The 117,512-nt window shown below is 43.9% G+C and overlaps 4 protein-coding genes across 13 annotated transcripts; 1 reads left to right on the top strand and 3 right to left on the bottom strand.

Annotated features, from left to right (window-relative positions):
• Positions 1–8,816: 8,816 nt before the first annotated feature.
• Positions 8,817–51,928, bottom strand: HSDL1 (hydroxysteroid dehydrogenase like 1). 4 transcript variants are annotated; one of them, XM_061593695.1, is made up of 6 exons: positions 51,835–51,928; positions 49,358–49,465; positions 20,799–21,032; positions 15,958–16,403; positions 12,387–12,614; positions 8,817–9,893 (listed from the first exon to the last, which is right to left on the bottom strand). In XM_061593695.1, the coding sequence occupies exons 3-6, from the start codon at positions 21,016–21,018 to the stop codon at positions 9,822–9,824; spliced, it is 966 nt and encodes a 321-aa protein (XP_061449679.1). In that variant the 5' UTR covers positions 21,019–21,032; positions 49,358–49,465; positions 51,835–51,928; the 3' UTR covers positions 8,817–9,821. The 4 variants fall into 4 exon arrangements, with proteins under 4 accessions (XP_061449679.1, XP_061449680.1, XP_061449678.1 ...); XM_061593696.1 differs by lacking the exons at positions 49,358–49,465; positions 51,835–51,928 and adding an exon at positions 29,477–29,561; XM_061593694.1 differs by lacking the exons at positions 49,358–49,465; positions 51,835–51,928 and adding an exon at positions 28,816–29,021.
• Positions 29,694–66,458, top strand: DNAAF1 (dynein axonemal assembly factor 1). Of its 7 annotated transcripts, XM_061593686.1 has the most exons (15): positions 29,716–29,775; positions 36,195–36,322; positions 38,527–38,665; positions 38,987–39,094; positions 40,080–40,206; positions 47,880–47,971; positions 52,550–52,771; positions 54,795–54,961; positions 56,093–56,214; positions 57,572–57,765; positions 59,951–60,211; positions 61,488–61,597; positions 61,738–61,806; positions 63,569–63,932; positions 65,818–66,457. In XM_061593686.1, the coding sequence occupies exons 2-15, from the start codon at positions 36,320–36,322 to the stop codon at positions 65,865–65,867; spliced, it is 2,028 nt and encodes a 675-aa protein (XP_061449670.1). In that variant the 5' UTR covers positions 29,716–29,775; positions 36,195–36,319; the 3' UTR covers positions 65,868–66,457. The 7 variants fall into 7 exon arrangements, with proteins under 7 accessions (XP_061449672.1, XP_061449673.1, XP_061449670.1 ...); XM_061593688.1 differs by lacking the exon at positions 36,195–36,322 and having other exon boundaries at positions 29,694–29,775; XM_061593689.1 differs by lacking the exon at positions 38,987–39,094 and having other exon boundaries at positions 29,714–29,775; positions 65,818–66,458.
• Positions 66,459–68,199: 1,741 nt separating this feature from the next.
• On the bottom strand, positions 68,200–92,964 carry LOC133369384 (heat shock factor protein 4-like). The gene is made up of 9 exons (XM_061594658.1): positions 92,919–92,964; positions 91,618–91,832; positions 82,934–83,042; positions 77,870–77,997; positions 77,019–77,041; positions 76,243–76,342; positions 74,330–74,454; positions 69,874–69,979; positions 68,200–69,157 (listed from the first exon to the last, which is right to left on the bottom strand). The coding sequence occupies exons 1-9, from the start codon at positions 92,962–92,964 to the stop codon at positions 69,107–69,109; spliced, it is 903 nt and encodes a 300-aa protein (XP_061450642.1). The 3' UTR covers positions 68,200–69,106.
• A 1,148-nt stretch (positions 92,965–94,112) lies between these two features.
• On the bottom strand, positions 94,113–105,240 carry LOC133369259 (F-box/LRR-repeat protein 8-like). Its single transcript, XM_061594354.1, has 3 exons — positions 105,036–105,240; positions 97,191–97,399; positions 94,113–95,597 (listed from the first exon to the last, which is right to left on the bottom strand). Exons 2-3 carry the CDS (start codon positions 97,352–97,354, stop codon positions 94,625–94,627), a joined length of 1,137 nt encoding a protein of 378 aa, XP_061450338.1. The 5' UTR covers positions 97,355–97,399; positions 105,036–105,240; the 3' UTR covers positions 94,113–94,624.
• Positions 105,241–117,512: the final 12,272 nt, after the last annotated feature.

Raw genomic sequence — 117,512 nt, 5'->3', positions numbered from 1 at the left:
GGATGGCTGTGTCTCAGTTCTCATATTGCTTCAAAAAGTGCAGATCTGATGGATTTGACTTTAAATGCTCACTGAATCTAACTTCTCTCCAATCCCTAGGCTGTGCCTAAACTATGCCTCAACTGCACTGGGGAGAATAGGGTGCCTTGCTACTGGCCACCTGATAAAGGAAACAGACCCTATCATACATTTTTACATGCACAAATGATTTATTTGGAAGCCCCTATGGGCTAAATGCATGTGAGATGCAATCCTATGCGCACTTAACTGGGAATAAGCCCTACTGAACACAATGGATGGTCAAATACACGTGTGGATATTTGTGGTTTTTCATGATTTCTGCTCATTGTTTTAATTTATTTATGCTCATTTATTTATGTTATTATTTTATAGAATGATGCATTTAATATCACGTCCAGTTTGGTCCTAAGGCTCTGGACCTGACAAACCAGCCCCCAGCCCCCAAATTGTCACCTAGACAGTGGCAGACAGGCAGTGGCAAACAGGCCCAGCATCAGCAGCTGAGCTGGCATTGGTTGGTGCCCACTGGGGCTGATATGGCAGAAAGCAAGGAGCCCAACAGTAGGTGGAGTCAGAGCCAATGACAGGCACAGCCAACTAATTCTAGTTTGACTCGTCCTCCTCCCTGCTCAGTTCTTGAAGGAGGCAACTGGCAGGCACTGGGTTAAGTAGGAAAGTAGGCAGGTGGTGGCTGGTTGGGGGCAGACTGAGGTTCATGGGGTAGTACTCCATTCACCCTAATGGATCAACTGTCATGGATCTAAATAGAAATAGAGGCATAGGAGGCATGTCCATGGTTCCAGACGCTCATTTAATTTAAAAATGGATTATCCTTTTCAACAACAAAAGTGGTGCTTATTCCCAAGTAAATATGCTTACCATCAAGGCATCAAAAGCAAACGCCATTTTCTTCCTGTATTCCTAATGATACTGTGGTTAAAATGAGTTTAAAATGCAAAGCTTCACATGCTCTGAGTATTTTTTTTCTTTTTAAAATTGGGACTAGCAAGCTGTTTTGTATGTTTTGTGCTCTAACATACCAGGAATTTGCTGGACTCTCTTTGGAATTTGCTGCTACAGTATTTGGAACGGATCACATAGTCTGAAAGACTAAATGTTGGGATCCGTTGGACCAGGGTCCTTGAGGAAATTGAAGACACAGGCTTGCAGCAAAGGTAGGCCTTTATTGGTTACGTGCGCACGGTCAGTCTCTCTTGAGTGTGGTGGAGCGCTGCAACATGGCACTATTTGCCTGGGTTTTTTATACCTTCCAGGACAAAGACATTAGCATATCCCAATCAGGAAGCTACGCATAAGCATTACATAGATGTCTACAAGATTTTCTAGCCAATCAGGTAATATTCAGCAAGTTTCATACCAGCACATTTCTGCTATGAGCTAATACTTTCCAGTGCTAATCCTTCTAAGGTCTTGGAGAATACAGAGATGTTCAGTACTAGTGTTCTGTTCCCCTTACCTCATTGAGCCAGGCTGTCCCTAGTATACCATGCATACTAGTTACCATGGATACATTTGTGTTACAGGCAGAGATGTCAGTACCAAGGAGAGGATTTTTAGCTGGCCTGCTCTGCTATTGTAACATTATAAACCCTATAGTTTTCTAAAAGAATATATTTTGCTTACCGTTTGTATCTAAAAAATCCCAATTACTTTTTTCTAACATTTTCGCTTCTTGTTCTTCCCCAACCCCCACAACTTTCCCTCTGAACAATAGGAGCTTACTTAAAGCAGCTCTGGAAATCTTTGCTGAAAGGTTATTATCTGCAATAGTTAAATACAGCTATGAAAAATGTGAGTCCCCCGGTGAGGATAATTAGGAAAGGGCTTGAAAATAAAAGGAAGGGCAAGTTCGAAATCTCAACAACTTTGTTTATTACAAATAACAGCAACAAAATCCAAACCAATCAACTTAGAACAGTGCAATGAACAATGGTATCACCATACTTGAACCGTTCTCTGACATTCAGCTGTAATTGTAGCTTTCTAGATTTTCAATGGAAATCTCTGGATGGAAGAGAACAGAAGAAAAAAAAGACTTGAGTTATGTCAGTTTCATGTATTTATTTACCACATTTATACTCCACCCTTCACTCAAAGGTCCCAGGGCAGAAACACACGAAATTAAATATCTGACTTAGCAGCCAGGCCCACGCTTACAGAGCAGCTGGGTTCACTGTGACCTCCCTGGACTACCCTCACCGTTATCACTGACACTGGACCATCAGACCCCCTTCAGCAATCGCCATTTGGGGCTGGCAAATAATGTAGCTTGCAGTCATTATGCCTTCCCCACAGCTTATATGGTCTTGGTGCTGCTTTCGGGGGGGGGGCTGAGCCAGGCAGCCATTGTCTTTTATTTTCCAAGATGCAGCGCCTGATGTCAATGTGCAGTTCTACATTTTGAGAAGGAAAAGGTGGCAGCCCCTCCCCAGCACCCCTTCTCCCACTCAAAAGAAGCACTAATGTGTAAGTGGGGTGGAGGGGAGGCAACAGCAGCCTGAAGGGAATGGGGTGTGTGGGACCTATCAATGGCGCTTTTCCAAGGGTCCATTGAGCCTGGATCCAGGCCTGGGCAGGAGTGTCACTGTGACATCAAGAAAGTAGGACTTTAGGGGTTGGGTTTTATGGGATCCTGCTGTGGGTGGCATTCACTGCTTCCCAGTCTGCTGTGGGGGCCACCTCAGGGAAAGAGCCACGTTTGCTCTCGGTCAGGGCTGGGATTGCACGAGCCCTTGACTTGAGAGGTCTGTCTCATGCATGCACCTTGCACATGAGAAGCGGACCCTCCTCAGACCCCAGTTGTGGCTACTAAGAATGGCTTTATTTTGGGAAGGGAGTCCCACCCTGTGCTTCCAGTGGGTGGATGTTACCTTCTCTGTGCCTTGGCCACAGACTGGCTAGTTCTGGAGGGAGGATGATTTGCTGGAGAGGAAAGGAAATGCTGTATTAGATACTTAAAAAAGAATGAGTACAAGAGAACATGGCAGCCAAAACAAGCCAGAGTGAGGACGGGAAGGGAAGACTTGCCTCCATCACGGGCTACTTAGCCCTGGCCTTTTGCCCCAAAGGACCTCAGTGGGCCCTGTGGCTTAGGTTGAAGGGCAACTCCAAGGATGAGGGCAGGAAATGCCTCCTGAATAACCTGGCAGTGCCACATGATTAATCTTCCTGATACCAGACTTGAACAGGACAAATACTGTGAGAATATTTTTTGTGTCGCTTTGAGTGCCTCTGAAAGTAGCTATCAAGTGGGATAGAAAGAAAAGAAAGAAAAGAAAAAAAGGTGATATACTAACCTTCAGGTTGGGTATTTTTGTGTCATAGGCCAGCAGCATCACTTCTTTCACTGCCTGCTTTCTTTCCTCCTGCCTGCTACTGAGGAAATAGCATTTCAAGTCCTGTGGGAAGAAACAGCACTTCAAAATCAGGAGGCTGGTCTGGGTGAAAGAGGCAGATCACTGCCACCACCACCTACCATGAAATTTATCCCGCTAACAGAGAGAGATCCATTACTTCTTGTCCACAACTGTTCTAAAAGGGCCACATCCCTCCAGCTGATCTAGCCTCAAATCTAAGGTCTGCATTAGAGGCTTTCCCCTGGCTGCTCCTCTTGGGGGGCTTTGCAATGCAAGCTCCTTGTCTGTCACCACCAGTGTGGGATGATGCTATTTTGTGCGTCCAGCTTGCCTGCCAAGTGGGGGGCAGAGGCTGAGGGGTGCATGTTGGGTGATTCTGCTGACAAAACGTATGTCAGGTGGTAGCTTCACCCTGCAAGACTCTCCTTGGATGAAACAACCCTGATGCCATCAATACACTTACACTCATGAGCAGGCAGAGGGTCCTGGCATTTGGGGCTTCGTAGAGGAGGCCCCGAAGCATCAGATTTAAATGTTCTTCAAGGTCCTGATGGGGAAGACCATTGCCATCCCAGTGGGTCCATGGATTCAGGAGAGGAGAAGAGGAGAGAAAACAGTAAACAGATTTTTAGCAATGGAGAAACTGTTTCAAGTGTCTAAAGAAGCAGCCATATAAACGCAAGTCAAAATGCAAGACTAACGATTACCTCCCCTTCATGTTCCATTTTCTCATCACATACCGCTTGAAAGACCACATGTATAATAGATGACATTCTCTCGGTTTTATACACAGGCTTCATAAAGCTGGAGGGATAGAGAGGAAAGTGTCAGATTCTGCTGTGAATAAAGATTCACCACCACCATGCACCATCTGCTGAAAAAATAGCTTACCTCAATTTGAAGATGGCATCAACTGCCACTGGCAGAATATTCTTTGGGTTAGAAAAATTGTTTCAATTTCCTATGATGTCCTGAGAGAGACCAAAGAGCAGAAGACAAAAGTCACTTCCCCACAGACATCAGGAGGACTGCTCCAGTCTCAACCCCCAGGCTCAGGGGTTGATTTCACCTGGAATTGGCCATTCCATTCCAAATGGCTGCAGGGTGCCCCCCTCAGCCAGACCCATAGGTCTGCATTCCTCAGAAGGTTCCCCAAATTCCACCCCCAGGCCTCCCTCTCACTCCCTTGCTGGATTCCTCAGGCTTTTATGATGCCCTAGAGGAGACATTCATCCCTGGCAAGTTTCTGTAATTCGAAATAGTGAATTGAGGGGAGGGCTTCTCTGTATCTGAGACTGCAGAAGTCAGAAAACAGTGCGAGTCCTGGGACCAAGCACCATGAGCGGATGTTTCCCTGGGCTCCAGGGAGTTAGGGTTCCTATTGTTAGGGTTATACTACCTGCTCTTGTTATTTTCTCAAAGACTAACCTCAGGCGATTGGGAGATGTTCCTGGTCTGCCAAGAAGCTGCATTGGGAGGAGAAAGGAAGGATATGGAGACAGATTAGTTCATTTCTTAGTATTTGCCATGTTTATTATATCATGCTTCTTCCTGATCTTCCTGCTTCTGCTCTTTTCTGAGTCCTCTTACAGGGGTGGGGAACCTCAGGCCTGTGGGCCAAATGCAGCCCTCAGGCCTCTCTGTCTGGCCCTCAGGACTCTTGATATTTTCTTGATATTCTTACTGCTCTGGGATACATGAGCAATAGCTGTCCCCCATCCTATGCCCTGAGCTGCTATCCTAGCCTACTCCTTCCTCCCACCAACAGGAATCTCCTCACCTTTAGCCTCAGCTGCCTTTTTTTCCTCTGAGGGGGACACACTACTCCCCCTTCTCTGTATAAACTACCTCAATCACCTGAGCCTAGAACAGATGGGGGGGGGAAGGAGAGGCAGAAGGCTGTCACCAGAAATGTTATTTCGGGGAGATGGCCTTTTTTCCTCTTTTTGTATGCAGACACAGACACCAACCTGTTCTCCACAAGGACACAGTCTCTGGTGTGTCTGTCTTGTGTGTGTGCATGTCTGTGTGTAGCCCCTTTCATCACTAAGACACCCCATTTGGAGGGATTCCAACGTTTCCCTTGAAAGAAAAGAGAAGCGTTGACAGCCTGCAAAGGCGTCCTTCAGCACAATCTTTTTAGGAGAAGAGGGAGGAGGCCCCTTGGAGTGTCCTGGAAACATGAAGGTGCAAGAGAAGATGAGCATGAAACACTCTTGGCTGGAGCCAGAGTGACTGGCAGCAGGTGGTCTACCCAAATCAGACGGTAGAGGGAGAGTCCTCCTGGTCTCTGTAGCTCAGGAGGTGCTGGGCAGGCATCGAGGGGCCCATGAAGGGCAGCCCCTGGGCTCATGAGAGGAGTGGAGTGACTGGCCTAGGGAACTCGAGGGGGGGCAAGGCCATTGGGGGGAACCTGGGCCCTCCCCCCCAAATATAAATAGAAGCAGAAGAAATCCTACTTACATTTTAAACATGATGATGCTTCTCAGTCCCCCCAAGCACTATCTAAGCTATCTACCTAAATATCCCTCTAAACTACCCCACCCAGCCTCCTAATCCTAGCCCTACGCCTACACTTAAGCTAAAGATCTACAAAAATATACAAAGTACAGGCATCCCCCGCTTAACATCGCTTCACTTAACGTCGCCTCGCTATAACGTGCATGCTCCATACGCCTCCATACCCCGCTTAACGTATGCGTGCTTCGCAATTACGGACACTTAATGGCATGATGCCACTGCCATCTAGTGGCAATTGCAGTGTAGTACATACATAGATAATTGCTTCACTTTAAGTACATACATGCTCCGGTCCCATTGCGTATGTTAAAGCGGGGTATGCCTCTATATACAAAAATAGAAATAAAATATAAACAATATAATAAAGGAAAATAAAGAAAATGTAAATATAAACAAATAAAGAAAAGTATGAACAAAATAAAGAAAAATATAAAGACAATATAAACAAAAATATAAACACACAAAAAATCAAAACCTCCCTCTCCTTTGCTCTGCTCGCTAACCACCAATGCTCTCCTCAACTCCTCTCCTAGATCTAGCTCCAACACCTGGACATTTATGGTTGCCAACTTTTAAGCCAGCAGCAGGAGGTGTCACAAAGGAGGGCAGGGCCCTGCTACCTTGACAACCCACCTGCCTTGTTCCTGGGCAATGCTCCTCAGTCTTCAATGATGCTCCTTCAGAACTTGGAAGCGCCTGTTGTTCTGTCTGCAGCGCCAGCCTCCTGAAACACCTCTCTTCATCTTCGTATCTCTCCTTCTCTCATAAATCTAATTCTTCTTCATTAAGCAATATTTCGGAAGGGAAACCATCCTAACCTCCTTTTAAATAGTGGAAATCTCATACCTCCCAAGCTGAGAGACATTTATAGCATAGTATTAGACAATCTGCTTTGTAAGCAGAAGGTCCCAAATTCAATTTCCGGCATAGGTAGGGATGGGAATCTCCTGTCTGAAACCCTGGAGAGCTGCTGCCAGTCAGTGCAGACAATACTGAGCTCAAAGGATCAATGATTTGACTCAGTATAAAGCCCCTTCCTATGTATATTCCTATTTTGTCATTTATCCTAAGAGCAAGCAACCTTCTCCACAAGACATGAGGATTAATTCCTTTCTTTAACACATAATACAAAGATTTTTATAATAATGCAAATACAAACATATAATATAAAAGGAAGGGAACATTTTGCCTCTGCAATCAAGCCATTGGTGCTCCTCCACAATAAAATTATCTCCCACCCCCAGCAATTCCTATCCAGAAATGGCCTTCTGGTAGGGTGTCGTAACCCCTAAATTTAGCCTCATTTTATGGCAAATGGGAAAATGTATCCAATCATGAATCTTATTTCTGAAATTCATAATCATGTAGCCGTCTGCTCAAGAACTCTGAGGAACATGTGACTGCCATTGAAAATGACAGCCCAGGGTCGAGTTCTTCCCCTCCGGAATATGTAAGACAACTTTCCCCATGTCCCGGCATCTTTACGCCAAGCATTTCCCCACTTCTTCCCATGACTATTACTGATGTTGAGCAGGGAAGGGGAAATGCACATTGTCATGGGTAGGACACAAGGTGAGTTCCCAATCTGGTGCTTTGTGGCTGAAGCTGATGGGAGTTGTAGTCCAAAACATCCGGAGCATGTCAAATTGGTGAAGGCTGGGCAAAAGGTCCTCTCTCGGGGATAATGCTCAATTTACCCTCAAGATTTTGTTTGGCTAACTGAATCACAAACTCAAGGAAAAAGACAGCAAAATACTATTAGAGCTTTCCAAGAGAAATATATCTGCATTGACTCCCATTCAAAATCCCATAATGGCTTCTTTTCTTTCTCTTATTACTTTGGAATGTTGTTTCAGTAAAAAAAAAAAAACACCCATTAATTCAGTTCCTTGAGAACAGTGTGAAAACTAGGGCTGTGAAACTTCTGAATCAGCAGGGGAAAAACCAGCCCTCTGCAAATATCTTTGCTTCAGAGTCAGTGGCTTGGTTTGCGTGTCCCTTTAAACCATAGTTAAGCTTAACTATGGTTTAAGGTGAACCCAAACATGCTTGTGTGTAGTTGAATATCACAATCACTTTGCTCCTCCCGCTTCTCCTGCTGCTGTCATGCTGTCGGGAGCAAAGCCATGGTTTGGCTTAGCACTGCATCCAAACCTAGGTTCATGGTTTGCCTTTCTCCAAACAAACAGTGGAGACTGGTGGCTCTGATTTCTGTGCGGCAGTGAATCCACTCTAGGTTTTAGTCCAAATTTTCAAGGAGCTGTTGAAGGCCCCTTGGACAGCTCCTTAAAAGTTTGGACTAAAACTCAGCACCTATTCACTGACCCACTAACATCAGAGCCATGAGTCTCCACTGCAAACAAGCCATGAACTCTCATCAAGTTTATGGGGGAGAGCAGGGGCTACATCTCGTGGTTTGTGTGGAAAAGATAAACCATAGGCCCGCGTTGGGATGACATGCTAAGCCAAACCATGGCTTAGCTTGTAGCAGCAGTAGGATCTTCACTCCAGGAGCTTGCATGTTCATGCTAAGCCCGTCGGTGTTGCTGTATACCAGGTTTGTGGTTGGTTTTTAAGCGCACATACCAAAACAATAACAAAAAAGGTACATGCTAATTTACATGAACAGATGCAATTTCAGAAATACTTATAAACCCTTGAGTCTACACGCTGATTCAAGGCTAGTGCATCAGTTTAACATTTCTGTTCCCTTTTCTTCACCCCAGCCACTTCTTTGTGTAACATCTGGCCTGATGTTCTGGAGAACATGCAAGCTTGCTGCATTTTTGTGACATTTTGGTTGGTGCCAATAAAAGGTATTACCAAACTTGGATTTGGAAGAACAGTTTATATAATTCACAAACACATTTACCCACACACTGAATAGAGGCAGCCAAACACATTTGGGGAATTTAATATAATTCAAACTCTTCAAGAAGCCTCATACACACCTTGAATTTATAGAGCATCGTTCTTTAGACACGTTACATGTTATTGGGTATTTCTCGATGGACAGATCAGTCTTCCGGTCCACAGAAGACTATAGGTAAATGTTTTTGGTGGTCGTTCACAGCTCGATAATCAGAGCACCACAAAACGCACAGGCAGGGGGACATTCTAACAGACCGCTGGAGCAAGTCACTTAAAATCACTCCACCTAAAAGTAGCATTTGTTTCCAATTCAGAAAATAGCTTCAGATAGTCACATCACTTCCTAGTTTAAAAAAAAGTACTAACTGTACTACAAATATTAACAAGGAAGAAGAAACCAAGAATATGCCACTTGAAAAGCAGTACCCAATTTTGGTATGGATCTGCCAACCTGGTGCCCCCCCCATTGTTTTCTAGACTACAACTCCCATCAGCCCCAGCGAGCAAAGCCACTGTAGCCCAAAACATGTGGAGGGCACTAGGATGGCAGAGGCTTGTACAGAATGCTGTCTTTATGAACAGCATTACCTCTCTTTGCTGTCAGCTCTTAATAGGATTCAGTCCCAAAGTATCCTATTCAACTTTTTTTTTTTTAGCATTCAGGCCCCACAGGATTTTCCACTCATGTCTGAATCAGAAACACTACTGACAAGAATCAGTCAGTACTTTGTAGAAATCAGGACCTCACAGACATACAAAAGAACATCCACTTCCTAATACCAGATTGCCCGTTCATCACCTATTAGTCCTGATGCGCCTTACAGGAGGATACACACAAGATGAATGCCCTTAAAAAAAAAAAAAAAGATACATACTGTATATGATTATTATTTTTAGCAGACAAGGAAGAAACACATCCAAATGGTCTGGATGTTTGTAGCAACTGTCCAGCAAGGCTGCTAGATGTTATCTGTTCTCCAGCCGATACTCTTAATTCCGGGTTGTTGTGGTTTTGGCCAAGGTGGCAGCGTTTCACAAAAAGCAGCCCATTCTGCACGCTCCCCAAGCCCAGAGCCATTCTGGCAGGTACTGAGCAAAAAGGAACTAGAAGACAAGAGATGAAACACAGATTAGAATTAGCAAGTAAACGTACGCCTTTGGCCATAAGCAATAACAGGAATATGGGAATCTGCCTTAGACCGTTGGTTCATTCAGGTTAGTACTGTCTACAATGGCTGGCAGTGGCTCTCTAAGGTCTTAGGCAGGTGACAGTCCTCTCTTTACTTGGAGACGTGCCAAGGATTGAAAGCAGATGCTCTACCCTGAGCTAAGGCCCTTCCCCTAATAAAACTTCCAAGTATACACATAGGGACATTGGAAGCTGCCTTATATGGAGTCAGACCATAGGTCTATCTAGCTCAGTAATGTCTACAATGACTAGCAGCGACTCTCCAGGATCTCAGGTAGGAGGCATTCCCCACCTTACTCGGAGATGTGTCGGGGACTGAACCAGGAACCTTCCACATTGAAAGCGGATGCTCTATTACTGAGCTATGGCCCTTGCGCCCTCCAAAAATTAAAATTAATTAAAAAAAAAAAAGATTAAAAAGCATGAAAATGCAAGGGGGAACACAAACACACTGAGGTTTATACTTTATTTTTTAAACAAACTTTGGAGACGTTTACCGCTTGAGCAATGCATCTTAGAAAAAAAAGTTAAAAGTCAGTAAAAGTGAGAGAATTAACGGAATTATGCAAGCATTACTTGTCACTAACCAAGAGGAAAGTATGACAGTTAAGCACCTATATTCAACTGGTGCAGAATGCTGTCACTAAAACCTTGATGGGGGGGGGACAAAATGCTGGAATCATGTGACCCCCTTATTGTATCAGCTTCACCGGCTTCCAGTACATTTCCAGGTGCAATTCAAGGTGCTGCTTATTACCTGTAAAGAGTGGGGGGGGGGGCTGAATCTAGCTGGTGGGCCAGATCCTTACCTCCCACACACCCTCATGAGCTAGTCTGACAAGTGAAGATGCCTGATGACCCAATGATGCCAGATGACTTGTTTTCACCTGACAAGGCTGATAGTTGGGCCTTGCACAGCACCACACAAGTCCCTTTGGCCCAGCCGTATTTTACCTGTTGCACACCTGATGTGATAGAAAACCTCAGGTATGGGCCAAATGGGACCCACCTCTGCTATAAAGCTTCTGAGAATCTGCCTATCCCTTTATAAGATCACCCTTGCACCCTCCTTGCATGGGCTGTTGCCTTCTGAGGCAAGACAGATGGCAAAGTGAGAGTTGGCATTCTGTATGTGGAACTACTTGCCACAAGAAGTTTGCTATTCTCCTCCTCCGTGTTCTGTAAACACTGAAAACTGAAAACTTTCAATTGTCCATGGGTGCTGAACGCATTGAGCACTGCTCTTTGGGTGCTTGGTTCTTTGCTACGCTGGCTGGAGCTGATGGGAGTTGTACTCCAAACAGAATTGATAACTTGTATGTTAATGGCTGGATAACTGTCATTTTTAAGCTTCCTTTTATATTTGTATAAATTTATATTTGAGCAACTTCCTTTACAGAGGTGTGGAAAAGCAGGGTGTAAATGGTTTTGAATAAATAAAAATACATGCAATGCAGCACCAACAGCAGCAATAGGTGCTCTAGGGCAGGTGTGGCTAAACCTCTGGCCCTCCAAAAATTGCTGAACTACATCTCCCATTATCCCTGGCCATTAGCCATGCTTACTGATGGGAGCTGATGGGAGTTGTAGTTCAGCAACATCTGAAAGGTCAAAGGTTCCCCACACCAGCACTAAGAGTTGCATTTTCCCCCACCAGCAAAATACTCCACAAAGGACCCTAGTCTGTGGGCTCCAAGTCAAAAAAGCTTTAGAAAAGAAAAGTGTGTTGGTCTATAGCAGGGTTGGAGAACCTTTGGCCCTCCAGATGCTGCTGAACTACCACTCCCATCATCCCAGGCCATTGGCCGTGCTTGCTGAGACTGATGGGAATTGTAGTTCAGCAACATCTGGAGCACTGTTCTTCACCCTTGAGTTCCCAGATGTTATTGGACTACAACTCCCATCATCCCCAGAAAGCATGGTCAGTAGTCAGGGATAATGGGAGTTGTAGTCCATCAACATCTGGGAATCCAAGGTTGAAGAACACTGATCTGGAGGGCCAAAGGTTCCCCAATCCTGGCCCACAGCATGCTGAATTGTACACGCGTTGCAATGTAAGAACAGCGCTTTGCTTTCTGCTTCTTTACATTTTGTTAGGACAAGAGAAGTACTTATAGTAATATAAAATAAATAAAACAAAACACTGCAATAAAAACAAAAAGTTGCAATCAAGTAAAACATTGCAATAAACAAAACAAAATATTGAAATAAAATAAAGCAATGGTCAGGCAACATGAATGGCATTGTCCAGAGCATTAGCTGGCAGTCAACACACATTCCAAGGTCCTGTGCTTGCTTTTGATTCAAAAGCCCCATTAAAACCAATCCAGGCTGTGCGGTTCAACAGCTGTTGCCTGTAAACGTCAAGAGAAAATTTAATATAGAAGGCATTGAATTAATGACATTACCAGGATTGAATGTGGCCAGTACCCTGTCGTCCTTTTGGATAATCCAAGGGTGGTCACAGCATGATGAGCGTACTCGTCAGCGGAAGGCACAAAGAAACTCTTTTTGGTGAGCGTGGAACTAAATTTTGTCAGGTTGGTGGAGATGAAGGATGGAGTTAAGCTCTGAACAAAGATGCCTTTGGGAGCATACTCATAATGAAGTGCTCGGCTGAAATGGTCCAGGTAAGCCTGTTGAGGTCAAGAGCACAGACAATTAAGATTCTCTGGTATTAAGAGCAGGTGTTAGCTGCTTAGACAACACCTTTCAGCTGAGAGAGACACACACAAGGTGTAACATGAATGGTGTATTGGATACATAAAAGGGTTGTGGGATATTATAAATTGGATATTATATGAGAAGTAGGCCTAATAGCTGCATTTTGTTCTCAGTTGTAAATGAAAACAGACATAGAGTTATGCGAGTTTTGTTTAGCAACACTGCTTGAAGGTGATTTATTCCTGCTGGAGATAAGAAGCCGTGAAAAGCCTCAGCTCCTGAACTGGATGACCCTCTTTCCTGGGAAGTGGGGGGGGGGGGGACAGAGCAAATGCCTATTTGCTGACAGCTTCTAGAATGAGAAACACCTTAAAAATCCTGCCCAGAGGAAACGTTCTCAGTCCTCTTCTCTGGAGCAGAGCGCGCAGCTGCCAGGGACCCAAGGGCCCTTTTGGGGGTGACTCCCATTGCATCATTTGGGGATCCAGGCAACATGGAAGGGAGGCTGCACGCTTTCTTTGATCTCATGTAATCAAGTGGACGTGTTCACTATTAGGATCCTCAGATCTGTTTGGATGGGGCTCTGAGCGGATCAACCACCCCCAGGCCGAGAGAGTTGACTAAGGAGCAAAGAACAAGTGAACACACACGCACCCCAGCTCTGTAAGTCTAGCTGACTGGCCATTTGCAACTGGCCATTTGCAACAATAATTGTTTTAGTGCAGCCTTTCCCAACCTGGTGCCCTCCAGATGTTTTGGACTACAACTCCCATCAGCTCTAGCCAGTGCTTGCTGGGCCTGATGGGAGTTGTAGTCCAAAACATCTGGAGGGCACTAGATTGGGGAAGGCTGCTTTAGCATATTTAGGCTCCAATCCTATGCTCATTTATCTGATAACCAGTCCCATTGAACTCACCAGGGCTTACTTTTGAGTAGGCATGTATAGGATTGCACTGCCAGTCTCCTTTACAGATGTACACTAGCACTTTACAATTCAATGAACAGAGCAAACCTATTAACGTCCACTCAGAAGTAAGCACCATTACGTTCAGAAGTAAGCACCATTACGTTCAGTGGTGCTTGCTCCCAAATCTGCAGCCCAAATTTGTAAAGTTGCCTTCACAACAGCAAAGCGAAGGTGAGTTAGAACGGTGAAGCCAACACATTCTTGACCTTTGATGGGCAGCAGAAAAGCTGCCACCACTGCTTCTGAATCTTTTGGATTTCATCTGTGTGGCCTGTCGTCCATTCTGAGCCACAGTTGTATGAGTCTAATTTGATCCTGCAAAAGACTTTACAACAGGAATGGGGAACCATTCTCAACCCAGGGATCTTAATTCCATTTGGGTCACCTTCTGGGGGGCCCATGCAGGGCTCGAGACAGAAGTGGGCACAGCAGGCTACACACATACCCCTCTTCATCCCCATCCAGACAATCATGAGATATTATCAGAGTTCAAGGATGCATTTTGGGCAGGCAAGACACTCAAGGAGAGTGCAAAACAGGGCTGGGGAGGAGTATGGCCGGGGAAAGTCCCGAAGGCCAGAAAGAGGCTGCTTTCACACATGGGGCTTACTGCATCAGTTTTGTGCGTTAAAATGGTAGTGCTCCTGTCCCACTATCTGACCTGTTTCATTAAGGAAACACGGCTTTTTTGGCTGATATATCAGCATTTCATCTTGGTTTTGTCCCTTGCCCGTTATACACATGTGCACTGTAGATCCCCCACAATTTACTGTGCCAGTTAGCATCTGGACACAGGTGTGTGTGTGGGAAAAGGAGGGAGAGGAATCTGCTACCCGTGCCTACGCCAGAATACTGATACAATTTTCATCAGGGAAAAAAAAAGGCGAAAAATTTGATGCTCACCTAAAGAGCGGAACACATTGCATGCCGGGATGCCTGTCAAGTGAGCCGCTGCAGCTAGTGCAAAACTCCCATGATTTTCTGGGTTCCCAAGCTTGCAAATTGATTTCATTTCTGGAATCTTTTATCATGGAAGTGAGCGCTAAACTTCCATTAGATTACCAGAACTAGCTTTTGTGTCATATGAAAGATTAAATAAAATGTGCAAATTATCAGGTAAGAAATCATCAGAATAACAATAAAGCACAGTGTGAAATCAGCCAGAGAGATCTGGAGGCTGCATTTGGATCCCCGGCCTGAGGTTCCACATTCCTGCTTTAAAATCTACTAGTCTTTATCCACAGAAACAGAGAAACATTTCTATGGAGAAAGGATAACTATCTACCTTTTAAAAATAATGATTCTGATAAGAACCTTTCAACCCCAGCAGGTCAGATTGTTATCTCCCTGGTCTATCACGGGCCAAGTTTGACAGCTGGGCAGAGGTGCCCACCTGTCAATCATCTGATCTTGCAATGACATCAGGGGAACTTTTCCCCCCTACTCAGACCCTTAGTTCTTCTTCCGAGGCCCTTCTCCAGCTCCCGCCCCAAAGGAGGCTCGGAGGATGGTGACAAGGGAGAAGACCTTTTCAGTTGTGGCTCCCCAGTGCGGTCTGCCTGATGCCTTCACTGACATCTTTTCGGCACCAGGTAAAGACTTATCTTTTTTCCCTCAGGCATTTGATAGGTTATGATGTCGTTGTTTGTGTTAGCGTGCTGCCAAAGCTGTCTTTGGGTGTGGGGTGTGTTATTTTATGGTATAATACTTTTATTTTGGTTTTAACAACGTTGTAAATCACTTGGAGACCTACGGGTAACAAACAACTACTAAATATAACAACAACAATAATAGCAGCAGCAGTCTGCAGGGGTCTTCAGAAACCTCTCTCAAAGCACTATCTTGCCCTGTGTTTTGAACAGGACTTCTCAGTCAGCTGATTGTCAGATCTTCAGATGCTCCATTCAAAGAGCAGGGCAAGATGTGCTTTGAAAGGGGCTTTGCAGGCACCACCGATCATATAGGGGGTGGGTGTCAGGCAGGTGGGTGTAGGTTGGCCAAAATGGCCTCGGGGACCAAATGGGGAGGCCTGGCAGACCTACTTATGAGAGCCAGTATGGTGTAATGGTCAAGGTGTTGGACTAGGACCTGGGAGACCTGGGTTTGAATCCCCACTCAGCCATGAAGCTTACTGGGCAACATTGGCCCAATCACTGTTTCTCAGCCTAACCTACCTCACAGGGCTGTTGTAAGGATAATATGGGGGGGGGAGAAGCATGTACTTTGAACTCCTTGGTGGAGTTCAAGGTGGGATATAAACAAATAAACAAAAAAATAGGCTCACAAGCCAGAGCTTCCCCACCCCTGTGATAAGAGTACAAGCATATGTTTTACATTTTGAAATTTACCTTGGAAGCCGAATATGCCGCCATCAGTGGGGTAGGGTGGCAACAGGACAGAGAAGAAACATTCACAATAGCACCTTTCTTTCTCCTAAGCATTCCTGGAAGCACCATGTGCACCATCATATTAGCTGCCCCAATATTGATGTTGATGAGATCCCAAATTTTATCCTCTGTCAAATTGGTAAAATAATCCGGGTGATCATAGAACACACCAACACTATTCACTAAAATGCCAGCTTCCTTGTCCATCAGGGCCTTCTTGATGGCAGGACAGATCTCACGGCCTCTGCTGAAGTCTGCCACAATAACTGCAGTTTCAACTTTGTAGGAATCCTCTATCTCTTTGGCAAAAGCTTCCAACGTCTCCTTGTTCCAGCTAATTAAGATGATATTCACCCCACGGCTTGCCAGCTCTTTCGCATAGGACTTCCCAATGCCTGAGGTGCAACCTGGAACAGATCAAGAGAGCAATGAAGATCAAGAGGGCCCTTATCCGAAATGCATTTACACAGAGGCTGTAAAGGGGTATGCATAAAATGGTTTTTTTATTCTCTGGTACCTATTAGTGGAGTAGAGTATGAGAGCCTAATTGCAAAGATCGCTGGAAAGCAGCCTTTTTGCTGACCCCTATTTTAGGATGACCAGAATTATGATGTACCATATTGTGATAATAATAATTAGATAATATATAGTTTTAATTGGCATGATATTTTTGATCAAATACATGTTGGTACAAGCCTGAAATTTGTGAAAATTGGAGGAAAGCATTAAATTCTTGTATAAACAAAAAGGGAGCATTGTAATACATGCCCTTAGTGACAGAGAGAGCTGAAAAGGGGTTTGAATAAAATGGTTTATTATTTTCTGGTTCATATTAATGGTGTAAAGTATGACAGCCTAAATGCAAAGATCCCTGGGAAACAGCCCTTTCGCTGCCCTTGTTTCAGGATGTAGATTATTATAAATAATCTCAATAGTGTTACAAATACACTACTGCATGAATTCCTTTGTGGGATAGGCTGCAACAAATTTAGAGCAATGGCTCTACAAGCAGATGTTCACCACTAGAACTCTCTGCTACTGTAGAATCAGCAGCAAGATTATTTTAGGAGTTTTGTATATTGGTGCTACCCTCTTGCACTGTAGTGAAAGCAACACATTCCTAGATTCAAACACATCATAGGAAGGAAAATTGGACAAAAAAATACGAAAGGAACTTGGAAGCATATCCTAGTTTAAATATTTAAAGTTTGGAGGAAAAAAGACAATGTGATGTGTTCCTTTCCCTCCAGACTTGATTGCTTCCATGTATTTCAAATTCAGAACTTTATGCAATTTGATATCCTTTCAGAATAACTTCTTTTCAGGTATTAAGGCTCCTTCTGGGAGAAAGGGCAGGGTTAAATTTAATTAAAGACAAGTTTAAATGAACTTCTGGTATAAAACAAAAGGGAGCGCTAACAGACATTGTAATAAACGAGCGGAGCTGTAAAAGGATATGCATAACTTTTTTTTCTTTGCAAAATATGTATTGCACAAGCGTTTCAATTTAAAGCCATCTTTTACAACAGCACAAATCCCTGTGCATTGCTCAAATCAGACTTTTAAAAACAACTTTCACAGAAGTGAATGGCATTACAAAAACAGAAACTAAGGGAGCAATCCGACTCGCATTAATGTCAGGCTGAGGGGAGTTGGATGCAGTGGATCTGCAGCTGAGCCATCTGGGTCCCTGATCAGCCAGGCTATGCTGGCGTAAGTCTCGTGGCCTGGCTCAGCCAGGGCTCAGCCAGCTGAGCCAAGACCAGCGTAAGCGAAGCCAGCGTAAGTTCAGAGAAAGGCACACACCAGCGGCGTGTCGGGGGAGGAGCTGAGGTGAGGAGACTTAGGCCACATCCAGTTTGCGTTCAGCGCGCTTCTGCAGGTCCCAATTCAGGCAAAAGTTAAGCTGGGAAAAAGGTTGGTCTCAGAAAATAAATACAAGAGAAGTTAATGGAGAGGGCTTACTCTCCGGTAGGGGTATTTGGGGGAGCAGGCTTTACTTTCTGGCCCTTGTGTGCAGCTCCCAGCTGAGCTGACATTCAGCCAACCCAGAGGCTCCTAAACGGCAACTGGATGCAGCGGAACTTTATGCCGGCTTCTCTTGCTCCAGCACAACTTATGCCGGCTTCCCCTGAGTTGGATTGCTGTGTAAAGTTCAGCTGGATGAAATGTGCAAACATTTAGACCACCTTTTCATTGCACTTCACTATGATTCAGCCCGATAGTTGCCCAGCCTCTACACTCCTTCTATTGTCCTCTCTTTCCTTCCAACGCAGAGACCGTCCCATCCTTTTTCTCCTTAGCTTCTTTGAGGAATGGCTGCAGCTCAGTGATAAATCACATGCTGTGCCTACACAAAGGATCCCACATTCAATCCCTGGCATCTTTAAATAGGGCTGGGAAAGACCTCTGCCTGAGACCCTGGACAACAGTGCCGGATTTAGACACAAGGCACAGCTTAGGGCCTCAGATCACGAGAGGCCTCTAAATTAAATGTTTTAAAAATACAAACTTTCAAGTTTTACAAATGTGGTTAAAAAATACAGGAAACAAGGAAAACAGACTCGAAAACAGATGTTACTGTGATATGACAAAAATATACTCAACAGAGACACAACTGTTTATCACATCAAAGGTCCTCAGCCAGGTGTCTACTCCAAGGGAAGCTCGGAGGATGGCAACAAGGGAAAAGGCCTTTTCAGTGGTGGCCCCCAAATTATGGAATGATCTCCCTGATGAAGTTCACCTGGCACCAACATTGTTATCTTTTCGGTGCCAGATCAAGACTTTCCTTTTCTCCCAGGCATTCTATCAGCATGTGCTAAGCTCTGACCCCAGGTCTTTTATCTGGTTTATCTGTGCTTCATGGTTTTAAACTCTGTATGGGTTTTTTTTTTTAATTGTATATTTGTTTTAATGTTCAATGTTTTTAATTTTTGTAAACCGCCCAGAGAGCTTTGGCTATGGGGTGGTACATAAATGTAATAAATAAATAAATAAATATAATATTGGGTTTATAAATCTCTGCAGAAATAACTATAATTGATATCAAAAGTTCATTGAGCAAGGTGTTCATAAGCGGTCAAACGCCACCAGGACAGGTGAGGTGCAGTGTTAACACATTCTTGTGGCAACGCTATGGGGGCTCTTACATAGCTGAGTACAGATGTGGGGAACCTTTAGCCCTCCAGATGTTGCTGAACTACAGCTTCCATCATCCCTGGCTGTTGGCTGTGCTTCGTAGGGATGATGGGAGCTATAGCTGAGCAACATCGGGAGGGCCAAAGAGTCCTCACAGGTGGCTTAGGGCCTCATCATGCCTTCATCTAGTCTTGTTGGGGAGTCACTGCTAGCCAGTGTAGAATACCAAGCCAGACGGGCTGAGAGTCCAACTCAGAGTAAGGCCGCTTCCTACATTCTCCTCTCCTCTTGTTTCCCTTTCCCCCTCGTTTCAGTCACATCTCTGCCTCCCTCCACTTCAGTCACCAAAGATCCAGTATTTTCCAACAGTGTAAAACTTCAGCAGTTGGGATGCGTCAAGAGCACTGTATGACATCAGGGCATTTCAACCCAGTGATTACAGGCGGCTCACAGAAGTTGCATTGCCCCCCCCCCAATAAGCTACTGGACCAGATTTAAGGTTTTGGTATTGACCTATAAAAGCCCTAAACAACTTGGGACTAGGATAACTGAAGGAGTGTCTTTTTCCCTGCTGCCCGTCAGGGGTCACCAGTCACAAAATGGCTGCCACGGGGGGCCTGGCATAACACAAAATGGCTGCTATATCTAAAAGAGCAGAAAAGGAGGGCCACAAAATGGTGTGCGTATGCCTCCCATCAACACCTGCTTCCCAATCAATAGGGAAAAGGCAACTACGTCAGCCACAGCTACACTTACTCACAGGGAGAAGCTCTCTGCACCTCTCATCTGTGCAGAAAGGAAGGTGCTGGGCGAGTGTCCAATCCTGGCATCCAATGAAGCATGGCATCTCTGATGCAGCAGTCTCTTGTGATTGTGGATTTTTGAGAGGATATTTATTGAGACCTTTCACTATAAGAGCGGGGCACGCTGGTGCCCACAGGAACCAGGATGGCAACCCCTTCCCTACAGGGTCATTACAATCAGCTGAAGAGGCTCTCCAGGTTCTGCTATATGGAAGTCTAACTAGTGACTACTAGAGAGGGCCTTTTCTGCAGTGGCACCTGCTCCATGAAACTGTGTTTTCTCTCAACTTAGGTGAACAACCACTTTAATGACATTTAGGCATCTTTTGGAAAACACATTTGTGCTTCCAGGTTTTCATTGGTGCTTGATCTCAGTATTATTATAATTTTAAGCATTCCCTAGTTCATCAGTTGCATTTTCATCCTGTATTTTAATGTTTATTTCATCCTTAATTTTTATATGTATTTTAATATTGACATACTAATATATTTCTGGATGAGCATGTTATGGATGTTGTACTGTCTTTGTTTTAATTTTTTCTGGTTTAAAATTTTTTTATGCATTGCACTGCACTTGGTCAAGTTGCTTTGAGACTTTTTTTACTGTATGAAGGGACTGATAAATGAAATGAATAAATAATATTGCTGCACACTGCCTCGAGACTTGACATAGGAGGCGGGATAGAAATATTTTTCATAAATGGAATAATAAATACATACTTTACAGTCAACAGCCCATTAAGCAGATTTTTGGCTTGAGGATAACACGTACCCTTTCAAAATACTGGATTTGTGTTGTCTTCAGTGCAAAGGGCGGTTGTGGTAAAGCAAATCACTGCTACAACATCCGTCTCTTACCTGTTACAATAGCCCAGCTTCCATACAGTTTGACTAAATCAGCCCTGCTGATCAGCCTAGGAATGAAATGCAACCTAATGAGGGTGTAAATGTCGCTCACAACAGTGAGGCAGGTCTTGGCTGTGTAGAGGGCTCCAATAATCGCCAGAGTCTCTATGTAATAACTGCAGGACCGTTCAATCTCTCTGAGCAGGAAGGAAAAGCTGTCCACAGCAGCCATGGCAAATCAGATGTCTGGAAGAGAGGGAGGGGAAGCAAGAGATATTGATAGGGAAGAAAATATTTGCTTATTTCCCAACGGATTTGCATCTGTAATTTGAAAGAGGTGGAGAATGTAATCCATTATGTAAATGATGGCCCAAGGGAAAAAATTCTTAATACTTTGTCTAGTTTAGCCACCTACTCTAACCAAGAAATTATCTGTCTTCTCCTAGATGTTTTTCCGTTTGTAACATACAGAACAGCACTGTTTGCTATAGCTGCAACGAAGCTCCAAACAGAACAAGTATAGTGCAGCAGGCCATGTCTGAGATTTTTTTTTTACTGTATTGCGTTTTTATTTAATCATATTGTATTTTAACTTTCTTACTTATTGCTTCCTTTCACTTATACTGGAAATTTCTGAGGTTTATTTTTGAAGTTGTCTAGTACAATAAATTTGTTGACGATTTAGGATGATGTTTATTTGTTGTGCTGTATCCTGCTCAAGACCATTGTGTTATCCTCACAACAACCCTGTGAGGTAGCTTAGGCTGAGAAAGAGTGACTGGCCCAAGCTCATCTGTTGAGCTTTTTATGGCCGAGAGGTATTTGAACCCAGGTCTCCTCAGTCTTAGTCCAACACCAGTACTGGCTCTCTACTATATTGTAGGGGACTGCCTATAACACAACTTCCCATAGCTGAAGCCTGGACAGTGTTGGGTCATCAGATCTGTGCCAGCTTTTAGTAGTATTATTATGACTTCCAGTTACTTCAAATCATTTTAATCTTATTGTTTAACAAATTAAATTATCAATTGCTAACTAAAACCTCTGTAGTTTCTGAAGGAAAAGTGTGGGAGGGGATAGCTTTTTACAAAAGATACCAGTCACTGCTAGAAGAAAAAGCTATTCTTTGTGTTTTCTTTTTTCTTCCAAACAATGTACCAGAACCAAAATCACCATAAACATGCTCTCAGCTCCCCTACCTAAAGCAGGGGGTGGGGAACCTTTTGAGTTCCAAATGTTGCTGAATCAATACTCCTATCAGCGCCAGCAAGCAAGGCAAATGGCCAGGGATGATGGAAGTTCAGCAGCCTTAACAAACTTCAGTTTCCAGGGTTTGGGGGGGAAGTCATAAAAGGCCACAGCTCGGTGGTAGAGCATCTGCCTTGCATGCAGACGGTCCCAAATTCAGTTCCCAGCATCTCGGGGTAGAGCTGGGAGAGACTCCCTACCTGAAGAGCTGCTGCCAGTCAGTGTAGACAATACTGAGCTAGATGGGCTTATGGACTGACTTGGTATAAGGCAGCTTCCTATGTTAACACTATTTTGCAAGAGGGGATCAAATGCATACTGGAACTTCTGGTTTGTACAATTAAAATGGGTTAAAGTGCTAGATGGACCAATGCTCTGATTCAGTGTAAGTCTGTCTCCTATGTTCCAGTTTAATGGGCTTCCATGGAAGTAGTTTAGATAAGACCAAGGGTTATTATACCTTTTTGACTAACAGAGGAAAGAGTGTAATTGATTATATATTTATATCACCCTGTCTTTTATGGCAAGTTGTCAATTATGAGACTAGAGAGCGGACAGAGAGTGATAAATTTCCAGTAATAATAACCATCCTAACAGAAAGTGGGCTCAAAGTTAATTATTTAGCAAAGCCATCTACAGGATAGAACAATAGTAGTCTGAATGGTCATCAGATCTAGAACAGGAAATTCACCAACTCCTTTTTTTTTTTTTCAATAATTTTTATTCAGATTTTCATAAAACATACAAGACAAAATCATAAAACATTCAAAGACAAAAAACAAAATCAAAAATAGTTAAACAAAAAGAAAAAAAGAAAAAAAAAAAAAAGAAAAAAAAAATAAAGAGTAAAATATTGACTTCCCATTTGTCAAAGATCAAATCAGTTATAAGTCTATAATATATAACAATCCTGTCTCTTAAGTCATATTATAAAATCACTTTCCTCCAGTAGTTATCTTACTTAATCATCAAATCTCATAAACATTACTTTAATCTTTCCACAAAAAGTCAAAGAGAGGTTTCAATTCTTTAAGAAATATATCTATCAATTTTTTTTTCCAGATAAGCATATCGATTAATCCATCTCATTACTAATTATGATAATCTTGTTGTCATAACCATAGTCAAAATAAACATTTCAATTAATCCATCACATCAGAATCTGTTAGGTTCAATAATTTCAGTAGCCATTGTTCTATTATCCCTATTAGTTCCATTTTCCATCTTCCATCTTCAGTAGTCTTGTTAAGTCCAGTAATTTCAGTATCCAATCTTCCATTATCAGTATTCCATAATAATCTTGCTGTCAAAGCCATAGTCATATAGTAAGAGTCTGATGGGAATTACCTCTATCCCAAATATTTTCTTGCCATCCATTCTGAATAGGTTGCTGAAATACTGCTGTAAAATCATATCTCTGTTCTTTTTTTCAAAATACACTGGGTCATCTCTTGAAAGTTTTTCCATTGTCACATGGCTGCAGTTAATTCCATAGATTTTCTCTATATTGGGCTCCATCACATCATTCCAGTCCAGAAGATTATCCATGCCATTGATAACTTTATCTCTAGAATCTTCATTAATTTCTTCAGAGATAACATTGAGTTCCAAACAATAGATTTTATTTCTAAAGTCCATAGACTCCAAATCTTGTTCCTGTTCCACGTTTGTTCCAATCTCCGGGATCTCCTCTCTCACAGGGACCCCTGTTCCAGTCTCCAGGGTCTCCTCTCTCACAGGGACCCCTGTTCCAGTCTCCAGGGTCTCCTCTCTCACAAGGACCCCTATGTCTTTAATCTCCTGTGTCTCCAAACAATAAATTTTGTTTCTAAAGTCCATAGACTCCAAATCTTTTTCCTGTTCCACGTTTGTTCCAATCTCCGGGGTCTCCTCTCTCACAGGGACCCCTTCCAGGGTCACCTCTCTCACAGGGACCCCTATATCTTTAATCTCCTGCTTCATTTTACTCAATTCAATTTTCAGCTCCTTACAACCCTGTCGCAGGTTTTGTTTCGTTATCTCAATCTCATCCATTATTTTCTGAAACATAGTTATTTCCAGCTTCTCAGCCACTTTCTTAATTGCCATTTTAAAAGAAAAATATAGGAAAACCACTTCTTATTTCAGCAACAATTGGGTTAATACTCCAAACTTGGTGACATCACAGTATAAACAAAGCAGACAGCCTTATCTCTCCATGCTAAAGTAAACAAAATGCAGTTCCCAGGATCGAAACAATTAATGGCGGTCGTCAGAAAACAGATTCGTCAAAATAAAATAAACCAAAAAGAGAGTAGTCTCAGACAATATAATATTCTTCAAAATAAAAATCTGGAATAGAAATCCCTCTTCTGTGTATATCTTTAGAATGCAAATCCAGGACAGCTTTTTGCAACAAAAACAGATATAAGCTATTAATTAGTGAGTAGCAGAGAGAAGTTATGGCTCCCCAGTGAGATGTCAAAAACCGATCAATCTGGCAAATCTCTTTTAAACAGCAACAATTTAAGTCAAGTAAAAGAAAAATATAGAAAGAAGGGTGCTTGCCTGTTAGTGCGTTCTCTCTTAGAAGATAAGATGAACGTTCGCTTTTCCAGATAGAGCTTGTTGTTAAAAATCCGTCCCACCTTCGTCGGCTGGACCTCGTCCCATAAATTAATGAGATCTGGTCGTCCCAACAAAAATAGGCTTTGAGGTTAATCTCTTCGTTTCTCCCTACCCGGGAGAAGTTTAATCAGTCAAAAAAAGAAAAAATCTGACTGATATATCTGAATAAGCTTCTTTTGAGGCAGGAGCCCGTCTCAAAAGCAGGCACAGGCTAAGTCACCCTTCCCGGAAGTCCCGAAATTCACCAACTCCTATTTAGTTCGGAATTGATTCAGGTTAGAATTAAGGTGGTGTGCTCTTCAGAATATATTATGAACAATTATTCTAGTGCAGTAAAGTATTGCACCTTACCTGTACAAAGCTTTACAAAATCCAACAAATTGGTAATGTCCTAGGCTGCTTTCAGACATGGGGCTTATTGCATTGGTTTAACAGATTTAAATGGTTGTACTTCTGTCCCGATTTCTAAAATTCCTTTCACAGCAGTACCGGTTGCATTAAGGAACAATATCTTTTTCAGCCGATATACCAGCATTTTGCACAAATGTCTTTCACACTGCTGCAACGAACAAAGTCTTGTTTTCATCCCTCACTCAAAATACGCATGTGCACTGTAGTTCCTCACTGTGTAGGAGGTCTAAGATCTCGTCCTGTTACCATGCAACCGTTCTCCTTTCAGCAACGGACATTTTTTTAAAAATTCATTGTATAGACACGGGGTGGGAAATGCAGATCTGTGCCTACGCAGGAATACCAGTACTATTTTAGTCAGGAAAAAAAACACCCCACACGCCTAAAGGGTGAGGACGCACTGCATGCTGGGATACCTGAGCAGCTACAGCTAGCAAAAAAACTCCCACGATTTTCCGGATTCCCAAGCTTGCACTGTATTCCACTAGAATTCCAGAACTAGCTTGTACGTTGTGTGAAAGATCAAATATAATGTGCAAATTACCAGGTAAGAAATCATCAGAATAACAAAATAAAGTGAAGGCGTAGAGTCCAAGCAGGGCATTAGACAAATTCCTGTACACAGTACTCACTGGAACACAGGATAATTCACCTCCAACTGTCTGCAGGCCTGTCTCCTCTTTTGGTCAGGACCTGGTGTATACTGTTACCCATGGCAGGAAAAAGCCTCCTAGCACATGATGCTCCTTCCATTTGCAGTAAAGACACTAACAGGAAATGTAGAGCTGATCAAGATTCTCAGCCAGCTTGCTCACAGCATTTCATACTCCCATCATCAAGAGATTGCTACAGCTCTCTGCATGGAAAAGCTTGCAATGTCAGAGGGAGATGTCGCACTTCCATCTAATATTTAACCTTGGAATCCCAACCACCTTGGCCTGGGACAATATAGACCAGTTGAAGGACATACTCAGTGGCAAGGGACACCACACAGGATCAATGGAACTGCCATCCACCAAAGATCTTTGGGCCTCATTTCAATGCCTAAATCAATGCCTCAGGACCTCGGGTGTTAAAAACAAAGAAGAGAAGCATTTCTAGCCAGACCTTTATGCTGCCAATATGCAGTGCTGGCAAGAGTTCAAATCCCTGCTTGGCCATGAAGCTGACTGGTGACCGTGGGCCAGTCACCATCTCTCAGCTTAACCTACCTCACAGGGTTGTTGTGAGGATAACATGGGGAGGTTTGTAGGCCGCCTTATGCTTCTTGGAGGAAAGGTGGGATATACATGTAACAAATATATAAAGAGGGAAGAGCCATCAATAACTTATACTGTAGAGGTAAACGCAAACATATTGTTTTGCCCATGAAGACCAAGCAACTGGACAAGCTTCAGCATATTGGTCTATGATGATGTCACCATAATGCAAAACCATAGTGGCTATTTGTCCATAACACATGCGCCTGCAACTGAACTGTCATCTGTACATGAGGAGCTGAACCAGTCTATCAGCATCATGCAGTCTCTGCCACTGACCAAAATTGTGTGTGTTTTTGTTCAGGCACTTTACGCCAAAGCTGTAGAAATCACATGGAAGCATCCAGAGAAATTCAGATATACCACAATAATTAGAATTTTGGTATTTCACATCATATGAACTTTAAAAAAAATTAAGTTGTAGTTTGTATACACAGTATGATAAATAATTGTGTGTTCAATGAGCATATTTTTGTCATAGCACAATAATAATGTCTGGAGGGCACCAGGTTGACAAACGCTGCCATTTCATGTCAACCTCTGTGCATTTGTCCCAAGGCCTTTTACACAGAAACATAGAATAGTCAAGTTGCAAGGGGCCTATAAGGCCTTCAGATCCAACCCCCTGCTCAATGCAGGAATCCAACGTAAAGCACAACACCTTAACATTACGCTCCGTCTCCATTTTTCGAAGGCTGCAATCCTAACCTCCCTGCAATAGGAACATAGGAAGCTGCCTTATACCAAGTCAAACCATTGGTCTATCTAGCTTTGCACTGTTTACACTAGCAGGCAGCGGCTCTCCAGGGTGTTCAGGCCAGAGTCTTTCATTGCCCTACCTGGAGGTGGCGATGACTGAACTTGGGACCTTCTGCATACAAGACAGATGCTGAGCTATGGCCTGGTAGGGTGGAAGGCAAGGGAGCCCAACAGTAGGTAGAGCCAAAGGAAAGGGCTGGCAGTTCTGCCTTTCAACGTCTCTAGCTCTAACTAATTCTGGGTTTGTCCCCATCTTCCTCCCTCCTGAGTTTGACAACCTCAGGCAACACTGAGGGGGCGGAGGAGGAAGCTGAGAGCCAAGGCTACCCCCTGCACTGGCTGTAAGTGAAAAGGCAAGCAGGTGGGGGCTGGCTGAGCTAGATGGGGCAGTGCCCCACTTACCCAAATGGACCAGCCTCCACTGTCTCACTGGGAGTAAGCCCCACTGAATTCGGCAGGGCTTCCGAGCAGACGCGGTTGGAATAATGGAAATGGACCGCCTTCAAGGATTCCGACTTATGGCGACCCTATGAATAAGGTTTTCATGGTAAGCAGTATTCAGAGGTGGTTTACCACTGCCTTCCTCTGAGGCTGAGAGGCAGTGACAAGGTCACCCAGTGAGCTTCATGGCTGTGTGGGGATTTGAACCCTGGTCTCCCAGGTCGTAGTCCAGCACCTTAACCACTACACCACACTGGCTCTCCTGACGTGATTAGGATACTATTATTATTTATTGGATTTAATAGTCGTTTGTTACCTGCAGGTCTCCAAGCGACTTACAACACTGTTGGAAACAAAAGTAAATACTGTATGCCATACTATAAAAACAAAACAATAACACCACCACCCCCATACAGCCTCAAAAAGCTTTGGAAGCACACTAATATGAACGACATCATCTCAGTCTATCAAACGCCTGGGAAAAAGATAAGCCTTTGCCTAGGGACAAAAAGGAGTCAATGAAGGATAGCAGGCTAAGGCTAGCCAATTGTTCACAAAACATGAATTGCCAGGCGTGCATTTTGGTGTGAAGGAACGCATATTTAATATACATGTTGTGGCACCTGCCCTATGGAATGCCCTCCCCTTAAATTTTAGGCAGGCGCCAACTCTTACCTTTTTGGTGCCTGCTGAAGACCTTCCTCTTTCAATAAAACTTTTAAGGAGAGACCTTATCCCAGCCTGCCTCTGCAGTGGAATTGCTTTTAAAGATGTTTTTAAAGCTTTTTTTTCCTTAAAAAAATGTTTTGTTTTAATATGTTTTAAAGTTTTTTGTTTTTAAGATGTTTTAAAGTGCCTTTTGTGTTTCTGTTTGCTTCTGGGAGGAAGGGCAGGATATAAATTTACTAACTAAATAAATACATTTATTTATTTAAGTAAATATACATTTCTTCACACCAAAACGCATGCCTGCATATTTACTCAGAAGTAAGTCCCGCTAGTGGAGATTCACTTCCAAGTCACTGAGTTTACACAACTGCACCCTTGGATGATATAATAAGGAACAGCAGTTGTCCACTGTTGCAGAAATGCTCTGTCAACTTTAAATTTCTAATGAAACCAGACTATCAGGGAACAAAAGGAAATTATCCAACTATCATGCTGTTGACGCCTCTCCCTCCCCCCGCCCCGAGCATCTCTACAAATAGCTTGCAAATTGCTTTGCAAAATGCCTTGGCCATTTTCTTTAAAAAGCAGGCAAACACATGTCAGCTGCCAAATCCATTTTGCTATATGTCATTTACCTGTTCGTTTATGCATCCAATCTTTGCATATAAAAAATGACGCCTGTAACCTTTCCTGTGTGTGTAACTGCGTTTCCCCCTCCCGTAGCCTGACATAGGCTCAGCTAGGAAGGAAAAACTTTCCATTCTCTAACCCGAACCCCCAGCTCCGAGAAAAAACTGGGGAGTGGATTTCCAAGATCGCCTGGCAAATGTGGTCACCGCTGAACCTCCGAGTGGTGATCCAGGCTCCACGTTTTTCCTATTTCTAGCTTAAGAGGATCAAAAGTGGATCAAAAGCCCTCCGCCCTCCCGCACAGATGGCAGGTCCTGAACGTGCTGTATGAAAAAGGAACATAGAATCAAATGTTATGTCACTTCTGCTCCTTACGTGGACGGACGTCTTGTACATAATATGAGTAAGATCCAATATATGGCCCAAAATAAATTTTACCAGGATAATCTAAAACTGTATTACATTAATGCTAAGATATATCGCCTTAAAGGACTCAAATACAATCACGAGAAGCCGATAATGAAGAGCTACAGTTGAGCGTTATTATGACTACACGTCTGGGTTCCAAACGAATGGATGAGAGGCCTCCATATGCGGAGTAACATACTAGAAACGCAGGAGTAACATACACGCAGGAGTAACATACTAGAAAGAGGGGCTGCTTACCATTACAATGACTTGACAAGCATCTGTGTTTTCCCTGCCACCAGTGCACACACTTTTTAAAATCTCATTTTAACATTGGCAGGAGTGGAATTAGATGACTTCTGAGGTCCCTTCCAACTTTTATGATTCCTTCTAGCACTGACTTCGGCATTTTGCTAAACCTACAAAGAAATCATTAAAAGTGGGAGGACCTAAGAGGTTATCTACTAATCCAACCCCTGCCCGTTTAGGAAATCCATTAGTACAGTACAGTGTCTCGCGCTTCTTTTTCTTTGCCAATTACTCCAATCTCCAGAAAGGTAGGTGTGCGACAAAGAATTTTGTGGGCCCTTGGAAAATGGAAATGGACTAGTTTCAAGTCAATCCCGACTTATGGCGACCCTATGAATAGGGTTTTCATTGTAAGAGGTATTCAGAGGTGGTTTCCCATTGCCTTCCTCTGAGACTGAGAGGCAGTGACTGGCCTAAGGTCACCCAGTGAGCTTTATGGCTATGTGGGGATTCGAATCCTGGGCTCCTAGGTCGTAGCCCAACACTAACCACTTTGTTGTTGTTATGTGCCTCCAAGTCGACTACGGCTTATGGTGACCCTATGAATCAGTGACCTCCAAGAGCATCTGTTGTGAACCACCCTGTTCAGATCTTGTAAGTTCAGGTCTGTGGCTTCCTTTATGGAATTGTTAGGTCCAAACCCAACACGCAAGTCGCCCTGCCAACCCCAACTCGCTTATTACACCCGGGAAGAGTGCGGAGTTGAGTGCGAATGAACCCACTATCAGAGATTAAGTAACATGAGACAAAGAACCTTTGCAAAGGGGACCCAATACTTACAAGCCGAAGTCGGCCAGCATGGGAACCTCGTTTATTGGTGTCATAGGGTTTATATAGGCTCACCCCGAAGTTTACAGTATCGGGCATACGTCACAAAATACAAAAGAAGCAGTTGCTAGACACTATAGCTTTGGGGCAGACAAAAGGAGGTAAAGGGGTGTAGGGGGAAGGACGAAAGTGGAAACACTAAGATTATCTCTTAGATTCCATGTCTGCATACTTCGCATGTCCTTGAGATAAGCACTATGCAACTACAGAAAAAGGGAAGAGTAAAGGGGTGGCCGGCTGCAACCGGGCGCCCCATGGGTAGGAGACAGACATGAAAATTACTACGCTTGCATATCAAAGGGTTTCACAAGTCAAGATCTGTGGGGCGGCGGAACAGCTTATAACATTTCTATGCAAGGCACCTTTATAGCAATAAACAAGGTCATAGGCATGGATGTGATACAAGAGATATATAGTAGGGAAGTTTCCAGCTTAAACCAGCTTTTATTATGCGAGCCACTGGAATGTAGGTAAGGGCCAGGTCGCCAGGGAATAAACTGACATTTTATATCAAAAGTCAACTAAAGGCCATTTTGGTTCTATTTCCCATAATGCCTGACTTTGTTTGGGTAAGGCAAGTGAACTATAGTATTGCAGATGACTGAGGTTCAATTTTGATCCTAACAGAATCAATCCATCTCTTGTTTGGCCTTCCTCTTTTTCTACCTCCTTCTGTTTTTCCCAGCATTATTGTCTTTTCTAATGAATCATGTCTTCTCATGATGTGTCCAAAGTATGATAACCTCAGTTTCATCATTTTAGCTTCTAGTGATAGTTCTGGTTTAATTTGTTCCAACACCCAATTATTGGTCTTTTTTGCAGTCCATGGTATACGCAAAGCTCTCCTCCAACACCACATTTCAAAGGAGTTGGTTTTTCTCTTATCCGCCTTTTTCACTGTCCAACTTTCACATCCATACATAGAGATCAGGAATACCATGGTCTGAATGATCCTGACTTTGGTGTTCAGTGATACATCTTTGCATTTGAGGACCTTTCCTAGTTCTCTCACAGCTGCCCTACCCAGTCCTAGCCTTCTTCTGATTTCTTGACTATTGCCTCCATTTTGGTTAATAATTGTGCCAAGACTAAGAAATGTGCTGCATCAGCTCTTGTGGACTAGAGTCCACTCCATCAGATCCAAATAATATACCGTCCAGAAAAAAATACAGCTTTAGAGAAGGATCTTGATGCCTGTATTTCACAGCACATATTCATTACTAGCATTTAATATGACTAAATAAGGAACCATTCCTTGAAATAAGGAACAGGAGTTAAGCGTAGCTGTGACTCCTTACAGGTATGCTAAATTCTTGGATTTTCCTGTTGTATTCCATGGACATAGCTCAGCTGTCATTTCTCTGCCCAGGGGAAGGAAAAACAAATCTTCCAAAGGGACCAAGAAGATGACCAATATGGCGAGGTGCCAGACTAGGGGCTTATCCAAACGGAGCGGGATAATCCACAGTTTCCATATTCGGTTTGTCATCTGATAGTCCTCACTTTGCCTTTTAGTTCGCTCTTTCCCAATTAAAAAAAAATGCTTTTTTGCACCCACACGCACAGCAGTAAGACCCCTACATTCTTTTCGCTTTTTCCAAGCTCCGCCTCTAAAACCTCCCCCTATCAACCAATTGGTCAGCAAAAAAATGACGTATGCTCCTCCCCCCCTTTGCAACAAAGCACAATATGGCAAGGAAAGGGAGGAGGGTGGTCATTTTCAGCCTGCCTCCCAAAAGTTTTGTCAATTTCATTCTACTGGCAGGGGTTTTTGCTTCAAATCATTTCGCAGAGGGAAGGAAAGGGAGAAGGAGGGGGGGGTGACACGTTTCTTGCTTTTTTGGAGAAATAAGTGCAATTGCCAGAGTGTGTATCTCCTTATATATCCATAAAGGCAGAAAAGTATACATTCGTTTAAGCCTAATATTGCAAATACAAACAAGAAAGGGGCTGCTAGTCAGTTTCATGCCTGCCTCTGGAAAGCTTTGTCAATTTCATTCCACTCCCTGGGGTTTTTGTTTCAAATCATTTTGCTGGAAGGAAAGGGAGAAGGAGGAGGGGTGACACGTTTCTTGCTCTATGGTTCTCCAGTCTTTATGGTTCCGGGCGGCAAGGATGCTGTAGCAAACCACTCATATGCAGGGCAGGGAATGCCCATTACTTTCAATGGATAGAACTGGGGGCAGAAAAGCCCATACGTCTCAATGGGTAGACCTGGCGTCACAACAGCCAATGTGTTTCAATGAGTAGATCTGGCATTTCAATGGGTAGCCCTGGCGTCCGGAAAGTCTATGCATTTCAATGGGTAGACCAGGCCACCAGGTCTACCCATTTGAAGCCTGCTTACTTTCTTGTTTGTATTTGCGATATTACGCTTATGTATGCTTTTCTGTCTTTATGGATATTTAAGGAGATACACACACCGGCAATTGCACTTATTTCTCCAAAAAAGCAAGAAACGTGTCACACACCCCTCCTCCTTTTCCTTCCTGTGAGGAAATGATTTGAAACAAAAACCCCAGGGAGTAGAATGAAATTGACAAACCTTTCCAGAGGCAGGCCTGAAACACAAGCAGCCCCTTTCTCCCTTGCTGTGCATCGCAGATCTCACTCAGAGCAGCCGCCCAGTTTGCAGGCTGGCAAAAAATAAAATGCATCTGCGCAGTAGTTGCAGACCCCCCCCAACACCCCACCATTGCAATGATTGGTTCAATTTTCCCAGGCTTATTCTCGCACATGCGCAAAAGTGCAGATACGTGATTGGCTGGAATGAGGAGAAGGGGCAAGGGGAAACGCCCAAGAACCACCCATCAGCTGTAAAGTCCACAGTATTGCATCCTACCTCCTGAAGGCACAGCGGATGATTCCCAATTTTAAACAGCAAATCGCATTTTTGCCGGTATTGCAAGGAGTGGATTTAACCCACGAAAATGCGTAACAGCGCGAGACGTCATTTGGATGACCGAAAAATAATGAACACACATAGCGGGCGTGTCACACATTTTGCAGTCATTTGGATGAGCCCGGAGCACAGGGTTCAAATCCTGACTCAGCAATGAAGCTCACTGGATGGCCTTGAACCAACATAAGATATTAGACAGGAACCATCTCTGTTATCTTTTTGGTGCCTACTAAAGGCTTTCCTCTTTCAACAAGCCTTTTAAGTAGGGACCTTATCCCAGTCTGCCTCTGTGTTGGAATTGCTTTTTAAGATGTATATAAAGCTGTTTTGTTTTAATATGTTTTAAAGGCTTTTGCTTGTTTAAAATATGTTTTAGAGTGTTTTTAGTGTTTTTGTTTGCCACCCTGGGCTCCTTCTGGGAGGAAGCGTGGGATATCATCATCATCATCATAACCATCTCTCAGCCTAACCTGCCTTACAGGGTTGTTCTGAAGACAAGGCATGTATACTGCTTTGAGCTCCACGGAGAAAACGTAACAAATAACTGAAAATAGAAATGGACTGCCTTCAAGTTGATCCCGACATATGGCTACCCTATGAATAGGGATTTCATGGCAAGCAGTATTCAGAGGGGGGTTTACCATTGCCTCCCTCTGAGGCTAGTCCTCCCCAGCTGCCTAGGGCCTGCTCAGCTTGCCACAGCTGCACAAGCCAGCCCCTTCCTTGTCCGCAACTGTCAGTTGGGGAGCAGCTGGGCTCTGTGAAATTCTGCAGCTTGCCCATGGCTGCACAGGGGCAGAGCACGTAACCCCTGAGCCACTCACTGTGGGGGTGATCTTTAGCTGGCCCTTGACACCCAGGAGACACGAGCGGGGATTTGAACTCACAGACTCTGGACTCCCAGCCAGACTCTCCTCCCACTGTGCTAATTTTGTGCCAGTACAGTTTTTGTATAATTGTCAGTTGATTTAATTTTACATTTTCTGGTTATGAATTTTACAGCTGGGATGGGGAACTTGTATCTGTCATGAGGGGCTCTAGTGCAACAGAAGTCAGACACAGGCAAAAGTAAACCAGACAAGTTGTGGTATGAAACGTTATGGGATTTCAGCAGGAAGTTAAGGAATAGGCCCTTTTTGGGAATGAAACAGTATGAGCTCCCCAAAACGTTTGCAGGCGCAAATAGTATTGAAAGCGGGATGGCATATGATCACCCTGATAGCATCATGAGCACACATCATCACAAATGCACAATCAAAAGTGACATCTGCAGAGCGGCTCCACAGCTGTCTTGAAGTAGGGCAATACGAGGCTGCTTGTTATTATTATTATTATTTGCTGGAAATCGATCACAGCCTCAGCCTGTGACCTGAAATATGAAGGCTGGACCATATTTCAAGGCCTGAGTAAGGAGTTCTTTGCAGAAGCTCTGCCAGCCTGGGAGGGAGACCTGCCCTGACCCTTTTACCCCAAAGTGCCTTTGAAAGGCTGCATCTGTGTTGAATAGGAGTCTACACCTGGGCCTACAAAGAGGCTGTGCTGCTGCTGAGGCCCTGCCTCAGGGTGCCTCCACTCAGAATAATGAAGTTTTGTAGGAGATATAGTAGGAGATATAATATATTGTTTTCCTCAGGGGTGATGGTCAGTGGCTGGTTCTTGTTTGTTTGTAAAGATTGTTTTTTCTTTTACTTTCAAATTATATCTCTTAAGTTTTTATTTTGTATTGTTCTGCCATGGTAATTGTAAGACCATCCATGAGGATGTCCCTTTATCTAATTATTTTTATCTACTTAAGCTTGTAAGTGTATGAATGTGAAAGCTGGACAGTGAAAAAAGTGGATAAGAGAAAAATCAACTCACTTGAAATGTGGTGTTGGAGGAGAGCTTTGCACATACCATGGACTGCGAAAAAGACCAATAATTGGGTGTTAGAACAAATTAAACCAGAACTGTCACTAGAAGCTAAAATGATAAAACTGAGGTTATCATACTTTGGACACATCATGAGAAGACATGATTCACTAGAAAAGACAATAATGCTTGGAAAAACAGAAGGGAGTAGAAAAAGAGGAAGGCCAAACAAGAGATGGATTGATTCCATAAAGGAAGCCACAGACCTGAACTTACAAGATCTGAACAGGGTGGTTCACAACAGATGCTCTTGGAGGTCACTGATTCATAGGGTCACCATAAGTCATAATTGATTTGAAGGCATATAACAACAAAACACTTGTAAGACGGCTCCTAATTGTATGCAGCGCCGTATTTGAGTTGCATTGTGTATTGCGATTTATTTATCACATTGCTTTATTTATTGTATTGAGTTTTGCTTGGTATACTTTTTTTGTACTGTGATCTTTATTCTGTTTGTTTTTGAGTTTTTTTTTGGTAAGTCGCTTTGAGTTTCATTTTGAAAAAAAGTGACTAATATCATTAATAAAGAATAAATATTGTGCACTATTCTCTCAGCCTCTACCTGACGCCCAACCTACAGCAACGGTATAACAACACTGGTACATTCTGCGGGGTTGTTGTAAATAAACCACTCCCACCTTCAGGCTGAACGCCAACCTGTGCAATAGCAGACTACGTGGCAGGGCTGGTCGCAGCCTTTTTGTCTCTCAAGCTCGTGCAATGTGAGGATAAAATAGAGGACTCCATATCGAATTTGCATGGGGGGTTATTGTGAGATGTTTAGAAACCCCAATAAATACATAAACATTCCACACGAAATGAGGTAGAGCAGCACCGCCTCTCTTTCCTGTTTTAACATTGGGGTGGAAGTTGGGGTGGCTCCGCGGGTTCCCCATCATAAGTACGTTCAAATCTCAGATTCCTTCATCTCTGTAAGGCTCCCCCCCCCCCCGAGCTGAACTAGGAAGACTTTTGCAGAAACAGTGAGATAGCAGTCATATCCTTCCTGTTCTATCTCCGCAGGACAATTCTAAGAGCAGGCAGAAGCTCGGCCAACACAATTGCTATGGAAGGCGGGACTGATGGGCTTGTCCCAGACGCCCTTCCTCGGCGCATGCGCAGAGCCGTGATTTGGCCAGGCCGTCGCTATGGTAGCGGAGAGAAGCCGTTGGAAAGGAGCCGTTGAAGGGAGAGACCGGAGAATGTGGGGCGGTGGGGCAGGGTGAAGAAGGGGCGCCGGCAGCTGGGCTTCCTGAGGAGAAAGGATGGCGGTGACACCCTGAGGGGGCAGAGACGGCGAAGTAGAGGAAGAGAGGAGGGTATTATATGGTGATCTGGGGGGAGGTTATCGTTTCTAAACAGAGAGGTGCTGGGGCTAAAGAGCCCTCTCTGAGAGACTCTGCTTGGTTATGTGGCACCGGGCTACGGCTGTTGGCGGCGAGGAGGGATTGCACTCTGTTCATGCCCAGAGGCACCCTATGTCGCTTACTTTCAGTGGCTCGCTACGGCCGCGGTGTTGCATGCTAAGCCACGGTTTAATGTAGTGTTCCGTCCAAACTAGGGATGGGCGAGGATTTTGATTGAGTTTGCGTTTGACGCCGAATCTACCAAATTCACGCTTTCAGAAGCAATATGAGAACCGAAGCACAGCCATCCGTCGAAATTCGCACATTCAAATTTTGCCAGCCAAACAATGTTTAGAAAAATGCATGTGTTAGAGGAAGGTGGGCATAAAAATGAATATATGGGATGAGGGACATTCAGAAATGCTTTAAGTGGCTTGCAAAAATGAGTACATTGTTGAAAACTGCCTAAAAATGTGTTTATTAGAAGAAATTAGCTGGAGAATTCTCATGAGGATTTTTTCTTTTTTTAAAAAAATTGCAAATTGCTGCAGAAATGTGGAGAACCCAATTTAAGATTGGAAAAATGAGAAATGGAGAGAACTGAAATTGAAAGAACTTTCCATCCCAAACCCAAACCTAGGCTCCTAGTTAGATGAGAATAATAAGGTGGTCATCATATTGAATGTGATTCTGGAGAAGGAAGCAGAGAGATAGGGGGTGCACCCTCCGTGGTGCAGCTCTGCTCACCGCCGGAGTTCGATTCCAGCGGAAGGAGGAAGTCAAATCTCTGGTAAAAGGGGTCGAGGTCCACTCAGCCTTCCATCCACCCATGGCCGGTAAAATGAGTACCCGGCGTATGCTAGGGGGTAAAGAAAGGCCGGGGAAGGAACTGGCAATCCCACCCCATATACACAGTCTGCCTTGTAAACGTCGCAAGACGTCACCCTAAGAGTCGGAAACAACTGGCACTATAAGTGCAGGGACACCTTTACCTTTTTTAGAGATGGGAACCTGCAGACTGGAAAGCAGGCCAGCATCACCAGTGTGATGTTAAGGGCAAAATGAGTAGGACAGTGAGACACCTCCAAGAGACAAAGCTGCAGGGCTGCCTCAAGACATTTTGCTGCCCAAGGTAAAGGGCAACATGGCAGCCTCCCATGACATGTGCAGAAGCCAGTTGAATCTGATGTCTACAATGGTCACAGCACAGCATCCTCTACTGTAACTAAAGGCAGCAGGTTAGCTTAGGAGGTGCATGGCACTTATTGCTCTGTTCTCCAGCATCTCGCCCACACTTTGCCCCCACAACCCCAAGCAACCACCATCTGAGGCAGCTGTCTCACTCTGCCTAGTGGTAGGGCTGGCACTGGAAGGCCGCAACAGCAGCAGTAGCAGATGGATGAAATCACATTTGAATGAGAGCAAGTGGCTTGAGGGACCAAGAAAGGAAAAGATGGGTTGCATCTACTTTCAGGATTGAGGGACTGACTGACCATTCCAAAAGGATGCAGGAATGGGGGAGGCAACAATTAAGAATGAGATGTGGAGAGAGGAGGTGAGTGGATGTTATAATGATGGAAACAAGTGCCTCAAGCAGTTGCAGGAGTTTAAGCAGTCCTCTTCCACCTGGGCAAACATGGGCTCTTCAGGGGCCTTTGGCAGTTGCTGCAGTTCTCAAGGTGAGAAGTGGGGGGAGAGTTGCCACATTGGCAAAGACCTCATCTGGATAAAGGCAAGCTCTTCAGGATTTGCACACAGACAGGAAAATCCCGAGGTTTGACATTGGTCTTTGTTCAAGAAGGACTTATTTACAATATTTGTACACTGCTTTTTATACACACTGGTTCACAAAGTGGTTCTTCACAATAATAATAATGATACAAATATAACATAAAATATTTATTTTAAAACTATGATTTTCATATATAATTACACTCAAATGAGCTGAATAAATGCAGGGCAGAATGATATAGGATATGCTGCAACTTTCTTGTTCTCTGTCTCAATAGAAACACTTCAATATGCATCCACATACTGAAGAACCTGGGTCAGGAGAAGCTGTTGCAGAGGAAGGGAATGATCAAGAGATGAAAGACTGTAGACAGGCAGACACCTTCTCCAACAATGAGGACAGCTTACCAAAAACAGGTAGGTGTTTCCATGAGGGGCTGTGTGTATATTTGTGAGTTACGAAGTAATTCTGGCAAAACATTTGGCTAAGTCCAAATGTGATCCAGGGGTTAGCAGCAGAGAAAATCCAATCTAAGGCAGAATAGGCCAAAAGGCCCAGGTAAGTCCCTACAGAAACAGATTCAGCCGATGTGAGTAGAGGTGGATGTTGCTATCTGGGGTTGTTTATAGGCATGCAAGAAAGTGAACTGAGAGGCTTCCTTCTGGAGGGACCTTCTTGTTGTTGGAGTTAGCATAGTTAAACATCTGCTGAGCTAATTTCCATTTGTGTAATTTTAGAACTACAACCTCAGCTGCCAGAAGGAGAACAGGGAATGGAAAAGGGCATTAACCATGAGCAACTAAATTTGGGAATTACTGAGAACGACTATAGTAGTGGAGAACCAGGTAATTATATGGACAAACAACAATAATATAATTAAGTTTCAGAGCTATGAACTAACTTAGAATCACAGTAGAGTTGCAAGAGACTTGTAAGGCCACTGAGTCCAGTTCCCTGCTCAGTGCAGGAATCCAACTTAAATCATACCCGACAGGTGTATGTAATGTTAAATTTAATTAAATTTGAATTTCCCATCAGGACTAATATAGTCCCCTTGTGTGGTTGTAGAGAATTGTACCTATCCCTAGCCAGCAAGAGAACACTGGGTGTGTTTGCACTGCTTGCCCACATGCTCAAAAGCTATATTAGAGGATTGGTGCATGGTGAGATGGACTGGGAGAATGATGGAACGGAGCTCATTCATTCCTAGGCCTTTCTAACTTGGATATTCTACTTCACAGCTGCGTGTTTTGGTCACCATGTTTATTGGACTTGATCCTGTGTCTTTGCCAACTGTTATACAGAAATTTAAACAGATGATTTTACGAGCATAAAAACTGATTTTGCTGGGTCAAACGTAAGAGTCCATTTTATCCAGCATTCTGTCTCGTACAGTGACCAGCTAGATGACTTGAAAATTCACAGAAAGGGCATGATGAAGCAGTCATTCTCTGCTGTTTGTTCCCAGAATCTCTCTCAATGAGCAGAATGCAAGTGGGGAAGTGTTAAGTTTTCTTGGTGTGGAATTTTTTTCTCCTAAATTTCAGGCAAAGGAGCAGGACCAAACAGTTTGTTTATACACCGGGGGGGGGGAGAGGAGGGAGCCATTGAAAGCCTGTAGCAATGTTCTCTTTATTTATTACATTTTTATCTTGCTTTTCCTCCAAAGAGCTCAGGGTGGCATACATTTGTCAGTTACCCTGCACCTATTACTATGCCAGGTATTATGTAACAATTAGCTCTTTGGAGCAACTTTAGTTTCTGTTTAAAGGTGAATTTCTTGGATCTATAGATTTAAAATACATTCTATTTTCACATATGATTTTTAAGCACTACAAAAGAGAAACAGCTCTGTGACTGACATAAATCAACAGAATGAGCAGAATAGAAATGATGATCAAAAGCCAGTGACTGACTCATCCTGTAGACAATCGGAATTAAAACACGGTGGTTTGAGGTAATTTAGTTTTTATTGGTGTTCTGGGAGGAAGGGTGGGATATAAATTTAATAAATAAGTAAATATTAACAAACCAAGCAAAATTTATTATAGTGCTGCCAGTCTCCTAACCCGTAGTCAAGAGATCACGAGTAGGTTACCCTTCCACATGTGAATTCCCCAGCCACTTCCCTTGCAAAAGTTAACATTGGTGTTATGTCTATACTGGTGCTAACTATGGTTAACAAAGGTTAGCTTTTAACCAAAGTATGAAACTAGTGTTTTGAATCTGTCAGTCGCCAATTCTGAATAGTCTTAGATAAAATTTCCAAACTCCAGACTATCTGATGGTCTGCACTGGGCAGGGCTGCTTCGCTGTGGTTTATGACCAACGTTATATTACAAACACAGCCAATATATTTTTTAAAAACTTTAATACTTTGCTTAGTTTTTTATTTATATTACATGGCTAAGAATGATATAAGAATACCTTTTTATATAATACAATATGACTTGGGGACATATCATACAACATATGTCCTGTCCTTTTTTATTTTTGTTTTAGTTTCCTATTGTACCTAATGGGAAGGCAATTAATGGAAGTAAACTGCACAGGCATCTGGGCTGGCACAGTTTCCCCCTGGGGGCATGGCAGGGGACTGGGAAGGATTTCAGTTGAAGCCTTTCCCATGCCCACCCTCAGCATGTCCCCTTTTTAACCTCACAGCTCTCTCTCTGTCTTTGGAGAAGAAGCAGTGATGCTTTCTATGGCCCTTAGGATGCCCTTTCAGGGGCCATTGGATCCATGGATTAGTAATATTCCCCCCCCCCCAATTTTTAGAAACATTTTCTTGTATTCTTATTTTAATTTTAAAATGAAACTTTTTTTGAAAAATATTATTAAAAGCAATTTTATTTCACATTTTTTATATTTTCATCATATTTTATTTATTTTTGCGCTAGTATGTTTCTCATTGTTCTGTTTCGTTTTTCTAGTGCATTTACATTAACATAATTTAAGGGTTTCAATTACATCAGCTTCAATGGATCAATATGTGATTTCTTAATTTCTGCAGCTCAAGTTAGCAGCCTAATTTCTTTTTTCTACAATAGTTTTTAAACATTTTTCCCAACTCCCTACCTGTCTTCCTGCCTTAAGTGCCAGATGCATCTCCTCCTCTTCTCCAGCAATCTGTCTTCAGTTGCTGTTGTCCTAAGATAGACAAATTGGAGCACTCTAATTCAGCTGTGAGTTCAAACAAGATTCTGTACTTGTATCCTAAACTAGACAGGCAACAGCACTTGCTAATGAGCTGTGAATGTTATATTACATTTTCCCCCTGGTCTTTCTACAAGTAGCTCAAAGCAGCTTACAAGATTCCTTGCTGCCCCATTTTATTCTCACAGCCATCTGTGACATAGTTTAGCCTGAGAAAGAGTGATTAGCCAAAGGCCACCCAGTGAGCTTCGTCGCTGAGTGAGGTTTTTCCAGTCTTACTTTGTCACTGTAATTACTATACTACATTGGCTTTGATATGTATAAAAAGCTAAGAGCCTATTACTCATTTCTTCGGCAAGGGGACAAGGGAAGGAAGCTTGCCAAATTCCCTGGAGCTGACTGAGCATGGAAAGCTCACTCTCCTACCTATTCTACTCCTCTTCTCTTTCTCCACATGCCATGGTGCTGCTCCATGCATATTCAGCCCTCAGGTGCCCTTTCTTGTACCTCAGAATCCTTGCAGTGCACATGCTTAGCAGACACATTTTTCTGAGTTTGGGGACTTCTTGAGATGGGGGCCCTCTTTAATAAACCAACATTTTTCTGCCCAGCACATCCACATGTGCCCACTTTTTTAATATAAAGAGACAAAAAAGCAGTGGTAGATTGACTAAGGTCTGAACTACGCATGGCACAGGAGATTCATGAACAGGGCTTCCTATAGATTTGTATTTAAAACTCTTTTTAAACTGCTATTTTAAAACCCCATCGGTGAGGCAAATAGCAGCATGTTGTGGTGTGGGGGTTAAATTGGGAAACTAACAGGTAAAAAGTTGACCTGCCCTTTCCCAGCACTACCAGTCTGTCAGATTTGGTCTTTAAAAAAGAACTACCAGAGATCTTGTTCATGGATCTAGCTTTGTCCATTACTTCAGGGATTGGGTTGTATCTGAACATTACACCTGTGTAAAGCCATTTGCTATTCAAAACAGATAAAAGAGCAGGGTTCAAACTCTGAGAACCACATTTCATTACACACTTTCATTATTTGTGTTACCATTTTCTCACCAACGTTATTTATCAACAACCACGAACCTCTCAGACCTACAGTGTTGTTCCCTTCTTGGCACAAAGGAGAGACAGATTGCACAAGAGAGAAATCAATTTATGTGGTGACCTGCTCTTAGTGACATTGAAGAACATAGGAAGCTGCCTTATGTCAGATCATACTTTTTGGTCCATCTAGCCTAGCGTTGTCTATTCCAACTGCTAGTGTGTCTCCTTAGTCCTCAGGCAGAGGACCTTCCCATCACATGATCCTTTTTTTTAACTAGAGGTATCGGGGATTGAACCGGGAAACATCTGCATGCAAAGCATGTGCTCCACCACTGAGCCATGGTAGCTTTGCAGGACTTTTACTTTTGAAGGCTCACAAGCAAGAAACTGGTTTTAAAACTTTGGAGAAAAGAAGAAAATAGCATAATTTAGCACGAAATAACTGACAAAGCCAGTCTGGGGCCACAGGCTTTTAGACATCTAGACTGTGTTACCCAGACTAGCACATGGTTCCCAAAAGACAGGAGTAGGAGTTGAAAAAGCTGGAGGGTATGGGTGCAACAAGAACAAGATACTGGTCTGCTGATTGTCCAAGAACAAAAAGCTGGCCTTTTAATATTTATTAAATAGGTTTTATACTGCCTCGTAAAACGTTTGGAAGCGGTGATGTTGCTCACCCGTTTTCTTCTGTGCTCTGAGACTTGAGCATGCACAGCCCATGTAGCTCACTAGGATAGGTCCCAGTTTTGGATCCTGAGGTTTATGATTCTAGCACTGGGATCCATGACAACAGGAAGCTAGGAAGCCTTCTATCTGCCTGCTCCACGAGCTAGAGGGAGCCCCAGCTGACGAAGCGTCAAGGCGAGTTAAGCAGCAGAGCGAGTTCGGCAGCAGGGCAAGGAGGCCAGGGCCCCCCACTCTGCCCATCTGTTTCCTGACCTCAACTAAACCGCAGTCTCCAACCCATTGACGTAATAAACCTTAAACAAAACTATGCAGGTAAGAAGCCAGCAGGGGTGTGGGGGCTTTCCAGTGTTTTGCACCGCCTGCAGCATGTACGACTATCTGCCTGTTGGACAGAAGTCGTGGGTGTGCTCTCGGTGCAATGAGCTCCTGGCTCTCCGGGAACGACTTCATTTCCTTGAGGCCAAGGTGGCGGACCTGGAAAAGCTGAGAGAGGCAGAGAGGTGTGTGGAGGAGGCCTTCAGGGACGTTATAGCTGTGTCCCACTCCAACGATGATAGCTCTCCTGCTATCATGGACAACGATGGTCTCGGGGAAGGAGAGCATCCAGCTGAGGAAGAGGGAAACGATCCCTTAGAAGGGACCCATTCCTTGGGGGATGAGCAGCTATCCTCTCGTGCCGAGGATATATCTCCAGGGGGTGGAGGGATCCTTGTAGTGGGTGATTCGATCATTAGGAACATAGACAGTGGGGTGTGTGATGGGCGTGTAGACCGCAAGGTGTTTTGCCTGCCTGGTGCGAAGGTTGCGGATATCGCCCGTCGTTTAGATAGTTTGGTAGACAGTGCTGGGAAGGAGTCAGTGGTCGTGGTGCACGTTGGCACCAACGACATGGGGAAATGCAGCCGTGAGGTCCTGGAAGCAAAATTTAGGTTGCTAGGTAGGATGCTGAAAGCCAGGACCTCCAAGGTGGCTTTCTCTGAAATGCTACCGGTTCCACGCGCAGGACCAGCCAGACAGGCCCAGCTTTGCAGTCTCAATGTGTGGATGAGACGATGGTGTCGGGTGGAAGGGTTTGGATTTGTTAGGCACTGGGGAACATTTTGGGACAAGCCGGGCCTGTACAAAAGGGACGGGCTCCACTTGAACCAGAATGGAACCAGACTGCTGGCACTTAAAATTAAAAAGGTGGCAGAGCAGCTTTTAAACTGACTGAGGGGGGAAACCCGACAGGAGCTGAGAAAGGTCCAGTTCGGAATAAACCTCCCCCCTCGGATAAAAACCAAAGAAATGATGAAATTTTAAAAGGGGTAGGCCTAGAAGTAGGCATTGTGAGAGCAAGGGCACAGGATATAAATTCAGAAGAGCAAAATTACCACAGGCCTAACCACAAGTGCCAAAGACACTTGAAGAGAGACACTGCTTACAAGTGCCTGTACGGTAATGCTAGGAGCCTGCGAACCAAGATGGGAGAACTGGAGTGCTTGGTCTTAGAGGAGAGCATTGATATAATGAGCATAACGGAGACCTGGTGGAATGGAGAAAACCAGTGGGATACGGTTATCCCTGGATATAAACTATATCGGAAGGACAGGGAAGGACGTATTGGTGGCGGAGTCGCTCTATACGTGAAAGAAGGCATTGAATCCAGCAAGCTCGAAACCCCAAAAGAGGCAGACTCCTCCACAGAATCGTTGTGGGTGGTGATACCATGCCCCAGGAGGGACTTAATACTGGGAACGATCTATCGTCCCCCTGATCAAAATGCTCAGGGAGACCTTGAGATGAGATATGAAATTGAGGAAGCATCCAAACTAGGAAATGTGGTAGTAATGGGTGACTTCAACTACCCGGACATAGACTGGCTGCATATGTGTTCCAGTCATGACAAAGAAGCAAAGTTTCTAGATATTCTAAATGACTATTCCCTAGACCAGTTGGTCATGGAACCGACCAGAGGGACGGCAACCCTGGACTTAATCCTCAGTGGGGACCGGGACCTGGTGCGAGATGTAAGTGTTGTTGAACCGATTGGGAGCAGTGACCACAGTGCTATTAAATTAAACATACATGTAACTGGCCAATTGCCAAGAAAATCCAACACGGTCACATTTGACTTCAAAGGAGGAAACTTCACAAAAATGAGGGGATTGGTAAAAAGAAAGCTGAAAAACAAAGTCCAGAGGGTCACATCACTCAAAAATGCTTGGAAGTTGTTTAAAAACACTATATTAGAAGCTCAACTGGAGTGCATACCGCAGATCAGAAAAGGTACCGCCAGGGCCAAGAAGATGCCAGCATGGTTAACGAGCAAAGTCAAGGAAGCTCTTAGAGGCAAAAAGTCTTCCTTCAAAAAATAGAAGTCTTGTCCGAATGAAGAAAATAAAAAAGAACACAAACTCTGGCAAAAGAAATGCAAGAAGACAATAAGGGATGCTAAAAAAGAATTTGAGGAGCACATTGCTAAGAACATAAAAACCAACAACAAAAAATTCTATAAATACATTCAAAGCAGGAGACCATCTAGGGAGACGATTGGACCCTTGGATGATAAGGGAGTCAAAGGTGTACTAAAGAACGATAAGGAGATTGCAGAGAAGCTAAATGAATTCTTTGCATCTGTCTTCACAGTGGAAGATATAGGGCAGATCCCTGAACCTGAACTAACATTTGCAGGAAGGGATTCTGAGGAACTAAGACAAATAGTGGTAACGAGAGAGGAAGTTCTAAGCTTAATGGACAATATAAAAACTGACAAATCACCGGGCCCGGATGGCATCCACCCGAGAGTTCTCAAAGAACTCAAATGTGAAATTGCTGATCTGCTAACTAAAATATGTAACTTGTCGCTTGGGTCCTCCTCCGTGCCTGAGGACTGGAAAGTGGCAAATGTAACGCCAATCTTCAAAAAGGGATCCAGAGGGGATCCCGGAAATTACAGGCCAGTTAGCTTAACTTCTGTCCCTGGAAAACTGGTAGAAAGTATGATTAAAGCTAGATTAACTAAGCACATAGAAGAACAAGCCTTGCTGAAGCAGAGCCAGCATGGCTTCTGCAAGGGAAAGTCCTGTCTCAGTAACCTATTAGAATTCTTTGAGAGTGTCAACAAGCATATAGATAGAGGTGATCCAGTGGACATAGTGTACTTAGACTTTCAAAAAGCGTTTGACAAGGTACCTCACCAAAGACTTCTGAGGAAGCTTAGCAGTCATGGAATAAGAGGAGAGGTCCTCTTGTGGATAAGAAATTGGTTAAGAAGCAGAAAGCAGAGAGTAGGAATAAACGGACAGTTCTCCCAATGGAGGGCTGTAGAAAGTGGAGTCCCTCAAGGATCGGTATTGGGACCTGTACTTTTCAACTTGTTCATTAATGACCTAGAATTAGGAGTGAGCAGTGAAGTGGCCAAGTTTGCTGATGACACTAAATTGTTCAGGGTTGTTAAAACAAAAAGAGATTGCGAAGAGCTCCAAAAAGACCTCTCCAAACTGAGTGAATGGGCGGGAAAATGGCAAATGCAATTCAATATAAACAAGTGTAAAATTATGCATATTGGAGCAAAAAATCTTAATTTCACATATACGCTCATGGGGTCTGAACTGGCAGTGACCGACCAGGAGAGAGACCTCGGGGTTGTAGTGGACAGCACGATGAAAATGTCAACCCAGTGTGCGGCAGCTGTGAAAAAGGCAAATTCCATGCTAGCGATAATTAGGAAAGGTATTGAAAATAAAACAACCGATATCATAATGCCGTTGTATAAATCTATGGTGCGGCCGCATTTGGAATACTGTGTACAGTTCTGGTCGCCTCATCTCAAAAAGGATATTATAGAGTTGGAGAAGGTTCAGAAGAGGGCAACCAGAATGATCAAGGGGATGGAGCGACTCCCTTACGAGGAAAGGTTGCCGCATTTGGGGCTTTTTAGTTTAGAGAAAAGGCGGGTCAGAGGAGACATGATAGAAGTGTATAAAATTATGCATGGCATTGAGAAAGTGGATAGAGAAAAGTTCTTCTCCCTCTCTCATAATACTAGAACTCGTGGACATTCAAAGAAGCTGAATGTTGGAAGATTCAGGACAGACAAAAGGAAGTACTTCTTTACTCAGCGCATAGTTAAACTATGGAATTTGCTCCCACAAGATGCAGTAATGGCCACCAGCTTGGATGGCTTTAAAAGAAGATTAGACGAATTCATGGAGGACAGGGCTATCAATGGCTACTAGCCATGATGGCTGTGCTCTGCCACCCTAGTCAGAGGCAGCATGCTTCTGAAAACCAGTTGCCGGAAGCCTCAGGAGGGGAGAGTGTTCTTGCACTCGGGTCCTGCTTGCGGGCTTCCCCCAGGCACCTGGTTGGCCACTGTGAGAACAGGATGCTGGACTAGATGGGCCACTGGCCTGATCCAGCAGGCTCTTCTTATGTTCTTATGTTCTTATCTAGCTCTATTGTCTATACTGACTGGCAGTGACTCTCCAGGGTTTCACACTAAGAGGACTTTCCCAACCCAACGTCAAGATGCTAGGACTGAACCTGGGACCTTTTGCATGCACAGCATGTAGTTATTCCTGAACCTGCATATTGGCAAACTAAATCCTTGAAGAAATACGAAATAACAGATTTTTATTTTATTCTTTTACCAACATATAGAATGTTAAGCTGTACATCTGCCCTCTGAATAAGCAGGTGGCGCTTTTAGAGTATGTATGTGACTCACGCTTCCTGTTAATGTTTCAGAATGACCAAAAAGCTACTGAGGGACCTCTGCAAACAGCATAAGTTATATACGACCCCATACTTGAATGACACCCTCTATCTCCATTACAAAGGTAAGGGCCAATACACAAGCTATCATGTAGCAAAGTAATTGAACATAAAAGACCATAAACAAAACTGAGAACGTAGAACTGTAACTTGTTGACATACAGATCTGGGGCAATGTATAGAAATATTTTAAGAAATGTTTCAGAATCAAGTGCACGCCTCAGCTCCCCTTAAATCAATCTGGTTATAAGAGCGCAAAAGGTGCTTTGTTGGATCAGACCAAGATCCATCTAGTCTGACATCCTTTGTTGAACAGCAGCCAGCAGATGCCTCTGGAAGCACACCAGCAGGAGAGGGTGGTGACAGTCTTCTGTTTGTCTCCAGCATATAATACCATCTGGTATTGATGTCTACAGTCTTAACAGGGAGGTTGATTCGGTCATTTTGTGGTAATTTTATAAGTGAAGATCAAGCCTCTAGTTAAACCAACTTTTGTGGACCTCTGTCCTTTCCAACAAGCGCTGGGACAAAGAGAGTCCTGCAGACTCCCAACATTGGGAGGGAAAGGTTGAACAAGAGGACAAGTGAAGGAGAAGGGCAGGAGGTATATCAGCTGCAACCTCTCTCCATGCCTTGATGCATTTAAAAGGGGACTCTCTTGGGTGTGGCTCTGCAACCCTAGCTGCTATCTTTTACTTCTATTAGTATTTTTCTATCTTTAAAAAATAGTCGCATCAAGAATAGTTTGGTGTTTCTTTCTATTTACATTTGTTAAAACTGCTGTTTGACTCCAGTGTTTTTGTCTGAACTTTGGTGGGAGGATAATGGTCTCTATTTCATGCTGTCTTGCAGTTTTTTCTCTCTGACCCTAACCAGATGCACCAGTGGTATACCATATATGTTTTGTCAGGCAGCTGTAAAAAGAGCTGGTCGTGATGTAAAGTAGAGGAGCATCAGTCAAAGGAGGGGTACTAAACTCTTCTCTCAAGTGACCCCTTTTGCACCCCCATAGCTCTTTGCCTAGCCAGGCTCCAATACCAAAAAATAATTGAATCATAAGAGTTTGAAGGGACTTCAGGGGTCATCCTGCCAATGCACAGAAATGCTCTACTGATTGGTGGCCACCCAGCCTCTGCTTAGAAACCTCTAATGAAGGAAAGTCCACCACTTTCCAAGGCGCTCTGTTCCTCTGCTGAACATCTCATACAGTCAGGAAGTTCTTCCTAATATATAGTCTAAATCCTTTTTCTTGGAATTTGAACCCACTGATTCAGGTCCTATCCTTGACAGAAAACAAGTTTGCTCCATCACTTATGTCACAGCCCTTCAAATATTTGAAAATGGCTATCATGTTGCCTCTTAATTCTCTTTTCTTGCAATGAAAGAGGGGATCCTAGGATGGGTTGCCTCTCCCACTCACTCCACAGAAATATTCAAATGAGGAGACTTGCCTTATGGGAGGGGCAGCCCTCCTCTCAGCTCTGCCAAAGGATGTTGCATACTTTCTTTCATTTCTTTTTGCCCTCTTAGGGTCTTTGTCTTAACGGAAAGACTTTGTCCTACAAACAAAAAAGAAGAGAGTCAGAGGAAAGTGTTTGTTTCTGGCTTGCTGCAGCTTGGACCATCAGGGCGAAGGGACAGCCATGAGTTCTCCCACCCTCTCTGCTCATTCCTCTGATGAATCTGGATGCTCGCGGTTACCCATGAGGGTGGAACTGGAACCCCTGAGCCCTCTAGGTCTGGCCAGGCCAGTCTTTTTGGACAAGGCAGGGAACTTGGGTTCCCAAAATAACCCCACCTCGCTGCTGCCCGCTCAAAGATTGAGCTCACTCCGCTGCAGCAGTAAGTTGGAATGGAGGGGTAGCAGCTCCCAAACAAGTTGCTGTTCCCCTTGTGGTTATTGAGGGGCAGGCCCTACACCCAGAGTTTTGTTGGTTGATCGAGGTGGTGCTAGCACAGGATCCTGCAGCCCATGGTGTGTCAGGGAACAGGGAAATGGGGTGATTGGATGTCCCCTCAGGAGCCTTCCTACCCAGGCTGCCATTTTGCCTCCCAAATTCAGTGGGGAAGAAAGAGGAGGAGAAGAGGGCAAAAAGTCTTTCCTTTTGTGCCTTTAGAGTTTCCTACTCTTCAGAGACAGCAGAGAACAGAAGCCCTGGGACGGGCCTTTGAGCAGAGGCAGCAGGAGCAGAAGTAGTTTTCTGGGCCCTCCACATTTATATTAACTTGTGGTTTCAGGTGATCTGGATCATCAGGGTACCAGAAAGAGAGCTGGAAGCTGCAACAGCAGCAGCAATCCTGACCAGCTGGTACCTCCATTGGATGGCAGACTACAGGTCTTTTACAATCAGTGGCTGTTCCTCACCACGGATCAGTGGGTTTTGAAAACAATTTGGGAAGATTATCTCCTAAACTTCGTTCATCTTCCTCCTCACAACTTTGTTGTCCAACCCAGGTTCTGGAAGAAGGGAAAGCACCAGCTGATGTTGCTAGCCATCAGTCAGCTGTTGGAAATTCACACTACAGAGTCAGTCCCAACCTCTGAGGTGTGCTCTGGCTGCTCCTCAATATTGCTCATGATTCCCCAAAAAATCAGGGGACTGGTATACCATACTGGATTTCAAGAGAATGAAGTACATCTTGGGAAAGCAATACTTTTACATGGAGACTCTCAAGATCATTCTGGAGAGCCTCAGGGAGGGAGATGTCCTGGCTTCTCTGGCTCTTACAGGGGCCTACTTTCACATCCTGATTCACCTCTTCATAGACAGTATCTGTATGTTGTCTCTCAGTGTTAGGACCTGCCCCTTGGGCTGCCCTCATCCCCTCATGTGTTTAAAAAAATATTGCTGAGTGTAAGATACTAAAGGGACTAGGGTTTAATTCACAGGTTGTCTTCACTATCCTAGCCTCCAGGAGGCTTTGATGCAGCACATCTAACTCTGGCGGGCCCTCATAACATGGTGCAGGAGGAAGGGCAGGAATCCTCTGACCACTGGAATCAGTGTAGTTTTCTCTTTCCTGAAATCAGGTTTAGAGCAGGGTCTTCATTCCACTACCCTAAAGCATCAGGTGGTGGCTTTGGGGTCTGCCCCTGAGTTCCTCTCTGGAAGCTCATCCCATAGCACGGGGCGTCATTGCTCAAGCCTCCCACAGTCCATTGCTATCCCATCTGGGATTTCAGCAGTGTGTTGCATGCTTTAGTCAGAGTACCTTACAAGCCCCTCAGATCAGCTGCTTTGAAGTTCCTTAGGTGGAAAGTTTTATTGGTGGCAATTACCTCCACCAGGAGAGTTTCAAAAATTGGGGCCCTATCAGTTCACAAGGTGCTTTGCATTTTCCACCAGGACTCTGTGGTCCTTTGGATGGACCCCACCTTTATGCCAAAGGTTAATTCCATCTTTCACTGGGCCCAGGGGGTTGTTCTCCATTCTTTTTGTCCAGATCCAAAATCTTCCCCCCAATAAGGAAGTGGCACACACTCAATGTTTTCTGGGCTTTCCACATTTATATTAAGCAAATGAAGTACTGTCTGACTCCCAGTTTGTTTCCTTTCAGCCTAGCATCATGAGGAGGAAGGTTTCTTTGGCTACCTTAGCCAGGTGGATCAAGGCATGCATTGCCAGGAGTAGGAGGTGCCCTTTGTTGCTGTTCCTGTTGGGATCACTGTTCATTCCACCAGGAATGCCTGCTCTGCTGCCTTTGGAACAAGTGTTCCCTTAGGAGACATCTGTAGAGTAACTAGCTAGACATTACAGGTTAAATGCTCATGTTTCTGCCAAGTCTTCCTTTAGCAGGAAGGTTTTGCAGAAGATAGTTTAGGTCTAGGGTTTGCCATGGCACTGTCCCACTCAGCTGGGAATCAGTTTGATAAATCCCATCCTAGGATTCCCTCCTCCAATGCAAGAAAATAGAATGTCAGACTTACCATAAGTTCATTTCCTTCAGGGGATGGAGGAGATCTGGCTCACCCACTTAGTTTTTTCCATATTGTAGTATGGTAGGGAGTATTTTGAGGCTGTCTTCCTTCTTTCCTTTCTTCCTATGTTTCTGCCTTACTGGCCCAGACTTGTTGGGCATCATCTGTTATACTTTTTCTTGATTGTTATGCTAATTTGTTCATTGAAGGTTTTGCTTTGGCGGTTGCAAAACTGAAGAGGAGGAGGGTTGCTCCTCCAACAGGGTAAGTCTCATTTGCATATCCTACCCAGTGGAGTGAGTGGGAGGGACAACTTATCTTAGGATCTCCTCTTGCCTCAGCAGAAAAACAACTTCTTATGGTAAGTCCAGTGTTCCTTTCTTCAGGCTAAACATGCCCAGCTCCTACCATCCTTTCTCAAAGGGCTTTGTCTCCAGGCCCCTCACCATCTTTGTCACCCTTCTCTGCACATATTCCAGTTGATATCATTCTTAAATTATGGTGCCCAGAACTGGACATGATACGCAAGCCTTGGAGAAATCCAAGCCAGGAGAAATGTGACTGGAGACAGAGGTTGTGGAACACAGGCAAAGACAATGTTCAATAGCATCCTCTTGCCCTCCAGTCCCCACTTTAAAATCACATCACCGCTCCTCTTCTTACAACGCCATTCTAAGACATGGGCCATGTCACCATTGTGTTTATTGCATTTTTCTCCCTTTAGGATTTGATCGTCTCGAGAACCTGGAAGAATATACAGGATTGAAATGCCTATGGCTGGAATGCAATGGCTTGACTAAGATTGAGAACCTGAACGCACAGACAGACTTGCGTTGCCTTTATCTGCAGCTCAATTTGATTAATAAAATTGAGAATCTTGAACCATTGCAGAAGCTGGACTCTCTTAACCTCAGCAACAATTATGTCAAGACAATTGAAAACCTCTGTAAGTATCCCTAATTTGTATACAGCATGACTTAGTGGTGTTATGGTCAGACATGTTGGATGCTCATGTGTTAAAATACAGTATAAAACATTTCCACAGCAATTTCTGGTGGCTTCTGTGGAGGCAAGCAGTCAACATGTATTAATGAAAAGGAACAAGAAAGAACCTTTAATTTACTCTTAAGTACTGAAGGTTGAGTGCAAGCTTTATCTTTAAATTACCCATTGGGGGGAATCCATATTGAGACCCTGTTGGTGGGGGAAGGGTTAGAGGAACTTTAACCCTTAGTCCAACAGCAGGGTCCTGATCTGGAATGAGATCCCTGTGCCTAAACTTTGTGAAAGAAAAAGCTTACACAGGGAGGGAGGAGAAGGGAGGAGGGTAGGTTTGATCATTTGCATCCCTTTTGAGTTCAGTGGGATTTATTTCTGTGCAATCATGTTTGGAAATGGATTGCCTTCAAGTCGACCCCGACTTACGGCGACCCTATGAATAGGGGTTTCATGGTAAACAGTATTCAGAGGTAGTTTTACCATTGCCTTCCTCTGAGGCTGAGAGGTAGTGACTGGCCCAAGGTCACCCAGTGAGCTTCATGGCTGTGTGGGGATTCGAACCCTGGTCTCCTAGGTCATAGTCTAACAGTGACCCGGGGGAGGGGAGGAGATCGGGTGGATGGGCACTGGGCAGAGGGGAAGCCCCTTTCCTTTCCAAAAGGAAAACGTTGTGAACAGTATCATTGCTTTTCAGTGTTTCCCCCTTTTCATTCTACAGCAGGCACATCTAGCCTCCCACCCAAATTTAAACCAAAGTTGTCCTTGACCACATCCACACCAGGCCTTTATTTCACTTTGGAAGTCATGGCTTCTCTCAAAGAATCCTGGGAAGTGTAGTTAGTGAAGGGTGCTGAGAGTTGCTAGGAGATGCCCTGTTCCTCTCACAGACCTTTAGAGTGGCTGACTGTTAAACCAGTCTAGCCACTAGAGCTCAGTCAGTGGAATAGGAGTCTCTTCCCAGCACCCTTCACAAACTACACTTCCCAGGATTCTTTGGGGGAAGAGCCATGACTGCCTCAAGTGAAATCAAAGTCTGATGTGGGTGTGGCCCCCTGCTTAGGGAAGCCCAACAGCTATGAGTCTGGCTTTTAGAACATTGACAGTTGGTTCCTACTGAGCATGCCCAACACTAGCATTCAGTTCAATGCAAAATTTCTTTAATTAAATCAGCCATGCATTTTTTAAACTTTTAAACTGCAGACGATGAAGGTCAGAGTATGGGGCAAGGTCAGTAACAGGATTACAGGTACTCTGTGAACATGGCTGATTTTTAATGAATTTCAACAGATTATGAGAACTCTGACAGGAAAAGGTCCAACAGGGCTCTGGGTTTTTTCTCTCTCTTTTTAGACTTTGAACTCTCTATTCTCTCTGTTTTGTGTTCTCCATGAAAATTGAGGGGGTTGTTAAGCAAGCTTTTCTGAGTTCAGGACTATAAGTTTTGTAAGGTTTTGTTTTGAAATGAGCTTATGGGAGCATCAGAATGGCATGGGGGGTATTTTCAATTTAACATTGCGGAATGTGAAAAATCCACACTGGCTATAGCCACACTCGTGGCTGTATAATATGTGATTTTTCCTAGTTGCACCTGCTTCTGGACAATTCACCAGTTCTATGCAGTGAGTGACTTCTTATAAATAATTAAATGAACTCCTGTATTAAGGCACAGATGCCTTTGGAGGGAAAGGAGCTATTTGATCTGTGCCAATAATGCGGCTGTAGTCACAGCATTGAAAAAATACTGGCACAATTGAGTTTTTTGTGTTTTAATCTTGAATATTCACAAGCAGAATTTGCAGATACTCTTGCCCCATGCCTGACATGCCAATGCTTATTGGGCTTAATTAGTCCTAGTAGCATCGTCTTATTGTCCTTGCTATGCTAGTGGAATCCTTACTTTTTTGGAAGTTCCATTCCTTTTACAGAGGAATGTATTTATTTTCTGTAACTGTATCATTACTCTTCAACAGCTTGTTTGAAAGTTCTGCACACTCTGCAGATTGCTCACAATATGTTACGAACGGTGGAAGACATACAGCATTTGCAGGAATGCCCAAGTATCAGTGTTCTTGACCTCTCTCACAATAAGCTAGATGATCCAAACATTTTAGATGTCCTGGAGACCATGCCTGATTTGGTAAGCAAAATATAGCTCTAGAATTACATAATCTGACCCACCATTTCTAATGTGTGAAAAGAAGTCCAGACAAAAAAGTGATGCCTGAATAGAAGTGGTGTGTATGTGTGTAGCACTGCAAACAGCAGCAAAATGAAAACAAAAAGAGACTTGCGGGGTGGGAATTGGGTGCCTGGAAGCCTGCTTTTGCCTCCAAATGTTCTTTTTGTGACAACTTGATGGGCCACAGCAACACCAGGAAACACTACCCCATCAATTGCAATATGCAATCTCTTCCTCCACAAACATTAATACAGCTGTGTGGGGCACATGGATTTGCTGGTACATAAATAGCAACTCTCTGGAATTCAGTCCTGCCTGTCATCAGCACCCACAGAGGAAACTCGTGTTCTGAGCCTAGTGTGAGTAAAATTTAGCCCGATTAATTTTTGTGTCTCAGATCAACTGATATTTGAAGGGATACCACACTTGAGGACACCAGATAAAAAAGAAAACGTTAGAGAGCTTAACTTGTTCCCTAAAATTATAATTTATCTCAAAATTGATCACTTCTGTCCTCTATCAGGTTGTTCAAAAAGCTTCTTGTCCTCAATGTATGTGGTGTGTAACTTAATCAATGGGCTCCTTATTTACAAATTTAATAAATAAATAGTATATGCCATTGCCTCTAGGAGTTTAGTTTAAGATAAAACTCATTTTGAATAGATAAATGATAGTACTGGTCAATTAATAAGTACGGCCTTTTAAAAAAAAGTTCATCTCAACTCTGGTAATATGGCTTTGGGTGATATTTTTCTTTTATGTATGTATAATAGCGCCATTCATGTCATGTACATGACACTTTCCAAATAATGAAAAAAAGTCCCTGCCCCAAGGTGCTAGCAATCTGAAAAATGTCATAAGACAACAGAGGAAGGAGAGGGAAATGGAGATTGGGTAAAACGGGAAGAACGTGTAATTACTTCATTTACACTTGCAGTAGGGTTAAGGGAGGAAAAGTTTACACAGAGCCGATCCTATGAAAACCATTTTTTTAAAAAAATTAGGTAAATGTTTTTAATTCCAGGCTGGATTCACAAACTACAAAATAATTTCTACTGTCATCTTTTAAATTGAAACTTTTTTTTGCAGCGTGTATTGAACTTAATGGGAAATGAAGTAATAAAGAAAATTGCTTATTATAGAAGAACGTTGACCATCCGATTGAAACATCTGACGTATTTGGATGACAGGCCAGTGTTTCCAAAGGACAGGTAAAATGGAGAAGGAGAGAGCAAAGAGATGGGTATTCTGGAAGAATGTGAATGACCCAATCAGTTCTAGCTATATTGTCTCAAAAATGGGTATATTAACAACTAATCTCATGTGGTTACAGTAATTTTTTATTTAAAAAACCCCACAGAATGCCTTGTAAAACTCTGATCCTAAACAAATTATGCTGACCCTAGGGTCGAATAAACGATTGATTGATTGATTGATTGATCCTAAACAAATGGGCCTAGTTCACAAATGTGACAACTGCCAAGCAATCACTTAAGGAGAGTAAGTTTGAGGTTGGTTTCATGTGAAGATGCTTTTACCTCCAACTGAGGTAGCATATTTAATAAAAATCTATAGGGGAGGCCTGCTGGTGTTAGGGATGGATTTTCTCAATTTCGCTTATTTCAGTTTCTCCTTTTTCCAGTCTTAAATTCAGTTTTCCACATTTCTGCAGCAGTTAACTTTTTTTAAAAAAAAATCCTCATGAAAATTCTGCAGCATTTTAGTGCAAATTTTCCCTAATAAACATATTTTGGTAAGCAATTTCTCATCATGTAATCCATTTTTGCATATTATTTTCACTCATATATTCATTTTTATTCACACTTTTCCCTAACATAAATGCATTTTTGTAACCTTTGGTTGGTTGGCAAACTGCATTGCAAAATTTGAATAAGTGCAAATTTCAAAGGATGGCTGCGTTTGCATTTTCATATTGTTTCGGAAAGTGTAAATTTGATTTGAAATGTGAATGGAATCTAATTTGTTGCCCATCTCTAGCTGATGATACCAGTGAGTATGGCCTGGGGGGCAATGACCTGAAACCATACCTTCTTGTGAAGGTTCTTGTGAACCCCAATTATAGAACTCTGTCGGTGAAATGTGTTCATGTTATTATCATTCATGGTAGGTGGGTTTCAGGAGGCTGGTAGTTGCTATGCTTTATATGGGTTGAAATGTAATTGTAATAGTTTAATTTAATGAATGAATTTGTATAACGGCCCCAGGCTCGCTCCAGAGGAATTGGGGGGTAGGGGGGAGTGCCTTCAAGTCGATCCCGACTTATGGCAACCCTATGAATAGCATTTTCATGGTAAGCGGTATTCAGAGGGAGGTTACCATTGCCTCCCTCTGAGCCCAAGGTCACCCAGTGAGCTCACAGCAAATAGGAGACAGAGAGCAAATAGCACAAGTCTAGTTGGGTGATAAGCCCAGCAGCAACACTGCACACTCTTAGACTGTGGAAACAGCCAGATTTATAAGCCACTTCACTATATGGAAATGAGTTCCACAGAATCTAGTGGACCATCATTCAAAGTCTCTGATGGAAATCATCCCTGTTCCCATCAGAGCCTGTGCAGAAGCCTGGGCTATGGGTGGCCGTGAAGCTGAAAAAATGGAAAGGGAAACGTGGGACTCCAAAGAAAGGAGGAAGATCCAAGAAAGTATTGATGCTCTTGCTACACTCCGGCAAAAAGTGAAAGAAAAGAAAAGGCAACGAGAAATGGAAGGAAAAGACAGAACATCAGCTGGCAGTCAAGAAGGTTTGTGCTTAAGCGGTTGAACAAAACTAAGCCCTATCTGGGCATTCAGCTTCACACAGTTTTAGTTGTGTCTGTGGGGGAGAACAGGACCACACCTGCTGGCCTCCCCCCCCCCCCCATCATGCCCATGTTACTGCTTTCCACATACTAAAGGGTGAACTTACACAGTGGGGACCATTGTGCTCGTGCTCTTGCGTAGGCTACCCATGCAGTTTAGAAACCTGCATGATCATGGTACAGGGGGACTACATGTGTAGAGCAATCTCCCTGCTTCAGAAATTCATCAACATGTGGAAGGCAGTGACACAGATTTGACAGAGGGGGAAGATGCAGCCAGTGTGGTCCCACTCTCCCCCTTCATGCCATTTAACTGAATGCCCAAATAGCTACATTCCAAATTGGCAGTAGCCCTAAGTAAACCTTCAGTGATTTCCCGGTCAAATCAATTTTTATTAACAATTGTTACCCACATTTCTCTACAATAGGTGACTAATCTGTGACCCTCCAGATGTTCTTGAACTAGACCTTTCATCAGCCTCAGCCAGTATGTCCAATGACCAAGGATGATGCCAGTTGTAGTTCAGCTGGAGGGCCACAAGGTAGCCCCCCCTGATAGTGACAGATTAATAAATACCGTACCAATACAGTGATGATGAAATAGTGAAAATAGCACAGTTAAAAAATGCATCAGGAGAACATACTAAGTATCTTCCAAAAAGAGGAAAATCTTCACAACCTTTTGGAAGGAAACCAACAAATGGATCAAGCAAACTTCTGGAGAGAGGTAATTCTACACTTGGAGTACCATGTAAGAAGCAACACTGCTCCTTGTAGCTGCCAACTTAACCTCCAAAGGTGATGGCAGCCAAAATGGGGCATCTTTAGAACATCTGAGAGTGCAAGGAAGGTTACAGGTAGATGCTTCAGTAAGCAGAAGGTCAATATTTTCAGTGATGCAAAGACCTACGGCCATAGCCCTAGCACCAGCCCCCCAACAACTGTGCAGGCATATGAACACTGTTGAATGTTATGTTTCGCAGATTTACACTGTAGATTTGTCATTTTCTCATATGCCACATGGTTCTTGTGTGCCTGGTTGGTAAAATTAGTATCAGGTGAACTTTGCATTCTTGAACTGATTTAAAGGTGACAATAGGTTTTAAACAAGATGAAGGCAGTGTGTGACAGAGACATGGTTCTCTATGTTGTATATACTAATTTCTTTTGCTTCATTGTCATTCCTGGTCAAAGAGGGTTTTTCATGGAAAACTCCGGTGAGAATAGACAAAAACTGTCAGGGGTGGCCTGACTATAAGGCAAGGTGAGGCAGCCCAGCACAGGTGGATTATTTGGAGCAATATCAAACGTGCAAAATTTTACAGTATGTTATATGACTCTTGCTTCCCTTTCCCCCCATAAGATAAAAAGTTTTTTGAACTCAGTACAAACACCTGCCTTAGAGAATACAGAAAGGAATATAATGGAACAGCCTATAATGATAGAAGAGATTGAAAATGTAATTAAAGGCTGAAGGTGGAAAAGGCCCCGGGCCAAATAGATACACTGCTTTAGTTTTCAAAATGCATAAAGAAATTTTAATTCCATATATGACAGAATTGTTTAATGATGTTCTGAATGGTGCCTCAGTTCCCCCAATATGGAAGCAGTCTAGTAGCTACACCTAAACCCTTTAAGGATTTATCATTTCTTCAGTGTTTCCACCCAATTTCTTTACTAAATTTAGATTATAAAACAATCAAGAATGGCAGAATGGGAGACAGAATGATCTGACCCATGGGGTCACACCATCTGTCTCCAGCTTACATTGAGGAATCCGTTTATCTCTGCTTTGCATTCATTGTATTTTGCAGCCCAATTTCTCTACTACTTAGGAAAGTTAAGGGAAAGATTGCCTTAGAATGACTTGCTCATCTAAAGACAAAAAGCAGAAGTTTGAGCTCGTTTTGCTTGCATCTTTGGAAGGGCAGATTCTTATTTCTTCCACCACTTTGCTTAGGCTGGAAGTGCCAGGATTTAGTCCTTAAGAGCTTTTCCAGCCTTAACACATAGAACAGGAGAACTGATGCTCCCTTTTTTTCGTACTTTCTGTTGAAATCACATTGCTCAACATGAACTTAAGAATTAATATTACTTGCAGGTACACTCATTCTCTTCTTGCTTCTAGGGGAAATCCCATCTTCAAGCAACAACATTGTGACAAGCGATACAGTAAAAGCTTCAAGTACTCTGGAAGAATTGGAAACAAAGCAGAAGATTGAGAAATTTGTGAAGGAAAGCATGGATGCACATGAGGAAGTTCTGGTTGCAAAAGCAAGCTCAGGAGATCAACCAGAGAGACCAGAGAGTGGTCATATGGGTTACCATGAACAGAGAACACAAGAATCAAGATTTGACATGTGCTCAGCCTTTAGACACATTGCAGAAGGTATGTATGTATGTACTTACCAGAAACTGAATGACCAGGAGGTTGGTATCACTAGGAACCTGGTCAGCATACTTAGCTAGTTAGTACATATTCCATCCTAGAACTCAAGATGACATTTTTGGGGGCATGTGCGTGTGCTCCCAAGCAGTCTCCCATCCAGGTACTGACCAACCTCACCTAGATTCAGTGCGAAGGCTGCGTTGTGTCCTCTGACTATGCCATAATGGCATCTGGAGACTAAAAGAAAAGCACTAGTGATACTGATCCAAATACTATGTGGATTTTGCTAAATGAAATGGCAAACACTACAAGTTATCTCAGCAGATGGAGGTTCCCAACTCTAGGTTTGTTGAGGACTCTTAGGAGAGGCTTTTGTAGGAGAAGTACAGGTAGGTGTGCAGGCCTACCCATTAATTAATTGTTATTACTTAATGCAAACATACCTTTTACGATGGCTGCTGATTCTCCTCTGCAAATCATCTCTCTGAGTTTCCCTTCATTTGGGCTAGTGTTTTGGCTGTAGAGCTGGCTGGGGGAAAAGATGTCTACAGGGCACTTAACAACAGAATCAGTAGGTAGAATAACAGACTCCCCCTTCCTATGTGCCCTGCAAATTTCCCATCTCTGCATTACTATTATAAAGCAAACACCTAGGGCTGGGAATCCCATGTTTGCCTTAGAACATGTAGTTATACTTAGAGAGAGGTGAATGTGAATTGCTCATTTCATTTCTCGTTATCTTCACTGTCATAATTTTCAGGAAAAGGTGTATAAGCTAAGAGTGGAAGCTAGGAAATCCTTGACTCAGATTTCAGCTCAGCTAGGAACACTCAAGCCTCTCCATCTCCCCCAGAGTCTACCATCTTCAGTAATATAGCTATCAACTATAGAAATAATAATGCTGACCTACCTTACTGGCTTGTTGTAAAGCATGGGTCCTTGCGTGTGACCATGGTTACTCCCCATTGCGGTAAACAGAGAGGCACGCTCATGCAAGAGTTCCATGAGTGCTTTGGAACTCCTGCAGATGTTTGGCTTGGGGGCAGTAGATGCAGTTTCTCAAGCCAAGATATGTTCAGGTATTTCCTTTTTCAGAGGCTGTGGTATTGTCAGAAATCCCTCTGAATGAGCAGTCTTGTGGATTAATGGACAGGTAGGCAACAGAGTGTATTTGGCACTCAGAGAGGTCTCCAGACCCAGAATATAGCTTACTGTAGCCTTCCTACTTCTATATATTTATATCTAGAACTGCTAAGCACTTTGTCTCTCTCTTTAGAGATGCCGGGAGATAAGATGGCTACACCAGGACCTTTGCTTACTGAACTCACTGATCCAGCAGAAATTGAACAAATTAAGTTGGATGTTCCGGAGAAACTTTTCCTTTATGTATGTATTAACTGAGGGGGAAAGGATGGGTTGTTGCTAGGGTGAATAATCCCAGCAATGGGACTCTCCACAGACACTCTTATTTTTAGTTTTTAAAAGTCACTTTCTTCAGTAAATTCAAGGATAACCTTAATTTTTAGGAACTACCTGACTTGGAAGATGTAGATATCAGTGACGCCTCATTAGAGGAGGAGATGTTCACTAGAAAGGTGAGTTATTTAAATAATGTGGTATTTTCTTCATCCTGTTTATAAACTGAACGAAGATACGTTTCTAACAGCAGCAGATCTTGTCGTGAGATATTCTAACATTGGCCAGTGGTTCACACCAAAATTCTTCAGCTGCTCGCACACAGTATCTCAGGCACTTATATGCACAGTTATGTGCATTCAGAGCCAGTTCAAATGTGCAGATCAAACACATGTTAAAATCATCCCAAGGTTGTACCACTTCACCATGTAGGTTGCAGAGAGGGAACAACTTTTTCCCACATGCAGAGAGTTTGTGATGTGGAGAAACATTGAAGAATGTGTATATATGATAGCATGCTGAAATAGCAGTTCTGAGTGGAACAAGTACACACTTTTCCAGAGTTAGTCTTTTGTCCCCACTAGCTAAACAGAATAAAAATGTAAAGAAAGGAGTACTCTTCTCTTTTCTGCATACCACCTGTTTTCAACAGCAACAGTTTCCTTCTGTGCCTATAGCAGTTGCTTAGCAGGTAGAATTCAGCAGTCATGATGACTTCCTGGTTTAGAGAACAATCTTATGCATGCCTGCTCAGGGAAGCAAGTAGTACTGAGCTTAATGATGCTTCATCCCACGTAAGTGCATACTGAATTGCAGTCTAAACGATGTCTTTGACAGCTGTTATTCTGCTCTTTGAAAGCATGGGAGTCCTGTCAGGGGGAAAAGTATGTATCCAAACTCTGACATGGCCCTGCTACTTCTCTGCCCAGTAGGCCTTCTGCATTGCGCTTTTTAATTTACTTAACAGAATTTGCATACCACTTAATTGTAAATAAAACCTCTAAGCAGTTTACAAATTTATTTATTTTAAACATTTGGGAAACCTGAACGTAAAAAGCAAAAATAAGCTAATAAGATTTTCACAAAAATGACTAGATTGCAAGATCAGTTTAAAAAAATTAGGGGCATTTTGACATTGCACCCAAACTGGTTTAGTCATTCCCTCTTCACAGGAAACCTAAGCAGGATGGAATCTCTAAAGAGGTCTTAGCACATCACTAAACTACAGTTCCCAGGATTCTTTGGGGGAAAGCCATGGCAGTTAAATGGGTATAAAATATAAGTTTGTCGTGTATATCCTTCCTGTGACAGGCAACTCTGAACACCCTGGTTACTGAGAGCTGACCTCAGCAGGGCTTGTATTTTGTATTTTTCTTTTACATGTACTGAATTGTGGTAACCTATGGCTCTGAGCAATAAAGATTCTATCAACTATCAATTGAGCACCAACTACAAGCCTCACTTTCTGCCGGGATGGGCTTCATTCAAGAGCTCCTGAGTAGATCCCATCCTAGCAGGTCTTACATTTGATGCCAAATGTAAAAAGCACTGAGTGCAAGCCCCACTTGCAGAGAAATAATTGGAAACTCAGTTTAAGGTTGCAGTCCTAACCCACTTACTTGGCCTTCATTGAACTGAATAGGACTTACTTCTGAATAGACATGGTTTGGATTGTGCTGTAAGGCTTTACTTGCCACACATCTGACATATGTCAGCAGGTGAGTGTGGCTGGTGGTGGTATGGGACTACATTATAAACCAAATTTGAAACCCTGACCACCATAATTTGGCCCAGCGGCCAGGGGTTCCCCATTGCTGCTGTAGAGGAGTTAAACCCTCAGTGTGCTTTGGGAATCAACAATGTGGCTGGAGAGCATCAAGGCAAGACTGGTGGAAAGTACACCAATTCATGAACTTTCAAGCTGTTTATTTACCTTTATAGCAAATCTCTCTAAAGATTGAAGTGATTTCTGAAGTAAGTGATGACAGAGACTGCTCCACTGAAGGAAACACAGCTACTTCTGGGAATATAGGGACAGAAGAGATTCCAATCTCTATTTTTTCAAACACATGTAAGATACCCGAAGTCTGTACAAAGGAAGCCATAAAGCCCATTGTAACAGACCTTGTAGTGCAACAAGAGGAAGTCTTGGAAACCAAAGTACAACCAGCAAAACCCTTGATTGAAGAGATTATTCCAGGACCTTTGGATTCATCACTGAAGCTATTAGCACATGACGAAACAGATGAATTAATTCCAAATGTTGTGGAAAATGGAGACAGCCACAATGTAATTTCTTGCCTAGGTAAATTCACATAGACCTATATATTGGATTCACCTGTTCTATTTTTTTTTAGCCACCCACCTACCCCTTTTAATAACAGAACGGCAAATCAGTTTCTGGGCATTACAGCTTCACAGGAATGTTCCAATCCAACTGTATGCTATTAAAAAATCAGTAGCGGTAGCTTCCTCTCTTTCCAGGACCCTACCTATATATGTGGCTGACTTATAATCACATCATTCCTCCATCTAAAGCCTAACTCTCTTTATTTTGGAAGTAAGCCTCATCTATTTCAGAGGTGCTTACTTCAAGTAAGTGTGATTGGAGCCCAGTTTGGGTGAGCTTCTCGGGGGGGGAAGAGGTAGAGGGGTGAGACTGCAACCATCCATTGGGTGCACCTTTCCCTGTTAAGATATGTCCCTATATGGGCATAATGTTTGCATAGGGTCTATGAACATAGAGTCTAATATATCTAGATCTGAACTACATAACATTTAACATAAAATCATTCAAAGACCACACAGTCATGGATTGTGTAGGCCCTATGCAACCATGAACTTTGTGGGTGAAGGTTCCATGCAAACATTATGGCCAGTGGGTGGCCACCAATGGATCTGGAAAGAGAATAGGCTTGGGCAATGGGTAGATGAAGGACTTAATTCCCCAATACACATAGAAGTTAATTTAAACCAAGCCTAGGATCTGAGCCTATGGAGGCCTTGATAAAGCAAAAATCCCCCAGTGACCAGAATGCTAATAACGGCAGTATATCAAGGAGGAGGTGCTTCCAAGAGCAGGAAGTATGTGCAACAGTAGCCCATGAGAGCCTCCCATTGCTGTACTGCCTGCATTGCTCCCGTTGGATCATTTGGGCCTGCCCAGCACCTGCAAAGTGCTCCATCTGGAAGGGTGTTCCAAAGGATATTTCTGCACAAGGAGTTGTATCCAACTAAGTTCTCAGAGTAGACCCATTAATGGGTCAAGTCTATTAATTTCAGTGGGTCTACTCTGAGTAGAATATTGGATATAACCCAAGGGCAATTAGTACTTTACCTTTGAGAAGCCAAAGCACTTGGAAAACAGCCAGACTGATAGTTCTTAATGCTTCTTTTTAAGATATGAAGAATTCACTAATTTATTTTGAGAAGTGAAGTTCACAGACACTTTCACACTAATAATTACAAGAGCTGTGGGAACAGGATAAGAAATAATGACTTGGTGAAAACCATCTTACGAGTTTGTGACTGAGGAGAGATTTGAAATGGGGACTTCCTGGCTCATAGCTCACACTGTTAAGTTTCACTGTACTAATACCCAATTTGCCTTGCAAAAACAAGCTCTGCCCTATTCTGGCTGGGCTACGAAACCATTGGGCAATAAGCCAGAGATTTATTTATTTATTTATTGCACTTGTATACCGCCCCATAGCCGAAGCTCTCTGGACGGTTTACAGCAATCAAAACATTTAGCTAAAATTTAGATCCTTTAGCTAAAAACATTCAATAGAGGATTCCAGACTTGATGTATGAGAAAGGGGGCCAGATACAGGTTCACAGAAACGATAAGAGCTCTCAGAGAACAGATGTTGATCTGACAGATTCTAAAGCTTAACTGACTCCTTGTATCCCCCAGTAGGCCCCAGTGATTGTCAATGCCCTCTGACTTAAAAGCCCAGCGCTACTAAATGGTCTCCTATTGTGCTCTTTGCTTTCTTCCCTAGGGACCATTCAAGGAAGGAATACCCATGGCTTGTGAGTGGTCCAATTTAGACTCTGGACAATGCCAGCTGCTGCTTTTGCCTTTGGTGTAACTCTTGACATAATAATTGCTCCTCCTCTTTGGGAGGTATTTGGGGAAAGTGTTGCTTCTCTTTCAAGACATTAACTGAAATTTCACCTCTTAACAGGGAATATCTCCAAGGCAGATAAAGAGCAACATGTTCCTGAAAATAAATGAAGACCTGGTGCATAAATTAGATGGAGAAATGAATAAAGCAGAGACCAAGATATTTGCTACTGTTTGTTAGCATTACAATGTCACAGTTGGTGCTGTGCCCCTGGCATCATCAGTCACAAATGCTCTCTGCAACAAGATTCACCTGTCAACAAGTCCTGGCTACCAACAAGTCCAGTCTCAAGTACCTGTTCTTCACTTTTACCACACTGCTGTGACCAGTGGCAAAGCAGGCAGTGCCATGGTGCACACAGGGGCCTTAGGCTTTCATTTTTCCAGCTGCTCAGCATCCAGAGCTCCCCCATGATATGCAGCTCTGAAGGTTCAATGCCACCAAGTCAGATAACCAACACTGAAAGCGTAAATTCAGTTCTCAATCTGTTACTTTCCTGCATCTGTAGGAAACAGGTTGTTTAATCAGCAGCATTCAGCCAAAATGAAACATTTAAGTCTTATTTTGGTGAGAGAAGTGAGCACATGCTTAACTTTCTCCCACTGAAATAAAACGTACTTCATTTTTACTGGATTCTGCTCTAAGTTTGTAGCAAGTCATTGCATTCATTTTACTTAGCTCAGCTTCATATTTGCTTTTATTTGTAATGCAGTCTGAGTAAAGGATTTTGTTCTCAGCTTCTTGCATCATTTGTTTCCTTGTTATGGGGTGTATTGAACTCTCATATCAGCATAGACAAAGAAATCCACCATCCCAGCCTTTTATTCTTCAAGGTAATATAAGAATTAATGGGCCTTCTCTGGCCTCATCTGCCCTACAAAACAAAAGGAGAAATTTCTTCACAGAGAGTGCACAGAGGTTTTCTCTTCAGACGCTCTTCAGAGTGTCCGCTCACAGCCTACAGCGCTTTTGACAGGAGGGCATACTCTTGACTCAGCTCTACAAATGCTTTCATATTTACTGCCCCAGTTCCACCCACAGGAAGCAGCCCAGTATCTTTTGTTCACCCCCCTAGTTATAAGGTGGCTGAAATTGGCTCCAGATCACCAGCTACTAGCTATACCACAGGCACTTCATACACATTTTTATTTTAGGGCTCGTGGTCCTGGTCTGCCTACAAATATTTGTAGCTCACAAGTCTCCATCCCAAAGTACCATCAGCTTGGAAATGGAATATATTGCAAGGTCTTTCAGGCCCTGTGGCAGACATGGTCGCAGGATGGTGGATTATCTGGCTGAACATTACTTGCAAACTAATTTGCCAGATGCTTAATGAACAGAACACTTTACAGTTGTTTCTGGTTGTATGCATCCTTGCAGATCAAAACAAATACTAGTAACTAGGCACTTTGCCCCTGCGCACCAACCCCAATGCCTAACCCCAGGTACCCACCACCCCCTTGGGGGACAGGTGTTGCTGCATGGAAATAAATGACCACTGCCTCATTCACACGCCTGAGTCAGTCAGCAAGCCTTCCCCCTCCCCAAGCTGCCAGGCCTACTCCCCTCCTTGGGTCCCAAAGCCTTTTCCTCCCTCCACACAGGTCACTGAGCCTTTTCCTGTCCTCCCCCAGGTCACCATTCCACCTCTCCTCAGACCTTCTTCCATGAGAAGGAGAGAAGTCAGCTGATGCAAGCCACAAAGGAAGAGTCAGGACAGCGCCACCACTGTGTTGCTCTCCTGCCACTTCCCTCATCCTTGTCTGCCGGTGAGGTGGGGCAGCAGAGCAAGATAGTTGCTGAGGAGGTACCCTGGCTTGTTCTGACTCTTCCTCCGTGGCTCACCCCAACAGCCTCACTCACCCACCTTGCTTGTTTGTTCATGCCACACCTACCCACCTTGCTTCCCTCAAGCCCTTGCCTCACTTGCGTCACACCTGCCGCATAATGCTGTCGTACACACCATGTGACAGCTTACAAAAATATATGATTAGATATGTATAAAACAGTATTGATCACCATCCTGATCTATGTATATATAACTAAAACACACAGAGCAATGCACTGGATGGCTAAATAGCTTCCTGGCAGAATGCAAGTGAGACCCAAGTACATGTTTACCGTTAACTCCTGAATACATTTCCATAGCGTAGTACATGCGGGCACTGTTGAGGGGAAGCAAAACAAAGGCAGTCCAACACCAAGACCACCTAAACTACATCAGAGGACAAAATACAACTGGATAAACCCATATATACATCCCTGAGCTCCTCGGAGAAAAAGCAAGATTACAGTGTGGGTGCATAGGAAGACAAACCTGCTTAGCTGATACAGAATGCCATAAATATGTATTCACGTAGAAATGAATCAGGAAAATAAAAGCTTACCAAAGCAGAATATGAGAAAAAAGAAAACCTCTTTAATTAGCACAAAACCTTACAAAGGTACAGCATAGTGCAAATTGCAGATTCAGCACATCAAGCATCAAAGCATAAAATAGGCAAGAAACAATCACACCACCTTTCAAGAAAAAAATTGGAAGTAGAGATTATTCTCTTCCCCTTGATTTCCACTTTCCAAAGCAAACCACAGAGACATAGGGTTATGATCTCTATCAAGTAAATGACTTTCATAATCACAAAAAGTTTGGAAGCTAGTTTTGTTTCTTAGTCAATTTCGTAAGAAGAACATTTCTGCACTTGTAACATTGCAAGCAGTGTCCCATCAGCAAGAGGGACTTCAGAACTCATGAAAGCCTGTAGATCTCTACTGTAATATCCCTGATCAACAGCGCAATCCTATGAGAGTTTACTCAAAAGTATTTGACAGTCCAAAGCAAGAATTGCCCAGGAATATACATATCGAACCCTGTGCAGTGTTGCATCACCTTTTGGTGTGTGCTGCCGTTTGTGTTGTTTCTATGCTAAATCATGCAACTTACTACATAGGGTGTTGATGTCTGGATGCAGCCTCACTCGGGGAAGCTTGTTATCACTTTACCTGGGGTCAATCAACCACCATGTTACCCAAGAGAATGCTTGGATAATGGTTTATGTAAGTATTCCTAAATACTCTTAATACAATTAGACAAGAATCACAGACCCAGCAAACCATGGTTTGTCATTCTGGAGCGAGTCTTAGGAACATGTGGTTGTTTTCCATTGATCCTTTCTGATGCAAATTCCTCCCCTCTCGTCCCTCGTTTGCCTTAACCACAGTTCAACACATTACATCTGCATCAACGCTAGCCATAGGAAGAGATGGAAGGATCCATTCATTTTGGTTCTCTCAGTTTCTCGTTTTTCCAATTCTAAATTCAGTTTAGAATTTGTGTGTGGGGGGTGGTGGTTCAGTCTCCCCAAGGGTCACAGAGGATTGTAAAGACAGGCGCAAACTCGCACTGGGGAAAAAATCCACATACATCCAACATTTTCAAATTTTGCTTTTTGAAATTCAGCTCTGCAGTGATTTTTTAAGTCAATCAATATAAAACTACATAAATTATCTACCAAGTGATAAAATTCTTTTATAACTTACAAAACAAAATTCAACTATGTCCATAACTGGGAATGCAGAAAAAATCAAAACAGAAGAATATATATGAGAATTCTTACAAGTATGTGCATGTTTTGCTAGATCCCCCTCCAAATTAATTTTCGTTCTAGCATAGTTGCTTCGTGTGGCCTGTGTGAGTGACCAAGCCGCCTCCTGCCAGCAAATTGTACCTGCTGCTGAATTTTGTTGACTCTACTGCTCACCCAAAAGCCCAAACACCATCCTGCCCACGTGAATTCCGCTCTCTCTCAATCCACCAGACGGTTGTCTAGCAAGTTGGGAAGAGTGCAATTGCGATGGAGAAGACAGAAGGGGGGGGCGAAGCAAGGGTTATCCACCATCTGCTCTCTCACCCACATAACTCTGGTGGGCTGAGCAGAGTGCAGTGGCAATAAGCGGAACAGCAGGTGGTGGGGTTGAAAGGTTAACCATGAGTTTGTGAACGTATGTGTGAATCCCTCCACCCACTACCAGCTTAGGGCCTCTAATGGCGGCTTCCACTAGTTTTAAAAAGAAAAGCAGTGATATGTAAAAGTATATTCTGGTTAGATAAAAACTTACATCCAAAGTGCCGGCAGTTTCAAGGTTGTACTGCTGGTTTCTCAGTAAGATCTGAAGGCTTTCCAGGTTCAAATCAGCACCATCCAAAGGATCAGAGATGTCTGTTCTGTGAAAAAAACAAAAGGAACAGCTGCCCATAGGTATTCAGAATAAAAGTTTGTATAGTATGTTGATCAACACACTCTCCCCCATCGATTCTCCAAGGAGCAAAAGGCAAGTACGTGGTGTTTGTCTTCCACCATTTTATCTTCATAACAATTGTCTGAAGTAGGTTAGAACAACCCAGGATTATCCTATCACAGCTCCATACCTGAGCCAGCATTTAAACCCAAGTCTCTCTCAAGTGCTGCACTCTACTCATTCCATCATCAGACTCCAGCTGGTGCAGCAGTGGGGAACAAAAGAACCCAAGGAGAGCCTGGCTGGATCAGGCCAATGGCCCATCTAGTCCAGCATCCTGTTATCACAATGGCCAACCAAATGCCCATAGGAAGCCCACAAGCAGGACCTGAGCCAAGAACACTCTGCCCTCCTGTGGTTTCCAGCAACTGATCTTCAGAAGCATCCAGCCTCCAACCTAATTAGGCCTCACCTCCTCATTTGGCCCACCAGGCCACATTGGCCACGCCATGCCCACCAGTCAATATATATCGGCATGTGCATGGCCAGGTAAAAAAGGCACCTGGGCTGGGCCAAAACAGGCTTCCAAAGCGCTGCTGAGCAGCTGAAAGTCTTGATGATCAGCTCTGAAGTGTCCAATCATCAGCTGATCGCTGGCACTTCTAATTGCTGCAGGGCTCTTTTGAAAGTTCTATGCAGAGCTTTGAAGTGCCAACTATCAGGTGATTGTCAGGGCTTCAAAGCACCATATTGTCATGGCAACCTCTTCTTCAGGCACTTTTACCCCAAATTGTGTTACTGTTCCTAAGAACAATGGTTCCCTTTGTGAGTAAGCAAGGCCTTATAAAAGAGCCTCCAATACCTTTCTCAGTATTATAGGAGAGACAACTTATTTTGAAGAAGAGCCAGCAAGAACAACCATGAATAATACAACTCTTTTTTATTTATCTATCCCTAATACAGAAAATACTTTCCCTAAGAATGATTAAAAGAGTATTGATCAAGTCTTACAATATAAAAAGTATGTCTTACCAAGCCTGAGTCTCGATCTCTTGGAAACAGCCAAGGTTTTGATCATGAGCCACCCTTACAATCTAGGGTACTTGTATTTATACCTATTTTATGATGTCATACATCTATAGATAAAATACATAATTTTACTAAAATGAATCTCGGGTTACCACTAAACTTTACTCAGTGGTCTTTTTACCATTCCACAAGAAGCCTCACTGAATGAGCTGTTTAGCCTTCTGAACCATCAGAGCTCTTCCGGGTTGCATGGTGAAATTAAGCAATGTATGTCTTGCCTTCAGAGCTTGGAAAAGTTACTTTTTTGAACTACAACTCCCATCAGCCCTAGGCAACATGGCCTCTGGATTAGGCTGATAGGAGCTGTAGTTCAAAAAAGTAACTTTTCCAAGCTCTGCTTGCCTTACAATGATACACATACTTCCCCTAAACTACTGTCTTATGCTAATAATCCTGGATGGGTTCCTATTAAGCGATTATTGGAATCTAAGAGCGTATCTTATACCATGAGCTACAAAAGCTACTTGGATTTTCTTATATGATTTCTATTCTTTAAAATGCATCATCTGCCTCATAATATTGTGGCTAAGCAATTAATTGTCACTTCAAGTTCTGCCTTGTGGTTACTGCATAGAGCTAGCATCCTGTTTTAACTCTGAGGGCTAAACTAAAGGCTGACTCACTTCCTGGTACTTCTTATTGTGCTTTGAAGAGGTTTTTGGTACTTTGAGATACAGAGGTCAACTGCTGTAGGTTGAGCCTATCTATGCGTCTCATAACCACATTGATTGATCCAAAAGACCTTGCAATGTACTTTTGGAATCTTCCAAACCTTGGGGAGTGTTTGGCAAAATTATAGTGGTTCCCTGGGGGAAATTCCTATCTATCCAGGTCTGCATTTGAGTGCGGCTAACTGGATTTTCAAAAAGTGCTGGAGAGATTCTAGCCACTGTGGGCTTGTCCTCCCGTGACAATATCACCTGCCATTGTGATGTCAGGGAGCTGACAGGTGGGTGGCCCCGCCCATCAGTCAGATTTGGCCCACCACCCAGATCCTGTTCCTTACACCCCAGAACTAGCAGGTCAAGGCCACTAGGTTAAGCTGTGGACCTGTGATGGGGTGCCTGTGGCCCTCCAGATGTTGTTGGACTCCAGCTCCCATCAGCCCCCGGCAGCATGGCTATGAGAATATGAGAATAACAGTACTGATTTGCTCTTAGGGATGGAAGGATCTGTCAATTTTGGGTCTCTCGGCTTCTCACTGTTTCAATCTTAAATTTGGTTCTCCACATTTCTGCAATATTTATTTATTTTATTTGTTAGTTGTTTTTTTATACAAATATGTGCACTCAAAGAGACTTACAGCTAATAAAAAGTAAAAGTAAAAGATTAAAATATATAAAGTGCAAAAACAACAACAACCAGTACGTAAGAAAGTGGAGCAACCCTTCAACAGAAGCCCTCCAAAAGCCTTCCAAAGTTAAGAACCAAATGCCTGGGAGAAATGTTTTCGTCTGGTGCCTAAAGATGGATAATGATGGCACCAGGCGTACCTCCCTGGAGAGAGTGTTCCACAAACAGGGGGCCATTGCTGAGAAGGCCCGTTCTCGTGTTGCCACTTTCTGCACCTCCTTCAGAGGGGGCACATGAAGAAGTGCCTCCGAAGCCACGTGCAGGGTCCAGGTTGGTACATACAGGGAGAGGCGGTCCTTAAAGTATTGGGGCCCTGAGCTGTATAAGCTTTATTGGTCAAAACCAGCACCTTGAATTAGGCCCAGAAACTAATTGTTACCCAGTGCAGTTGTGCCAGAATTGGTAGTAATTAGCATTTTTTTTAATCCTCATGAAAAAATTTCAGCATTTTACTGTGAATTTTTCCTAACACTTCTGTATGCAGTTTTGACTAACGTGCACAGTTTTCCAAGCAATTTCTCCTAATGTAATGCATTTTTACATGTTATATTCATTTTTAAGCACATTTCCCAATAATATATGTATTTTTGTAAACATTGCTTCACTGGAGACCTGCATGGCAAAATTCGGGTAAGTGTGACTTTCGAAGGGTAGTTGTGTTTTGCTTCTCATATTGAATGAATAAATGAATAATTTATTTCAGTCGTAGACCAGCAATAGTTCTCATATTGTTTTGGAAAATGGGGATTTGGTTTTAAACGCTAACTGAATCAAATTTCTCCCCTATCCCTGCCAACTCTAAAGCGCTATATAAATGCTGAGCTGTAAATGCCAGACACTCCCAACAAGGAGCTAGTCTAAGACTCAAACTTGAGAGTACCTACGGAAGCATATAACATTTCATTTCATTAAATTTATATACCGCCCATAGCCGAAGCTCCCTGGGCGGTTCACAACAATCAGCATAAAATACAATAAAACACATATTTAAAACAGTTTTTTTAAAAGCTTAAAATTTAAATTTAAAACATAAACATTTTTACACATAGTAAAATGCCTGGGAAAAGAGGAAAGTTTTAACCTGGTGCCGAAAAGATAGTAATGTCGGCGCCAGGCATACCTCGTCAGGAAGACTATTCCATAATTCGGGGGCCGCCACTGAGAAGGCCCTCTTTCTTGTCGCCACCCTCCGAGCCTCCCTCTGAGTAGGCACCTTCGATGCTGAGTGTAGCGTACGGGTACATCCCCCGGTAGTTCTTTTTAACTCAGAAAAAAAAATCCACTTTCCAAGTGATGACTAGAATAAGAAAAGTGCATCCCAAAATTCTAATAAATGCGAATTTCAAAGGATGGCTTTGTTTCGGTCCTCATATTGTTTTGGAAATTGCAAATCTGATAAATTCTGCTTGAAATGTGAACTGAATTGAAAGTCTCACCCATCCCTATAACATCATCCCACTTTCACTACTGTTTGCAAAGGTTTTTGGACAGTCATACTGCTTCATTCTCAACCTGTGCATCCCCCATAGCTTCCTGTTGAAATCCTGCAACTTTTTGTACCAAAAATATTGTTTGTCTGGGGCTGTTGCTTTTGTCCCACTTTTTGTTGCACTCTAGTAAAAGAGTGCCCTTTTGGATGACAACAGTGCAGCAACGTTGGCGAAGCATCGCAGAACAACTAGTACCGTGGCATGATGTGTGGATGGTCCAGTATAAATCCACTACCAACGCACTATTATTGCATCAATGACATGTTGCAGGATACACCTGCAATCTGAAGGAGCCTCAATGGGAAAACTGTCCCTGGCCCATTTAGTATCCTGCACTAGTTTATTTCTTTCTGGCTTCTACGTACATCCAAGTTACTCACTAAAATACTTAATTTATTTTTTACCTCTCACTGTTGGGAGGAGGCTGCATGACTATGGCATTAGACAGTGATGCTTCAGTAACATCTGATATGATCGGCCCTCCAGCGACAGCAGGGCTGTTTAAGCATGAAGCAGGATCTGCAGACGACTGGAGACAAGGAAGGGAAAAATGCATATTTTTATAACACAACAGTAAAGCATCACTGGAACAATTGGTGGTGCAGTTAAGAAATTTTGGACTGTGGACTTGGTGACTGAGGGGTTCTCCCTATACAGAGTGCCTGCACTGGTAGTAGGGATGGAAAGATCTGTCCGTTTTGGTTCCTTCATTTTCTCACTTTTCCAATCTTAAATTTAGTTCTCCGCATTTCTGCAGAAATTTCTGAATCTTTTTTTTAAAATCCTCATGATAATTCTCCAGCATCTGTAAAGTCTGAAGCTGACTACCTCCATCTTTTGTTAGCACTAGCCCAAAGGTGACACTCAGGGTAGCTAAATTTTGCGCAGCGGCCACCACCTGCAGACAGAAGATCTTAGATATGAATCAATTATTTTAATTATTGGTTCCTTTTATATATTTTAGTATTGCTAATTTTATACATTTTATGCCTTCTAATGGTTTTATTGTAAGATGTAAATCGTATATTGTGTAATTTGTATATTGTGTTCATACTATGTTGGCTGGTCCATGACCGAAATAAATTCATTCATTCATTCATTCTCCAGCATTTTAGTGCTAATTTCTCCTACTAAATACATTTTTGTTCGCAGTTTTGACTAATGTACATATTTTTGCATACAAAGTTCTCCTAACAGAATACATTTTTGTATGTTATTTTCACTTTTATATTCATTTTATGCACATCTCACCCCAATATATGCATTTTTGTAAATATTGTTTGGAAAATGGCATCATAAAATTCGAATAAGGACGGCTGTGTTTTGGTTCTCATATTTCAGAAAGCGCAAATCTGATAGATTCAGCTTGAAATGCGAACTGAATCGAATATCTCACCTATCTCTAATCGGTGGGGGGGGGAGTGGAGGTTGGACTAGATGAAGTCACTTCAAGTCTTCTAGGATTCTGTTTCAAAATGTGGCATACCAGCCCTGCTGCATTGGGGGAAGAGCTCTTCTGCTGAGTGGGGTCCTGGATTTCTGTCCTCAAGTTCTGCCCTCTGATGGAGCCACTGGTAACCATGCACTTTTTCCTGTCTCCTGAATCTATACAGCTTCTTATGTATTGTTGCGCAAACCCAAATCTCCAAACAGTGAGAGATTTCCAGGGTTTGGTTTCCCAGGAATTAAAGCCAGCGGAGACTGTGGTGCCTTTAGGATATATGGTTCTATTTATACATATATATATAACCTGAGCATAAGGTAGAAGGGGCTCCCAGCATTAACACTTCAACAAATCTTGCTTCCCTATTAGGCTTCCAGGGACGCTCCCCAAAGCCATGGCTTTGGATTCACACAGAGAGAGCAGGAAGGTTTCTGTCTTTCCCCAGCTCTACATCAGACTAAAAACACATAAGCCCTAGAATGGGAGGGGAATTTCTACTTCATCCCTGACAAAGCATCACCCCAGATGTTCCTATGGCAACACATCTGGTCGTGACCAAGTCTTTAGACATGTTAATGGGGGCACTTGACAAGACTTGGCTAGACCTATTAACAAAAACTGGCTTGACCAGTTCAGCAGGTTCCTTCCAGATACAGAATTACAGGTTTGAAGGGTACCCAGAGACATCATCCAGACCAGTCCCCAGTCCTATATGTTAAAAACCTAATAATTGCTGGCACCTTGCAAATAAATAATATTTTAAAAATTACCTACCAAATATTGCTGGCCTATACGGAATGCTAAACTTTTCTGAAGGGGCTCACAGCAGGCCAGAAGGCTAAATGAAGACTGACAACATAAATCCAAACTTACCAACTGGGTGAAACAGGAATCATGAATGGGATCCATAGAAAAACACTTCCTGAGCTTCAGCATTTGCAGAGCCCAGTGGCTATCATCCAGCATGAGAGGTCTGTTGCGGAAGGAAGACAAAGGACTTCATCTCTGCTGTGTGACTCTCACTAGAACATTCTCACAAGCTCACTGGTTCTGAGAATGAGTGCTGAATCTTTTTCAAGCCACTCAGAGGGAAAAATGAGCTGGTTCTCTCCCACCCAGCTTTTCTTTTGCTTTCAGGATCGCTACCAGCGGAATCCTCAGTGGCGCAGAGTGGTAAGCGGCGGTAACACAGCCGAAGCTCTGCTCATGGCCGGAGTTCGATTCCAACGGAAGGAGGAAGTCTACTCTCCAGTAAAAGGGGTCGAGGTCCACTCAGGCTTCCATCCATCCGTGGTCGGTAAAATGAGTACCCGGCATATGTTGGGGGTAAAGAAAGACCGGGGAAGGAACTGGCAATCCCACCCCATATATACGGTCTGCCTAGTAAACGTTGCAAGACGTCACCCTAAGAGTCGGAAATGACTCGCACTATACGTGTGGAGACACCTTTACCTTTACCAGCGTGTTCAGCTGGTTACCAGAGTTTTTTTTAACGGAAGTCAATATTATCAATTCCATTTAATGTGTATATTTGAATCAAATCATTTCAGATGGTCTTAAAAGCACAACTGGACTCTTCTAGTAAGCTCTTAAAAATAAAGAAGAATGTGGCTAAGCTTAACCCTCGTCCTGGTTCTTGGGGCCAATACTTCACCCGGGCACACTTTTCATTCTGCAATTTACACATAAGTAGTCCTCCTACAGTTTACAGTGTTTTCATGACTTTTTGTTGTTGGTAATTGAAAATTTAAAAATTGTTGTTTACTACATAGACATAAGGAAGAGGAAAGAATTTACTGCTCAGAAAAATTCTACCTCCTCTGGGTCTGGGTGTTTGAGTATTGTCAAGCACATTTATGAAAACTCTATTCATGGGGTCGCCATAAGTCAGCATCGACTTGAAGGCAGTCCATCATCATCCCCTCATACTAGTTGAGGGGAAAGTTGCCCCCTGAGGCAGCTGCCTCGCTTTGCCTAATGAGAGGGCTGTCCCTCTTCCTTACTAGGAAACTAAGGCATACAGTTGTTTAGTTTCACTGTGAGTAATATGCTACTGCCCAGGGATATCAAGAGCATGCAACACTGAATTTGTAGAACATATGCTTGAGGGATGGGCTGTAGCTCAGTGGTAGACCATCTGCCTTGCATACAGAAGGTCCCACGGATGAAAGAGACCCCTGTCCAAGATCCCTGGACAGCCACTGCTAATCAGTGTGTAGACACTACTGAGCTGGACAAACCAATGGTCTGGCTCAGAATAATGCAGTTTCCAGGTGCAGAAGACACCAGGTTCAATTCTTCCCCTGAGTCTCTGCTAAAAAAGGATTTCCGGTAGGAGGTCTATAAAGCACTTCTAAGAACTGCTGCTAGTCAGAGTCTAGGCTACTAGGCCAGATGACTCAACGGTCTGAAAATGTAAGTAGGCTTCATGTTTAGATATATTTCCAAGTGAATTTTGCCACCAGCTTTAGCCTAAGAGTTTGTTATTTGCGTTTCCTACCTTCCTTTTGATGTGTTCTAAGAGGTGCTCATGGCCTTGTAGGAAATAAAGGTGCTGGAACTCAATGTTGTCACGTTCAGGCTTGACAAGCCTGCCTTGTCCAATGTTCAGCACTTTCCTAAAGCCATCTAAAATGGACAAACAGAAAACTGGTGAGAAGCAGAAGGACCGGAGGCCGACTCTCACGTTAGGTATACACCTATGAACATAAAAAGTGTGAATTGTGACAAACACACACTTGCAGACCAGGGCTGGTTCTAGAGGGCAGGGAGACAGGGCATTTACCAGGGCCCTAGAACAGCCATGGGTCTACTTCTTCAATATTTTCACTATCCCACTTCACTTGGAGCCCCCAATAAGTTGTTGGGCAGTGCAAGAAACTTCTGTTTGCACGTCCTGCCTCTTCCAAATTAAGGGTGGTATCCACTGGGGGTCCCTTGCCTATGGATCCAAAATATCTTGGAGGCAGCAGTGTAGCAATTGTGTCACAATAGCACACTTATCAAAGAGACCTGATTTAGCCACAGCTCCTTCCTGAGAAAACACTTTGCAGCAAATCTGGATTTGCCTCTGCAAATCCCAGGAAGAACAGAGAAACAGCTTGCTCAAGCTCCCTGTTCTCTCATCTCCACTTCGTAAAGACTGATCTAACCACAAGAACGTCCCTTCTGGATAAAAGTAATGATCTAGCTAGCTCAACAGAGCTGATTTATACAATCAGTAGTTTGCTCTGGACTGTACCACTTCGGGCTGCATGAGTTGTTGGGGTGTTTTTGAGAGGTACGTTCCTGGAACAGTCCAGAAAAAGATGTCTATTTTTTGACTCTGTTGACTGTTTAACCTGGGCTTCAGATGCTTCAGAGGAGATGGTCACAGGCAAGGCATTATGGGGATATAATGAAATCAAGAGGTGAAATGGATTTGCTCCCCAAGGCTCTGTACACACTAACCCGTTTGTAGTACAAAAATGTATTTTTTTCTCAATCCAGATTAGTTCATGCTCATCCTCAACATGCTGCTTTCAATCAAGATTGATTCTAGATCCTGCTGTCCACAAGGGTGGGCATGGATACTTGATACACATTGGAAAACACACCTTTTTATTAGGTCACCCGTATCTTTTCCTGCACATGCCCCAGGTGAATGAAGAAGGAAGTAGTGATTGCAATCTTGATATATGCCCATCCAGAATGTCACTGAGCAGGTGTGGATATTCACACACACAGAGCTGTGATTGTTTTCAAACTGACACACTGTGGAATAATGCAGAATCAAACAGCAATGAGCTTTTATTTTTCGAATGAAACCATTTTCTCAAGAAGCACCTTTCAGGGGCAAAAATATGCAGCAGACCTTGACTGTGTGTGGGGACTACATAGAAAAAACAAGTATTCAATCTCCATTGATTATAGAATAAAACATTGTGTGTACACAGCCTAAGACTTGCAAAGTTTGACATGGAATATTCTCCTATATCACCTGAATCACACTTGGTGATGACTGATTGATATCTGACAGTTTATAGTTGGTCTGTAATGGTACATGATATTAGGCAGTGCTGATGGTGGATATATTGTAGCATATTGCAATAGGCTTCATTTTACTTTCACATGGGCTGTGAGCACACTAGCTGTCTACAGCAAAGGGTTTCCATTGGCCACACCTGGAGGGGGAACAGGTTGATCTGCCAATCAGTTGCAAAATCTCTTTGAAGCTGAATTTTAAAAAAAGCACTCAAGCTGCTCCCACCAGATTTTAAAGGAAAAAGGGGTGGGGTTTGACTAGCATCATGTGCCCGTTTTCAGAAAAGATAGGTGGAGATGCACTAGAACAGGCAAAGCACTAAGTGCCTCTTTACCCTGGGCATTTCCCACATTGTCTGCAATCAGAATCAGTCTACACACTGCTGAGGATTCTGGAACATTTTGTGTCACAGCCTTGCTAACCAGGTGCCCTCCAGATGTTTTGGACTACTGGCTGGGGCTGAGGGGAGTTGTCATCCAAAATATCTGGAGGGTACCACGTTGGCAAGGGCTACCTAGAACATGCATACTAAGGACTTCCGGGAAGGGTGACTTCGCTTGTGCCTGCTTTTGAGACGGGCTCCCGCCTCAAAAGAAGCTTATTCAGATATAAATCAGTCAGAACATTTTTTTTTGACTGATGAAATTTCTCCCGGGCAGGGAGAAATGTAGAGATCAACCTCAAAAGCCTGTTTTTGTTGGGAGGACTGGATTTCATTAATTTATGAGAAAAGGTCCAGCCAGCAATGCCGGACGGACTTCCGAACAAGCTCTATCTGATTAATGCGATACGTTTATCTTTTCTTCAAAGAGAAAACGGACTAATAGGCAAGCACCCTTCTTTCTATTATTTTTTTTACTTGGTTTAAATTGTTGCAGCAAAAAGAGATTTGTCAAATGAATCAGCTTTAAATAACTTCTGGGTGAGCTATAACTCTTCTCTGTTATTCACGAAATTAACAGCTTATCTCTGTTTCTATTGCAAAAAGCTGTCCTGGAAGTGCATTCTAAAGATATAAACAGAAGAGGGATTTCTATTCCGAGGAACATTATATTGTCTGGGACTATTCTCTTTTTGGTCTATTTTATTTTGACGAATCTGCTTCTTCACGACGCCACTAACTGTTTTGATGCTGGGAACTAAATTTGTTTTGTATTCTTGAACATAGAGAGATAAGGCAGGCTGCTCTGTTTATACTGTGATGTCATCAAGCCTGGAATATTAACCCAATTGTTGCTGAAATAAGAAGTGGTTCTTCTTTATTTTTGTTTTGTTTTGTTTTCGTGGTTTTAAAAATGGCAATCAAGAAAGTGGCTGAGAATCTGGAACTAATTATGTTTCAGAAAATAATGGATGAGATTGAGATAACGAAACAAACCCTGCGACAGGGCAGTAAGGAGCTGAAAATTGAACTGAGCAAAATGACGCAGGAGCTTAAAGAAATAGGGGATCCTGTGAGAGAGGAGAATGAGATCAGAGATGAGAAAAGAAAAAATAAAGGGAAGATACAAGCCCTGGAGATTGGAACAAATGTGGAATTGGAAAAAGATCTGGAATTTATGGATATTAGAAATAAAATCTACTGTTTGGAATTTAACGTTATCTCTGAAGAAATTAATGAAGATATTAGAGATAAAGTTATCAATGGCTTGGATAATCTTCTGGACTGGAATGACGTGATGGAGCTTGATATAGAGAAAATCTATGGAATTAACTGCAGCCATGTGACAATGGAAAAACTCTCAAGAGATGAGCCAGTGCATTTTGTAAAAAAGAACACAGATATGACTTTACAACAATATTTCAGCAACTTATTCAGAATTGATGGCAAGAAAATATTTGGGATAGAGGAAATTCCCATCAGACTCTTATTATATGACTATGGCTACAACAGCAAGATTATTATGGAATACTGATAATGGAAGATTGGACACTGAAATTACTGGACTTAACAGGACTATTGAAGATGGAAGATGGAATTAATAGGGATAATGGAATAATGGCTATTGAAATTATTGGACCTAACAGATTTTGATGAGATGGATTAATCGATATGTTTATTTGGACTATGGTTATGACAATAAGATTATTATTATTATTAACGAGATGGATTAATCGACATGTTTATTTGGAGAAAAATTGATAGATATATTTCTTAAAGAATTGAAACCTCTCTTTGACTTTTTGTGGAAAGAATAAAGTAATGTTTATGAGATTTGATGATTAATTAAGATAACTACTGGAGGAAAGTGATTTTATAATATAATTTAAGAGACAGGATTGTTATATATTGTAGACCTACAACTGATTTGATCTGCGACAAATGGGAAGTCAACATTTTATTTTTTTGTTTAATCATTTTTGTTTTGTTTTGTTTTTTGTCTTTGAATGTTTTATGATTTTGTTTTGTATGTTTTATGAAAATTTGAATAACAAATTATTGTAAAAAACATGCATACTAAGCACATATGGGGAGAGTGTTCTTGCACTCGGGTCCTGCTTGCGGGCTTCCCCCAGGCACCTGGTTGGCCACTGTGAGAACAGGATGCTGGACTAGATGGGCCACTGGCCTGATCCAGCAGGCTCTTCTTATGTTCTTATGTTCACATTTTATTCCACATAATTTATTCTGCTTCTGCTACCCACAAGGAGATGGCAGAAGCTATGTAGGGTTTAGTACCTGTATGCCTTCCAGCAAGAGGCAAACAGCTGCACTGGGAGGAGGGATTTCAACATCAGAGGCCCCAGCTCCAGCTCCCCCACTAAGAGAATCATAGGACAGTAGAGTCGGAACGGGCGTCTAAGGTCATCAAGTCCAACCCCGTACTCAATGCAGGAATCCACCTCAGCAGGTGGCTGTCCAGCTGCCTCTTGAATCCCTCCAGTGTTGGACAGCCCTGCTGAAGTGCAGCAGGTGAGTCTGAAGGGTAAGACCTTTTGAGGTGACTGCTTTTTAACTGGAGTCCTCAAAATGGCTCACAAACTTTTATAAAATGCAATCAACCCATTAAAAGCCAGACATCAAAAACCAAAAAACCCAAACAAGCAGTCCACCTGGGTGCCAAATGATCAAGTGCCAAATGATGCCTTCATCTTTCTCTATCTTTTGCTTCCTTCATGTTGTCCTACTGCTAGTTGCTGATATACTACTTTTTATTGATAATTTGGCTGTGTTCACTGACATTTTTATTTGGATTCTTTGAAGAAAAGTGGGATTTCAAAGTGCAAACATTATCATTGCCTCATTCATTCCTCTCCTCTTTCCTCCATTATACTAGTAAGAAAGCACTTTCTACATCGGGGGGGGGTCTACATCTGGCCCTCCAGAAGTTGCTGAACTACAAATCCCATCAACCCCAGCAAGCCCGACCAATGGCCAGGGATGATGGGAGTTGACCCTCCAGATGTTGCTGAACTACAAATCCCATCAACCCCAGCAAGCCCGACCAATGGCCAGGGATGATGGGAGTTGACCCTCCAGATGTTGCTGAACTACAACGGTTCCCCACACCTGTTCTGTATCTTGGGAGTGTTACTTACACATATTCAGCTGTCGCACGAAGCTGGCCATATTGTTGTGTTTGAAATACTTGGGCAGCACCTCCTTTGCAAACTGACCCTGATCAAAAACATGGAAGCTGGTGCCAGTCTAAAAAAAAAGGAAAAAGAAAAAAAAAAGGAATTAAGGAAGTTTAGGCCTACCTGCACATTACTACAAAGCTCTGCTAAACTGAGATTCAACCAACACGTGAAACAGGATTAATTACAATCTGGCATCTTCACACAGCTAGCTGAAATTTGCATTCCTTTCTCCATTTCTGAGGTGTTCTTCTTGGTGCTTTAACTCAGATTTAGATATTTGAAAAACTGACAAAAGAGTCTTATGGCACCTTAAAATCTGACAAATCCATTACAGTCAGTGATAACTGGAACTGAGAGGTATGTTAAACAGGCACACTTTCAGCTCTGTCGTTTTTGCATGTCATTGCATTCAACTCCCACTTTACAGTTTTCCCCTTTATATTTCTGCCAATTAAGTTTTCACTTCATGCCATCTGACAAAGTGGGCTTGAGTCCATGAAAGCATATGCCATAATGAATGTGCTGGACTTTAAGACCACAAGTCTTAATGGCAGGTGTGAAGAACCTTTGGCCCTCCAGATGTTGCTGAACTACAACTCCCATCAACCCTACTAAGCATGGCAAGGAATGATGGGAGATGCAGCCCCGCAAGAACTGGAGGGCCAAAGATTTCCCACACCTGCTCTATGGGATGTATCCAACACTAGTCATACTCAGAGTAGACCCACTGAAATTAATGGACCTAAATTACTTATGCCCATTTATTTCAGTGGGTCTACCCTGAGTAGGAGTAGCACTGGATACAACATTGGTTTTGCTGGAATCCAGATCCCCCTTCTGTGATTTTTTTTTAATTGAGATTTACCACTGATATGCAAGTTCTGCTACATACAAGTAATCAAAAACAGAAATCCACCCCAAACTCATTTTGAAATAAAGTTTGGTGATTTAAAACAAGGAATTTGAGGGAGGAATAGTTTAGGGTTGATTCACTTTTGGTTAGCAGAGATAATAATGAACTTGATATTACACCATAATTGTTTTATTTGTTTAGCAATATGCCATTACAAACATAGATAATTTAAAGCTGAGACACAAATGTAGCTCTTAAATTCCTAACTGCCAGGGCAAATAAGGAAACACGCAATGAGATATATATTTCTTTGTCCGATAATTAAAAAAAACACAAACTCACATGGTGCAACAAATTTTTTCCTATGACTAAATTCAGACAGATATTTCTCACAAGGATGTTTATATAAAGGACACTGAGTAACATAATGAACGACATCCTCTATAGCTGTTTTACAAAACACACAAAATGGTGTTCTAAGGGAAGTTTTTTACAACGACCAGTGAGAAACTCAGAGGGCATGACATTAAACCTTGACTCAGTAAAAGCAATTCTGCGTGGAGCTAAAGTAATTACCTTTAAGTAATTAGCTTTCTGATGGTCTATTTTAAAGCATGGATACAGCCTGGAGAACCTTGAAGAGTGGATAGTTAGCATATCAGCTAAAGAAGCTCTCCTGTACACAAGCAGCTTTAACTGTACTTTGGACAGTAACTGAAACTCAGTCAGCTCAGTATCAAATTCTCTAACAACTATATGTAAAGCAGCAACTCTCTTTGGGGCATTTAAGGGCGAGCTATAAGCTATGGAGACCAGACGGTAGGGTGGCAAAGCTAATATTCTGTTGTGAACATTTAGGAGACGAACCTGTATTCTGGCCTGAAGGTCAACCCGCTTCTGCACGAACATGCACAGCAGGAGTACCAACAGGCAGGCCCAAAGCCCTTTTAAAAAAAGAGCTTTGAACCCTCTCCAACTCACAAATTAGTGAGTGGCTAAGACCCCAAAGCTCTACACCATATAACAACATAGGACAACCTTTGCCAAAAAATTTTTTAGGGCTGGAACAACCATTTCCCACCCTTGGTGCAGCATCCATGTGAACCTTCCAAAAGGAGTTTGCTGCAAAATGGACTCCTAAATAGCAAAATGATTTAGTCTGTTGGATACGGTTAATAAAAATTGACCAATTGAATATAGGAGATCTCTTACCAAATACAACCACTTTAGTTTTTGAGAAGTTGATAACGAGCTGTTCCTGCTGACAATATTTAGCCAACAAATCCATCTGCTTGTTCAGGCCACCCCTTCTTAACTGAACTTGACATGTTCATTGATGATATTGTTTTGATTCAACATAAAAGGATAACCTGCTTGCCTAACTGGAGAGTCCAGACCCTGGTGTCTCCAAAGCAGTTTCTCCACAAATAAGGCTGAACTAGAATGTCAAACCAATGCTTTTATTGAAAGGAAAAAATAGTGATAATCACTCAGTTTTGATGATGCTAGAAAAAGAACAAATAATGATGTAGACAATTCAACTACTAGTACAAAGCTCCTTCTACAGTCAAAGTATGTTGGGGGTAGTAGTGGCCACTGAGCCACAATTCAATGAGGGGCCCCAATACTCTCTATTTTGCTGCCCTCCCCAAGTAGAAAATGTCCTGGTGAGCAACATTTTGACTTGCATCTCTGTCGCTCTCAGGGACCAGCATGGTGGTTTCAGCAAGGCACCAGATATCTTCAGAGGTGAGATGAGGTTAGGTTAGGTAGGTGGCTCCCAGGGACAGAGCCACCACTGTGGTGGCACTATGGCTGGCAAACCTCCATCCCAGAACAATTCACCAAATACCAGTGATATTCATGCTTACATATCTTTGCTCTTTTTCAGGTATTTAGTTATTAGCTTTGTTGCAGCAGCCTTAATTAGTATTGTAAACTTCAGTGGGACTACTCTGAGTAGAACTAGCACAGAATACCACCCATAGTCTTGCATCCAACTTAATCCTACTCAGAGTAGACTCACTGAAATGAATGCACCTATGTTAGTCATGTCTGATTTCAAGAGCTCTACTCTAAGTAGAACTAACACTGGCTGCTATTCATAGACTCTATATCAGCCTTGATTCTTTGCAACATTTTTATTGTTTATATTTTTTTATGTTTTGTACATGGCTTCGGAGGCCTGACGGTTGGAGGAAGCTGTTCCACAGGCAGGATCTTGGCAGCTCTCATCGGATGCCCAGACAGCACCTCAGCAGATGCCTCCTTAGCTCTCTTTAGGAAAACTCTTAGCTAAGCTCCTCCTTTGGCTCGTCCTTGAAGGACGGGAAGGCAGGCCGCCCTCTTCTATTGATAGGCAACAGCTCATAGACACTATGCACATGAACTAGAGAAATAAAGGCCCAAGGGGGGGGAACAGGGGGAAAAAACCAGAAAAATCTGTTTTTCCTTTCTTTTAAAAAGTTTTTTTTGGGGGAAAAGGTGTTATTTTTCAGGCCTTCACATCTCTAACACCTCCCACCCACCTTGTCTTGTAGACGTAAATACATCAGGACTGCCATAGCCTTGAGAGCTAAAAGTAGAGTGTGACATCAAGGATGAAATCTTTCCCCCCAGACAAAGTTGCCCACTTCCATCTGCAAAACTCCTGAACACTTGGGATGACAGAACCAAAACAAGTAAAGAAACAGGCCAGAGATAGGAACGCAGAGGAGAGCCTTCTGAGTAGTGGCACAGCTGCTTTGTAACTCCCTCCCTTCTGGGATAGGGCTGACCCCTAATTTTTAAAAAAACTGAAGACTTGGTTATTCACTCAGGCTTATATTTCACTTTTTATTACACAGTTTTCATATGTTGGTTGGTTGCAACTTGCATTGTTTTTAATAACCACCTTATGAACTTGAAACTATTTCAGTTGTAGCCCGCTCTGAAATTACTGTGCAATGAAGTGAGGGTAGAAAACCTTTATTAAATAAAAGCAAAGTATGGAATACAGACAAAATCTGATGTATTACTGGTGCAACTTGATCAAATGGGGCAAACTGTGAGCAGCACAAAGTGTGAGAAGTAAAACTTAGTGGACTTTAGAACCAGTGATGGCTCAAATAGGGATATCTTTTTGGAGGACTACTGACTTGTTTGCCAGCTCCTACACATCCTGGAATATACAAAGTGGAGCAAAGGAAGAGGGAGAGATGTCAACTCAAAACCAAAATTCTGAAAAAGAAACAGAGAAGGTGAAAGATTAAAGAAAAGCATGAAGAGGAAGAGACAGTTAAAGCAGTCCTCAGCCAGCGAACCACCTATCATGAACCTCCATGATAGAAACCAGCAGCTAACAGACAGAAGGACCTGTGAAAGCAACTGGTCTACCTTTGACCTTGAACATCTTCCAAAAGTAACTCTGACTTAGCCAAGAAAAAGACTGGCCATGTTTCTCTTTACTTCTGCTCTCTACTTGCCCGGGAACCTGAGGTTTCATTTAAGGTGTGGGAAACAACCAGCTTACAAGCCAGGGTTTATTTTCTCAGGTGTGTAACCCAGTACCATAGCAATTAGGAGGAACTTGGCCTGTTATCTCCATCTTCAAAAGCAATCTATAAGGTGGCCTCATAGTTGCAACATCCCACTGAGTTTTTAACATCTTACCCAAGGGAGAACTCAAACGTTTGCTACATTTTTGTGACATTTTGCTTATCCCTAATCAAATTATCACCCACTTTTGGAGCATTTTTCTTAGGGGCCAATACAACTATCCTTGCTTTCTATGGCCTAACAACAATATAACACTCCGCTGTATAATTAACCATGCTTCAGGGTTTGGGTTATTTGTATTTTGTTCGGGCAGTTATGTCTGCTACTTAGTAAATTGTGTTATTTATTGAAAATCCAAAAAGATACACATACATGTTTGTATGTGTACATTAGGGATGAGCAAGAATTTCAATTCAGTTTGCATTTCAAGCCAAATCTATAAAATTCACAATTTTCAAACAATGAGAAGTGAAACACAGCCATTATTCAAAATTCACACTTACTCAAACTTTGCAATTGAGTTCACCAACCAACCAGTTTTTTAAAATGCGTAAGGGAAAGTGTACGTAAAAATGAATGAGTGAAAATAACATGCAAAAATGCAATATAAGGTAAGAAATGGCTTGCAAGAATGTGTACGTTAGTCAAAACTGCTTACAAAAATGTGTTTTAGGAGACATTCACACGAAAATGCTGCAGAGTGTTCATGATTTTAAAAAAAATCACAATTACAGAAATATGGAGAACTGAATTTAAGACTGGAAAAAATGAGAAACTGAGAAAATGGAAATTGACATATCTTTCCATCCCTGGTGTATAAAAACTTATGACTTTGTGTGTGTTTCCACCCTATTCCTGTGACTGCAATTTGTTCTAAACTTTTTAATTTTTAATATTGAATTTTCAAATAAACTTTAATAACATGAGGCCTACTGTGCTGCAGCGGACAGCAAGAGATGGGCTTGAACACCAGAGAGACCTGGATTCAAATGACAGTTAAGGGTGGAACTACATATTAGAAAGCAAACACAAGCTGCAGATTTGCACTATGTTGGTTTACTTCAGCAGGTGGGGAACCTCAAGCAGGGATGAATGCTTAACGCTGGAAAAATAAGAACCTGAGAGAAACCAAAACCGACAGATTTCCCTTTCCTCCCCACAGACCATTAGGTGTTGGACTGAAACTCCCTTCACCTCCAGTTACTGGCTCTGCTGCTAGAGTCCCACAACATCTAACAACCACAGGAGAAAAAGGCATTATAAGAGCATCTTTGGGTCTGCCAGGATCAGTCATAAGTATGCTAATAGACGTGTTCTATCATATCAGATCCTCCGTGGTGCAGAGTGGTAAGCGGCGGTAACGCAGCCGAAAGCTCTGCTCACGGCCGGAGTTCGATTCCAACGGAAGGAGGAAGTTGAATCTCCGGTAAAAGGGGTCGAGGTCCACTCAGCCTTCCATCCATCTGTGGTCGGTAAAATGAGTACCCGGCATATGCTGGGGGGTAAAGAAAGGTGGGGAAGGAACTGGCAATCCTACCCCATATATACGGTCTGCCTAGTAAACGTCGCAGGACGTCACCCTAAGAGTTGGAAACAACTCGCACTACAAGTGCGGGGACACCTTTACCTTTTTATCATAAGGCAGGATTGCCTGAAAGATAGTCTTGCACCTCATATATCTAGTCAATCACTGTACTCTACAGGTGAGGGCCTCCTGCAGATACAATCTCATCAGGAAGTCCGTTCCGCACAACACATGAAGCAGACCTTTAGTGTTGTGGCACTACCCCTTAAATATTGGACAGGAACTGTTTCAGTTGTCTTTCGATACCTATGGAACACCTTCCTCTTTCAACAAGCCTTTTAAGAAGAGACCTTATCCCAGTCTGCAACTGCATTGAAATTGTTTTTAAAGATGTTTTTGGAGCTTCATCATTTGTTTGCTGCCCTGGGCTCCCTTTGGGAGAAAGGGCGAATATAAATTTAAATATTTTTTTATTATATTGTTAACAACATGCAATTGGGAGAAGTATGCACGAATCTGCCTCATACCAATTTGGACTACTGGTCCATCTAACTCAGTCTTGTCTACACTGAGTGGCATTTCAGACGTGGGTCAATCCCAGTCCGAGCAGGAAATGTCAGGGACTGAAAATTGCCGCATGCAAAAACAGATGTTCTACCACTGCACTACAACACGTACTCCACTCTGGAGTGACAGCCTTTTGCATAACATTTGTTGATGTTTTTACTAGCAAGCTACTTTGAACCTTCAGTATCAGTAGGCCTCTGCATACCAGTTGCTGGAAATCATATGGACCCCCATCCTGTTTGTCGGCTTCCCATAGACACGTGGTTGGCCACTGCAAAAAACAGAACACTGACCTTGATCTTTACTCTGGTGCAGCATGGGTCTTATTTTCTTAAATTTTTAAAAGCACCAATTAAAACACCTGCATTTCATTACATTTATAATAATCTCTGTGGCACTCTCTGGGTTAAACCTCTCAGAGAAGCAAATTAAGAATAAAACAAGCATACATATATACACAACAGCAAAAAGTTAAGTCAAACAAACACATGCTGTAATAATTCAGTATCCAAAAGTCCTAGCCAAAAGGAGAGCCAGCTAGGTATGGAAAACATGTGTCCATTTCAGTTCTCTCAGTTTCTCATTTTTCCAAACTTAAATTCAGTTCTCCACATTTCTGCAGTAATTTGTGATTTAAAAAAATCCTCACGAAAATTCTTCAGAATTTTAGCAAGTTCTCCTAATAAACACAATTTTGTGGGCGGTTTTGACAAATGTACACATTTTTGCAAGCCATTTCCCTCATATAATGCATTTAACATTATTTTAACTTTCACTGTCATGCACGCTTTCCCCTAACATATGCATTTTTGTAAACACTGTTTGATTGATGGACTGCATAGCAAAATTCAAGTAAAACAGCTCCATTTTATATTTCAATTTTTCTGTTTATTTGCCCATTTGTGTTTATAAATACAATAAAAAACAGCTCCTGGAGCAACTCTTTAGGAAAAGGCAGCTGTAATTTCATGCAAGGAGCAGGGATGGGCAGTCTGACAGATTTCCCTTTCTCCCATTTTTTATTTTTCCCCAATCTTCATCATTCTCCACGTTTCCATACCAGTTTGTGATTTTTTTAAAAAAGATTATCATGGACATTTATTAGCATTTTAGTGCTAATTTCACCTAATATGCACATTTTTGCAAAGCAATTTCCCCTAATATAATGCATTTTTGTATGCTGTTTTCAGAAATATACACATATATATGTACACTTTCCTGCTTTTTGTACGCACTACTTGGCTGAAGAACTGCATTGCAAAATTTGGAGAGATTTGAAGGATGGTTGTGTTTGTTTGCATGTATTGACACATTATGCAGGATCAAGTGCTGGGAGTCTGGCCCACCGATTGGGGTGGGGGGAGAGTTGGATTTCCATCCCGATGTCAAAAGCTCTGCACATACTAAGCAAAACAACTGGGTGTAGGAACAGTCTTCTCCCCAATATACTAAACTTACTATATTCAGGAAACTTTTTATGTTGACAGCGTAACATGACACTCCACCCCCACCTACAATATGAAGCAGTGGTCCAGACTTCCATCTGCCTTGGTGAGACAGATTGAACTTGGTGAGATGAAATAAACTATATAGGATTGATCAAAAAAGCATCTTGAAAAAAATAAGCCCAAATATATTACTCTAGGAGTCCAAGCCTTGGTTCTGGCTAACATAGCCCCTGCAAGATGCTTAGACAAATGGTTCTCAAACTTTCCCCCACCCCACTTGAAATAGCCAAGGGTCTTGGTGAACCACTTAATGATTTTCCGGCCTGTTGTAGTAATTGTAATGCACTGTGCTAGACACTGTATGACTTTCAACTTATTTCTATTGCTTCTTTTCTTTTCTATCTTTCTTTTATTACAGTTCCATGGACTTCAAACTGTAATACAACGAAACACAAGAAAAAAAGCAGCAATAAAAATACAATTAAAAATCAATATTAATGTTTAATGCTATGGATGTGCCATCTCTCATCTTCAACCGCAAATCCAGACATGCCACGAACCACCTGAATGAAGCTTGCAGACCACTGGTGATCCACAGACCAGTTTGGGAACCTCTGACTTAAATACACAGTCCCTACAAGTGCCTGGAGTTACATTTCCATCACCCTTTTTAAACACCAAGTCAGCAGCTTCCAACATTAGCCATACTCACAATACTCCAGCAGATGAGATGACTGGTCTCAGGATCTTCTACTAGTGTCCACAGCTTGGTGAGAAACGCTGGTACATTATTGGAGTAGCCATCCATAGCCAGGGAAGTAGATGAATCCTGCACAGCTTTGTATGTTCTGACTACACTAGCACCATCTCTTTTGCCACAGCAAGCCTCCCTTTCTCTCTGTGCATATGTCAGAGGGAAAAGCCAAACTATTTAGTGATCTGGGCATAGCCAAGAAAACATCCTCCCACAAATCACATCAGCAGTGTGGCTGGCTCTCTTCCAAGTTCAGCACAATGTGTAGGCATGGCCAACCATCAGGAACAATGCACAGAATGAAAGTGCACCGTTATCTAGATTGCACAAAGCCGTGAATAAAGATGGAAAGAGAATACACTTGCTTGCACAAACACAGTAGGCCAAGAGGTCAGCAAAGCACTGGAAAGAGCCAAGGTCGCTCCTGCCATTTTATCTTCAACATGCACAACCTGAAGGAAGAGAATTGGAAGCACATCTGCTTCAAGTCCTTCAGTTTTATTTTATTTGTTAATTCAACTTTTAGGCTGCTTTTCAGCCTAGATCGGTGCTCAAGGTGGTCTACAAGAGGACAATTACAGCAAGGAAAGTCAAGCCATTAGAAAAGGTTTTAAAATATATATACTACAGTAGATATAGTTCATAGCAAGTGACAATAGCAGGATTAAAGGTGCACCATCTGGTGGCTCATGTTACTGGGCAGAAGAGTTGAGGAGGCCAACATCATCTCTGTGTATGCCTCAGAGGCCACCCTCTGTCTCTGATGCCTCTGTTCACAAGCAGTTCCTCCTCAGCCAGTCACTAGCTAATTGACTATAGGAGCCTTAAAATCAGCTGATTTCCAGAGCAATGTTCTACAGAGGTAAGAGCCCTAAAAGTCTGGTGTGGGGAACCTGCGGCCCTCCAGATGTTGCTCAACTGCAACTCTCATCCGCCTCAGCAAGCATGGCCAATGATGGGAGTTGTAATTCAGCAACATCTGGAGGGCCAAAGGTTTCTCACACATGCCCTAACCAGACAGAGGGAAGGGAGAAGAACCCCATGATTGTGCTAGACCAGCCTTTCCCAATTAGTGGGCCACCAGGTGTTGCTGGACCACAACTCCCATCAGCCTCAGCCAGCATTGCCAATGGTCAGGAAAGATGGGAATTGTGGTCCAACAACATCTGGTGGCCTACTAGCTGGGAAAGGCTGTGCTAGACTCACCTATCAGAGGACCCAATGCCTAAGCTTTGGACTTCATTTCTGGGTGGAGTTACATGCATCTGTTTCAATCAGTGCACAGCAAGTAATGCGAGCCTGCATCTGTTGCTAAGAGCTACATGGCAGAAGTTCAAGTGGACTGCTTGCCCCATACTTCCATCTCTACAGGAGAGCAACATCTGTATGATTTCTGCCTGGCAGCTGCCATCAAACACAAATATCCTCTTGAAATGGGAGAAGATGGCTACCTTGTCCAGGTGGAGTTCATAATTCTGAAAAGGTGAAGGAGTGGCCTGAGAATTTGACTATCCTGGACCACAGACACTCCTGGTAAATAGTCAGAACTCTCATCTTCAGATCAGAGTTGCAGTCTTAGCATAGCACACCTCCGAACCCTGGGTTATATCAGTTCTACTCAGACCAGACCCATTAAATCAAATGGACCCAAGGTATTCAGGTTCATTCATTTTGATGAGTCTACTCTAAGTGGAATGCAGTGAGATACCCTCCCCCTTCATTTAGGAAAAGAAGCTTCAACTCTTAAGTAGCCACTGCAACTTTCACACGGGTTGTGCCCCAAAGCTATGATATGGAGTATTTGGACTTGTATGGGCACCAGAGTCCAGAAAGTAATTGACACACACACGTTTCCTGGGGAAAAAAGAGGAGTTCCTTCCCCGGCCTGCAGTGAAGGCTGGTGGCTCTAATGTCAGCGGGGCAGTGAGCCTGCTCCAGGTTTTAGTCTGAACTTTCGAGGAAATGTCCAGGGTGCAGTACCTAGGACAGCTCCTTGAAAGTTCAGACTAAAACTCGGAGCGGATTCCACTACCCCTCTGACATCAGAGCCAGCAGCTTCCACTGCCTGCCTATTTCTGGCATATGTGCTAGGTCAGCCTTTCCCAACTAGTGGGCCACCAGATGTTGTTGGACCACAATTCCCATCTTTCCTGACCATTGGCAATGCTGGCTGAGGCTGATGGAAGTTGTGGTCCAGCAACACCTGGTGGCCCACTAGTTGGGAAAGGCTGTGCTAGGTGATATAACACCAAACTAGGACTAAAGAAAGCTCTTGCTTTAAATATACAATAGGTTAGACTGGATAGCAAATAGAAGGAAGAGTGCTGGTACGTAAACCAACATCCCTAGGACAGTAACAGCCCTTGTTAGTCAACTGTAGGACAACATACCTAATGCCCATTCCCACCACCCCTGCCTTTGACTTCCTACAATTGAAAATATCTGTTGCAAACTAAAGCCAAGATTTTTTTTTTAATATAGGCTTCTTATCACAAAACGTTTGAAACCATTTCCTTGGAAGGGCTGTAAAAGCAAACTGCAGGTTCATGCAGAATTGTGGGTGCTCATGCAAATCTTTGTGAACTCCAATTGTAAATAACTACCATGATGTCTGAATTACTGTTAACTAAATAAAAATTGGAAAAATATTAAAACCCGCAGCTATATACAAATTTAAAATAATCAGCATCCAGGGGGCTAAGCATTATTCACACCACTTTCAAGTAACAAGCTTGTATCTATTCTCCGTGTCGGACTTTGGATTTAAAGTTTAGCAGCCCATGTGACTGTCCCCTGCCCTACCCTGTACTGTGGCTCTGGAAGAGCGGGGGAGTGTGTTATGCACTGACAGGAGACGTAGCGGGGAAGTAAAGAGTAGTACAGTACTTATACATTGCTTATTCCAAATAATGCTACTACTATTTTCAGGTACCATAAGTGTGAATACACCCTCATTTTGGCTGAGTCACCGGACTACAGCGGCTGGACTATTGCAAAAGAACAAAGCTGTTGGCAGAGTGTATTTCTTCAAACCTGTGCAGTGTAAAAGGAAGGCTTCTACCACTGCCTGGCTGACTACACAGTAACAGTGGACCTCTTTCAGATGCACACACTTCTCCGCCAGTTCTATTAATGAGGCGTTGAGGTCATCTGATGGGACAGTGTAGAGGACTAGCCCCTCCAGAGTCTTGCTGTAGGTGCTGGCCACAAGTCTAATCTGACTGGCCATGTGTGTAAAAGTGTTAAAATGCAAAGCAGCAACAGGTATAGTTGGCTTTAGAACCAGAGGCATCTTCTTCGTAGGGACTGTGGGAGCAAACTCCAGCTTCACACGGAACTGTGGGTGCTTCTCACTCACCATAGACCAAAGCTCTTTGGGAATGTCGACATCCAGGCCTTCATAGAAGATGTCCAGGAACTTGAAGGGTGCTCTGTTTGGCTTCAGGAGTTCCCAAAACAGCTTCTCAGACAAACTGGCATAATAGACGCCCAACGAAAATAACTTAGGGCAAGCCCTCAGAACTTGAACCATAGTGTCTGGCTTGAGGATGATTAACCCAGGTGCACGATTATTGATGAAGAAGGTGCATAGATTCGGACTGCTGGATGCAATCATCTGAACAATCCCATTATCCAGAGTGAAAGGCATTTGCCGGAAGTCAATATATCGGAGATCAATCCTGTTCTTGCTCTGGCAGATTCTCCGGATGCTCAGCAGGATGTCTTGGCCAGAATAGAAGTATGGACTTGTTCCCAGGCACACAATACGGAGCCCCTGCAACCTGCAGCTCCACCAGGCCAGCATATCCAAGATGTCAGTGGCATGCCTCCGGTTCAGCTCCAGGGTCTGATCAACCACGATCTGCAGGTGCTTGATAAGGCCCAGGAACGGCTCTAGCCACTGCAACATGCATCCACCAACATCCTCTGTGTCACAACTGTAATGAGATTGAGGGGAAGAAGCCGTGAACAACAGCACTGATTTTGAATTGCAGCAACTCAAATTATTAATTTGAGTTAATATTCATGTTATTAATGCGTATTCATTCTAGAACAGGGATGGATTTGTCAATTTTAGTTTCCGTTTCTAATTTTTCCATTCTTACATTCAGTTCTCTACATTTCTCTTTTTTTAAAAAAGATCCTCATGAAAATCCTTAGTAGTTTCCTACAAAATTTTCCCTATAAACACATTTTATTCTAACATACAGAATTTTTGTATGTTATTTTCACTAACATATTCATTTTTATGCATGCTTTCCCCCCTAATACATGCATTTTTGTAAACACTGTCTGGTTGAAGAAATGCATTGCAAAATTCAGATAAATTCACTGGATGACCAGGGCTGTGGGCAAGCAGGCATAGTAAGGCTCATGCCAATGCAAGTTTGAAGGCGAGAGGGCTATTGAGAAGCAAGCCTAGGGCAGTGACCCTTTTCAGACATCACACTAATCTACCACCTTGGGCTCCTACTGGGAGGAAGGGCGAGATATAAATCTAATAAAGAAAATAAGCAACCCTAGCTCACATTGGGTTTTAAACTAACCACGATTCCTTTTTGCAGCCAAACTTGGTGGAAATGGCTTAATTCTGGGGTTCACAATGCAAAGCCCACCAAGCTCCCCTTGCCCCTCATGTTTTAATTTTTATTTTAAATGAAAGGTTTGAGTTTTTATTGGGAGAGGATTTGCCTGTTTTGAGGGTGTTTCCCTGCTTTTCTCTCTCTGTGTGTTTCAATTGTTTTGGTAGGGTATAGACATTTGGCCTCTTTTTTTGGGGGGGGTGTTAATAATCATCAGTTTTTTCTTCTGTGAAATGGCTATTTTGTTGTGCCCACCCAATTTTAGATATCTTAATGTGCCCCTGGACCCCAAAATGGTTAAGGACCCCATGTTAGTTAAAAGTAATTTATGGTTTGAACAAACCAGGGCTCACGATCCTACAGTTTTAACCATGTTTGGACACACCAAGAAACTCTAGTTAGTTTCATTCTGGATTGAAGGCCAATGGGATCCCAGTGGTAGTTCTTATTCCAAAAACAGAACTTGAAAAACTAACTAGACAAGAAAAGCAGACTGGTGAATAAAAGGAGAGGTTATTCCAGGCATCGCATTAGACATGGAATTGGGAGTAGACCCACAGTGGGTTGTTTTAAGCAGGAGAAAAATGGAAATGGACTGCCTTCAAGTCAATCCGGACTTATGGCGACCCTATGAACAGGGTTTTCATGGTAAGTGGTATTCAGAGGGGGTTTACCATTGCCTTCCTCTGAGGCTGAGAGGCAGTGAGTGGCCCAAGGTCACCCAGTGAGCTTCATGGCTGTGTGGGATTTGAACCCTGGTCTCCGAGGTCATAGTCCAACCCCTTAACCACTACACCACACTGGCTCTCAAGCAGGAGATGTCAGTTACTCTGGTCACTGCTTGTAGAGTTAAAAAGGAGTTTTTTCAATTCCTGAAGCAGGAAAAGTCAGGAATTTATAAACTCCTTTTTGACTCTACAACCAGTGACCACAGACAATGCTGCTTACCTGATTTCTGTAAAGTCCCAGACAGAACTGGAAGACACTTCTGCAGTCCAGTGCTTGCACACATGTAAGACGGCGTATCTGTCTTTGACAGGCAGGAAGGAAAATATGTGGGCCAGAATTTCTCCTGGGATACAGTTCCAAAGGGCTGTAGCTGGCTTAGGCATCCTCTGGAAAAGCTGGCTGCAAAGTCTAAAACGCCACTCTCCTCACTGAAAGACAATTTTCCAAGGATGAAAGACAACAGCATTAGTATTGTCGACACTTGCATGAAGGACCATGTAAGGTACAAGTCCAGGGGTCCAACAGACCATTGGTGTGGTAATTTGCAAGTTTATTACTATTATTAAATTCCTATCCTGTCCTTCCCCCCAAAAGGAGCCCAGGGTGGAAAGCACAGGACAAAACATCTCAGGAACCAAACATCTTAAAACTAGAGCATTTTTAAAAAAACTTTAAAAAACATATTAAACAGCAATTCCAAAACAGACATAGACTGGGATAAGATCTCTACTTAAAAGGCTTGTTGAAAGAGGAAGGTCTTCAGTAGGCCCTGAAAAGATAACAGAGATGGTGCCTATCTAATATTTAGGGGGAGGGAATTCCAAAGAGCAGGTGTTGCAGCACAAAAGGTCCACTTCCTATGTTGTGTGGAACGGACGTCCTGATAAGATGGTATCTGCAGGAGGCCCTCACCAGAAGAGTGCAGTGATCGATTGGGTATATAAGGGGTAAGACTACCTTCCAGGTATCCTGGTCCCAAGCTGTGTAGGGCTTTGTACACCAAAACCAGAACCTTGAACTTGGGGTAGCAGTTAAGGGGCAGCCAGTGCAATTCTTTCAGCAGCGGGGTAACATGTGCCCAGTGAGCAGGTGCACTGTCACATCTTGCACCAGCTGCAGCTTCTAGATCAACCTCGAGGTCAGCCCTTGTTTTCTACAGGGTGACACTTAGCTTTTTAAAAAAAAAATCAAAAAAGAGTTCAATAGAAAAGCATCGTGTATAAAATACTACATATAACAACCAATAAACAAACCGCCTTCAAAAGTTGTTTGACTCCCAAATGGACATCATGGCCAAAAGACTGGCTGGGGGAGGTTGACATAGATCTGCAACTTAGATATTGTTGAGATGTAAACCGCTTTGAGATTTCTTGAAATAGAAAGTGGTATACAAGTTAAATAAATATATATATATATGTTCAGTTTTAGCTCTTAGTCAGCATATCTAATGCTCTTACTTCTCCAGGCCTGACCCAAATCCAATACTGAATAAATAGGGTACAGGGGGATCCTTTCACAGAATCACTTTTTCTCATGTAAATACAAGAGGGGAAGTCAGCTTTGAAGTTCCTAGTCTAACCCGCAAGGTTGGAGTTCTTTTCTAGATCTTCTGGCTGGTAAGGTGTGTATGGGGCTGGGGGAAGACCTCTGAGAGAGAGGTGCATGGATTGGAGGAAGGAATAGTTAAAGGGGTAGAAGAGAAAACTTGTGGGGGGGGACAAGGATGGCAAAGAAGAAGTATCATACCATAGGCACACAGGAAGTCGCTTTATATTGAGTCAGCCCATTGGTCCATCTAGCTTAGTACTGGCCACACTGACTGGCAGCCGCTCTCCAAGGTTTCAGACAAGGGTCTTTCTCTCCCATCCCTCGCTTTAGTTTCCAGAGATTGAACCCAGGACCTTCTGCACCCAAAGCATGTGCTCTGTACATATCAAGTCACAGATACAGACAAAGTGTGGCTCCTTTAACAACTAAAACAGGCATTCTAGCATAGAGCCCTCTTCCACCAGATGGTAGCAGAGCTATCCTCTTTAGAGAGAAATTTAGCAAGGAGACAAATCTGAACAGCAATCCCTTGAAATGGAAGTACATGACTGTGCCATTCTTCTACACATGGCTCAAATACAGGCAGTATTGAAAAACTATTATGATAGAATGAGTAGAAATGGCCTTTGTCCGCACTAAGTCTATGGCTGTGCAACAAGGCTTCTCTCAAGGCTATTCTAGCCCTGAGCCCCCAAATATTTCCATTTAAGGAAGCCTCTGGTTCACAGAGATTACTCATCCTAGGTCCAAGGGAGTGGGCAGTAGAATATAGCTGAAGTGACGTGAAGAAGCTCTGCTCAAAAAGCAAGAAGGAATTGCTTTGCCTCAAGGTTTGCACCAAGTTACACACTCCCTTCTTGATCTGTGATCTGCAGTCCTACACTGTGTTTCTTGAGAGCATTATACATGTTGGAGCTCAGATCACCATCTTGGGTCTCAAACCCTATTCTTAAATACACTTTCTCTCTTACAAATCAACATGAAAAAGAGGGCTCTGCATATAAGGTGATCTCATGTTGTGTGTTTATTTCTTGCTGATACTCTGATTATTCTGCTGGGCATGAGGGAAATCAGCCAAGAAATGAGATGACATTTAATTCAGGGTCTGCCCGTTCCACCAAAAGTGTCAAAAGATGGCCCTGCTGCTTATCCTCATCTCACAGTACTCAGGAAAGCACGATGAGTCAGAAAACAGGGAGTGCAGGGTGGGAAATGTGGTCCAGAATACTCCAGGCCTTTGCCACCTCTTCAACTCTGCATAAACCAAAGTGGGGTCCTGCCAGAGCACCCCTAACGCACTTGTGCTCTGGGGTGCCGCAGGGTACCATCTTGTCCCCCATGCTGTTTAACGTCTATATGAAACCCTTGGAAGCAGTCATCAGGAGATTTGGGGTGTTTAAAAAGCAGCACTTTTCATAGAAGTATATCTAGGAGGGCTTACAATATACAGGACACAATAAAATTTAAAAACCACTGAACACTTAATAAAAAAACCATAATAAAAGCATCAATAAATACTGCATTGGTTGGGGACAAGATTCATATCAGAAGGCCTGTGTAAAAAGTTCAGTTTTCAAGAGACACCTGAAAGAAAGGAGGGGTGACTCCTGCCGAACCTCTAGTGGTAGGGAGTTCCACAGAGCAGGGCCTGCTGCACTAAAGGCTCAGTCCCTGGTGGAGGCCAACCGAATCTCAGGGATGTGGGTAACCACCAAAGTTGCCCCATCAGAAGATCTCAGTGGTCGAGATGGAACATCAGGAGTCAGGCGGTCCTTAAGGTACTTCAGGTCCAAAGTTGTTTAGGGCTTTGTGAATTAACACAAGTACCTCGGAACCTGGCCCAGTAGAGATACAAGTGAAAGACAAATTTCTGAGCAAGAAGTAAGCTCATTCCCACCTGCCAGTATGGTGCCTGAACAATAGGTACAAAGGCACTGTGTTGACCAAGAAGCATTTTTAAGAGGTATGGTTTAAATCAAAGCTAATTAGAGGACTATCTGTATTTTAGGCTCTAGTGTTCTGTGTGGATTCCCACCCATCCAGGTGTCTCTTTAGGCCACGGATGGAGAACCTCAGGTCTGGGGGCCAAGTGTGACCCTAAAGACCTCTCTGCATGCCACACTCCCCAACCACATCCTCCTTGACATTTTTGCCTGGCTGCAATGTGCCCTTGAACTCTGATAATCTGTCTCGCTTGCCTAGATGAGGACAGAGAAGGCTGTGTGCAGAAACCAACCCACTGTACAAAGGTAACGTTTATATTCATTGCTCCATCCACTTTCACCTCTGGCATGTGGCCCTCAGAAGGTTGCCCAGAAGGGAATGCAGCCCTCAGGCTGAAAAAGCTTCCCCATCCCTGCTTTAGGCCCATGGCTCACTGCTAGGTAAAAGAGCGACTGAGATCAACAGGCCCATTCCTGACTTGCAGCAGATCAGCAAAGTTTTCCCCAAGTCCCCACTGTTTTAACAAAAATGATCTCTAAGTTACACTGTTAAAATTAAACCTGAACCAAGATTTCTCAGGACAGGTTTTCCAGTTTTAGTAATCTGAGACTTTCCAATCACCCTACTAGAAGGTGGCCACTTTGCAGGATTTTCTCCAGCACTCTTTAGGTGGCAGGGGTCATTCCACCACAAGGACCAAGGACAACGCTAGGCCCAGGGTGTGATGCAAACGGCAGCCAGGAGGCCAATACAGTTGCTGTTCTTGCCACTTGCAGCAACAAAAAAAATGCATCTCTGGCTGCCATCGCCAAGGGTAGAGGATTCCAGAGGCCTTATGTACACAGCCCTAGTTAAAAACCTGAACTCCCATTCAGATTTGTATTATGTCATTCATTCATTGGCGACCACTCGTGGCCGAGTAAGATTGTCTTCCGAGATAGGGTCTTTAATGGTGGGTCCGTAAGTGACTGTGGAGGCCAGTTCTGGATCCACACAGCCTCCCACAGTGAGGACACAGGTTTCCAGATGGAAGATGGTCACGAAGAGGATTTGCTTGATGTGCCTTCCGCTTAGTTCATTTGTCCCGTTCGCCCTGTATTCGTGCTTCTTCAAAGTCCACAGCACCTTTGATAACAGCCAACCTCCATTTGGGACGTTCATGGGCCAAGACTTCCCAGTTCGAGGCTCATGTTACTTTGTTTAGATTCGCTTTAAGAACATCTTTAAACCTCTTTTGCTGTCCACTGATATCCCATTTTCCATCCTTAAGTTGGGAGTAAGGTAGCTGCTTTGGAAGACGGTGATCAGGCATTCAAACAACATGGCCAGTCCAGCAAAGTTGATGTTGAAGGATCATTGTTTCAACACTGGTAGTGACTGGAAAAGTTACTTTTTTGAACTACAGCTCCCATCAGCCCAATCCAGTGGCCATGCTGGCTGGGGCTGATGGGAGTTGTAATTCAAAAAAGTAACTTTTCCAAGCTCTGGTCTTTGCTTCTTCCAAAACGTTAACATTAGTCCGTCTGTCTTCCCAAGTAATTTGCAGAATTTTCCGGAGGCAGCGTTGGTGGAATCTTTCAAGAAGTTCGGAGTGGCATTTATAAATGATCCATGTTTCACAGTAAGGTCGGTAGTACAATGGCTTTGTAAATAAGCATTTTGGTCTCCCTGTGAATATTCCAATCCTCAAACACTTTATGCTTCATTCAGGAGAATGTGGCACTCGCATGCAGGTCATCTCTGTCAATGGCTCATGAGGTACAACAGGCGGGTCCCTCTTCAGGCCACCCTTCTGTAGCAAGCCCGGGTTGGCAGGCCTCAAAAGGTTCTTGTAAAATTATATTAACATTCTATCCTGTTCTTCCTCCCAGAGAAGCCCAGAGCAGCAAACAAAGCAGTAAAATGATGCAATTATAAATTAAAAAAGCACTTAAAAACAGTCACATACCCTCATAGCTAATAATGTCAAGGTTGCCAGGGTCAGTATCTATCAACCATCAAATGTTTGGGTGGGCAGGAATGTTTTTGAAATTCTTCCTGAAAGTTAATAATGAGGGAGACAACAGGCACACCTAAGCAGAGAGGGCATTCCACACAATCAGGGAGCCACCACTGAGAAGACTCTGCCACTGGTCAGTGCCAACCAGGCAACACTGCCAAAGAAACAAAGGTAAGAAATGCTTCTGAAATAATCCTGATTCCACATGGGCACAGTGAAATTTCTGGACCTATGTTAGTTTTGAGTGTGGTTTTGAGAATCTTTTTTAAACCACTTTTGAGAGCATCTTGAGGCTGGAAAACAAGATACAGTTATTCCAAATAAACAGAAAAGTAGAAGCCGCAAATGTGACCTTTGCTGACACAGGCTTCTTGCCAAAGGCCTTAGAAAAGAAATACAAACTCCAGGGGAAGGAAACAAGGCATGGCGGGAGAAGGAGATACATGAAAGTTTATTTATTTATAAAATTATTTGTATATCACACTCCCACAAACATCAGGGCAGTTTCCAGCAACATACAAACATTTAAAAGCAATACAAAACCATCATAAACATGAATGGCTACTCGAGGGACATTTAAACAACTGCACAGACCTGTCAGCACAAAAAAACTAACTGAAAGAACTGAGCATGTTTAGCCTTGAGAAGAGAAGACTGAGTGAATGAATGAAACTTTATTTTTACCCCACCCTTTTTCCAAACTGGAACTCAGGGCGGCTTAGAAATAAAACTACATGTAGTTAAAAACATACAAAAATATGCAATTAAGATACAATTAAACTATACGCAACCTTAAAACCATGAAACAGGCACTTAAAATACTAAAAAACAATTTAAAATAATACAAATAGCAGCATAAAACAATAAACAAACCTTGTACAGCCCAATCCTAAACACCCTCTATCTCAAAGGGGATACGTACTGAGAGGAGGTATGACAGCACTTTTCAAGTACTTGAAAGGTTGCCACACAGAGGAGGGCAGGATCTCTTCTCGATCATACCAGAGTGCAGGACATGGAATAATGGGCTCAAATTACAGATTTATAAACCAGATTTCGGCTGAACAGGAAAAACTTCCTAACTGTTAGACCGGTATGACAATGGAACCAATGACCTAGGGAGGTGGTGGGCCCTCCAAACCTGGAGGAATTCAAGAGGCAGCTGGACAGCCACCTGTCGGGTATGCTTTAAGTTGGTTTCCTGCATCGAGCAGGAGGTTCGACTCAAAGGCCTTATAGCCCCCTTCCAACTCTACTATTCTGTGGTTCCTATTACCACACATGCTCCCCAAATTTTACCACTTAAAATTAAAACAGGGCTGGTCTTATATAGCAGGGGCAGGCAGAAGGTTGATTGGGATCGCTGGCTGATTTACAGTAGATCAAGCAGGACTTCCATCCCAAAGATTTGCCAATAGCCTGTTTTAGGCTCCTTAAACCTAGGTCACATCCATACCATAAATTTAAAGCACTCTTATACCACTTTTAACAGTTATGGCTTCCCCTGCAAACAATCCTGGAACTGTAATTTGCAGGGAAGTGTAGCTCTGTGAAGGGCAAACTACAATTCCCAGAGTTCGAGGGGGGTGAGCCATGACTGTTAAGTGGTATCAAACTGCTTTAAATGTGTGGTGTAGACTCTGAGAAACCTTTGTAGAAAAGAGGAATAGATGCATGTCTGAGAGAAGATTTGTGGGCAACCTCCAGTTCTGGCAAAGAAACATATCCCTGTTCAGAGGGGAACCTTTCCCTTCAATCCTACACCCAAGGCATTATTTTGCACCAGACTCCAGTTAGTAGATGTTGGGGTTCTAGCAAAAACCACAGTAAATCCTGAAGGCCTCAGGTCTGCCCACTTCCTCTGCATTTTAAATTCATTTAAAATCACAACACCACCATGACTGCAGGAATAAAAATGAGGATTTACTTCTGCCACCCTGATGCTAAATATACTTATTTCAGAGTTAAGTATTATTTTGCTGGACAAAATACACCTTGAAAGCAAAATATGACAGTAAAGCATGGAATGGCTTGGAGAAGAAGAGCAGAGAAGGGAAAAGTTATTATATTCATATCCCAGCTTCCCTCCAAGGAGCTCAAAGTGATACGTACGGTTCTTCCCCCTCCCCATATTATCCTCCCAACAGCCCTCTGAGGTAGGCTTAGCTGAAACACTAGAACTGGTCCAAGGGCACAGTGAGCTCCACAGTTGAGTGGGAGGATCTGAAAGGTCCCTTAGTGCAACAATCTAGCTAGCCCCGTTAGACCACAACCAAAAATGTTAAATGCAATCTAATGTTTTATGAATGCTGCTCACAGATTTTTGCAGTTAAACAGTATACAGTTTACCCTAAACAAATCAAAGTAAATTAAACAATCATTACTGAACCTCCCAATACACCCAGCCATCTAGAGAACTCCACACATATACCATTAATTGTAGGATTTTAAAAACTTCTCAGCTGCCCCACTGCATTTGATCACAGATTCGGGCCCCCACGAAGTTCCTGGGAGACCCGCCCCCTTGCGAAACACACACAAAGCAAAGAAAGCACGTTTCTAGCACGTTTCACCTTAAGGTTGGGCTCCGCAGGCAGGAGATAAGCCCCAGCAAGACCAACTCTCCACACAGTTGCAAAGCCAGCCCAGCGCGATAAAATAATTAAAAAGGTGCAGCGTCTGCACTTTGCGCCCTTCGCGCTCTTTTCAAGCCATTTATCCGCGTGGCTCTTCGGCTGCACCTGCGTGCCATTAACACCTGGTTGCAAAGCTGGCGGCAGTGTGGACTGCGCAGGCGTCCGCCCGGGGAAAAACCCTTCGCCGGGAGATTTAACTCTCTCACTCCCGCGCAGCAGCAACAAGTGGTCATTCAAAGGATGGTTAAAAAGCCTGAACTTTCGGGGTTGGGAAAATGCGGGGCTTCAGCCAGAGAGGGAAAACGGAAACACAACAAAATTCTCTCAGCTAGTATAATTTGTCCTGTGCTCTTCATAACAAAACAAAGCAAAAAAAAAAAGGGGGGGGGGGAGACAGCCGCGCCTTCTGTGTTAGAAAGTCAAGCAATTGCTTTCAAGGGAGGGGCTTCGGGGGGAGGGAGTACAAAGAAACAACTGTGTTTTTGGCATTCAGAAAAAATCGAGGCAGGGGCGTTAAAAAAGAGGAGGGGTGTAGTCGTCTAGGGTCTCAGGGGGTCTTAGACCCCTTACTTTTTTAGGAGCAGGGTCCCTATGTCTCCAGCATCCTATGAGCCAATCAGGATGAAAGGGGAGTATGTTAGGCACTGAGAAGAGTCTTCTAACATAAACCTGTCCTTTCCTGCTGGTTGGAGCCAATCAGAGTGAAAGGAGGTGAGTCAGCCACTGAGAAGACTCTTCTCAATAGCTAACACTCTCCCCTTTCATGCTTATTGGCTCCCAGGGATATCTGTTGTTGCTGGAGGATTTAAACAGGATCTCATTTTTAACCCAATGGAAAAAAGGAGGGGGATGATGGCTGTGACTAACATGAAGGGACCCTGCACTTCTGAATTTGTCACTATACTACTGAAAAAAAGAGTGGATTGATAAATCCTATAGACTAGTATAGACACTTCCTTGGGAGTAAGCCCTGTTGAACTCAGTGAGGCTTTACTTCTGAGTAGACTTGCTGGCTTGCATTGCAACCTGCTTCTGTGCTGCTGCTTTTAATTGTTAGGCTTGTGCTGGTTTGGCTTTTATTTATTTATTATTTATTTATTACTGGCATTTGTTAGTCGCTTTTTTTCAACAGTAGAACCCAAAGCGACTTACAACAAGAAAGCAAAAACACAATAATTGAAATAACTTATAACAAGAGCAAACAATTGCAAGGTAATTTCAAACAAAATGATACAACCATAATAAAAAATAACAAATACCAGATATTACAACAATACATGAATTAATTCCACACTATAAATATAATATAATATATAATAGAAGGCCACATTACATATTCAATTGGCTTTTCCAATGATAATTATATTTTTATCTGTAAGTTCCCTTTGAGTTTGATTTTATCGTAGAAAGGGGGGATATACATGCTCAGACAAACAAATAAATAAGCAAACACATAAGAAGGGTCCGCCGGCGTCAGCCAAAGGGCCTGTTTAGCCCAGGGACCCATTTCCTGGGGCAGCCAGACAGATGCCTCTGGAAAGCCCACTAGCAGAGACATGAGCGCAACATAGGGACATGGGAAGCTGCCTTATGCAGAGTCAGACCAATGGTCCCTCTAGCTCAGTATTGTCTGCACTGACTGGCAGCAACTCTCCAGGGTTTCAGGGAGAGACTCTCTCCCAGGCGTACCTGGAGATGCCGTTGGGGACTGAATCAGGGCCCTTCTGCATGCAAAGCAGATGCTCTGCCACTGAGCTACGGCCCTTCCCTCCCCTCTAACTCCTGAACCCCATCAACTAGTATTCACATTGCAATCCTGTGCACGTCTACTCAGAAGGGAAGTCCTGCTGTGTTCAATTAAATTTTCTCCCAGGTATGGATGGGGGAGAAATTCAATTCAGTTCTCATTTTAAAATGCATTTATCAAGTTTGTGCTTTCCGAAACAGTATATGAGAACCGAAACACAGCCATCTTCCCAAATTTGAACTTGTCCAAATGCTGCGATACAGCCAAACAGTGTTTCCCCAAATGCATATGTTAGGGGGAAATGTGTGTAAAAATGACTATACTAGTAAAAATAACATACAAAAATGCATTATATTCAGAGAAACTGCTTGCAAAAATGTGTACAATAGTCAAAACTGCATACAAGAATGTGTTTATTAGGAGAAATCCACGCTAAAATGCTGAAGAATTTTCTTGAGGATTTTTTTTTCTTAATCTGCAGATTGCTGGAGGAACCTGGAGAACTGAATTTAAGATTGGGAAAATGAGAAACCGAAAGAACTGAAATTGACAGATCCTTCCATCCCTGGTCCTAGGGAAATGTGTATAGCGTAGGATTGTGACCATACTGCTTTGGATATGGAGGCTGTACGTAGCCATCATGACTAGAAGCTATTGATAGCTTTAGCCTTCATATATTTGTCTAATTCCCATTTAGAGCTACTTCAGCCAATGCCCATCGCCTCATCTTGTGAGAGCAACTTCCCTAAATTAATTAGAAGGGATCTCAAAGGTCATCCAGTCAATCCCCCTGTTGATGCAGGAGATCCTCTGCTACAGCCATCCTTGAGATATAGCCATCCGGTCTGTGCTTCAAACCTTCAAAGGGGAGTTCACCACCATCAGAGGCACTCTGTTCCACGGTCAAATGGTTTGATTGCGCCCAGACAGTTACTGTTTTGCAGAATGGATTGAAGTTACATGATCCACACCATACATCATACATGGGCACCTGCTGGGAGGAAGGGCGGGATATAAATCAAATAATACATAAACAAATAAACAAATAACTTTAAAGCACTTTTATACCACTTTTAACAGCTAAGGTTTCCCCTCCCTATCCCCGTCCCCCAAAAAATAAAGAAAAGAAAACCTTGGAAACTGTCATTTGTTAAAGGTGCTGGGAATTATATTTTTGTGAGGAGTAAACTACAGTTTTTGGATTATTTTCCAGGAAGCCATGTTGGAAACCACAGCTGGTACAGAATTCAGCAGCCAGACTGCTCACCAGCACAAGACAGCACATAACACCAAATGGCACAACTGCACTGGCTACCAATTAGTTTCCGGGCTCAATTCAAAGTGCTGGTTTTGACCAGGGCTGGTGCCAGGCATGCTGGGGCCCTTGGGCACCAGCCTGCCACAGGCCCCCTCACCCACACGCATGCACGCCCCACCTACCTCTCCCTGAAGGACCCCTCCTTAGGGTGGATGTGTAGTGCTCCTTTCTGCAATCTGCACTGCGGATCATGGAAAGGGAGCTCCCAGGCACCCCCCTACTGCTGCACAGGCCCACAATCCCCCCGCATGCTCCACCTACCTCTCCCTTAACAGAAATGATGGTCGCGCTGCAGGTGCAAGACTGCCATCAACCAAGATGGTGGCCAAGGCTTCCCTAAGGCGCTGATGTCTCCGCCGCTGTCTTGGTTGATGGCATGCGTGTGTGCTACATGCACGCATCCCTGCCATGTCTGTTAAAATTGTACAACCCCTCGAGGATGCACACCTTAACGTGGTGAGGGGGTTTAAGAGTGTCGAAGAAGCTGAGAGCAATGCTGTCAGGAATCTAGACCAAGAGGCTAGACTCCTAGCAGGCGCACCCAAGGCAGAATGGTCAAAGCTGAGACACCAGAATAGGATGCATCCTCAGAGAAAGGCAATGGTAAATCGCCTATGAATACCTTTTACCATGAAAACCCTATGAATAGACTATCCAATAGCAGCACAAGATAGTGCTGGAAGATGAGACCCAGAGCTTGGAAGTAACTAGTTACAAGTAACTCTGGCTACTGTGCTGCATTTGCAGTATTTTAACTTTTTTGCATCTCAGGGGAAAATGTTTGCTTGAGTGAGTGTCCCTTAGTTGGTGGCAGGGCAGGGTCCGGGAGGTGGTTAAGTGAGAGAAATTATGCTGGCTGGCTGAGTGGGGGGGTTGCACTTGGTTTGACGTGCAAAAATCTGAGTAGTGGCCTCAGCCTCCTTCTCCACCACCCTTACCAGCGGAGAGACCACCATTGCTATCTTATGAATAAAAATCATTATTCTACTACCTCTGTATGTGTGTGTTTATTTTTAATGTTGTTTTAGGCTACTTAGATGTGCAACAGCCAAGGCCAGCACCTTGCAGGCGTTTTTTTTAAAGTAACTGAAATGTAATTGTAGTGATTACTTTGGAGGAAAAGTAAAGTAATCAGTTACTTTCAGAGCAATTGTAATTGTAACAGTAATTACTACTTTTTGGGGCCATGTAACTGTAACTTATTACTTTTTAAAAGTAATCTTCCAAGCTCTGAATATGTGCTGGTCCTTTACTCCTAATACTCCAGACCAGTCAGAAGTCAGCAGTGTCCTAGACCAAGGCCCCAATCCCACCACTACACACAGTTCTTTCTTTAAAAAGAAACATTTTCTGCCATTGTCTGCAGGCTTCCAAACGCCACTGATGTATCAGAAGATGAAGGGCCAATAGAATATTTACTTATCAGGCTTCTATGTGGTTCTTGAATACGTAACGACATAGAAAGAAAAAAAGAGTACGTGTGCCAAGGGTGCCTTTGCCTTTCCTTCTGAAATGAACCCAATCTCTGGGCCTCTCTGCTGCAGCAAAGGCCTAAATTGATATAGCAGCCATTCTGTCTTCCCAGGGATCTTGGGGAATGATACTGTTGCGAGGGGTCCCTCTTGTCCGAGCCCACCACCCTCCTCCAACAAGGTTCTCTTTTCTTTACCAGTTTGCAATTATGAGGAGGGAATGACTGACAAATGTGGAGAGGCGGAATAGCTCTCTCAAACTGTATTGCAACTGAAGACTTTCTGGAATTGGTAGTGTGTGTGTGTGTGTGTGTGTGTGTGTGTGTGCGTGCGTGCGTGCGTGCGTGCGTGCGGAAGTACATCTATTTTGGCTTTTGGAAGACTTTGATGGACGGATAAGTTTCAGCCTGTATATCCCTATAGATCTGTAATTCCAACATCATGATCATCATTTCTGGAATTGATTCTTTATTGTCTGTTGACGACATGGCATTCTCTGTCCTAGGGACTGGTAATTGGGGTGGGAAAATGGTGTCTTGTGTGCTATAAAACTCAAGGAAACTCTGCAATGAAACAAGAGTTTAAGACCGTTAATATGTGAAGAGCTGGACACGACTGGAGAGGGCGGTCTCCATCTTTGTCTCTTCTCCAGTCATGCCAGCCCTTGGCGGAGGCCGCCCGTCAGCTACAAACTATCCAGCTGGCCAGATGAGGTGATGTAACAATCACCGGGGCCCTAAGCATCTGGAGCTCCTTGGGCCTCCTTGCGAGGTAGAACATTTCCAGGGGAAGGGCTTGTGGTTACCCCGGTAACACATGGAACCTTCAGAGGAGCCGTTTGTGCTCTTTGCCTCTCCAGTTGCCGCAGAAACCTTGAAGAGCAGCGACTGGGACAGCCACAGGAGCATCAGCCACGTGGAAGGGCTGGACTGCGGACAGGATGTTTCGTATGGTGGCCCATCCAGGGCCTTCTTTAACTTTAAACATCATATCAGGTATTGTTGTTGTTATGTGCCTCCAAGTCGACTACGACTTATGGCGACCCTATGAATCAGTGACCTCCAAGAGCATCTGTCTTGAACCACCCTGTTCAGATCTTGTAAGTTTAGGTCTGTGGCTTCCTTTATGGAATCAATCCATCTCTTGTTTGACCTTCTTCTTCTTCTACTTCCTTCTGTTTTTCTCAGCATTATTATATTTTCTAATGAATCATTTCTCATTATGTGTCTAAAGTATGATAACCTCAGTTTCATCATTTTAGCTTCTAGTGACAGTTCTGGTTTAATTTGTTCTAACACCCAATTATTGGTCTTTTTCGCAGTCCATGGTATATGCAAAGCTCTTCTCCAACACCACATTTCAAACGAGATTATTTTTCTCTTACCAGCTTTTTTCACTGTCCAACTTTCACATCCATACAAAGAGATCAGAAATACCATGGTCTGAATGATCCTGACTTTAGTGTTAAGTGATACATCTTTACATTTGAGGACCTTTTCTAGTTCTCTCACAGCTGCCCTACCCAGTCCTAGCCTTCTTCTGATTTCTTGACTATTGTCTCCATTTTGGTTAATGATTGTGCCAAGGTATTGATAATCCTTGACAAGTTCAATGTCCTCATTGTCAACTGTAAAGTTGCATAAATTTCTGTTGTCATTACTTTAGTCTTTTTGACATTCAGCTGTAGTCCTGCTTTTGTGCTTTCTTCTTTAACTTTCATCAACATACGTTTGAAACCATTACTGGTTTCTGCTAGTAGTATGGTATCGTCTGCATATCTTCAATTATTGATATTTCTCCCTCCAATTCTCACACCTCCTTCCTCTTGGTCCAATCCTGCTTTCCGTATCATATGAACCGCAGAGGCAATGCATGAAAATGTAGGGCCATTTGGAATATATTGGGCCACCCACATTTCTATTCTGGCTCTTCTGGAATGATTCTTTGTCCTCCAGACCCCCGCCCCAGCAACAACATTTACAACCTTCTGTCTCACCTTCCCCCCTCTCCCCATCTGTTCCAGGCTCAGGCAACTGAGGCGACACAGGCAAAAAAGAAATTCAAAGAAGAGATGAAGTCTTCATTGGTTCACATGACTTTTGAAGCTGTGCTATAATATAAAACAGAGGTTAGCAAGGAGGTAAATTGTCGGTCTTGGGTTCTGACTTGCATTTATATGGCTTGAAGCATTTTCTCCATTGCTAAAAATCTGTTCTGTCTTTGCTCTCCTTGGTGTATCTTCTCCTCTCCTGAATCATGGACCCACTGGGATAACAATGGTCTTCACCATCAGGACCTCAAAGAGCATTTCAGTCTGATACTTCGGGGCCTCCTTTGGGAGGCCCCAACTCCCAGGACCCTCTGCCTGCTCACGAATGTAAGTGCATTGATGGCATCAGGGTTTGTTTCATCCAAGGAGAGCCTTGCAGGGTGAAGTCACTGCCTGACCTATGTTTTGTCAGCAGAATCACCCAACCTTCACCACTGGAGCCCTCCCCTTCTTGGCAGGCACATTTGTGGTGGTGACAGACAGGGATTCTGCATTGCAAAGGCCCTCATGGCGGAACAGCTGGGGGAGAGCCTCCGATGCAGACGTTAGATCTTGGGTTGGATAACCTGGAGGAACACAGTCCTTCTAGAACATTTGAGGACAACAAGCAAGGGATCTATGATCGTAGGATCAACCTCATGCTGGGTGGCGGCGGCCATCTTCCTCTGTGGTCCAAAGCAGCCTCCTGATTCTGAGGTACTGCTTCCTCCCACAGGATCTGAAATCTTATTTGATCAGCAGTAGCCAGAAGGAAAGAAAGCAGGTGGCCAACGGCTGCTGGCCTATGCCTCCTTTGCGAGGCCCCAACTCCCAGGACCCTCTGCCTGCTCACGAATGTAAGTGCATTGATGGCATCAGGGTTTGTTTCATCCAAGGACAGCCTTGCAAGGTGAAACCACCACCTGACATTTGTCAGCAGAATCACCCAACCTGTACCCCTCAGCCCCCGCCCCCTGCTTGACAGGCAAGCTGGACACACGAAATAGCATCATCCCACACTGGTGGTGACAGACAAGGAACCTGAACTGCAAACACACACACACACACACACCCAGTGGAGCAGCCAGAGGAGATGCAGACCTTAGTTTTGGGCTGTCCTTCTAGAACAGTTGAGGGCAATAAGCAAGGGATCTATGTTAGTGGGAAATACTCCATGGTTTATCAAGGGAATATAGAGCTATCATTGATAACAGCCTTGGATAGACGTCGTCTCTGAGATGCAAGGTGCATGTCGAAGCAAGGTCCTAACAACATGGAGGAAAAACGAAGTCAAGGAAATGTGGTCTGAGGAGGAGGAGGAAGAGAGGTTCAACAACACTCACCTACCCAACCAACAAGTGACCACAGAGTCAGTGAGAGGAAGAACAGGATTACATCTCTCAGCGTCCACTGCTTTAGGTAACTAGATCTTGTTGTCTCCCATTCCAACTCTTCCAGGCCCACTGGCCACCTTGAACCGTCCCCACCCAATGGGGGCTGCATCTCTTAATTCAAGGCCCACTGGCCTCCTTTCCCCCCCAACTAAGGGGGCGTCTTCTCTTCCTTCCAGGCCCACTGGCCTCCTGCACCACCACCAAGGGGATTTCTTCTCTTTCTTCCAGGCCCACTGGCCTCCTGCACCCCCACCAAGGGGGTCTCTTCTCTTCCTTCCAGGCCCACTGGCCTCCTGCACCTCCACCAAGGGGGCTTCACCTCTTACTTCCAGGCCCACTGGCCTCCTGCACCTCCACCAAGGGGGCTTCATCTCTTCCTTCCAGGCCCACTAGCCTCCTTGAACCCCACCAAGGGGGCTTCATCTCTTACTACCAGGCTCACTGGCCTCCTTTCACCCCCACGAAGGGGGTCTCTTCTCTTCCTTCCAGGCCCACTGGCCTCCTGCACCCCCAGCAAGGGGGTTTCTTCTCTGCCTTCCAGGCCCACTGGCCTCCTGCACCCCCACCAAGGGGGCCTCTTCTCTTCCTTCCAGGCCCACTGGCCTCCTGCACCCCCACCAAGAGGGTCTCTTCTCTTCCTTCCAGGTCCACTGGCCTCCTGCACCCCCAAAAAGGGGGCCTCTTCTCTTCCTTCCAGGCCCACTGGCCTCCTGCACCCCAACCAAGGCGGCTTCATCTCTTCCTTCCAGGCCCACTGGCCTCCTTCACCCCCACCAAGGGGGCCTCTTCTCTTCCTTCCAGGCCCACTGGCCTCCTGCACCCCAACCAAGGCGGCTTCATCTCTTCCTTCCAGGCCCACTGGCCTCCTGCACTTCCACCAAGGGGGCCTCTTCTCTTCCTTACAGGCCCACTGGCCTCCTGCACCCCCACCAAGGGGGTCTCTTCTCTTCCTTCCAGGCCCACTGGCCTCCTGCACCCCCACCAAGGGGGTCTCTTCTCTTCCTTCCAGGCCCACTGGCCTCCTGCACCCCAACCAAAGCGGCTTCGTCTCTTCCTTCCAGGCCCACTAGCCTCCTTGCACCCCAACCAAGGCGGCTTCATCTCTTCCTTCCAGGCCCACTGGCCTCCTGCACCCCCACCAAGGGGATTTCTTCTCTTCCTTCCAGGCCCACTGGCCTCCTGCACCCCCACCAAGGGGGTCTCTTCTCTTCCTTCCAGGTCCACTGGCCTCCTGCACCCCCACCAAGGGGGTTTCTTCTCTTCCTTCCAGGCCCACTGGCCTCCTGCACCACCACCAAGGGGGCTTCATCTCTTCCTTCCAGGCCCACTGGCCTCCTGCACCACCACCAAGGGGGTCTCTTCTCTTCCTTCCAGGCCCACTGGCCTCCTGCACCCCCACCAAGGGGGCTTCATCTCTTCCTTCCAGGCCCACTGGCCTCCTTGCACCCCCACCAAGGGGGTCTCTTCTCTTCCTTCCAGGCCCACTGGCCTCCTACAACCCCACCAAGGGGGTCTCTTCTCTTCCTTCCATGCCCACTGGCCTCCTCGCACCCCCACCAAGGGGGTCTCTTCTCTTCCGTCCAGGCCCACTGGCCTCCTGCACCCCCACCAAGGGGGCTTCATCTCTTCCTTCCAGGCCCACTGGCCTCCTTGCACCCCCACCAAGGGGGTCTCTTCTCTTCCTTCCAGGCCCACTGGCCTCCTTGCACCCCCAACAAGGGGGCTTCATCTCTTCCTTCCAGGCCCACTGGCCTCCTGCACCCCCACCAAGGGGGCTTCATCTCTTCCTTCCAGGCCCACTGGCCTCCTTGCACCCCCACCAAGGGGGTCTCTTCTCTTCCTTCCAGGCCCACTGGCCTCCTTGCACCCCCACCAAGGGGGTCTCTTCTCTTCCTTCCAGGCCCACTGGCCTCCTGCACCCCCACCAAGGGGGCTTCATCTCTTCCTTCCAGGCCCACTGGCCTCCTTGCACCCCCACCAAGGGGGTCTCTTCTCTTCCTTCCAGGTCCACTGGCCTCCTGCACCCCCACCAAGGGGGTTTCTTCTCTTCCTTCCAGGCCCACTGGCCTCCTGCACCACCACCAAGGGGGCTTCATCTCTTCCTTCCAGGCCCACTGGCCTCCTGCACCACCACCAAGGGGGTCTCTTCTCTTCCTTCCAGGCCCACTGGCCTCCTGCACCCCCACCAAGGGGGCTTCATCTCTTCCTTCCAGGCCCACTGGCCTCCTTGCACCCCCACCAAGGGGGTCTCTTCTCTTCCTTCCAGGCCCACTGGCCTCCTACAACCCCACCAAGGGGGTCTCTTCTCTTCCTTCCATGCCCACTGGCCTCCTCGCACCCCCACCAAGGGGGTCTCTTCTCTTCCGTCCAGGCCCACTGGCCTCCTGCACCCCCACCAAGGGGGCTTCATCTCTTCCTTCCAGGCCCACTGGCCTCCTTGCACCCCCACCAAGGGGGTCTCTTCTCTTCCTTCCAGGCCCACTGGCCTCCTTGCACCCCCAACAAGGGGGCTTCATCTCTTCCTTCCAGGCCCACTGGCCTCCTGCACCCCCACCAAGGGGGCTTCATCTCTTCCTTCCAGGCCCACTGGCCTCCTTGCACCCCCACCAAGGGGGTCTCTTCTCTTCCTTCCAGGCCCACTGGCCTCCTTGCACCCCCACCAAGGGGGTCTCTTCTCTTCCTTCCAGGCCCACTGGCCTCCTGCACCCCCACCAAGGGGGCTTCATCTCTTCCTTCCAGGCCCACTGGCCTCCTTGCACCCCCACCAAGGGGGTCTCTTCTCTTCCTTCCAGGCCCACTGGCCTCCTTGCACCCCCACCAAGGGGGCTTCATCTCTTCCTTCCAGGCCCACTGGCCTCCTGCACCCCCACCAAGGGGGCTTCATCTCTTCCTTCCAGGCCCACTGGCCTCCTTGCACCCCCACCAAGGGGGTCTCTTCTCTTCCTTCCAGGCCCACTGGCCTCCTACAACCCCACCAAGGGCGTCTCTTCTCTTCCTTCCATGCCCACTGGCCTCCTTTCACCCCCACCAAGGGGGCCTCTTCTCTTCCTTCCAGGCCCACTGGCCTCCTGCACCCCCACCAAGGGGGTCTCTTCTCTTCCTTCCAGGCCCACTGGCCTCCTACAACCCCACCAAGGGGGTCTCTTCTCTTCCTTCCAGGCCCACTGGCCTCCTGCACCCCCACCAAGGGGGTCTCTTCTCTTCCTTCCAGGCCCACTGGCCTCCTGCACCCCCACCAAGGGGGCTTCATCTCTTCCTTCCAGGCCCACTGGCCTCCTTGCACCCCCACCAAGGGGGTCTCTTCTCTTCCGTCCAGGCCCACTGGCCTCCTGCACCCCCACCAAGGGGGCTTCATCTCTTCCTTCCAGGCCCACTGGCCTCCTTGCACCCCCACCAAGGGGGTCTCTTCTCTTCCTTCCAGGCCCACTGGCCTCCTTGCACCCCCACCAAGGGGGCTTCATCTCTTCCTTCCAGGCCCACTGGCCTCCTGCACCCCCACCAAGGGGGCTTCATCTCTTCCTTCCAGGCCCACTGGCCTCCTTGCACCCCCACCAAGGGGGTCTCTTCTCTTCCTTCCATGCCCACTGGCCTCCTTGCACCCCCACCAAGGGGGTCTCTTCTCTTCCTTCCAGGCCCACTGGCCTCCTGCACCCCCACCAAGGGGGCTTCATCTCTTCCTTCCAGGCCCACTGGCCTCCTTGCACCCCCACCAAGGGGGTCTCTTCTCTTCCTTCCAGGCCCACTGGCCTCCTTGCACCCCCACCAAGGGGGCTTCATCTCTTCCTTCCAGGCCCACTGGCCTCCTGCACCCCCACCAAGGGGGCTTCATCTCTTCCTTCCAGGCCCACTGGCCTCCTTGCACCCCCACCAAGGGGGTCTCTTCTCTTCCTTCCAGGCCCACTGGCCTCCTACAACCCCACCAAGGGCGTCTCTTCTCTTCCTTCCAGGCCCACTGGCCTCCTTTCACCCCCACCAAGGGGGCCTCTTCTCTTCCTTCCAGGCCCACTGGCCTCCTGCACCCCCACCAAGGGGGTCTCTTCTCTTCCTTCCAGGCCCACTGGCCTCCTACAACCCCACCAAGGGGGTCTCTTCTCTTCCTTCCAGGCCCACTGGCCTCCTGCACCCCCACCAAGGGGGTCTCTTCTCTTCCTTCCAGGCCCACTGGCCTCCTGCACCCCCACCAAGGGGGCTTCATCTCTTCCTTCCAGGCCCACTGGCCTCCTGCACTTCCAACTAAGGGGGTTTCTTCTCCTACTTTGAGGCCCACTGGCCACTTTCACCCCCTTCCGCTGTGTTGTTTCCTTTAGGCCCTTGCCTATGTGCCCAGGGTAGCGCTGATCGCCACTTTTGGGGTCGGGAAGGAATTTTCCTCTGGGGCAAATTGCACACAATCCCTGGAGGTTTTTTGCCTTCCTCTGGGCATCCGGCAGGGGCCACCTCTTAGGTCTGGTAGC

The sequence above is a fragment of the Rhineura floridana genome, chromosome 13 (assembly GCF_030035675.1).
Source record: "Rhineura floridana isolate rRhiFlo1 chromosome 13, rRhiFlo1.hap2, whole genome shotgun sequence".
NCBI lineage: Eukaryota > Metazoa > Chordata > Lepidosauria > Squamata > Rhineuridae > Rhineura > Rhineura floridana.
The sequence above is the reverse complement of the archived record's forward strand: the minus strand, read 5'-3'. Positions and strand labels throughout refer to the sequence as shown.

Bases quoted from the DNA above. Each gene is read 5' to 3' on its own strand.
- HSDL1 (XM_061593695.1), bottom strand. From the start codon at position 21,018: ATGGCTGCTGTGGACAGCTTTTCCTTCCTGCTCAGAGAGATTGAACGG. The intron at 12,615-15,957 runs GTAAATTTCAAA...TGACCTCAACAG, and splicing joins CGGCATATTCGGCTTCCAAG to GCTTACCTGGACCATTTCAG. The intron at 9,894-12,386 runs GTAATGTCATTA...CTTGTCTTCTAG, and splicing joins ACTGGCCACATTCAATCCTG to TTCCTTTTTGCTCAGTACCT.
- DNAAF1 (XM_061593686.1), top strand. The intron at 56,215-57,571 runs GTAAAATGGAGA...TGTTCCCATCAG, and splicing joins CCAGTGTTTCCAAAGGACAG to AGCCTGTGCAGAAGCCTGGG. The intron at 60,212-61,487 runs GTATGTATGTAT...CTCTCTCTTTAG, and splicing joins CTTTAGACACATTGCAGAAG to AGATGCCGGGAGATAAGATG.
- LOC133369384 (XM_061594658.1), bottom strand. From the start codon at position 92,964: ATGCAGGCTCGCATTACTTGCTGTGCACTGATTGAAACAGATGCAT. The intron at 77,042-77,869 runs GTAGGAAACGCA...TGTAAATTGCAG, and splicing joins TAGAACACATCAAAAGGAAG to AATGAAAAGTGTGCCCGGGT. The intron at 74,455-76,242 runs GTAAGTTTGGAT...CCTTGTCTCCAG, and splicing joins ATTCCTGTTTCACCCAGTTG to TCGTCTGCAGATCCTGCTTC.
- LOC133369259 (XM_061594354.1), bottom strand. From the start codon at position 97,354: ATGCCTAAGCCAGCTACAGCCCTTTGGAACTGTATCCCAGGAGAAATT. The intron at 95,598-97,190 runs GTAAGCAGCATT...ATCTCATTACAG, and splicing joins TGGGACTTTACAGAAATCAG to TTGTGACACAGAGGATGTTG.